Below are 144,179 nucleotides of genomic sequence, written 5' to 3'. Positions count from 1 at the left end.
GGGATTATAGGCGTGAGCCACTGTGCTCAGCCCCGTCTTCTCTTTCTTAAAACATTTTGTCCAATGCTAAATTTTATTGCTTGGTTTCACCATAGTAATCTATTCTAGAAGAAAATTACCACAGGTGGACTGTCAAGGTGTTCTGGGATAATCATTTCTACTTTCTTTCTTTCTTTTCTTTTTTGGAGACAAGTTCTTACTTTGTCACCCAGGCTGGAGTGCAGTGGCGTGATCTTGGCTCACTGCAGCCTCAACCTCCCAGGCTCAAACTACCTTCTTGCTTCAGCCCCCCAAGTCACTGGGACCACAGGTGCGCACCATCACACTGGGCTAATTTTTGTGTTTTTTTTTTTTTTTTTTTGAGACGGAGTCTGGGTCTGTCGCCCAGGCTGGAGTGCAGTGGCGCAATCTCGGCTCACTGCAAGCTCCGCCTCCCGGGTTCACGCCATTCTCCTGCCTCAGTCTCCCGAGTAGCTGGGACTACAGGCGCCCACCACCTCGCCCGGCTAATTTTTTTTTTTGTATTTTTAGTAGAGACGGGGTTTCACCGTGTCAGGCAGGATGGTCTAGGATCTCCTGACCTCGTGATCCGCCCGCCTCGGCCTCCCACAGTGCTGGGATTACAGGCGTGAGCCTCCATGCCCGGCCTAGTATACTTTCTTAATACAGATACAAAGATATAATAAATTGTTTTTGCTCTACTTAAATGGTCTTTCTTTTACCTATGGAGTATAACTAGATGCTCATATCATTCCCATCTGTTTAGATAATTGCCCCTGAGAATAGAATTTTAGTATGGCAGTTGTTGTCAATCAGTAATCATATAGCCTTCATTTTCTTTTTCTTTGTATAGGTTAGCTTCCATTATAATTGTTCCTCCTTTGAAAGTAAACTTTGCTTCTCTTCCTACCTTTAAGTTTCTGTTTGTCTTTTTTTTTCAAGTTATATATGATACACCTAACTTGTCATTTTATTCACCCTACTGGAGTTCATAAGCCTTTGATAGTATGTAGTTTGATATTTTCTCTCAGTTGTAGAAAATTCAGATATTATCTTTTCTACTCTAGATTATGGGGAAATTGTGATTTATAAAAACAAATTTTGGGCCAGGCGCGGTGGCTCACGCCTGTAATCCCAGCACTTTAGGAGGCCGAGGTGGGTGGGTCACGAGGTCAGGAGTTCGAGACCAGCCTGACAAAGGTGGTGACACCCCGTCTCTACTAAAAATACAAAAAACATTGGGCCGGGCGCGGTGGCTCATGCCTGTAATCCCAGCACTTTGGGAGGCCGAGGCAGGCAGATCACGAGGTCAGGAGATGGAGACCTTCCTGGCTAATATGGTGAAACCCCATCTCTACTAAAAAATACAAAGAAATTAGCCGGGCATGGTGGTGGGCACCTGTAGTCCCAGCTACTTGGGAGGCTGAGGCAGGAGAACGGTGTGAACCCGGGAGGTGGAGCTTGCAGTGAGCTGAGATAGTGCCACTGCACTCCAGCCTGGGCAACAGAGTGAGACTCCATCTCAAACAACAACAACAACAACAAAAAAACCCCAAAAAACAAATTTTGAGGTAATAGACCATTAGGAATGATTGCCTAAGCAAATTCATTGCTCTTTATGTGCATTTTTTGCTTGCTCTTGCTGAAAGAGCTCGTTGCTGATGTGTATATATAAGTTCACTTTGAAGCACCGGTATGTAGATAAGATGAGAGTAATGCAATTGGAAGAGACTTTCTCATATGCTCTGTTGAATGTTATCCAAAGTGAAGTCTAGCTCAGTAGGGAAGGATGTTGCAATTATGAAGAGCACCTTCTAAGAATACTGTATGGAAATTTTCAGCATATATGCCATAAATTTACCATCATTGATCAATTGAAGTCTTTATTAAAGGCAATAACAGAACTTCAATACAATGAAAAAGAAGAAATAATATAGAAGTAATAGTCACATAGTAGAGGGGAACTAAAATATAAAAGACATCTATATTCTTTAGGCTTGCTAGGATCTACTGGGGGGAAACATTACTGCTGTTAATGTCTTTTATTCACATTCCAAACAATAATTAGGGTCAAAATAGTCCTTATGAAGAGCTATTATTCTTTTTCTCACTGTTCCTCTTTAGAAGATACATCCAGGGTAGAAAAATGTAAATCTGCTTGTATAAGCATCTCTGACTACTTACAAAGAAGCAATATTCTTGCAATTTGATTCATTATGATTTTTTGTTCTTGGGTCAGCAAAGCATAGCATAATGACTATGTTCCTGATCTTTAGAGTTAGACTCTTCTGGATTAAATCATAGTTTAAGCTTCTAATTCTTACTATTTCTGATACCCAGAAAAAAAGTATCATTCTCTCTGGGTCTTGGTTTTCTTATGAATACAACAATGGCAATAATAGTGCTTGTATCATAAGATTAATGGGAAAACACATGAGTTAATGCCCACAATCATTGATGTAGTACTAGGAATATTTGAAGCAATCAACAAATATTAGCTCTTTTTTAGTTGCCACTTGTGACCAGATTCCTTTTAGTTTCTATGTCTATGTGATTTTTTCCCCCATTATTAGCCAACATTTGAAATTTCTTATATTTGCATTTACTTCTGTATGCAAATATATTTAAAATCTAAAAGCATTTTAAGGTCATATTTTTATCTTTTGAGTTTGATTGAGATGTCTCCAATTTATAAAATGTTGAGTTTAGCATGCTTAAATGAACACAATATGTTAAAAATTCTCTATTTATAATTATCTGATGTGTAAGAAAATGTGAGAATGAATATCACACGATACACTTCCAATTCTTCGTTATTTGTCTTGATGGGACTGGAGCTCAATGCTTCAGAACAAATTTCCTTGATGCCAAGATTTTATTTTCAGTAGATATAAAATGTCAGTTTTCTTCAGAGGAAGACCAATTACCTTGACAAACAAAAAGTACATGCTAGAAGATAACTTTGTCCCCTACGGTCATGCAGTGAATTATAATTTTTGCATTAATGTTTTCAATTGTCCTCCCTAACTTCAAGAGAAGTCCTGATATACGAGAGTTTTTCTGACAAGTACACCATTGTTAACTAACTTTGGTCTTATATTTATGAAGTGAATATTTACCTAATATATATTTACATATATTTACAAAATACATCTAGATTTTAACAGCTTATGTGTGATAGATACCAACATTCCCATTGTAAACCAATACTTACCTTTGTTTTGTTATAGTATGTTGCATTGTGCAGTCTCAATGGTTTCCTTATTCAGGATCCCTTCAAGACAATTAACTGAAATTCACAATATTTGCAAAAGAAAATACTATTATCACTTTCAAACATTTGGGATGGCAAATAAAACAGATATCCAAAATTTCTTAAACACAATTTATGCATTCATTGTTTTAATTGAACGAAGAACAAATTGTAAATTATCATTTGCAATTTATATTAAGGTATGAACTTTTACTTATGAAATACGTTTATGAGTCAATGACTGGTGATTTAATAAGCACATGTTTGTATATATGATTGATGTTATTCTAAGCAGTTAGTTAACCCAGGCAGTCAGGAAAAAACAACCTATGATTGTCATTATTTTTATGCTGAGCTATTTTAATATTACAGAAACTCTCTTTCTCTAGTTTTCACTTTCCAATATTTTCCACAAATTGCCTCCAGAGTAAACACCCCCAAAGTATACCTTGAATAATGGTACCCTTTCAATCATCTTCAGAGGCTATGAATTATTTATATGCTAAAATTCTAATTCATTAACATTAAAATTATACCAAATTATACATTTACACAATTGTACTTTTTAAAATCAGTTATATTTCTAACTACCTTCATATATGAAATCTTTAAACTACATGATTTTGCGTTGATGTGTTTTATAATATTTTTATGAATCTGGCACTAGAGATGGCACAATTTGAATTTTTAAAATAAGAATGAATATCCCTAATTTGAATTAATTTTAGTCTTAATGGTCCATGGTCACGTATAAAAGATTTGGGAGACTTGACATGAATTGTAGAAGAAATCTGTTTGCATTTCTGCTTTACTGAGATCAGATCTGATCCCTGTCCAGTAACAAAATCTTATAATATTTTACCCACAAGGCTTCAGTTTAGTCCTGTACGAACTCATGTCCCCATGATTTTAAGTTATCTGAACCGTGTTATTTCAGCCTGAGTACCAGATGCATTGCTAGACTCATGGAAATAAATGTCATAAGTATTGCTGAATCGTTCCCTCGCCAGACCCAGAGTATTGAAGTTGAGTATTTTTCTTATGATGATTTAATGGAAAAAGAAGAAAATATTGTCACCAGTTTTCCATTTGTTCAAATTTGCAATTTTCCATTTTGTTCCCAAATTGGGTTAGTCCATATTTTAAATATATTCTCATAGGATGGCTAGTCATGGACATGATCTTAGTTGAACGTGAAACAACCACTTCCCTATCTTGTTCAAAATGAACTAATGAGAAACCAAATAATCAAGCTAAGTCTTAAGGCATCACTGCATAAGCAAGCCATGCATGAATTATTTTTCCACCCAAGAATATTCTTGTTTATTTAGCATTTCCTCCTCCATTTCTGTAATATATTTAATGATTTCTGGTTCATTTATGCTAAGCCCTTATTATCCACTGAAGGTTTCCCTTCTAATTGGTAATTCACAGATAGGATTAGCTTATTTGATGCAAAGAACTACTTCTAATGGTTCAACTGTTTCTCTCCCCCCTTTTGGTTATTAGGACAAAGTTTGATAATAGTAAAACAGAGGGAAAAGCTTCTGTTTATCAGGATATTTTACCAATTTATATTTTATTTCATTTAAAGGTAAGTATTCACTACATTCAAACTATGCTAGTGTTCTCAAACATTACCAAGGTGTAATTATCAAAGTAGTATGTCCAATTGCTACAAAACACAGCTTCGCTCTAGCAATAACATAGTCTTCTATAAGGAGTGGTAATTCATTTTATCGAATTGTATTATTTTCCAGCTTTATTTAAGTACGACTGACAAAAATTGTGTGTATTTAGGGTGTACAATATGGTATTTTGGTATAAGTAGACCTGTATAATAATTCCCACAAGCAACTTACTATGTCCATCACCTCACATAGTTACCTTGTGTGTGTATGTGTGTGTGTGTGTATGTGTGTGTGTGTGTGTGTATGTGTGTGTGTGTATGTGTGTGTGTGTGTGTAGTGAGAACACTTAAGATCTACTCTCTTAGCTAATTTCAAGAGTCCAATACATTATTGCTAACTGTAATTACCATGGTGAACATTAAGTCTCTAGACTTTATTCATCTTTTAACTGAAAGTTTGTATCTTTGACCAGTATCTCTCCATTTCTTCTACTGCTTAGACTCTGGAATCCACCATTCTACTCTCTGTTTCTCTAAGTTCCACTTAAAAAAAAGAGATTCCACATATAAGTGATATCATGCAATATTTTCTGTGTCTGGCTTATTTCACTAAGCATAATGTCTTCCAAGGTCATCCATGTTTTCAAAATGGCAAGATTTCCTTTTTTTAAGGCTGAATAATACCCTCTCTCTATATATGTACACACACACGCAAACACACACACACGTATTTACTTATATTTTACCTGTTATTTTTAGCACCATAATCTACCTAGAAATAATTTTTTACTTTTAAAAAATATTTTTCAAAATCTATTGTTAAATATCTGTCATTTTGAAGAACCTATTGTATCATATAGACATGCACATATATATGCACACATTATTTGTACACAGAGACATATGACTTTATTATTAGACTCCTTCCTTTTATTTTGATATATTTACTTCATAAACTTATCATGTGAAATTACTCACAGCCTTATTTCTAGAAGGGCTACATCCCTACCTCTCTTGTTAATATATTTCAACATATATATATATGGGCCGAAACAGCACAACATCATTACAGAGGAGTATCCATTAGAATCTCAGGCCATATGGTGGGGCGCGATGGCTCACGCCTGTAATCCCAGCACTTTGGGAGGCCGAGGCGGGTGGATAACCTGAAGTCAGGAGTTCGAGACCAGTCTGGCCAACATGGTGAAACCCTGTATCTATTAAAAATACAAAAATTAGCCAGGCATGGTGGCCCGCACCTGTAAGCCCAGCTACTTGGGAGGCTGAGGCAGGAGAATCACTTGAACTCAGAAGGCGGAGGTTGCAATGAGCCAAGATCGTGCCACTGCACTCTAGCCTGGGTGACAGAGTGAGACTCCCTCTCGAAAAAAAAGAAAAAAAAGATTCTTAGGCCTAGGCCATACCGCTACATCTGATATTTACTACCTTGTGTCTGACACGTCACTGTACAGCTTCTTCATTTATGGAGCATAATTTCCTCTTTCAATTATTTTCTCTTTTAAACAAGTAACATATGAATTTACTTTACAAAAGAAACTGAATATATACTGTAAAAAGTGAAAAACACCTCCCTTCGTGGTCCCTCTGACACTATTTACATCAGCAAAAAAAAAAAGATGACTGTAAAATTCTGTGTATATATGTTTTTTGACCTTTTTCCATTTTTTTGCTTGTTTATGAATAAATTTACTTCTTTCTTGTTTCCATAGCAACAGATTATTGTTTGCTTCCATACTAACCCTTGCTTCCACATTAATAGATTATTGCATGTCTTTCTGACTTAATTGGGTAAATTTATACATGTGTATGTGTGTGTATGTGTACATACATTTTTCTTATTTTTAAAGTATAAGTAAATGTAAAATATAAGTGAAATATAACTTGACAGTTTCACACATCAAATTTGTATGAGAGGGTCCATTCTCCACACATTAACCTATGAGGAAAAGTATTATTTTTGTCAATTCAATTGGCAAAGGATGTATTTTAAAATTCATTCTCATTTCCATGATTACCTTTGAAGTTGGACATTTTTCCTACTTATGTATCATTGGCTCATCTTTTAAAAAAATTCTTTGTATTTATTTGACTGTTACACTTTTGATAATATTATATGGATTTGAATATGTATTCAAACTGTTTCAACTATTTTTTTCTGGTCTGTTATTTTTAACACTGTAATCTACCTAGAAATTATTTTTTAGTTTTTATATTCTTAAAAAAATTATTTTTCCATACCTATTGTTAGGTATCTGTCATTTTGAAGAGCCTACTCTATCTTATTTTATATATATGCATACACATATATATGCACACATTATATGTACACAGGTGCATATGACTTCATTATACATTATTTGTACATATTTGCATGACTTTATTATTAGGTTCCTTTCTTTTATTTTGATACATTTACTTTATAAAAGTATCATGTGAAATCACTCACAGCTTTATTTCTAGAAAGGCTAGATCCTTACATCTTGTGTTAATATATTTCAGTATGTATTTTATTAATCTCATAAAATTTTACTTTTATGTATAGTTTACAATTAACTGATTTATCATGAAAATACACTTGTATTGAAATTACGTAAGTGCTGAATGAATTTAGAACAGTATTATCATCTCAGTGTTCATCTTCCCACCAAGGTACATTTAATATATATTCAATTTATAATAATGTCTTCACTAATGACCTTCTTTATGCCTTTTAATAAAGTATCATAGTCTCATATATATGTCATATCCATTATTAGGTATATCAGTTTATTTAGTAAAAAAATTTCAGTAAATATTTACAATGTGTCAACATACTATTCAAAAGCAGAAGGTAAAACGTTGAGCAAATAAAGACAAAGGCTCTGTTCTCATGAAGATAATCTAGCAGAAGTCAGCCATTGAGTACATAATCACAGAAAAAATTATACACGTGAGACTGGAAAACTCTACAAATGACTGGTACATAAGATATCATAACAGAGAAATTTGGCCTAATTATAAGAGAATAGTTAGACTTCTCCTTTTACCTGTCACAGACTAAAAGAAGAGCAGTCTGTGCACATGCTCTGTGGCAAGAAGGACCGTGGCTAAAAGTTACAATTCACACAAATTTTCCCAGAGAAATCCTGATTTATGCCTGTTGTCCCAGAGTAATTGTTAATATGATCTGCTGTCATTCTTACAGTTATCCTTGTTTGCACAATAGTTATGCAGTCACACTAACCATGTTACATTCAATGGACTAAAAGACAACAACGGTGGCTGGAGGCTGGTTCGGGAGAAAGGGTGTGCTTCTAGCTGGGGAAGGGAGCTGTGGACCAAGTATGGAAGGACCTTGTAAACCATGTTCAGGCTTTTAAAATTTACACTGAATCCACGGTGTTAAGGAACTAATCGGTAAAGGTAAGTGAGTTTATAAAACTTGCATTTTGAAGAGACAATTCTGGAAATCGATTAGAAAGAATCAAGGGTAGGCATAGTAATATCACTTGGGGGTTTATGGAGTAGACAGAGAGGGAGATTATTGCCTCAGATTAGATGGGTAGGAGTGCAGATGTGGAGAATTACACTGGCTCAGTGAGCCGAGATATTCAGTGGCTGTGAGATAACACAGATGGCCCCTAGCGTCACCTCACTAAACATTCCGTCAACAGATGCAGAGTAAGCTAACAGTATTAAAGTATGTGATCTTTTTCTTGATCCTAGTAAGGACCAGGGCTGGGAATACAAAGTGTTTGAAAGTAATGTACCAGGCGTTTTTAAAGATATCTAAGAAGAAATGTCAAATAAGAGGCTTGAAAAGTGGACCTGGAAGTTGGATATTAGATCTTGCTGGTATATAAGAAAGCTATTTTAATTTTGGATTGAGTTTACTTATTGAACTGTTCTTTTTATTTTGATTGTTTCTTTCCAGTAGTTTCTTTTTTAACCATCTGGATAAGAAAGCACATCATCTGCATATAATTGCAGTTGTTAATTTCAATTCCAGTTTATTATGTCTAACTAGGTTTTCTTACATTGTGGCTGTTCCTTGCCGAAGACGTGCAAAAAAATGTTGAATACTAATAGTTATAGCAGTCATCCTTGTCTTCCTGGTTTTATTGAAAATGATTATAATGTTTCACTATGAAAGATAATATTTGCTGAAGGTTCTTATAAATACTCTTAAGTTAAATATGTTTGTATTTATTTCCTTTTCTCCTATTGAAACATCTCTTGATAAGTGAACAAATTTTTATCCCCAAGTTAAACCAGAATTTTATCATTATAACAGTGATGTATTATGTTGGCTCTTTTATGTAGGATTTTTGTTTTTCTGTTTGTAAGGAATATTGTCCTAAAATATTTTCCTGTATGTAGAAATAATCCTAAACTAATTTTACTGATTTTAGGTGGGGTGGGGTGAGAATCCTTCATCCTTTGGTAGATACTCAACAGCTTATCTAGTAGTCATTTTCTGTTATTAAGATATATTTTAGTTCTTTCTTTTTTTTTTTTTTTGAGATGGAGTCTCACTCTGTCGCCCCGGCTGGAGTGCAGTGGTGTGATTTTGGCTCACTGCAACCTTCACCTCCCAGGTTCAAGCAATTCTCCTGACTCAGCCTCCCGAGTAGCTGGGATTACAGGCGGCCGCCAACATGCCCAGCTAATTTTTCTGTTTTTAGTAGAGACAGAGTTTCACCATGTTGGCCAGACTGGTCTCGAACTCCTGACCTCAGATGATCTTCCTGCCTCGGCCTCCCAAAGTGCTGGGATTGCAGGCGTGAGCCACCACGCTCAGCCTCAAATTCATTCTTTAAAAATTATCAGCCAGGTATCTATTTAGAGGCACATCTTTGATTAGCTTACTTATTTTTTCTGCAGCATGTAGTAATATTTGTTCAAATTGTCTCTTTTTTCCCTAGTCATTTTATCATAGTACATATCTTCATAGAAAATCATACATTTCAAAAAAGTTTATGTTTATTACTAAAAGTTACATATTCTTTTCTATAATGAAATAGTTCACTTTGAGATTAGAATTGGTTTATATCTATTTATGCCTCCATATGTTTGGGGTCGTTTTTCTTTTTTTAATGAATAAATTCATCTTAACTTTCTAGATTAAAAGAACTTCTTCATGTTTCTAGTTTTCTTATAGCACAGAGTATTTGATAAATTTATTACTTTAAAAGGTTATATGTTTTATAATATTAAGACAAATTTAGTTCAAGCAATATGCAGACTCAGTTTGATATCTTGATCATTTTCTTTCATTTTTTGATGATTCTGTACCCACCATCTTCTATTGCCTCTATTAAATTGCTCTTTCAAATGATCTGAACTTAATGCCATAATAAGTTAACTTTTAACTGCCAAACCAATAACATCTATAAACATTTTCATATTTTATTACATCCCACAGCTTATGAATCTAATGTCAATAACAATATAATAAAATATAGAATACTGGTACTATTTTCCGTTTCTATCAAACTACTCAGCTATCCACTAACATCTTTTTATGAGGACACCGGGGCCTATGCCATTGCTGATAACTCAAAAAACTGAATTGATAAAATTACTAGTATATAATTAAAATAACAAATGAGAAAAATATCTTGATGAAAACCTTAGAACCAAATTTAAAGGCTATTTAAAATTATATTTTAGTAATTAAAAATTAATGAAATTGCTCTAAAAAATACTTACTCTTGGCTATCATAACTGCAACTATTACCAGAGCGATTAAATAAAGAAAGGCAAATATCACAGCAACAATGCACCACGGAGACACTGTTCAAAAAGAGAGAAGTTGGCTAATGTAATCAATGGAAACCAGATTCAGGAGTTGATACTAAAAAGAACTTTCACCAAGAGTGTTTAACCCACTTGAATTGGTCTAAAATGTAAGTTCATGGGAGTACCATGCTGTGGGAAAATATACCTCAGCCTGTGGGGAGTAATTCTAAAAATTATTTTGCAGATTTAGGTGCATCGTGGGAAGATATTAACATTTTGGTGTAGATATGAGCTGTTTATGAACTAAGAAGTTGCCCTAGTAAAGAACTCTTCCAAAGGCTACAAAAGAACACTTCAGAAGTCCTACTGTGGATTTAGTTCATTTCCTTCCCATAATTTTTTTTTTTTTTTTTTTGAGACAGAGTCTCACTGTGTTGCCCAGGCTGGAGTGCAGTGGCGTGATCTTGGCTCATTGCAACCTCTGTCTCCCAGTTTCAAGTGATTTTCCTGCCTCAGCCTCCTGAGTAGCTGAGATTACAGGTGCATACCACCATGCCCGGCTAGCAGAGACGAGGTTTCACCATTTTGGCCAGGCTGGTCTTGAACTCCTAACCTCAGGTCATCCGCCTGCCTTGGTCTCCCAAAGAGCTGGGATTAGAGGCGTGAGCCACCACAGCCGCCCCCTCTCCCTAATTTTTTTTTTAACTATATCTTTCATCTTTGTAATAGAACTAGGTTAAGAACAAAACTCCAACTTTTGCTGTTGGCTAGACAGGTATTCTGTGACCATTTTGATAAAAGTTCATTCATCATGTTCATCATGAGGTATCTCACATCCTCTGTTTGTAGAAATACCGAAGCACTAAAAAGACACTTAACTTTTTCAAAATTAAAATATCAAACCAGGAAATTGTGTATGAAACATTCTTTTTCCGTGATCTTGGTACGCCATTCTAAGTCATCGCGGCCATTGCTGCCTCGCTGACCATTCTCATTTGCTCTTAACAGAGCACTGTAGGTTACTACGATCTATTAAAAAGTGTAGGGACAAGAAACAAATCCTGATTCAAACATTAGCCCAAGAATATTTGTTTTCATGATTAGTTCATTAAAATATTTAAGCCAAAAAGTGAATCTAGAGTTTTAAATGGTTTTTACCTTTTGTTTTCAAAGTTTTTGTTATTTTTCCATTCTGGATATTTGAAGAACAATGAACTTTGAGGTCTGAGTATATTATACTTTCCTCAGAAAACTCTAAAAAAGATAAAAAAGCATCCAAAAGCTATAATCCAGATATATGTATATACACATACTTATATGATACATAAACATATAATTAAATGGCATATTATATGTGATACAAATTGTCACATTTTATAATCATAAGAAAGATTTAAAATTGGCTCCATTTTTTTTTTGCTGTGTGAAATGTGGTAAATTCTTACTCTTTTAAAAAATTCTTAGTTCCTTTTCTGTAATATACAGGTAACAATACAATAATCATTTATAGATATATTGTAGAGATTAAGTTAATGTATATAAAGTCGATAGCATAGTGCTTGAAACATATTAACCACTCAATATATGTTTTTCTTTAGTAGTAGTAACAATACCAGTGGTGTAGAATAGTAATTGTAAGAATATAATGGGCATTAGCATCTGCAGTAAAATTGGAAATAGAAGCAAGAGTAGAAATATTCAAATTAATTTAAATGTCTATTTCTGCTGCTTCTAATAGTTGAATTTAATCCTAATGAAAGGAGCATGACAAGCCGCTAATTCTCACTAAATAAATTCATTCCACAGCATATTGCATGTATTCCTTCAGTACAAGTGAAGCAGAACTCATAGACACCAAAAGCCAATGACATTCACCAAAAGTCAATAACATTCCCCTAAACAATATTAAACCTAGTGCAATTGTAAATATTTACTTACCAAACTATAATCTTCTGAGATTTAAGTCCCCTTTAATTAGAAAATCTTAAACTCATTTATAAAGACAAAAGAGTTTCAAATCCTCCTCTAAAAGTACCTGGTTATGAACTCATTATTTTTAATATTATTTTCTCATCAAAAGAAGAGATGATTTAGCAATAACAGCAGAATCTGGTTTTACCTGTATTTATTTCATGAAATGCCGCTGGCGAAGGATGAAGATCATGAGAGAGCCTGGACGGTGCTGATGTCTCTGGTTCCATTGTTCAGATTAAATTGTAAGGGCCAATGAGCACAGGGTCAGAATGAGATGGGACCAAGGCAACAGAAGTCTTAATATTGCGACATCAGAGAGGATGTTTACACTAAGGCTAATATGTAAACTATGTTTTTGACTTAAGAAAATTAAAGATAATGTACTCTTACAAATTAAATTTGTTTTTTCTTTTATGTATGATGAACCACTTTTTTATTTCTAAAGATAAAATTTTAAATATTAACCATAAAGCCTTGACTGCTATTTTTTTTAAAATGAGAAAACAATAGACTAAATAATGTAATATAAATAAATGACATTGCATTTGAATGATTGTAACAGATACTGATTTTCAGAAATACCTTTTTCGTGATTGTAAATATTTATGCTCATTGTAAATGATTCAGTTGAACACAACATACAACCCTATTCCCTCAATATAATCTCTAACATAATTATTAATAGCTTTATCTAATTTTTCAAATGACCAATGGATGTTTCACTTTAAAAAGTAAAATAACTGTTAAATTAAATAATGAAAACAATTATTACTTATTTCTATAATAAAATTTATACAGTCATTAAACATAGATGAGATAGCTTTTCAGGTATTTATGTGGATAATTTTCCATGATACATGAAGTGGAAAAAGTAAAATTATTACATAATACAACTTTATATTTGGTAGAAAGAATTCTATAATTATATGTGTGTTTGTAATAGAATAAGATTATGTGTCTGACTTGAAAAGATTGTAATGTAATAATATTTTGGTCATTAACCTGTTAAATTTGTATTTTTCATATGTGGTTTTCTATTTTTGTGTTACTGTTTCTGATGAGCATATTTGTTTTTATCATTGAAAGGACTAAAGTGTGCATATGTAAAATTTCTTTTATAGTCTAATGTGTGCTCTGAGATATACACACCACAGTAACCACAGGTCAACTGCCCTCTCCTTTGATGGCTAGAAATAAACTTCATAACAAAAGCGTGTAATTTCATTGGCAGACTATGGAGCATCGTTGGGTCTTAAGTTGTTTTGAAAGAGTGCAAAGATGATGATCAGCTTCAGATATTAATAATTCACATATACATGGATTAAATTCTAGAGTGAGTAGTAAAATGATGAAAGTATGATTTCAAAAATTACAGAAGAAAAAATAGATTGAGAAAAATAAGTACATTCAAAAGAAGTTTTAAAGGTGGGTGGAGTTGGGGGAGAGATGTGAGATCAGGCAAGGACAAAGCGAAAGCATAAATTTATGTAAATTATAAAAAATCAGACACATCAACAGTGAAGGTAAACTCTGTAAATGTTCCAGGAAAACAAATTTAAAATTATCACAATGGGTTCTTAAATATTCTTTAATGTTGGCCGGGCGTTGTGGCTTATGCTTGTAATCCCAGCACTTTGGGAGGCCGAGGCAGGTGGACCATCTGAGGTGAGGAGTTCGAGACCAGTCTGACCAGCATGGTGAAACCTCGTCTCTACTAAAAACACAAAATTAGCTGCGGGGTGGTGGTGCATGCCTTTAATCCCAGCTACGCAGGAGGCTGAGGCAGGAGAATCGCTTGAACCCGGGAGGTGAGGTTGTAGTGAGCTGATATCATGCCATTGCACTCCAGCCTGGGTGACAGATCGAAACTCCATTTCAAAAAAAAATTTTTTTTTATAAATGTTACAGGTTATTTACAAAAATTACATCTAGTAGATAAGGATGTGAAATGGTTGAAAATAGAAGATCAACATTTATATAATGCAAACATTAATCAAACTAAAGTATCATAGCTCCTGATATCTGACAAAACACACTTTAAGGAAAAATGTAGTAAGAAGATGGGTCTTTTAATAATAATAAAAGTTTCAATTCAACAGTAGTATATCACAATTTTAATATAACCCTTTAACACAATTAGATTAAATTATGCTACCTGGAGGCATTTGTCTAAACTGCCATATGTTTAATTTCTTTTTCATACTGTCTTTTTGTCTCTATGGGCTGTGTTTTGAAAAATGACTTCAGAAATGTAGTTCAATTTATTAATTCTCTCTTCATCTATGTCTAAGTAGACATTAAATATATCCAATTATTATTTTGTCTTTCAAAAAATTATATTTAGTTCTTTTACAAATCCATAAATTTATGTATTTTAAAGAGTTTTTTGTTTTCTAAACACATTTCCAAATTTGTCTTAGGTTCCCTTAACCATGGTAAATATAATTAATTTATACCATATGTCTGATTATTGACGTAATGGTTGTTTTGTATCTTTTTCTTTTTTTTTTTGGAGATGGAGTCTTGCTCTGTCACTCAGGCTGGAGTGCAATGGGTGATCTCTACTCACTGCAACCTCCACCTCCTGGGTTCAAGCGATTCTCCTGCCTCAGCCCCCTGAGTAGCTGGGATTACAGCCGCCTGCCACCATACCCAGCTAATTTTTGTATTTTTAGTAGAGATGGGGTTTCACCATGTTGGTCAGGCTAGTCTCCAACTCCTGAACTCAGGTGATCTGCCTACCTCAGCCTCCCAAAATGCTGAGATTACAGGCGTGAGCCACTGTGCCTAGCTGTTATTTTGTATCTGCTGTCTTTTTTGTTCCTACTGTTTCTTTTTGAGGTACTTTGCTTATGTGCTTAGTTTTTTATTTGTTTCTAGCTCTGAGTGTCTCATCTTTCTCACTAATTTATTCATGGTAAATCATTAAGCTTGGGATGAAATGGGTTGTTCTAGAGAACATTACAAATTAAGTTTGTATTTTTTCCTGCTAGGTGACAAGAAATACTACTAATTTAGACTATTTTAAAATGAAATCTTGACCTGCTGATCTTTTTAACCAGTGGTGGTGTTAACGCAACCTGCAAATCCACATGATGTCTGGCTCCAGAGATACTATTTCAGGAAGAAAATGTTCCTTTCAACCATCGGGGGAAGCTGATTTAGTTTAAGTTTACCTTATCCGAAGCATGTAGTTAGGGTTAGGTGTTGCGGGAATTGTTGAGTTACTTGAGAAACCAGGTATTCAAAGTTCACAATTACAATGGAATGTTATTTTAGTCATACCTCTAATATCAAGTGAGATAATATGCAAAACTGCATTTGTATATCCTCCACTCTTTTTAAGATAAACTTTTATGATAATAAAATTACCAATTAGATAATGAAATCAATTAATATTTTTCCCTCTGAAATATGACAAACATACAGGAAAGGACAGAAAACATTTATGTAGAGATTAATGAATAATGATAAAAGTTAAGTAAAAATAGGTATTACCACACCCCAGAGTGTTTCCTGCATTGATCCTCCTTATTACAATGCTTCCTCCTAGAATTAACCATTCTTCTGATTTTCTTGCTTCTTACACACATATTCTTAGTAGCTTTTTTGCTTATTTTAATTTTATTTATGTGAATAGAATGAAACTGTACATTTTTTTGCATTGTTTTATTGTGTATTTATTAGAGTTATCTGTGTTGCTGTGGACAGCTGTAGTTTACTTTTTTATGTAATTTCTTTGTATGATACACTCTCAATCAGTTTACTTACTCTAGCTTTGATGAACATTTAATTGCTTTCTTTTCAGGACAATTATAAATCATGTTGCCTTGGACGTTCTCTGCATTTCATAAATTACCATTTCACTGCACTTGTAATCTATACTTAAAATTGTAATATGTTTTCTGTTCTTGTGCTTTGTTTGTTTGGATATTTAGTGACTGGGTGGGTGTATGGGTATAAATGGTTATAAATCTCTCTAGGGTAGCCTTTGACATTTTCTGTTTATCACAGCCTTTTAATCTCTATCCTTTGGGCCTTTGCTCACTTCCTGTAAGAGAGATGGTTTAAGGGCAGTGATCAAAATTTGAAAATAACAACAAAACATCCTGGTATTGAGAATAAGAAATTTTTCTTTTTCTTTTTTTCTTTTGAGACGGAGTTTCCCTCTTGTTGCCCAGGCTGGAGTGCAATGGCATGATCTCTGCCCGCCACAACCTCACCCTCCCAGGTTCAAGCGATTCTCCTGCCTCAGCCTCCCGAGTAGCTGGGATTACAGGCATGTGCCACCATAAAATTTGACAAAAAAAAGAGTAAAATAATGGTCAATTTCCAGTGATAATCAAGGTGAAATTTGAGAGCCTGATATGAATTAGCACCAGGCAGTTTGACCTCTATCATCAGAATATGCAATCTGGATACAGAAAAAGAGAAGATGAAGTTTCTTTTTAAAATTTTTAATTATTTTTTTCTGCATACTTAGTGACAAGAGAAGATGAAATTTAATTTAGCTGCATGCCACAGTTAATTAGGCACATGTAATGGAAAATAAGAAATGAGTGGAAACAAAATCATTCAGGTGACTCACCATTAAGTCTAGTTTTGTGTGGTTAGGGCATGACAGTAGCAACAAATGAGAAAATAAAAGTCAAGCCTGAAGAAGAAATTAAGCAGAATGAATGAAATAAATACAAAGGCAAATGTTGGCCTCGCAGAGTTTTTGTTTTCTTTTTTTAGGTATTTGATGTTCCAAAGGTAGAGGTGGGTTTCTGATCTATCTCTAACACGCACTGTACATGGAACTGTAGACTCACTGAGACTCACCCATTTAACTGTATCCCCACTACTGGTTCTAATTCTTGCATGAAATATTTAGACCTTTAATACATTCACTGAGATAAGAAAGGCAAGGAGGAAGTGGAAAAGGGAAAAATATAAACAAACGTTATTAACTCCTTATTTGATAGTCATTTTAATTTTTATTATAGGGGAGAACTTAGTCCCTAAATAAATCAGCTGCTGTTTTGGTTTTGGATAGGTGGTGGTGTTTTTTACTGAGTTTATTATTATTTTCCCACTTCATGGTGGAAAAGATGAAGGAGAGTAGAATTTGGAAGCTGAATTTGCGAATTTGGGACTCAGTTCTGCCATTAATTGATTATGTTATGATATGCAAACAGCCTATATAAAAATGATTTTTTTACTTCACTTATTTCTTTTCTAAAATTGTATAAAAATATTTCACAGGTGATTCTGAGAATCATGATTAAAATGTATTTGAATACAATCTTAACTGTAATATACTATTTAGAAATTGTATATTTTTATTTATTTTATGATTTTACTTCAATTAGTCCCTCTGATTTTTAAAAATTAATAGACTTTATGTTTTAGAAAAGTTTTAGATTACAGAAAATATTGATCAGTTAGTGCAGACTCAATCAACAGCTTAATTCCAACTGGTCTCATTAGAGAATGTAGAGAATCACATCTACATCTGTGATTCCTTTCGGGTTAAATTTTGTGAAAGGTTTAAAGTCTGTGCACTATCTTATCTCTACCAGTGCTGCCTGGATTTATCGTTATTCTGGACATGACAACACAGCGACCATCATAGACTGGCACAGAGTGAAGGACTGTTTCTGATGCAGAGGCTTCCACTGCATGCCAGACTTGTGGCTCCTGCCTAAGATGATCCTATTGGTTTCTGGAGGAGGAGACCACATTGCACAGGGCATTGCCCTTACCCACTTTTGGCAGATTAACTGCATTGGATATTTGACCCTCTCTTGTAGCTATCAGTTGAGCCTCACTCTGTGTGTGCTTTCCTAAGTGATAGTATTACTATTCCAGTCTTATCAGTCAACTCAAGGCATTCCATTTGACCTGTGAAAACAATCCGTGTCAGATTTTCAGGTTTCCAAGCCATTTACAGTCTGAAAATGGTGCCTGTCTTATCAAAAAAGCCGCTTATAAGGCTAATATTTAAAGTACTTGGTAGACTTCCATGCTCCCTACCATCTATAGGCATCTGGTATTGTTAAGCTTTGGTATGTCCTCATCAAAATTACACAAAAGCAATTTCTGACTCTACCTTCCTCATCTCTTCTTGGTCCACATATTATGAATTCAAGAACAGTCCCTGAACTAGGGCTGTCTTGATTCCTATTTATTTTCTGACACTATTGCTTAACTTGTGTATGCTATATAAGCTGTGTTTAATGGTAACCATTGATTTAAAAACACTTACTGCTATTTGCAAAGTAAGTCTTTAGTTTTAAATTATATCCTTCCAAAAACTGCCACTTAAGTAAAGTTTTTTTGCTACTGATTACTAAGAAAAGGTTGCTTCTTTTAACATGTAGTAAAAATCATGGCTGTTTTTGTTTTGTTTTGTTTTGTTTTTTCCTGTATGAACAACTTTCTTACCTGGGAGAATTAGATATAGCAAATTTGCACAGAGGCATACTCATTCTTAAAGGGAATGTTAAATATGTTAAATGGCTTCTCAGATATGTATGCTATTTTCATTGTGTTTTACAATTTTTTTTTTTTGTAAGAACATGTTAGCATCAGTTTTTTTTTTTTTTAATTTTAGGTTTAGGGGGTACCTGTGCAGGCTTGTTACATGGGTAGATTGAGTATTCTGGGGATTTGGTTTACAGGTTATTTCATTACCCAGGCAATAAGCATAGTACCCAACAGGGAGTTTTTTGATCCTCACCCTCCTTCTACTCTCCACCCTCAAGCAGGTCTTGGTTCCTATTGTTCCCTTCTTTGTGTCCACATGTGCTCAATGTTTAGCTCCCACTTATAAGTGAGAACATGCAGTATTTGGTTTTCTGTTCCTGTGTTAGTTTGCTTAGGATAATGTCCTCCAGCTTCATCCATGTTGCTGCAAAAGGTATGATCTCATTCTTTTTATATGGCTGCATAGTATTCATGGCTGTTTTAGTCACTTACAGTTTCAGAAAAATGATTTTTAAAATGGTCTAGCTTCCTGTTTCTCTAATATAAATGCCTGAATGTGTTTTCTGGAAATCTTATTATCAAATCACATTTTATTTTTCTAAGCAGAATGAGTTCAAGATTGTAAAGGATTCTGATTTATATAAATAGGCAGTATGACAGGTATTCAGGGGTTTTCTTTATATGCATGCACTTGCCCATTATTTCTGTTCACAAATTACATTACCTAAATATATCCAATTGAGACAAAATCTCAAATAATGCATGTTCAGAACATGATTATAACACTTACATAATCATATGTATAACTTCTTTCAATAATTTTTCCATCCTCACATTATTTCTTATTCTCATTACATCAAAATTTTTCCTGCCTTATGTTATTTCACATTATTATCTGTATCTACATTCCTCCCTCATTCCTCTTCCAACAAAAAATCCTTTCATGATTCTGAAGCTAATGTTGTTACCTGTGGTCCTGCTTGTCCAAATGATAATGACACTAATGTGATAGTTAATAATGGTCACCCACATCCAGGCTTGCAAATCTCAGTTTTGATTTCCTTCTCCTCTGTTAAGTGAAACCTACTGCTTCTGGGCCTGATACACAGATTTGACTTTCAATGTCTCTTGCAGTAGAATTTTATTATTTTTCATCAGAAATGTCTTTCTCCTTTCCCATGACCCAAGTTAGAATTACCAAGAATCATGACAGTAACATCGGTGGTCTAGGTGCTAAATGTTCTTTCAAGGGCTAGCAACACTGTGGTTGGAAGTGTTCTGTACAGAGGAATGTATGGTGAAAGGATGTGTCAGCAACACTTTTTGCACACCTACAGTGTATTAACCAGATGCCTGATGTTTAAATGAAAAATAATCACTGGATTAAGTGCAGGAGAAAAATCTCTTTTCCTTTCTGAAGAAAAAATTCAACATGGGCCATATCAGAATAGAGATGGGCCATATCAGAATAAATATTTATTTAATAATTATATGAAAAATATTTAAGTAGCCAATATTCTAGGAAAATATACAGCAGAATACTTAATCAGAACCTAGTTTTTATTTCTTTATTATTAATTGCAAATAGATTTTTTAGCTACCCATAATCTAGACAATATTGTGTAGGGCAGCAGGACGATGTTCACGCCGTGCTCCATTGTTGAGTATCAGAAGATGCCAAGAGTTCAGGACAGATTCTAACCATTTCCAGGACCTGAAAATGAGGAAGGAGCTAGAGAATTACATAATTTTTCCACTTTCTCATCCCAGCTTCTCTTCTCCTACCAATGCTTTCCAATGGTTGAAAACAGACAGAAGCCAGAGGGTGAGGAAGACTGTGTGATACAGTTGTCAGAGCTCAGCTGCACAGAATGCAGCAAAAAAGCATGGCGAATGGAGGTGAGGTGTGGTTTGAAACACAGGTGTTGAGAATCCTGCCCCCAGAAGCCTGTGGTGGTAGAGTTGTGAAAGATCCGCTGGGAACCCGTTGCACATCCATATAATAAACTATGTGTGAATGTTTCTTAGGTAAAAGGTGTCCAAATGAGAGCAGGGAACAACCTGGACTCATCCTAGATTCTATAGTAGGCTGAATAATGGCACCAAGTATATCCAGGTCATCATCATTGGAAGCTGTGAATGCTACCTTATAGGGCAAGAGATACTTAGGAGAAGTGAGAAGAGATTGAGGATCTTGAGATTGAAGGATTATTTTGGATTATCAAAGTCGGCTTAAAATGTAACCCCAAGTATCCTTATAAAAGGGATGCAGAGGGAGATTTGAGTACAGAAAAGGAGGAGGCAGTGCAATCATGGGAACAGAAGCTGGAAAGACAAAACCACAAGTGAGGGAATGCTGGCAGACATGAGAAGCTGGATGAGGAGAGGAACAGATTCAGCCCTGCTGTAACCTTGATATTAGCTCCATAAGACTTTTCAGACTCCAACCCTCTAAAACTGTAAGAGAATAATTTTTGTTGTTTTTCTCACTAAATTTGTGCGTATTTGTTACAGCAGCAATAGCACACTAAGACAGCTGCCATGCATGAAGAGTGATAGGTGGGATATAGAGCTCTAACAGAAAATATGAGACACCTGGTTTGAGGGTGCAAAAGAATTAAAACCACACAACACTCAAGTGCAGGTTCATTGCCCATGTCAGGAGCTGTAGTTGCAGGGCTCTGTAGGGATGTGTCCAAGAACTGCCTGAGATTCTCTCCTGAGACAGAGAGAAGTCATCTACACTACATTTTTCTGTGCTGATTTTCTCATCTGAGTTCACTTGGAGCCAAAGGAAAAAGAAAAATTTTAGCTTTGCATAAAATTCAAAAATTTTGTTATTATATAGATTTAGGAATTTGAATTCCTGAAATGACACATTCCTGTGACTGAACATGACTAAGAGACAATTATCTGGGAATTACTTACATAATTGGAGACTCCGGGGAAGCAGGTGAAGAGCAAGACTACATATCCAGTTTAGAGGGAAATTGAGGGAAACCTTGGTTGTAAACTTATACAGGCAGTATTTGAATTATTCTAATTGTTTTGGTTACATAAATGGAATTCTGGAATCTTGAGAAACAATAATTCTCATACAAATGTAGCTTTTTAATCTGAATTCTGTTAAAAATACCAATAACCACTAATCTCTTTTAGTTTTAATCTTCTGGTTTATCATTTTTGTGAATTTGAGAATAAAGTACTCTGATGGTTATATGTCACTCTTCTATTCATTATTTTTATAAAAATATAAATATTTGATTTCTCTAACATTGCCTATAATTTTGTTTGATGTCAGCATTATATAATAAAATACATTCTCCATAAAGTTACGAATATCAAATAAAAACATACATATATATATATATATATATATGTATGTATGTATTTTTTTTTTTTTTGAGACCGAGTTTCGCTCTTATTGCCCAGGCTGGAGTGTAATGGTGTGATCTCGGCTCACCACAACCTCCGCCTCCTGGGTTCAAGTAATTCTCTTGCCTCAGCCTTCCTGAATAGCTGAGATTACAGGCATGCACTACCATGCCCAGCCAATTTTGTATTTTTAGTAGAGACGGGGTTACTCCATGTTGGTCAGGCTGGTCTCGAACTCCTAACCTCAGATGATCCACCCACCTCAGCCTCCCAAAGTGCTGGGATTACAGGTGTGAGCCACCGCGCGTGGCAAATAAAAATACAATTACTATAAAGTTCATATATAGTATTATGTTTAAAATGGTAAGCCACTTTATATTTTGGCTTTAAGTTATTGGTCCTGTGACTGAACTTTGGCTTCTTGCTCTGTTGTAAGAAATATTGTGGAGCATACATAATGATGTGGGTAAAAAGTCAGGAGATGTGTTCAAGGAAGGCATCCCAAAGGAGGTGTCGTTTGAGTAATGTCAAATGAATGACATTTGACAGTAGAGAGCCTCTAAAATATTTGAGCAAGGAACTGTTCAAATAGTGGACAGTCTCTAAACCATAAGACTGAATGGTTTGTTTGAGAAGTAGCATTAGGGCTAGATCAGAGGGAGGGACTGAGCAGAAATAGGCAGAAATAAAGACAGAGAAATTGTCAGGGAAACAAGAGTGTAGTAGATATTATTGAAAGTAGGTTGATGTATTCGTGAATGTCCAGGCAGGAAAACAGATTCTGTGCCAAGTCATTACATAGAGGGAAGTTAACACAGGAGGGTATTTACCAAACAGTTGGAGAAATCTAAGAGTCAATCAGGAGAAAGAAGACGATTCAGATACGGGCAAAACAGAAAGCTGGTATTATTCTCAGAGCTAGAGGAAACGAGGGAGCAGGTGGGTTTACCAGAACCACTGGATGGGGACTGGCACCACAGTGGCTGGTGTCTGCCGCGAGGCAGTTGCTATTTGGCAGCAGTTCAAACAACATAGCATGAGGGAAGGACAGAAACACGATTCCACTTGTATGAGGTATCTAAAATAGTCTAATTTGTAGAAGCAAGGAGCAGAATAGTGGTTACTAGGGACAGTGAGGAGCGGAAAATGGGGATAAAGTTTTAGCAATGCAAAATGAGTAAGCTCTAGAGATCTGCTGTGCAACATTGCGCCTAGACTTAACAATATTGTATTGTACATTCCAAAATTTGTTAATAGAGATCTCATGTTGTATTCCTATCACAATAAAATAAATATTAAAATTAAAACAGACCAGTACATAGCATGTGTGGTCACTGCAGGAGATAAAGCCTGAAGCAGAGAGGGGAAAGACAAAATAACAGGCTTCTCCCCTCTTCCTACCTTCCAAATCTCAACCCAGCAGCTCCATTGACTGCACCTACCTGGAAGCTGGTTAGCCATGCAGGCGGTGAAACATGTGTTGCAGGAATCGGCACCCCAAGAAACAAGCAGAACAGGGGAAAACCAGGGAGGACAAAGAGAAAAGTGACTGACAGAGCAGAAGAAACCAAATGTATCAACGCATAGAACCATAATATTTTGGGAGAGATACTTCTCATACTCAATCAAAAGTAAGACTTGTTGGCTGGGCATGGTGACTCACGCCTGTAATCCCAACACTTTGGGAGGCCGAGGTGGGCGGATCACCTGAGGTCAGGAGTTCGAGACCAGCCTGGCCAACATGGTGAAATCTCATCTCTACTAAAAATACCAAAAAAAAAAAAAAAAAAAAAAAAATAGCTGGGCATGGTGGTGGGCGCTTGTAACCCCAGCTATCCAGGAGGCTGAGGCAGGAGAATCACTTGAACTGGGAGGTGGAGGTTGCAGTGAGCCCAGATCACGCCAGTGCACTACAGCCTGGGTGACAAGAGCAAAACTCTGTCTCGAAAAACAACAATAACAACAACAACAACAACAACAACAAAAGACTTGTTAACACAATATTCTGTGAAGAGATTCAACTTATCTTGTCCAATCTATACATAGGTTTATTATAACGTGTGTGTAAAATCACTCAGATAAATTATCAGTATGAAACCACATGTGCAGGGGCTCAGAAAGGGAGGAATAGGTGTTTTGAACAAAGAATTGAGTATACTTTAATCCACATACTGACACAGGAGATAAGTCCCCAATTCTTTACCCATAAGGCTAAAAACCAAATCTCTATAAACAAAATGTTTTCATTAGTTTGGTTCCAAAACCTGAACTTGGCTAATCATAGTTTTTGTTTTATACATTTTGCTGTGGAAATATTAATGTGCTGGGTTATAGGGTGAATCATCAAATGCCAATGAGGCTGTTAATTCATGTATGTATAAACACATATATTTTAAAATAAAAACTAATAAACTTTAAAATACATTTCTTTCCACAAATTCCAGATAAGAAATTAGGGTCTCTGGGCCAGGCACAGTGGCTCACGCCTGTAATCCCAGCACTTTGGGAGGCCAAGGCGGGCAGATCACCTGAGGTCAGGAGTTCGAGACCAGCCTCAACATGGAGAAATCCCGTCTCTACTAAAAATACAAAATTAGCTGGGCATGGTGGTGCATGCCTGTAATCCCAGCTACTCAGGAGGCCGAGGCAGGAGAATTGCTTGAACCTGGGAGGCAGAGGTTGCAGTGAGCCGAGATTGCGCCATTGCACTCCAGCCTGGACAACAAGAGCGAAACTCCATCCCCCCCCCAAAAAAAAAAAGAAATTAGGGTCTCTGTATCCTACACATCATTTAGTTTCCACTTAAAAGTTTTTAGATGTATGGTGAGAGAACTATATATAAAAGAACAATCTATGCCCTATTCCTGTGAGATTTCTCTTCATTATCTGGCTCTACTGATGTTGCCAGTGTTCCATGCTAGCAATGTTGCATATTAACCTGGAGTAAAATATCATTTCCTTATTTTCAAAATTCTTTACTACTATTTATAAAATAAATTCTTACCTTTAGATTGTGTTGTTGCTAAAATTGAAATTTAAGTAGAGAGTCATGTGACCGATAAAAACAGGTTCCTTCTTTTAAAAACCATAAGTCTGTAAAACCATAGCCAGTCAAGTCACGTTTATTCTAGAAATTATTTTTGCCATATGCTAGTTTTCTTTTCCTTTCACGTGAACCATTTTTATGTCTAGTCTCAAAAATTTCTGTTACAGACACCATTCTGTCATGATAAGGGTTCAGAAATAACTCAGGGACAAACCATTCCTTTCTTTAAGCTTCCAATATGAAATAAGTCCTTTGTGTATCAATAGTCACCATGATAATTTTTCACATAGTATTATTTAACATCTTTCTTCATGGTACCTTAAAGTTGTTTTTTTTGTGTGTCTTTACCTGCCCATTATTTCCACCTACAAAACACACTATCTCTAAGCACATTATCAGAAGAAAATTCCAGTTAAAAATCATCTCATAGAAAATATGACTAGTATTTATCGTCCAATCAATGCTTTATGATTCTTATGTTATTTTTTCTTTATGATTGACTCTTTCTTATTCCCTCCTCTTCTCTTAACAGGTAAATATTGTCATAGTTCTAAGTTTAGTAATGTTTCCTATGGCTACACTTGCTGGAATAACAAAAATAGTGCAGTTATAGTGATAGTGATCAGCCCCATCCATGCTTGTAAACCTCAGTTCTGGTCTCTTCTCTCCTCCCTGAGCTATGTCTTCTGCTTTTTGCCCAGGTAAATTGCTTCAACTCCCAATATTGTTTGCAACAGCATCTTACTGTTTTCGCCAGACACGCCATTTCCTCTACCCATTACCCATCCACTTTATCCCCAACATCCTGTGGTCACACCAAGACCAGTGTAGGTGTTAACTGTTGTTTTAGGCAGCAGCAACTCTGTGGTTGGAAACATTCTGTATTATACGGTGTGATGTGTCAGCCACACCTGTTACACATAAAGTGTACTGATGACTGAGGTCTCATAGGGGGCCAGGGTCATATCAGAATCCAGAGATTTCCATGAAAGTTTAAAGTTTAGTCTGCAAACTCACTGCAACTAATAATGAATAGCTTATGTCCTATCTGCCTCAACATGTTTCTTAATGGTTTTGAGCACTAATTAGGTGTTAAATACCCTATATGTTTATACATTAAACCATTCTCAGAACATATTTCCAATAAACTGTTTAGTTGCATTTTACATATGATTGAAAAGAATCTTAAAGGGGTTATGTAACCTACTCAAGTTTACAATCTACCAAAAGCAGAATCAAACATTTGAAACTACTCACTTTTGACATCTTGTATTTAGCAGATTGAAGAAACAGAAAGAACAATTACCTGATAAGGATTGATTAGAAATTAGTTTTGAATGCAAAATAGTCTTTGAATCATCATTTTATTTAGCTTGTGGTGCTTTTTTTTTTTTTTTTTTTTTTTGTAGAGACAGGATCTCACTTTGTTGCCCAGGCTGGTCCCGAACTCCTGAGATCAAGTCATGCTCCCACCTTGGCCTCCCAAAGTGTTGGAATTACAGGCATGAGCCACTGCACCTGGTCCCGTAAGTGTTTACATACAGTTTTGTTCTTACAAAGAACCTCACTGGGCACCAGGCGCAGTGGCTCACACCTGTAATCCCAGCACTCTGGGAGGCGAGGCAAGGGAATCACCTGAGGTCATGAGTTCGAGACCAGCCTGGCCAATGTGGCAAAACCCCATTTCTACTAAGAATACAACAATTAGACAGGCGTGGTGGCGCGCCTGTAGTCCCAGCTACTCAGGAGGCTGAGGCAGGAGAATCGCTTGAACCCAGGAGGCAGATGTTGCAGTGAGCTGAGATCGTATCACTGCACTCCAGCCTGGGCAACAGAGTGAGACTCTGTCTCAAAACGAAAACAAAAAAAAACCCCTCTTTTTTTTTTATTGTTTATTTGTTTGTGTTTTTTTTGATGATTAAAAACCGCGGTGAAACTGTACCTAAAGCAAAGATGGATATGCACTGTAAGGCACAGGTTTGAAGTTAGACAGCCATGGGAGAATGCAAGGGTATGTATGAGATTGGTATAGTCAATAAGTATTTGCTGGTATTTGTTTCATACACAAATACATGCATATATACAAATAACTCCGAAAATTTTTTTATTTAACACTCAGACCTCTCACGGATAGATTGCAAAAAAATGTTATACAAATAATGAGAGCATTTCCTCCCATGAAACCTAACTTCAAACAAATCCAAATAAATTCTAAGTTTTAAAAAAGACCATCCATTTTGGTGCCAACATCCTTTTCAAGTGAATTATTTATATACTGAAGTATTATAAAACCTATAAATAGATATCGTTATATATAAACAGATATTTTACGAATTAAATTATGCTCCTTAGAAGACAGAAGCATGAAAATAGAGAAATTAGGAAATAAAAGATGTAACTAAAAATTTACTAGGACTTTAAAAACCACCCCTAGGTTATACAAAACTACGGGGATAACTTAGTTTAATTATCTGTCTAAATACGGATTTTTACCTCTATAAGAAAGATCAGGCCAGGCGCGGTGGCTGATGCCTGTAATCCCAGCACTTTGGGAGGCCGAGGCAGGTGGATCATGAGGTCAGGAGATCGAGACCATCCTGGTTAACATGGTGAAACCCTGTCTCATCTAAAATACAAAAAATTAGCCGGGCATGGTGGCAGGCACCTGTAGTCCCAGCTACTTGGGAGGCTGAGGCAGGAAAATGGCGTGAACCTGGGAGGTGGAGCTTGCAGTGAGCTGAGATCACGCCACTGCACTCCAGTCTGGGCAACAGAGTGAGATTCCATCTCAAAAAAAAAAAAAAAAAAAGAAAAAGAAAGATCAGTCAGTACATAGTCAAGTGTGTGTGCATGCATACATATGCATATGTATACATTATGTAAATATGTTGTAATTATTATATAATAAACCTACATTCAATGTATCTGTGGTAATTTGTCTATCTAAATTTGAACAAAAACTAAAAATTCCCAGCAGAATTGAGGCAAAATAAAATATTTTCTTACAGTTATGCAAAATGACTCTCTAGATTTTAATCCGTTAGAAGTAGAGGTAGACAAAGGTTAGTGAGACTCAGCTTGACCACTGCTTGGTTGACTTTGAGCATGTTTCCTTGATAATCTCCTGCGTCTTCAACTATGAAATTTAAGAACTATTACTATCAATATCATAGAGTTTATGAAGATTAGATGAAGTAAATGTTATAAAATAATCAAACACAGAGCCTGGCGTAAAGTAAACTCAAAAATTGTTAATGGTTTTATAGATAATCATTAAATATCATCGATTATAGACTACATACATCACTGTAAAGAATTAGAGGTAAATTATAAAATGTTAGCAATAATCCTTTATAAGATTCTTTTTCTAACATTTATTTCAGGCTACTGGAACTTGAGAATGTATAAAGTGTTTAATGTGTACCAAATAAGTGTTTAGTCACAAAATGTTAGAAGGTGAGTTGGTTAGTCTGATAGAGTTTTACTGGTCTGATTCTTCATCTTCTGTTTGAGTATTTATGTGTCTTATTATTCTGAGTTAGGGCATCCTTTTACCTCCTGTGTCTCTTTTTCTTTATGCCCAAGTTCCATTAGCAGATACTGACCGTAGAGCTTTGCAATGTAGACAGTTTTGCCTAAAGGCTAAGACAGAGGCTCAGTTCCACTTCACTGACACTTAGTGACATTACGCAGGCTTTGGAATTTAGGAAGTGACCAATATGTCGACTTTGGTTTGTTATTTCAGAATGAGAACCCTAAAGGCCACCCAACAGTTCACCACAGAGAAACTTGTTTCCAGCCACATAGGAGCTGACAAGCTGCAGCTGCAGCTGAGCTCTTTGCAGCTCTTTCATGAGGTTCTTACACCTTGCTAGGTCCCATATAAAGGACTAACCTATTATTTAGAAAACATACACATTAAGGAGTCTAATTAAGAAATTTTGAAACGAGTTATGTTTTCTCCATTCTGGCTTCATAAACTTCTTTCTATGCTACACAATCAGGGAGACTGTCAATGTTTTATTCAAAATATATGTTACTAATTCTGTGACCACTATTTGCACACTTCTTTTACTACATAAACGTGTCACTTTGTAAATGGCTACTGGCCAGTGTAGATTTACTTATATGCATAACTTGAACATTATTTTGTTTCTTTTGGAGTCTGCCTTTTCCCGAACCACATGTGGAATTGGTATTTGCTTTGGTTTGGTTTATTTGCTTATTTCTTTTAGTGGGAAGCAGTTTTCTGGATTCTTTTAACTTGATACAGATGCAAAAAGGGGAAATGTTTGTGTAATGTATCTGGTCCATATCCATAATTGAATTTGTAATTTTTTTTTTTTGAGACAGAGTTTCATTCTTGTTGCCCAGGCTGGAGTGCAGTGGTGCAATCTTGGCTCACTGCAACCTCCGCCTCCCAGGTTCAAGTGATTCTCCTGCCTCAGCCTCCCGAGTAGCTGGGATTACAGGCCTGCACCAGCACACCCAGCTAGTTTTGTATTTTTGGTAGAGAAGGGGTTTCTCCATGTTTGTCAGGCTGGTCTTGAACTCCCGACCTCAGGTGATCCGCCCACCTTGGCCTCCCAAAGTGCTGGGATTACAGGCGTGAGCCACCCCGCCTGGCTGAATTTGTAATTTTTAGTTAAAATTGAAACTGTAAAATGATACCATATTTGTAAGAACAACAAGGCCGTTTCCAGTGACCAAAATATAACTGCAAAGGCACTGGACAACATAGATTAAAATGGCATGTTGAATAAGAACTGAAAGTCAACATAGCAAACATCTACCAAGGCAAATATTTCCTTACTTGGATTGTAGCTATGAAATGGTCATCTCTACTCCTTGGGAAAGACCGGAGCAAGACCTATAAAGTCCACTCTTAGAAAAGTTCCATGGATAGAATGAATGACCAATAAGAAGTTGGCTATTTAATTTAAAATGATATTAGGATCTAATAGATAGATATCTATAGATAGATAGATAGATAGATAGATAGATAGATAGATAGATATACACACACACACACACACACACATAATTTGCGTGCTCACTGGCATAGCAATTTTGATTTTCTTCAAGTACTCTTTCTTTGTATTCACCATTTGGCCAAATGTTTGACTCAACAGGCCTTTTGGCCTATGTGGGCTTTCAAAATGCCTTCCTCACTAAGCTTAGTCATTTCTGGCTTTTGATTTGAAGTAAAAGATGTGTGACTCTTCCTTTCACTTTTACTCTTAGAGGTCATTGTAATGTTATTAACTGGCCTAATTTCAGTATTATTGTGTTTCAGGGAATTGGGAGGCCTAAGGAAAGGAAGAGAGATGGACGATCACTGGCCAACAAAGCAGTCGTAACACATACATTCATCAATTAATTTCACTATGTTACATGGGCATTGTTTGTTGCACCACAAAACCATTGCAGTAGTAACATCAAACATCACTGATCACAGATCACCATAAAAGATATTGCAATAATAGTAAAAAAGTTTTAAATATTGCAAGAATTACCAAGATGTGAGGCAGAGACAAGAAGTGAACACATGCTATTAAAGAAAAAATGGCACTGATAGACTTGCTAGAGGTACGGTTGCCACAAAACCTCAAATTGTAAAAAATGCCACACCTGTGAAGCACAATAAAGTGAAGTGCAATAAAATGAGGTGTGTGTGTATTATCACTGGGGAAACCCAACAGTAGGGACAAGGGAGGTCCCTATGCTATTTTTGTAACTTTTTTTGTCAATCTATATTCATTTGAAAATAAAAACTGAGAAAAAAATCTCAGGGGTTAACAGGCAGTATTTTTATTCCCTTGGTATTAATGCTAGCTATCCTTACTTTCCTTTTCTTCTCATGTGTCAGCCACATTGTTGATTCTCCCACTCCTACTTAATAAATGGTCACTCCACATCAAAGATGGTGAATTCAGAGATGGTGGATATGCTGTTTCCAAATCAAAGCTTGTGAAAGTCATTGCTACTCTTTCTTTTTTGATGAATATGGACTTGAAGATTTCTCTGCACAACACACCCAAATATGTGTTCTTTACTCTTGTCTTTTCCCAAATACTGTATTTTAACATGAATTTGCACATGTAAATCAATGGTGGACTCATTCAGAAAGATCCATCATAAGAAAAACAAAAAACAAAATAAAAACAAGCAAGTATGAAGAGGAGTTACCAGTTTTGTCAAAATGCATCCTCCTAGAAGTTTAGTACCTCAAAATTTCCTCTATATAATCATTCATACCCATTTTTTTGTTCGTTTGTTTGAGAAGGAGTCTCACTCTATAGCCTAGTCTGGAGTGCAATGGCGTGATCTCGGCTTACTGCAACCTCTGCCTCCCAGGTTCAAGCAATTCTCCTGCCTCAGCCTCCCGAGTAGCTGGGACTACAGGCCCATGCCACCATGCCTGGCTAATTTTTTGTATTTTTAGTAGAGGCGGAGTTTCAACATGTTGGCCAGGCTAGTCTTAAACTCCTGACCTCACGTGATCCACCTGCTTTGGCCTCCCAAAGTGCTGGGATTATAGGTATGAGCCACTGCGCCCAGCCCCCATTTTGTTTTGACTGAAGTTGGACCCACTCTGATATCCAAATTGGGTCCCAAATGAGCCAATCAGTGTATCTTACCCACTGCCCAGGGTAATTTGTATCCTGCCTAGTTAGTGTCAAGGTCATGGAAATGAGTTCTTGGATGAAGCTTGACACGAAATAATTTATATTATGTGACTATATATGTTATAGTAACATAAATTATCAAACCAAGCAAAACTGAACTATACAGGGTTAGAGGTCAAGACAGTGCTAACATCTAGAAAGAGAAAGAGGGTAGTAATTCGAAGGTTAAATGAGGAGAGCTTTTGAAGATTCTGGAAATGTTCTATTTCTCGACTTGGATGGTGGTTACAAGAGTGCTGCCTCTCATAAATCATTAAATTTTGTGCTTTTAGTATTTGTCAACGTGTATACCATATTTTATTTTAAAACAGCAAGAAGAGAGAATATGTTGAATTTTTTCTGTCCTTTTAGATTCTGATATGAACCAGGGCTGTTGCCTATTTCTCATTTTATTGTAACCACGTATCTGTATTTTTCAAGTCCTATTTATCCTATGAGATCATGCTCAAATTTCAATTTTATTTTGAGTTATTTCTTCATTTTTCTTTAAGGTTGTCTCTGTCTCCCTTGTGACGCTGTTCTATTCCAGAGTGGATTGGGAACAGATTCAAGTATCTGATTTCTAATGAAGAAAAAATTTTCTAGAAAGCCATTTTTCCTGTGAATCTCAGAATTCCAGTCTATTTCAGTTAGAGAGTAGAGAGAAGTCAATACTTTCTTAAGCCTGGTATCCCAATATTTTTTTGGAAAAAAAAATTATGCTAAATACTTTGAATTTAATTTTTACACATTGAATAGAATTTTGAAAAAATTATCTGGTCAATACTTGTACTTTAAAATACAGGTGATAAAATGGACATAAGATGCCTTAACAAATTACATGAAGAGCATAACATTCAAGGGTTCAGAAAAAGTAAATAAAACAGAAACATTTGGGAGGCCGAGGCGGGCGGATCACAAGGTCAGGAGATCGAAACCACGGTGAAACCCCGTCTCTACTAAAAAATACAAAAAATTAGCTGGGCGTGGTGGCGGGCGCCTGTAGTCCCAGCTACTCGGAGAGGCTGAGGCAGGAGAATGGCGTGAACCTGGGAGGCGGAGCTTGCAGTGAGCCGAGATTGCGCCACTGCACTCCAGCCTGAGCGACAGAGCGAGACTCCATCTCAAAAAAAAAAAAAAAAGAAACATTTACAATAACTAAAAATGTATCATTATTAATACATTAAAATATAGACACTCATGTTTCTGTGAAATAAAATGGTCTTAATCATGAATATTGCATACGTATTCAACATTCTTACAGTGAGATATGCCATTTACAGAAATATTAGGTTCATGTTTTGCCCTTTAGGTGATTAGAGATAAGCAATCATAATTCTAATACCGTGTTTCAATGTAGAGTGAGATTTCAGTCTTATAAATTGTTTTAGTCAATGACCAATTAAACTGCTTTGAATCATAATAATTTTAACTCCTCTCTATAATTTATTTTTAAATTATGTAGCTTTTTTTTCCTATTTCTCATATAACATGTAGAGTAATATTAGAGATAAAATATAAATGGGTCCATTATTTTAAGAAAGAGCATCTTGCCACAGCTGCACTTAGAACTTTGCTGACTGACTACGGACTATAGGACATACTGATGTTTTATCCACAGTGTCCATGAAATGAGATATCATGAGGTAGAATCTCTAATAGCATGCAAAGGAGGCCAGGTGCAGTGGTTCACGCCTGTAATCCCAACACTTTGGGAGGCTGAGGCGGGCGGATCACGAGGTCAGGAGATCGAGACCATCCTGGCTAACACGGTGAAACCCCGCCTTTACTAAAAATACAAAAAATTAGCTGGGTGTGGTGGCGGGTGCCTGTAGTCCCAGCTACTTGGGAGGCTGAGGCAGGAGAATGGTGTGAACTTGGGAGGTGGAGCTTGCAGTGAGCCGAGATTATGCCACTGCACTATAGCCTGGGCGACAGAGCAAGACTCCATCTCAAAAAAAAAATTAAAAACACACACACACAAAAACATACAAAGGAAGTGCAAGGCAGATCTACTCATCTAAGTTCCTAGAACATTTATGTTTTGATACCTCCTAAAATGAGTGAAATTTGGTAATAATTTATACTGCATGAGTAAATGGGTTAAAAGAGAAAGAGAGAGAGTCATGCGACTATTCTCTTATAAAAAAAATAATTTTGGAGATGAGGAGTTGAACCTTCAGAGGGCCAAGGGAAATTTACCCCCTGGCCCCTGCAGTACTGGGATTGCCAGAATTGGGATTTATACATATGTTTGGCTGTGTTTCCAACCAGGGGTTTATAAATTCTCTACTCTCTTTTTACTGGGTCAGACACTGTTTCAGAGAGCAATTGGCACTTGGTTGTGGGAAGATGGCTCTGCTTTCTCCCATAACTTGTTAGGTGTGTGGTAGCTATGGTGTTTTTCTGCTGTTTTTTCAAGTTTAATCTATGATCTGCCCAATGCAATTCACATTTTAGAGAACTGCACTGAAGGTAATATCTAAAGGTGTGAAATTTTGAGACAAGAGAAGGAAGGAAACAGCACAACAATTCATCTTCACCCAGGTTATCCTGATAGCTCAAAGGATGAGAGTGTTCCTGTGCTCACGCAAGTTGTAAGCTTGTGCTCATTTGTATCCTGGTGTGTGACACCATCTCTTTTTGATCATTCTATGGAATACAGGGAAAGAGAAACGCTGAAATTAAAATGTTTATATTTGTATGCAATCACTTTTATAACTGTTTTCTTAGGAAAGCGCCAAGTCTATTCTGATTAAAAACAAAACCTCTTAAATTTTAACAAATCATACTCATTTCTATACTTCTAGAAGATAGTTAAATGTGTCAATGTATATTTTATTTCATTAAAATAAATATTATACTTTAAATATTTTTAAAACATTTAGACTATTATTGGTTAAATTTCTGTCTTTACCTAAGAATATTAAAAAATCAATAAAATAATTTTATATGTTTTCTTATTTTAATATATTTTATAAACTAAGTATTGCATTTTCCCCCATGCCTCGGTTTCAGCAACCCTAACACTCTTTCAGGGTTGTTACTGTGTTTTACTAAATTGGGGTTTTCTTCTTCTCCCTTCACAAATTGCAAATTATTTCTGGGTCTTTGTCTTGCTCTCTTCTAACCAAACACTGGAGATTCTTTCTATGTATTATTCATTCACAAAGGGGAGTAATGTAGGGTGATCTACTCTTAATGGTTCTGCGTTCTGCAGACCAAGTGAAAGTCCTTTGCCTCTTGCCTTAACACAGTGATCAACCCAGTGATTGCTTCTAGACTTTCCCAAATGAAATATATAATTTATGCCCTGGTCACTTAGCACTTTTTACTTTTTCTCTGGGTGTTTTTCTTTTGTTTTTTCATCACCAAAGGAGTCACTTACTTGAACTTCTTTTCTCCCTGATCAATCCAGAAAACACTTTCTCCAAATATCATGTGTCCAATATTGTGCAACACACTTTTATGATAATGGTACATCTATATCTTAGGAAGCTTAAATCGATAGTCTTATTTTGCATCTAATAGTATATTTCAAGTGCTAATGATATAATTGAGGAACACTTAACTAGGCTTCATCATTTCAACACAAAACATGCCAAGAGTCAAGAAAGGCTGGAGTTACAGAGACAATGTGACTATCAAACCAGAACCATTTCCACAGTTGAATAAAGAAATAATTAGGAAAATGAACTTGTTTGTGGTAATTGATACAAATTACAGAATACCATTTTTCGAAACACTCGAACTCTAAGTAAAATGAGTTAGTGATTATGCTTCTTGGAGATTTAAATTTTTTTCTTATTTTTTAACCAAAGTAAAACACCCATGTGCTTAAAAAATCCATAGTACAGAAGGACTCACTATGAAATTTAACAGTTTTATTTCCCATTTGTGCTCACTGTTGGGAAAAGGCCCCCAAATCTGGCCATAAACTGGCCCCAAAACTGGCCATAAACAAAATATCTGCAGCACTGTGACATGCTCGTGATGGCCTTGACGCCCATGCTGGAAGGTTGTCAGTTTGCCCGAATGAGAGCAAGGAACACCTGGCCCACCCAGGGCGGAAAACCTTTTAAGGCATTCTTAAACCATGAACAATAGCATGAGCAATCTGTGCCTTAAGGACATGTTCCTGCTGCAGATAACTAGCCAAACCCATCCCTTTATTTTGGCCCATCCCTTTGTTTCCCATAAGGAATACTTTCAGTTCATCTATAATCTATAGAAATAATGCTTATCACTGGCTTGCTGTCAATAAATATGTGGGTAAATCTCTGTTCGAGGTTCTCAGCTCTGAAGGCTGTGAGATCCCTGATTTCCCACTCCACACGCTATATTTCTGTGTGTGTGTCTTTAATTCCTCTAGCACTGCTGGGTTAGGGTCTCCACCATCGAGCTGGTCTCAGCAGCTTACCCTGGTCCTGCCCCAAGGGGAAGTGATTTTCATTCTGGTTCTTCTATTTTTATCAGATTTCTCTCTAATGGTATAGAAAGGTGCTTTATTACTTTTCCAGCCAGGAATCAATCTAGGATTTCCTCTGTGTAAACAAACCACCGTTCAGAGATAGTCTCTTCCATGTTACCATTAGCGTTCCATTCTGCTTTTTTTAAAAAAATATGTTTTGTTTTGTTTTGTTTTTGCTAAAACATGCAAGGATCCTTGACCTTGACAAGGAACCTTGACCTTGACAAGGAACAAAGGTATCTAGATAAAGTTAAATAGTAAGGATGCTGGTTATCTCCAGATAATGATAAGAAAACTAGCTACAATATCCTTTGGGTGCAGGAAATGCATAATATAAGCAAACCTTGGAGCTATTATGGGTTTGATTAGAGAACACCACAATAAAATAAGTCACACAAATGTTTTTGGTTTCCTAATGTATATAAAAGTTATGTTTATACTATACTGTAGTCTGTTAAATGTGCAATAGCATTATGTCTTAAAAAACAGTATATCTATCTTAATTTTAAAATGTTATTGCTAAAAAAATGCTATTGATCATCTAAGCTTTCAGCCAGTCCTAATTTTTGTTGGCGGAGGGTCTTCTCTTAATGTTGATGGCTGGTGACTGACCGGGGTGGTGGTTGCTGAAGGCTAGAAGGCTTTGGAAATTTCTTAAAATAAAAAAAAATGAATTTTGTGCACTGGTTGACTCTTTTTTTAATGAAAGATTATCTGTAGCATGTGATGATGTTTGAAGCATTTTACCCACAGTGGAACTTCTTTCAAAATTGAAGTCAATCCTCTAAAGCCTTGCCGTTGCTTTATTAACTAAGTTTATGTATATTCATAGGAGTAGATTCCATCCCAAGAAATCACTTTCTTTGCTTAGCCATGAGAAGCAACTCCTCATATATTCACGTTTTCTCACAAGATTGCTGCAATTCTGCCACGATTTCAGACTCCATTTCTAATTCTAGTTCTCTTGTTATTTCTACCACATCTGCAGTTACTTCCTCCACTGAATTCTTCAACCCCTCAAAGGCATCCATGAGAAATGGAATCAACTCTCTCCAAACTTCTGTTAGTGTTGTATTTTTGACTTCCTTCCATGAATCATGAAAGTTGTTCATGGCATTCAGAATAGTGACTCTATCCCAGAAAGTTCTTAATTTACTTTATCCAGAACCATCAGAGGAATCCCTATCTTTGGTAGTTATAGCCTTACAAAATATATTTCTTAAATAACATTAATAAGACTTAAAAGTTGAAATAACTCCTCAATTCAAGGGCTGAAGAATGGATGTTGTGCTAGAAGGCAAGAAAACAACATGTATCTCCTTGTACATCTCAATCAGAGCTTTTATGTGACCAGGTGCATTGTCAATGAGCAGTAATATTTTAAAATGTATAAGTTGTTTTCAGAGCAATAGGTCTCAATAGCAGGTTAAAAATATTGACTAAACTATGTTATAAACAGATATGCTACCATCCAGACTTTGTTTATTCACTTGTAGAACACAATTCTTAAGGCCATAAAGTTTCAGAAAAATAAGTGAGCAGTGGTTTCAACTTAAAGTTACCAACTCCGTTAGCACCTCTGAAGAGAGACAGCCTCTCCTTGGAAGCTTTGAAACTAGGCATCACCTACTCTGCTCTAGCTATGAAAATTCTAGATGGCATCTTCTTTCAATATAAGAAAGAAGTCTGCATTAAAAATAATGTTGTTTAGTGTAGCCATTTTCATCAATTAGTTTTGCTAGATCTTCTGGATAACTTGCTACAACTTCTATATCAGCACTTGCTGCTTCACCTTGCACTTGTATGTTATGGAAACAACCTCTTTCCTTAAACTTCATGACCCAAACTCTGCTAGCTTCCAAGTTTTCTTCTGCAGCTTCCTCACCATTCTCAGCTTTCATAGAATTAAAAAGAGTTAGGGTTCTAGATTAGGCTTTGGTTTAAGGGAATGTTGTGACTGGTTTGATCTTTTATGCAGACAACTACAACTTTCTCCATATCCACAATAATGAAAATGGCCCCCACCCCCAAATTTCATAAAATGAATTAAGGGGGAAAAATCCAACTAGGCTTGCAGCACAATAGCAGCAATGATTAAGCCAGCTTGTCCTTTGACTCATTTCTGTGTAGCCAGTTGTAGCTTAGTACCCTAGGATAATGTAGGCCTTGTCAGAAAACTTTTTTCTTTTTCTCTTCCATAGATAAAATCTAAGACATTGTGAGATGATAAACTTTTGTTTGAGGTTGTTCTTTAGGTTCTGCATACCAACAAAACTACCAATGCCAGCCAGTGTGGAGGGCCCGGTGAGAAACTGACACATGATAGAATGCAGTTACCACATTCTGATGATTTCATCCCCCTTACCCTGACCAGTAGATGATCCCAAATGTTCCAACCCCTGCCCTCCACAATCCTTCAAAAATTCTTGCCCAGAACACCTTCACAAAAAATATTTGGGGCTTGAGAACTCTTCTCATTTTCTTGTTCTGTGCCTTGCGATTGTTAAACTCTTTCTCTGCTGCAAACCTGCTGTCAGTGTATTGGTCTGTTGCTGCACAGTGGGCATAGCAACCTGGTAGTGCTATTACAATAAGGCTTTTTGGCTTTCTTATCATTTGTGTGTTCACTTGGGGTAGCACTTTTAAAATTGCCTTCTAAGACATTTCCTTTGCATTTACAACTTGGCTAACTCTTTTGTGGAAGAAGCCTAGGTTTCAGCCTAATCTCAGTTTTGGACATGTCCTCCTAGCTTTTGATTTAAAGTGAGAGACATGAGACTCTTCCTTTCACTTGAACACATGAGGCCATTGTAGGGTTATTAACTAGCCAAATTTAAATATTGTTGTATCTCAGGTAATAGTTAGGCTTGAGAAGAGGGGGAAAGAGATGGGGAACAGATGGTCAGTGGGGCAGAACACACACAACATTTACTAATAGGTTCACCATCTTATACGGGCATGGTTCCTGGTGCCCCAAAACAATAACAAAATTGACATCAGCAGGCACTGATCACAGATTGCCATAAGATATATAATATTAATGAAAATATTTTAAATTAATTTGACAGTTGCAAAATGTGACAGAGAGACATGAATTGAACACATGCTGTTGGAAAAAATGGTGTTGATAGACTTACTTGACATAAAGTTGCCATAAACATTCAATTTGTAAAAAATGCAATTTCTGCAAAATGCAATAAAGTAGGCTGCAGTAAAACAAGGTATGACTGTTCTCATCTATACAGAGTACGGGTTGTTTTCAAGACATTTACTCAGCTCCCATAAAAATTCAGGATATTGATGCAGGGAAGTGCTGATGTCAGTGGCAGGTAAGTGTCACCCAATGCAGCCTCCCTTTTCATGCAATCACCCAACAGGATCTTCCTGGCCATTGCACAGACAAAATCCATCCACTGAGACACCAGTATTGTAGCAGAGAAAGAGATTAATTGACACAAGCTGTCCTACTCGGTAGAACTGGAGTTATCACTCAAAGTCTCCATGAAGGCTTGAAGGCTAGTATTTTTATGGACAATTTGGTGGGCAGGAGGTTAGGGAATTGGGTGTTGCTGATTGGCAGAGGAGGGGGTGAAACCATAAGGGTATAGAAAATGGTCCTCACGAGCTCAGTCTGCCTCTGGGTGGGGCCACAGGATTAGTTGAGTCATGAGCCAGGAGTCTAGGTGGGGTTAGTCTGAAAAAGCACCTCAAAAAAAAAAAAAACCAACCTTAACTTCTACAATATTGATGCTGTCTATAGGAGCAATTGGGAAGGTCACTAGACACATGACTCCGAAGCAGTAAGTGATTATAGAAACTACACCTACACTTCAGCAGAGCTCAGGCCCCTCTCATAATCCTCACCTCGTGACCTTTTTATTAGTTTGTCAAAAGCTATTAGTTTGTCAAAAGCTGAGTTTTGAGAAGAGCTATTATCATCCTTGCCTTAAGGTTAAACTATAAACTAAATTCCTCCCAAAGTTAGCTTGGCCTACATCCAGTAATGATCAAGTCAGCTTGGAAGTCAGAAGCAAGATCAAATCAACTATGTCAGATTTCTCTCACTGTCATAATTTTGCAGAGGTGGCTTCACTCATAGCGTGAGAACCTTTGTGTCAGAAGCACTCCGTCCTGCTTCTCTGACCTCTTTTATCTGCCTACTCTCATTCACCATTTCACCTTTATGCTTATCTTCTTTTCCTTCGTATTAAGGGAGTTTTCTTGTCTTGGGTTCCACAAAAATATGAAACTCATTGAAGGGCTGGATGATTGACACTTGAATGGCATCCTGAACTGCATAAAGGAGTAGGGACTGGGGTTTACTGGAGGGGGCTTCTGGAAGAGGGACATGTTGTGGGAGGGTGAAGGTGAAGAAATACATGTTGAATAACGATTTTCTTGCTATGTAAATAAGAGTTCTTCAGGGGAAAAGTTTAGGAGCAGCTCTTTTCCTGATATAGATAATTTTACTAATATAGATTTCCTTTACAGATGTAATTTTCCTTTACAAAAGGGCAGCTTTTCACATGAGCTACTCTTGTGTCTGCAGTTTCTCAAAATAACCAGCTTGAAATATGCCAACAAAGAAAAATATTTTTGGGGGACATATTCTAGTCTTCTGCTGTCATATTTTGGGGTGATGTGTCCTGAGCCCCAACAACACATTTCTTTTTCTGGCATGCATCCCCAAATAGCCCCTGCATATAAGATAAGCAAAATAATTTGGGATATTTATATATCAAGTCCTGAGATCCATTGGTATGAGAGTGGCAAAGCTTTGAGCAGATCTAGGGGGAAAAGAAGTCCCAAGGCCTATAGATGCAAATGTCTGTTCAAGTACAACAAAGGTTCCTAGATATAAGAGAGGGGCAATGATAACTTGGGCTATAAGATGAAAGGCAAGGAGTGTTTGCTTCTATACATGTAATTTATGTATATTTCTCATTATCTATGTGGACAAAACTTAACCAGTTCTTCAAGAAGGTAACATAAAGGATTGGATTGTCAAATCAGTATCACAAGCATCCTCAGAGATTTCACCCAGCATCATGCTTTACTCATAATTTCAGTTATACAATAATCGTGAGGTACAGACAAAACAGTGGAAAACCCAGGCCTGCAAAAGCACCCACTCATTCTTACTTTCCCCTTAGGACGCACTCTGGCCCAGACAAACAGATAAACATATGAGGTTTCTTAATGGTGTTTGTGGCTGCACCATTTACACAAAAGGAGATGTTTTGGTCATGACATATCTCCATTTTATGGTTACATGGTTATGGTTACACATAGTTTATGTGACATTTTTCCAGGAAGCCACCCTCCATAAACCCACAGATTCTAGTTTTATGCTTTTTTTTTGTAGTGTGTTTTGCTCTTTTCACCCAGGCTGGAGTGCAATGGTGTGATCTCAGCTCATCGAATTCAAGAGACTCTCATGCCTCAGCCTCCCAAGTAGCAGGGGTTACAGGCGTGTGCCACCATGCCTGACTAATTTTGTATTTTTAGTAGAGACAGGGTTTCTCCATGTTAGCCAGGCTGGCCTCGAACTCCTGACCTCAGGTGATCCACCTGCCTTGGCCTCCCAAAGAGCTGAGATTACAGGCGTGAGCCACTATGCCCGGCCTTAGTTTTATTTTTTTATTTGATTTTACCACTAACAATTTTAGACAATCTAATACATCTTGCTAAAATCATTCCACTGATAAGGATTTTGCAAGCAAAATCCACTATATATAAGAAACCACTATAGCTAGTAGGTTTGGGATTAGCATGTTTACAATGAGATTTTACCAGGTCAGTAACGTCTGTTGTTTTTTCTCAGGGAGCCCTCTCTGCCTGTTAAAAGAATAATTTGCAGCCTGATGCGAGCAATTTTCTTTCCACTCAAAGAATGCATTTTCTAAAAGCAGTGAGATCAAAATAAATTTTTCCCTTGGGGATACTAGAATGTATACTATTATTTTGTTCTGCAACATTTTAGTTATACATTTTTAGGTAGGGAAAAGACTTCACTGTTTCTATGTCAAGTGAACATTAGTTTCTTTCCCCCGGCTTTTGACTAAGGCTTAAAAGTTGACTTAGCTATTGAAGTCATCACTTGCTCTTAACAAGGGCACTAGTAAACTGCAGGGGAGGAAGAGGGCATCTTCCTGCAGTGGATACTAGGGGATGGGAGGTTCTGCAAAGACAGATGTTCTTTTGGCAGGATACCTAACTTTTCAAAAGCAAATTTATATAAGTGAAGCTGGATATTTCAGCGGAATTTAGTCTAGTTCTCTCGGCAGCACACTCAGAGAATACTTTGAGTGGAAACTTTATTTGGAATTGTGTATGCCATAAAGATAGGAAAGGAAGTGTAATAGGAAAGGGAAAGTGGAACGCAATAAAGGTTATTTTCTTAATCTAGCTTCCAGAGGAGGTGACTAGAACATAACACTATTGAGTAATTTTGGGAAATGGGGCAAAACGCAATGTTCAGAATTACCTGACTTTAGGGCTGAGACTGCTGGACTATACAGCAAATCACAAGATTCGTTTGTCGACGCCCATTCTGGTGATGATTATTCAGCACTTCCGGATTAGCATGTCTGAGAACAGCAAGGCTTTCAGCAGTTATTGGAGAAAAAAAGAACCCATAGATACAGCTATACAGATAACTAGTTGGCCATAGTTCCCCAAATATTCCAAGGGACATAGGCGAGGCAATGATAACCTCAGGAACAAGTGGAGATGAGTGGGAGAGATACAGTACATGGAAATCATTCACCTGTCTACGTACAAAAATAAATAGAAAGAACAGAGGCTGGGCACGGTGGCTCACGCCTGTAATCCCAGCACTTTGGGAGGCCCAGGCAGGCGGATCACGAGGTCAGGAGATCGAGACCATCCTGGCTAACACGGTGATACCCTGTCTCTACTAAAAAACAATACAAAAAATTAGCCGGGCTTTGTGGCGGGCGCCTGTAGTCCCAGCTACTCGGGAGGCTGAGGTAGGAGAATGGCGTGAACCCGGGCGGCGGAGCTTGCAGTGAGCCGAAGGAGCCACTGCACTCCAGCCTGCGCGACAGAGCGAGACTCCGTCTCAAAAAACAAAAAAACAAAACAAAAAGGACAATCAGAGTTGGCAGCTCAGAAAGAGTTAAAGTAAGGAGGTATATACATATATATTTACTGTGTGTGTGTGTGTGTGTGTTTAGGTATCTTAAATATGTAAGCCTGGAGTTCTTGAAGTAAACTTGTATTTGTTGGATTTTTATTTCTAAGTCAGTGAACTAAGATGAAAAAAGGACAATGATTGATGGATGTATTCTCACCAAACAGGGTTCTAAAAACTTAGAACCTCTAACTTCCAAATAAAGGTGGTTCTGTTAGTAATGAAAGTGTAGTAACAATCCCTATTGCACATTCTGTCATAAATTTGTACTCTCTCAAGAGAAAAACTAAAAGCAAACCCCTAATCTCCTATATTTTGAGGCAATTTTACACGGGGGAAAAATAATCAATATCAGATAGGTTTCTTCTGGATCAGCTTTTTCTAACACTAAAACTAAAAATGAATAGATTTCAAGTAAGCCAAGGATTTTTAAATAAATCACTTCAACTAAGATTTGCATACAATCCGGATGAAGTAGATTTTACTTGTATACTTCAGTGAGGATTTATAGCTCAACGAATTTGGTGGTGCAATGAAAGCAGCCCTATGCACACAATGCGAACTGAAAAGATGGAAAGTTTTGACTTCATAAAAACTGAGAAATCAAAGTAGTCTTTTTTTTTCATTTTTTTTCTGTTGTTGGTTGAAAGCCCATCTTTTACAAAAAGGTTTATCTATAGTAATATTATAATGCTTGAACATAACCAATATACAAAATATAATACACAAAACATTTATTTGAGTGTCTGCTTTTGTATGGGGGTGCATGGTAGATTGTGTTTCCAGATACTAAATCATGGATCGAAATCTCTCCTTTCAAGATTCTTATTATAGCCAATCTCTTCCACATTGGAAATTTGACCTGTTCCACGTTTGATATTCCCATTAACAAGGTTACTCTTCTGTAGACGAAAAAGTGTATATCGAAGTATTAGTATAGTATCTGAATTAGATAACACACTAAACAATATAATAATGTATTAGTAAAAATAAGGAAAATAAAGAAGCTGAAGTTATGCTTAAAGAACTTCAAGAAAATGAAAATTGAGGTGTTGAAAAAAGCTTTTAAGGCTAACGTGAATGAGGCATTCAAGTGGGAAACCCATCCAGTTCTACTTTTTTGAACTTTGCCTGTCATGGCCAGGATAATTAGGTAGAGATCAGAAGAACAGAGTGAGACATGGAAATCCCAATTTACATGACCTTTGGCAAATTACTTAGCTCTGTATGCCTCAGTTTTCTCACTGATAGATTGATGATATTTATATATCTTTACTATCAAGCCATTTACAGAAATAAATGAGCTAACATATGCCAAGTGCTTTAAATTGTGTTAAGTACAAGGTAAATAATAAATGTTTATTATTATTAAAAGAGGAGAATTCCATGAGTAATTTGGTTATACTAAGTAAATTTACCTTTGGTGTGCCCATCATTTCCTTCATTTTCCAGATAACTCTTTAAAATGAATTTGATTTTCAAACAATAAAAAACAAAACAGCAACAAAACTCCCTCTGACCTCCTCTCACCTTTTTTAGTCCTGGCCAAAGTGTTAATAATGCAAAAGTACTGTGAGAATTTCCTGTATTGTGGTTCCTGAAACACTTTAGAGGCTTGTGATTCTACTGCTTCTTATTCACACAATACATGTCTCACCAATAGAAGATTCAAAAACATCATTTAAATACACAATTTTTCATTCTCTTTTTTTGCTAAATTTCTTCATACTCAACTTTCAGATTCTTTAATCTCCAGCCCAGCTCCAACAATTCAACGCTGTGCTTTCTGAAAACGTACACATCGTGCCTTCTCTACTTCGCTCTTGGAACATAATTTCTCATGGCAGGTATGTGTGATTTCAGTCACTAAATTAAAAATAACCAGAAAATCTATTTCTTGGATTGGCTAATTTTGGGGTAACACTTTAAGAGAAAAGGACATGATTAGCAGTGGAAGTTTTCAGGATTTTCATGCATTAGCACTTTCCACATTCATTTTATTTTCCTGATTTTTCATTGTGTAACTTAGACATGATTTCATGAAGTTTTCTCACAGGTTTAAAGAGTGGCTTCTGACAGGGCTACCTTTAAATTCTGAATGAGAACTGAACTTTAGCCTGGTTAAATTGTGAGCAACAGTATTCTAGTATAGCAATAGAAAATGCCAAATATTAATGACACAATGCTGAAAAGTTTTTAATTGACTATTTATGTTGTGACATCCAAAAATTACACAAATGAACAGTTTGACACATTGTACTGTTGTTAATGACAACATCACTCTTTGAGAGTGTGTTCATGTTAGCACAGAATCTCCTAATGTTGAAATGTTTTAGGTGAAAGGCCAAAAGCAAGTAATTTTGAGTATGAACAAATGGACTGTTCTAGGGGAAAAAGGATTGTTTATGTATGTTCAGTGTACTGTGAAATGAAGCCAGGCCTCCAAGGTGTTATCCATCTGTTTGTTATCAGTTATCACACCAAGTCCAGAATGTTCTTATGTCTTCTTTTCCCTATAATGTCTCTACGAACCCATGAGCAGCTAGACATTTATCAGAGCAAAACCTGCATTGAAATGAGGAGAGGACATACTCTCAACTAGTATCATTGTGACAATGGTAGACTATGTTGAATGAAAGATTCTTGAGCTAGACACACTTTCATGGGATTTCTGACTTGGATACTTACTTACTTTGATACCTTGAGAAAATAACATTATTATTGGACCTTATGTTTTCTCATCTATGTAATGAGAATCATACTATCTATCTTGTGATTTTGTTGAGAGAATAAAAATAAATGCCTGTTTTGTAAGTCCATAAAACACAACGTGGTGCCTGTTAATATCTTCTTCCTCCAGATCTTTAAGCATCTCTGCCAATTTAAAACATAAACGGTAAATTCACTTTACTGCAACAGAGCTGGTAGAGAAGAAAATGTTTGCATAATCTTCCTGAAGAATAAGATACATCACATAAAAATGTTGGTATTGGGTGAAGTCCTGATTGGAAAATCTTCAGTGTTTTATTGGCAAGATGACTCCGTTATCAAATGAAAGAATGTTGTGGATTCTCCCTCACTAGTTTCTGCTCTTAAGAACTCAGCTCCCGTGTTTGCTCTTCAAGTCATTATTCTGTCTGTCTTTCTCTACAGTGTTTAAGACCACTCTGTGGAGGTTAATTTCTGGGACCTTAGGGATAATATGCCTTTCGTTGATGGCTACGTTGGGAATTTTGTTGAAAAATTGTAAGTTTTTCTAAGCAAGTCTCCATAAAAATCAAAACTGTGATTATATCATTTAATAATAAAGGCTTCATCTTGCTAATGTGTAATATTTTATTATTTCATAAACCCATACCTAATTAAGCAAATTTCTAATCATTTCTTACAGCTTTTACTAAACTGAGTATTGAGCCAGCATTTACTCCAGGACCCAAAATAGAACTCCAGAAAGGTAGGTCACATTTTTTGGAAAACTTAGCATTGGTAAAGGATTAAATAGGCAGTTTCTTGTTTTTCACACAGAGAGGCATGATGGAATATTATACTTAGAAATTTGCCTACCAATGTAGGATAGTCTCATTTTACATTACTCAATCTAATGTAAAAATGATTAAATTACATTGAATGTGTATCATTTGTACATTTAACTAATCAGGAAAATAGCAGCCTGAAACAAAAGATATGTTTCCTATATGAGTGCTCATAATTAAGTAACAAAAAATGAACCACAGGAAATGTTACAGTTAATCCTCATTACCTGCCTGAATTTGCTTATAACCTATATTTTTGCATCTCACTACTTTTCCTTTTCCAGAATATAGTGCACAGATTTCTAAACCATACTTATCCAGTGAAAGCCAGCTCAAAGTCCAATTTTTGTTTTTGGAGATGGAGTTTTGCTCTTGTCGTCCAGGCTGGAGTGCAGTGGCACGATCTTGGCTCACTGCCACATCCACCTCGCGGGTTCAAGTGATTCTCCCGCCTTCCTGCCTCAGCCTCCCAAGTAGCTGGGACTACAGGCGCTCGCCACCATGCCCAGCTAATTTTTATGTTATTAGTAGAGTCGGAGTTTCTCCATGTTGGCCAGGCTGGTCTCGAACTCCTGACCTCAGGTCATCCACCTGCCTCGGCTTCCAAAGTGTTGGGATTATAGGCATGAGCCACGGTACCTGGCAGAGCCACCGCACCCGGGCCCAATTTTCTAAATATATTTTTTTCAGAGTGCACCCCAAGTTGTCTCACCATCATCTTGATTATATAGTGCTTCATTTACAGTGCAACATCTTGGCCAGGCACAGTGGCTCACGTCTGTGATCCCAGCACTTGGGGAGGCTGAGGTAGGCATATTACTTGAGGTCAGAAGTTCAAGACGGGCCAACCCCGTCTGTACTAAAAATACAAAAACTAGCCAGGCATGGCGGCACGCACCTGTAGTATCAGTTACTCAAGAGGCTGAGTAATCACTTGAACCTGGGAGGCGGAGGTTGCAGTGAGCTGAGATGGTGCCACTGCACTCTAGCCTGGGCAACACAGCAAGACTGTCTCAAAAACAATTTAAAAATATAAAAATAATAGTGCAACATCTTCAGCACCACTTACATGGCAAAGATTTGAGTGCCCATGATGTGTCATGCTTTTTATTACTGTGGATAACAAATGTTGAAGACACTATTATTGATAAACTGTATAATTAAGCCTCAAGATAATTGATTTATTTATATTACCTTTTCAAAAATAAGATATCCAAACATATATCAAAATTCTCCAAATGTACCATATTCTTTTCTGACTCAGAAAATATGCTAAAATGTTTTCTTCCTTTAAATCTTCTTCATCTAGTTAACTCCTATTTATGCTACAGTACTTAGTTTTGGGTCACTTCCTCAAAAAAGGGTTCTTGTGACTGCTCCTCATCTTACACTCTGCTACATGCTATTTTAACATACTTAATTTTTTTTTGTATTTATCTAAATCATCACTAAATATCGTTAAAAAATTATTGAAAATTATATAATTGTGATTCTATCTCTAGAATATAATCTCCATGAGGAAAAAGCATCATGTTCATGTCTAATTAGTTCACATTAGTAGCCCCTGAAGTGTGGTGTATACAGTAGATTCTGAAAGAATGTTAAAAGAATACACAGCAAATAATTTTTGAATAATTAACTAGCATTGACAAATATGTCTAGTCTCCAGTGTCATTATTCATGCTTTATCTTTTCTGTCAGACTCTGACTGCTGTTCTTGCCAAGAAAAATGGGTTGGGTACCGATGCAACTGCTATTTCATTTCTAGTGAACAGAAAACTTGGAACGAAAGTAGGCATCTCTGTGCTTCTCAGAAATCCAGTCTGCTTCAGCTTCAAAACACAGATGAACTGGCATGTGCTAAGTCTGATTTTCTACATTTTCTTTGATCTAGAAAAATATACTATCTAAACAAGTTAAATACTTTGATTTAAGTCATTAATCACATAGTAAGTGGATGGTTATATTGGAATCGAGTTATCTGTTCTGTGTACCTTAAAGTACTCATTGTAAAATCTTTATTAAATTCCTCAATGATTTATATCATGGGGATACAAATCAAGAAAGGTGCCAAATAAGGTGAAAGAAACTTTTCAGGAAGAATTCAAAGAAGATAATAGGTCATTATATTTACCCATTTTATTTGAAGAACCAGCTAAATGACTGTGATTCTTAACTCTTTTAATTGAATTTATAATTTCTTTTATAATTTTATAGTTTTTGTCATCTTTCTGGGATATAAGCTAATATGGAAAATATGGTAAGAAAAAATACCCAATTCTTTTTTTTTTTTTTTTTTTTGAGACAGAGTTTTACCCTGTTGCCCAGGCTGGAGTGCACTGGTGCGATCTCGGCTCACTGCAGCCTCCACCTCCTGGGTTCAAGTGATTCTCCTGCCTCAGCCTCCTGAGTAGCTGGGATTACAGGCACCTGCCACCAGGCCTGGCACTTTTTGTATTTTTAGTAGAGACAGGGTTTCGCCATATTGGCCAGGCTGGTCTTGAACTCCTGACCTCGGGTGATCTAGCTGCCTTGGACTCCCAAAGTGCTAGGATTACAGGCATGAGCCACCATGCCTGGCCCTAATTACCCAATTCTTTTTCTTTTTTTTTTTTTTTGAGACGGAGTCTTTCTCTGTCGCCCAGGCTGGAGTGCAGTGGCGTAATCTCGGCTCACTGCAAGCTCCGTCTCCCAGGTTCACACCATTCTCCTGCCTCAGCCTCCTGAGTAGCTGGGACTACAGCTGCCTGCCACTATGCCCGGCTAATTTTTTGTATTTTTAGTAGAGACTGGGTTTCACCGTGTTAGCCAGGATGGTCTCGATCTCCTGACCTCGTGATCCGCCCGCCTCTGCCTCCCAAAGTGCTGGGATTACAGGCGTGAGCCACTGTGCCCGGCCCCTAATTGCCCAATTCTTAAGAAAAAGTGAAAAAATTCTCCTGCTGCGTGCAGCACCTTTGCTGATTATAGGTTGAGTAGATGATACCCATGGGATTCATCCTTTACAATACCATGATTTTGGAATCAAATTTAATCTTTGATCTCTCATGAAGAAAGTGTTCCATAAAAACTGTATCTCCTTTTATAAGGTTTCTAATTATTCAAGAAGTGAGATTTTGTGGTATTTTTTTCTCCATATATGAATGGGCCTGATAAATGAGAACTTTGAGTCATGTGACTATACCTTTTAAATAGGAGTTAAAAATAATTTCCGTTTGTGTGATGGACAGACTGAATCTTATTCTAAACACTGACTTTCCCTCAAAATATGTTATTCCCAGAGTAGATTAAAATTAGATTAATGTGATTGTCTTTTACCTGAAGCAGGATTTTATGAGCTCCAGTCAACAATTTTACTGGACTGGACTCTCTTACAGTGAGGAGCACACCGCCTGGTTGTGGGAGAATGGCTCTGCACCCTCCCAGTATCTGTAAGTTTCTGGCAATCATGGCCTTTTTTGCTCTTTATGAATTTGTCCTTAGATGAGACTAGTAAAGGTCACATCCAGGAACACTGTAGCTGAAATAACCTTGTCTAGGGCATGAGAATTCAGTAAAAGGAAAAAGTACAACAAAATAACAATTTTAGATCTAGGCAGATCTAAGCCACTCTAAGTGTTAAAATCAAAACAGAAGATAATGCCTAATGAAAGGAGGTCAGGGATATAGGATAGTTGGTGCAAAAAAATACTGATAATCGTTACATGCTTGCCTATATTACTTAAATTTTTAAATTAAAAATATATTATTTTGTAATCACATGGACAACAAAACCAAAACATTACAAATCTCCAGAAAGTGCAATGCATAAGCCCTCTTAGTTCAAATTAAACATTTGAAAGGTATTATATTTCATCCTATATCTTTTGTCAGTTAACTGAAGTGCATTTTTCCTAAATCAATCTTCATACAAGAATGTGAAGAGGGCCAGGGATGATGGCTTGAGCATCCAAGTTAATGCTCAAGTGACATGAAAGTTAGTGTATTTGTGGCCATAAAAGAACTTTTAACATATGCTTTATTTTTGCCTTAGTACGAGCACTTGGAAGTATATGTGCATGTACAGATACTCATATACACAGAGGCAGTCCAAAAAAATAGTATGTCTATTACTTTATTTATTCTGGTAGACCCCAATATTCTCAGCATGCTCTTCTGTTTTATGCACTGTGGACTCATTTTCTGAATCTCATTTGCATTTATCAACATGAGATTTGCAGCATCACACAGGGACAAAGTTGATGCTTTGGTTTGTTTTCCTAGACTAGATCAGACAATACATCTTAAATAAAACAGAAGAAAAGCATATCACATATTTAAACCATTAATGACAACAGAAAAACAGCAAGGAAAAAATCCCTGGCCTCAATGCTATTGATTAGTGAGAAAATAACTGGGTATTTTGTAGCATTACACTAGAGAATCATGAAAATGGTGGTTACTGAAAAAAAAAAAAAAGGACTCAATATGTTAGTATCTCACTCAAAGGCTTTTAAAGTTTATATCATTTAATTGAAAAATTCCCTGAACATTCTTACTTCCTTTTTGTGTATATTAATATTTTCTTCTTCATTACAGATTTCCATTGCTTGAAACTTTTAATCCAAAGAACTGCATAGCGTATAATCCAAACGGAAATGCTTTAGATGAACCTTGTGAAGATAAAAATCGTTATATCTGTAAGCAACAGCTCATTTAAATGCTTCTTGGGGCAGAGAAGGTGGAGAGTAAAGACCTAACATTACTAACAATGATACAGTTGCCTGTTATATTATTACTAATTATCTACTTCTGGAGTCTATAAAATGTTTTCAAACAGTGTCATATACAATTGTCCTGTATGTGAAACAATGTGTTTTAAAATTGATGAAATTTGTACATCTACATTTGACAATTATAAAATTAATATAAAGAATTTTGTATTTTCATTTAATGTATGTATTTAATGTTAAATTCAATGTAGTTTTATTGCACATTTATGTAATTTTATTTACATTCTTGCTAATTCTCAGCAGAAATTTAAATAAAATTTAATTCACATCAAATAAAATTTACAAAATAAAATTTAACTCACACTGCCCAGGCTGGAGTATAGTGGCAAGATCATAGTTCATTGCAAGCTCAAGTGATCCTCCTGACTCAGCCTCCCAAGTAGCTAGGACTACAGGCACCATGCCACTATGTCCAGCTAATTTTTAATTTTTAACTTTTTGTCAAGACAAGGTCTCGCTATGTTGCCCAGGCTGGTCTTGAACTCCTGGCCTCAAGGGATTCTCCCACCTTGGATTCCCAAAGTGCTGGGATTATAGGTGTGAACCACCATCCCTGGCCCTCCTCACATTCTTGTATGAAGATTGATTTAGGAAAAATGCACTTCAGTTAACTGACAAAAGATATAGGATGAAATATAATACCTTTCAAATGTTTAATTTGAACTAAGCTTATGCATTGCACTTTCTGGAGATTTGTAATGTTTTGGTTTTGTCGTCCATGTGATTACAAAATAATATATCTTTTAATTAAAAATTTAAAATAATATAGGCAGGCATCTAATGATTATCAGTATTTTTTTGCGCCAACTATCCTATATCCCTGACCTCCTTTCATTAGGCATTATCTTCCGTTTTGATTTTAACACTTAGAGTGGTTTCCTCTGTTATGAATCAAAGCTGATCTATTTTCATCATTTTTGTGATGAAAACATTCATTTTGGTTGATTTAGGATGAAAGGATTTGGACTGGGTGCGGTGGTATATGCCTGTAATCCCAGCACTTTGGGAGGCCAAGGCGGGTGGATCACTTGAGGTCAGGAGTTTGAGACCAGCCTGGCTAACATGGTGAAACTCTGTCTCTACTAAAAATACAAAAATTAGCTAGGTGTGGTAATGCACGCCTGTAATCCCAGCTATTCGGGAGGCTGAGGCGAGAGGATCGCTTGAACCTAGGAGGCAGAGGTTGCAGTGAGTCGAGATTGCACCACTGCACTCCAGCCTGGGCGACAGAGCAAGACTCCCCTCCAAAAAATAAAAAACAACAACGAAAAAGGAAGGATTTAGAACCTTAATTGCATCTGAAAAACTGCCTCACCTTTGTTATTTAATGTACTCCAACCACGGAGTAACATCCCATCATAATCCCAAATCCCACTCAAACTAAAGGGGAAGGGATTATGCAGGTGTACACTAGGCCACTGGTGTACCAATTAGAAACCACTTTAGAGTTATGCCTACTGTACCCACATAATCCTAAAAATATGTTACAACTGCTACTTCATAGTTTATGCCACTTATTTTATTTTTTATTTGTATTATTATTTTTTGAGACACGGTTTCATTCCCATTGCTCAGGCTGTAGTGCAATGATGCAATCATGGTTCACTGCAGCTTCAACTTCCCAGGCTTAAGTGATCCTCCCACCTCAGCCTTCTGAGTAGTTGGGACTCAGGTGCGAGCCATCATGCTCAGCTAATTTTTTGTATCATTTGTAGAAATGGGGTTTCACATTGTTGCCCAGGCTGATTTTGAACTCCTGGGGTCAAGGGTTCTGCCCGCCTTGGCCTCCTAAAGTGCTGGAATTACAGGCACAAGCCACTGTGCCTGGCCAGTTTATATAATTTAAACACTGCCTTTTGGTTCCTTAATTCGCATATGCTAGGACAAGTAATTATTTTTTAATTTAATTTAATTTAATTTTAATTTTATTTTATTTTACTTTAAGTTCTGGGATACACGTGCAGAATGTGCAGGTTTGTTACATAGGTATACACGTGCCATGATGGTTTGCTGCACCTATCGACCCATCATCTAGGTTTTAAGTCCCACATGCATTAGGTATTTGTCCTAATGCTCTTCCTCCCCTTGCTCCCAACCCCGACAGGCCTTGGTGTGTGATGTTCCCCTCCCTGTGTCCATGTATTCTCATTATTCAACTGCCACTTATTAGTGAGAACATGTGGTGTTTGGTTTTCTGTTCCTGTGTTAGTTTGCTAAGAATGATGGTTTCCAGCTTCATCCATGTCCCTGCAAAGGACATGAACTCATTCTTTTTTATGGCTGCATAGTATTCCATGGTGTATATGTGCCATATTTTCTTTATCCAGTCTATCACTGATGGGCATTTGGGTTGGTTCCAAGTCTTTGCTATGGTAAACAGTGCTGCAATAAACATACGTGTGCATGTGAGGACAAGTAATTATTTTCTGTTTTTCTCAATACATTGGTTATTGGTTCCTCCATTAGTTGTGAAGTCCTAATTAGGGAAAAGGAGTTAGGCTGGTGGGAGCAGGGAAAAGCAGAAAGAGAAAGCAGATAAGCTATGAGTCTGCCTTTCTTCATGGTCCAGGATATGGGCCATGTGCTAAACTATTACCAGACACCTGCAAGTTAGCTCACTGCCACCTCGGCATTATCAGTACTGGACAAAGCCCTCTGCAGCATCCAGCATAAACATTATTCCATAAAATCCTCAGCAAGCCTTTGTTTCTTTGCGGTCAGCTTTTCTTCTACTGATGCTGCCTGTTGCCTCCCTGGAAACATATTTTCCTACTTTTCTTTAATAAATCTGCCTTTCTTTACCTACAGCCATCTTGGCAAATTCTTTTACCTCAATGCCACTGGCCCAGATAGCTGTAGCTCACCCACAACGTTAGTGTATTAGTCCATTCTTATGCTGCTAATAAAGATATACCCAAGACTGGGAAATTTATAAAGTAAAGACATTTAATTGACTCACAGTTCTGCAGGGCTGGAGAAGCCTCAGGAAACTCACAGTAATGACAGAAGGGAAAGCAAGCACATCCTTCTTCACATGGCAGCAGAAAGGAGAAGTGCTGAACCAAAGGAAAAAAAGCCTCTTATTAAATCATCAGATCTAGTGAGGACTCACTCACTATCATGAGAACAGCAAAGAGGTAACCACCCCCCATGATTAAATTACCTCCTACCAGTTCCCTCCCACGATACGTGAGGATTATGGGCACTACAATTCAAGATGAGATTTGGGTGGGGACACAGCCAAGCCATATCAGTTAGTGACATCTGTATTCCATATTGCATGCATAAGAAAGTGAGTTATTTTACAACTGAACTGGGACAGCTCTTTGCTTATTTCCTGAGATGCCTAGGTGTCTGTTTTTGACTCTTGGCCATGATATGGGCAGTAGGCTAACTAACTAGCTAACTAATGGTTTATAGTGAGTTCTTTAAAGTTCAAAATCCCTCAGTGGAATCCAGGGTCAATTTGTTTATTGATAGCTTCCATATGAGATAATTACAGATCTTGTCCCTGCTATGTGACCAGACACAGATAAAAGACTTCAAGAAATTTCAGTTTCAGCTCTTCTGAAACCAAGTTTCATCACACAAATATTAGGTTTCATCCAGAGATGAATGATGTCTTTGTGCAAATATCTCTTGGTCCCACACTGCTTATTTGAATTCTCTTTCTCATACTGTATCATATTCCTTTCACTTATTAAAAGCTTTTCATGGCCAGGCGCGGTGGCTCAAGCCTGTAATCCCAGCACTTTGGGAGGCTGAGGCGGGTGGATCACGAGGTTAGGAGATCGAGACTATCCTGGCTAACACGGTGAAACCCCGTCTGTACTAAAAGTACAAAAAAATTAGCCGGGCGTGGTGGCAGGCACCTGTAGTCTCAGCTACTCAGGAGGCTGAGGCAGGAGAGTGGCGTGAACCCTGGAGGCAGAGCTGGCAGTTAGCCAAGATCGCGCCACTGCACCCCAGCCTGGGCGACAGAGCGAGACTCTGAAAAAAAAAAAAAAAAAAGCTTTGCATAAGTATGCTCATTAGAACCTTATAATTCATTTCAGTTATCTACACCTGGAAATGTTAGTTCTATAATTTTGGACTTTCTGAAACTTTTCTCTTTATATCCTAATGCAGGGGTTGAAAAACTTTTTTCAAAAAACTATACAGCATGTATTTTCAACTTTGTGGACCAGTCTCTGTTGAAACTTCTCAACCTTGCCATGGTGGTGCTAAAGAAGACATAAATAACACAAAAATAAACGGTTTGACTGTGTTACAAAAGAATTTAATTGACAAAACATACGTTGAGACAGATTTGGTCCACAGGCTATAGTTTACCAACATGTGCCGAAGTATGTAAGATGAGAATATAAGGCCATTAATTCTACTCTCTGCTTTATTCTTTTCCAGGTCACTTCTTACCAGTTGTAAATGTACTTGCAAATTTTGCTATATGAAAACAGTTATGTCTCTTACTACCAATCTGTGTTCATTTTAAAGGGTGACAATCTACAAATTATGTGTTCTGCAAGTTGCAAGATGTCCACCAATGATTCCCACCTTGTGCTATACATGCCTTTGTGGAATTTCCTTCCATACTGTATCAAGGTTGCTCTGTGTGACCAATGAAATAAAGTGGAAATGATGATATTTCATTTCTGAGAATAGGTCATGAAAGATAGTATGACTTCCTCCTTTTTCCTCTGTCCCAGACCACTTGATCTGGGGAAACCAGTTACAACGTCATGAGCAGCCCTGTTGAAAGCACCACGTGGCAAGGAACTGAAGACTCTTATGCACAGCCAGCAAGGAACTGAAGTCTATTTCCAATAGCCATGTTATGAGCCTTCTTTGCATGTATAGGCTTCAGTCTTAGTCAAGCCTTCAGATGATTACAGCCCCCAGCCAACATCTTGACGGCAACCTCATAAGAGACCCTGAGCTAGGTCCATCCTGCTATGCTGTTCGAGGATTCCTCACTCTCGGAAACTGTGTGAAATAGTAAAGTGTTTATTCTTTTCTTTTTTGAGACAGAGTCTCACTCTGTCACCCGGGCTGGAGTGCAGTGGCGCCATCTTGGCTCATTGCAACTTCCGCCTCCTGGATTCAAGCAATTCTCCTGCCTCAGCCTCCTGAGCAGCTGGGATTACAGGTGTGCACCACCACTCCTGGCTAATTTTTTTGTATTTTTAGTAGAGATGGGGTTTCACCATGTTGGTCAGGCTGGCCTTGAACTCCTGACCTCGTGATCCACCCACCTTGGCTTCCCAAAGTGCTGAGATTACAGGCGTGAGCCACCGTGCCTGGCCAGGAACCTAATTTCTTAACAGAAACAATAGCAGACAGAATTTAATGGTATTTCATTGTTTGAAAACAAAATTAACTGCCAAAATAAAATTCTGTGCCCAGGAAAAATATCCTTCAAAGATAGCAATGGAGGTGATAATAAACGTCTAGACTCTGATTTCATATATATGTATATATATATATATACACACACACATATATATATATACAATTATAGGTATATAACTCAATTTACTGACATATTAGAAGTACATTGGTTTGGTCCAGAAAGGTAGGACAATTCAAAGCCAGGGATTAGGAAGGTGTGGGTTTGGGGGGTGGTAGTTTCAGGCTATAGGTAAATTAAAACATTTTCTGGTTGACGATTAGTTGAGTTTGTCTAAAGACCTGGGGTCGATAGAAAATAAATATTCAGGTTAAGATAAAAAGTTGTGGAGACCAAGGTTCTTTTGAAGTCTTATAGTGGCTGCTCTTAAGAGACAATAGAATGATTTCCTATTCAGATATGTAAAAGGTGCTAGACTCTTAGTTAATCTCTTTAGGATTGGGAGGGCCTGGAGAAAAAGATCTAGCTATTTTAAGAGATTCTTTACATATGCAAATTTCTCCCCACAAAGGACAGCTTTGCAGGGCCATTTCAAAATATGGCGAGTAAACATGTTTTGGGATAAAACATTTGACTTTCTTCCTTGTCACATAATGTTATGCCAGAGTCAGATTGGAAAGTAAGTCATGATATACAGGGTTAAATGAAACCCATCTGATGCCAGTTTATGGTTTGTAGGGCATGACTCCCCAGACTCCTTGGATACGAATTTGGGCAAGATAAAAAAAATCAGAGCTTAATTCTCATGCCATTGAACTTTAAGAGTTCATTTGTAACTGAATTTATTTAGGTGATTTGGTCAACTGCCAAATACACAAACTCCAGTGAAACTCAAGCACTGAATACGTAAAAGCAAAATAAATGCAAGCACAGGAGAAAAATAAAGTATATGCTTACCAAGAAAAACAATAGCCTTCTCCAAATGAGGAAAAAAATTTCTTCATTCAAACCTCTAGGTCCAAACTTCATAGACAAGGTCAACAGAGGAAAAGAGTCCTCTTCCACAAGAGATCCAAACAAGGAGGAAAAGATCTTTCCCCACCAAATCCCAAATAAAACAGAAAACAAATCAAAATTGGGAGTTCTAAGAGAGACTTCTCCAAGCGGGAGAAGAAGTGACCCGTGGAAGTCAGGGTCAGGAGCCCTAAAGAGCCCAGTGTGGGTACCTCATGCTGTAGTTCCAAGGCCTGGTGAGTCTCCTTAAGGTGAATCACCTTTGGTCTTTCCTTCTGACACCAAGTACTGATATGGCTATGATGACTGGAAGAATACTAGCGTCCTTAATCTTGCGCCAAATTAGATAAAACGACATGGACATACGTGGAGTGGTTTTAAGGAGAGGAGAGTTTAATAAGCAAGAAAGAAGGAAGGAAGAGGAAAACAGCTCCCTTGTAGAGACAGAGGTAGGGCAGATTTAAACAAAGAGAAAACCCCATGTGCCGTGGAAAAGTGGCCACTTATATGAGGAGGCTGTGTTGTTTGATTTGCAACAACAAAGCAGTTGAGGTGGTATTTGATTTGCATAGGGCTAAGGGGATTGGTTTGATCAGGCATGTCACTCAGGTAGCCTGTGAAAAACCTGGCCCTCTTACCCTATAGCCTTTTAATATGCAAATACAGGGCCTCATGATGTTCTATACTCATGGGGATATGTGGGGGCAGCCATGTTACCAGGCACATGTGGGGGCAAGAGCAGGAAGAAGAAGGCAGGAATTGCCACGTTTGGGTGAACCCAGTTTCTAATGGCTGGCATTCGCACATCAAAGCTTGCCAGGCGGCTCTAAGAGCCAGTGCTTTCCTGCTAGACAAGAAACGTTTCTGGAGCTGCTTCAAAAGAAACAAAAATTTCCCAAGGACCCCTTTTTTTCTTTATCTGTCTAAAATAATTTCTTAGTAACTCCTATAATAGTATGTCAAAGTATAAATAAAAATGTAGACACAAATCTGTAAATGTAATGTTTTATTTGGGAAGAAAGAATCACAGTTCAGGGCATACACGTGGTCTTCAGTATATCCAAAGAGCAAAGAGAAGGTTAGAGGTTTTACATATTGCTTTTTGAGAAAGTTCATTGATATTTGTAAGGATTTGGTGAGCTGGTAAGCTCCGATTTTTGAGTGACAACAGTGTGAGCAAACATTAGTTCTAGAGTTGCAGTAAGCTACTTCAGAAGCTACAGATAAAACTGGTTTCTGGTTACAACAGGCAGTTTCAGCAGCCAGGCTTGCAGATAATTACATTCTTGGAGCAATGCTTTGTACCCAGAGTGCTTTTTCCACTGGATTCTCCATTCTTTTTTATTTAGGTATGAAAAGAATTACTCAGTTCTTATAATCAACTTTCACACCTAAATTACCTCCCAAAGGCCCCCTCCTAATACCATACCATTGGGAGTTAGGATTTCAAATATGAATTTTAGAGGAACAGAAACATTCTGTCCATAACATTCTGCCCATGGCAAAGTTTACGTTCTTTTAGCCTGCATTTATTCTGTAAAAAGTAAAGTAGAGGTTGCTCTTCAAAGACTTTCCTCCCTATCTAATTAGGAATAAATAGTAACTTCTCTTAGAAGCAAAATTTATTCAAAGACCTGTGCTCCTAAATATTTGCCCTGGCAAATATACCGGTCCAAGCAAGCATTAGGTCATAGCCTGTTCCTCTTCCTTATTTAAAAGTGTTTTTACCTTTCTCAGCATTCCACAAGTTACTTCCTCCTTCCTTTGTTCTCCTCTACCTTTGCCTCTTTTAAAAAGTTCTAAATTGCTAGCCAGTCGGGACAAACACAGAATGTGAGGTCCTGTTCCAGCCAATGGAAACTGGACACAGCAGTAGGGTGGACGCGGCAGGTTATAAATGACGCTGTCTCCTTTATTTGGTGTACACCCGTGGCAAAACTGCTGGTGAGTATACCCTTTCTGCAGGAAGTAAAAAAAAAATGGCCTTACTAAATTAAATTTATGTTCAAGTGCTATTTTTTATGGCACTGGGGAACAAGCATTTCAAACAATTTGGTGTCAGTCTGTATGGGGATACATTCTCCTCCAAGGGTGGTCTCCAGTCCTCCCTCATGAGGGAGTGCACTCCCCTACCTCATTGAAGGGGCCCTCAGGGATGAGAAATTGAGACGAATAAACCCAGACTCTCAGCAACACAGAGAGACAAAAAAAAAAAAAGAAACTGGCCAGCAACCTAGCTTAAAGGATCCTCACATACTGTGGCGACAACTCTGTGCACAGGCGAAGAAAGAAGAAGCCGTGGGAGCTGATAAAGTATTTCCTTGGTGATCAGGACAAAAAAAAAAAAAAAAAAAAAAAAGCCACAGGACAGTAAAGCATTCCTTAGTTAGGCCGTACGAATGAGAGAGAAACTGCAGGGTCAGTAGAATATTCCTTAGTCAGGATGTCTTGGCGGTTAAAAATAGGTGAGAAATCCCCATAGAGCGGGTGTTGAACCTCAGAAAGAGGTGAGAAATCCCCATGAGGGGGGTTGAATCTCAGAAAGAGGTGAGGAATCCCCATGGGGGGGGGGCGTTGAACCTCACACAAACTTCCAGTAGTAAGAAAAATATTCAGAACCCCCCCTTTCCTTTCTTCTCGGGGGAAGAAAGACTAGCTCCACTGCCACCGGTCCCTTCCCTAGGGGAAGGGGAAGGAGAGAGAAAACAGCAGCATAGGTGGCTGGCATAGAACAGGAATTAAAATAAATTAAAGAATGTGTAAGCAATAACTCAGTTGTATATAAGAAAACCCAATTCCCCCGAGGAAGAGAAAGAGCCGGAGTCCTTTAAAAATTAACTGCCTGTTTTTCTGTGGCTAGTGAGCCTTATCTCTCCCTTTCCCAGGCATTATGAAGACCCTGTTTCTCTAGCTGTGCAGCTGCAAGGTCGCCAGACTGATAAACTCAAGTCATAAAACATGTTTTTCCTTGGAAAGAAAGAAATGATGTAATGCATGTCTCAATTGAATAACTGTTTCTTGCTTCTGTAATATGCTTCCACCTGCACAAATCTTCCCCCACACACCAAATGCTTAAAAAGTAACTTGACTCTTTGTTCAGGGCTCAGTCATTTGGATGTTAATTCAACTAGGCCAGTTCACCTAAATGATAAAAATCCTCCTCAACCCCTTGGTGTCCCTGATTCCTTATCAATCCTGCTACAGGCAGAGACAAAAGAAAGAACAGCAGAAAAGAAAAAAACTAGGAGAGGAAGTCAGAGAGAAAGAAAGCAAATACTGCAAGCACAGAGCCAAACAACCAGGCAGCCATGCCAAAGGATAAGTCCCTCTCCCTAGCCCAGCTCTATGTGAAAAAGAGGGTGGGGAACCGGTGCCGGGAGGAGAGCAGAGGTGAAAGGGCATTATTCTTGCAATTTGCGGCAGGCATCCGCCAATCCTCTGGACCAGTGACTGCCTGGGGCCCAGACCACAGCCAGGCAAATCCCACCCACCCAGCCAGAGAAACTAAGTGTGTAAAGAAAGGAAAAAACACAAAAAGGGAAATCAGGAAAAATAAAAAATAAAAAACACAGGAGAAACAGACAGCCGCACATAGTGGGGGCAGGGCCCGTGCCATGACACGGCTCGCAGCAGGAGCGGGAGAACTCACGAAAAGAAAGGGAAACAGGATGAAAGAGGGGGGAAAATAGAGTGCAAATAAGAGAGAAATAGACGTAAAGAGTAAGAGAGAAACTGGAAAAGACAGAAATCAAAGGAAGATATAGAGAATGAAACTAGAAAAATAGTGTAAAACAAAAGCAGAAAGTTAAGACATGCTAAAGATTGTCTGCGAAGATCATAATGTCTCCAGAATTGGCGGGTTCTTAGTCTCACTGACTTCAAGAAAGAAGCCGCAGACCCTTGTGGTGAGTGTTACAGCGCTTAACGTGGCGCGTCTGAAGTTGTTCATTCCTTCCGGTGGGCTTGTGATCTCGCTGGCTTCAGGAGTGAAACTGCAGACCTTCGCAGTGAGTGTTACACCTCATAAAAGCAGTGTGGACCCAAAGAGTGAGCAGTGGCAAGATTTATTGCAAAGAACGAAACAACAAAGCTTCCACCGTGCGGAAAGGAACCGGAGTGGGTTGCCGTTGCTGGCTCGGGGAACCTGCTTTTATTCTCTTATCTAGCCCCACCCACGTCCTGCTGATTGGTAGAGCCAAGTGGTCTGTTTTGACAGGACGCTGATTGGTGTGTTCACACACCTTGAGCTAGATACAGAGTGCTGATTGGCATGTTTACAATCCGTGAGCTAGACATTAAGGTTCCCCACATCTCCACCAGAGCAGCTAGGTACAGTGTCCATTGGTGCACTCGAGCTAGACACAGGGTGCTGATTGGCGTGTTTACAATCCGTGAGCTAGGCATAAAGGTTCCCCACATCTCCACCAGACTCAGGAGCCCAGCTGGCTTCACCCAGTGGATCATGCACCGGGGCTGCAGGCGGATCTACCTGCCAGTCCCTTGCCGGGAGCTCGTACTCCTCAGCCCTTGGGTGGTCGATGGGACTGGGCGCCCTGGAGCAGGGGGCGGTGCTCGTCGGGGAGGCTCGGGCGGCACAGGAGCCCATGGAGGGGTGGGAGGCTCAGGCATGGTGGGCTGCTTGTCCCGAGCCCTGCCCCGCAGGAAGGCAGCCAAGGCCCGGCGAGAAATCCAGCACAGCGCCAGTGGGCTGGTACTGCTGGGGGACCCAGTACACCCTCCGCAGCCACGGGCCCGGGTGCTAAGTCCCTTATTGCCCGGGGCCGGCAGGGCCGCCCGGGTGCTCCGAGTGCAGGGCCTGCCGAGCTCACGCCCACCCGGAACTCCAGCCGGCCCGCAAGCGCCGCATGCACGCAGCCGCGGCTCCCGCTTGCGCCTCTCCCTCCACACCTCCTCGCAAGCTGAGGGAACCGGCTCCCGCCTTGGCCAGCCCAGAAAGGGGCCCCACAGTGCAGTGGTGGGCTGAAGGGCTCCCCAAGTGCCGCCAAAGTGGGAGCCCAGGCAGAGGAGGCACTGAGAGCGAGTGAGGACTGCCAGCACGCTGTCACCTCTCAATAAGAAAAGCTATAAAAGGGAATTTATGCAAGAAATATTGTATAATTGAAAAACAGGCCTCCTGAATGTAAAATTATTTAAAAAAACCGTTTATGTACAAGGTATGTAAAGAAAATACTTTAACAGGATTATAAGGAGGCATAAGAATATGGATTTTTACCTGCATTAAAGGCTAAAAATTTTTTTTTCTGTTTTAAAGATTTAAGCAAGTTTTAAAATGTTAATTGTAAAGGAAATTCTGTGTGTTAACATATTGGCTAAAGTTAAAGGGGTATCATCCAGTTTTTCTGTGAACTGGACATTACAATAAAATCACAATAGATTTTTCTTAAAGCACCAACCTGCTCTTTAACAAAAATTATGAACAGTTAAAGAATCTATAAAAGTCTTACCTTATAGTCAGACATTAAAATTGGATAAATAATGTCTACAAGATTTTATTAAAATTAAGTTGAACATTAATAGCACATTAATATAAAGGTAAAATTTAACGCATCTGGTATAAAATCATACAAAAACATTGTCAAATATAAAATGGTGTTTGGCTTTCTTAAGGCCTAAAGGGGGCCAGGTAAGTCACAAGGACCCTCATCCCCAAGGCCACAGGGTGCAGGGTGGTGAATGCCATAAGAAGGCCAAACATTAAGAGGGGGCAGGGCCACAGCGTCTCCTGGGCAGCGCTGAGCAGGAATAGAGCAAGGGGCATCACCATGACGCCTCAAGCCCCAGGATATGCAGCAGCAATTATATACTTAATTTATCTTCCACTTTCCCTTCCCTCGGAACTAAAAGTCTTTTAGCACAGGTACCACCCCTAGAATTTCCAGTACACCAGCACCAGCCTGAAAACCACGTCCTTATCAAAAGATAGAAAGAGGCCGGTCGCGGTGGCTTACGCTTGTAATCCCAGCACTTTGGGAGGCCGAGGTGGGTGGATCACGAGGTCAGGAGATCGAGACCACGGTGAAACCCCATCTCTACTAAAAATACAAAAAAAAAATTAGCCGGGCGTGGTGGCGGGCGCCTGTAATCCCAGCTACTCGGAGAGGCTGAGGCAGGAGAATGGCGTGAACCTGGGAGGCGGAGCTTGCAGTGAGCCGAGATCGCGCCACTGCACTCCAGCCTGGGTGAGAGAGCGAGACTCCGTCTCAAAAAAAAAAAAAAAAGATAGAAAGAAAAAAAATTCAAGCCAGCCTGGGAAGAACCCTATTTTATGCTATTAACCACTGAGACTGCCGTCCGCACAGCCAAGAAAAAAATGGTCCCACCATACTCGAGTCAAGAAAACATCTTCCTCTCAGAATCATGGGTTACTGTACTAGGATTAAGCCCTACTAAGTTAAAGAAAGCTTAATTTTCATATACCTTCTATATTGCTTCCTTTCCTTTCCTTATTTTGTTACTAGCTCTGTTGTTATTAATGTAACTAAGTCTGACTCAACTCAGACCATTGCCTTTAACGCTTGCTCTGTCATACCTTGTGGAAATGTAAAATATCAACAACAGCTAGCTTTTTCACACAAATACTTATGTCCCAGCCCTCTAATTGACACAGTTACCCCAGCACTCATTGTTGTAAAGACCTGCAGCCAACATGCTGATTTTCTGCTCCTACAGCCTGGCAACCTTGTAGTAAATGGGACTACACCCCTTAAACTACCCAGGAGCAAAGTTGGACTTCCACAACTGTCAGCCTTATCAATGTAACCCTGTCCTTTTCTTTATCACCACCTCCACCTTAACTAACTGTAGACCTGCCCTTCGTCACTTCTATGGTATTGGGATTGACATAAATGGAAAAGACCCCCTAAGTATTTTTAAAATATGCATTTTCCCCCCATCTCCGCCTTCTTCAGTAGCCCCAGTTCTAGATCCCACACCAGTTGCTCCTACATCTAATAAAACTAGGGTGTTTATTGTAAAAATAAGAGATCTAAGACAGACCTTAGCCATCAAGACAAAATATCAAGATGCAAATTCCTGGCTGAAATGGATTGAATAATCCATTCACATTTTAAATAAAAGCGATTATCACGCTTGTACACACGGTAGGCCAGAGGCCTAGATTATCTCCTTTCCACTTGGATGGTCTCCTTGTCATCCAGATATGGAGTGTATGGTGGCTCTTTTTCAAAATCCCACTGCTTGGGATAATCCATCATACTGAGCTCTCTCTGCTATTTCCTGAAATTCAACACCCTGCGGGTCAGCCTCCGAGGGCAATCCAGCTTCCACCTCTAAATGCCAAGTTTACTTTGTGCCTCTCATGGCAGGAGGAAACTTTGGTGTTCCTTGAAAGCATAAAAGCATACAAGAAGCCCAAGCCTTTCCAAGAGCTTGCCCATCAGTCTATGCTTAGCCATCCCCAAGCAAATGTATAGTGGTACTATGGAAGACCTTTACTGGACACTTGGCCAAATAATTGGAGCAGTACTTGTGCTCTAATCCAACTGGCTATCCCTTTCACGCTGGCATTTCATCAATCTAAAAAGGTAAAAACAAAACATCTCAGGCCAAAGGAAACTCCTTGAGTCCTTTAATCCTCAGGTTTACGTAAATATTATTAAGGTCCGTGAGAAGTGCCAAATAAGTTTAAAGCACAAAAATCAAATAGCTGCAAAATTTAAATCCATGTTGTTCTGGTAGGTAACCATAAATTAAAAAAAAAATTTAATTTCAATTCTCACCTCGTTTGCCCTTATTATTGGTGTACTTATTCTTGTAGACTGTTATATTATGCCCTGCCTTCAAAGTTTTATACAAAAACTTGTCTCTGATGCTCTTACAGAGTTAACTCCTAACTCTCCTCCATTCTATTAAAAAAAAAATTACTTCTCTTAGAAGGACAAACAAAGAATTAAGTCAAAACATATTAAACAAGACTGAAGAGGAATTATGAAATAAAAAAAGGGAGAATATTGTAAAAAGTAAAGTAGAGGTTCCTCTTCAAAGACTTTCCTCCCCATCTAATTAGAAATAAATAGGAACTTCTCTTAGAAGCAAAATTTATTCAAAGACCTATGCTCCTAAATATTTGCCCTGGTATGCTTATACTGGTCCAAGCATTAGGTCATAGCCTGTTCCTCTTCCTTATTTAAAGGTTTTTTTATCTTTCTCAGCATTCCACAAGTTACTTCCTCCTTCCTTTGTTCTCTACCTTTGCCTCTTTTAAAAAGTTCTAAGTTGCTAGCCAGTCGAGACAAATACAGAATGTGAGGTCCCGTTCCAGCCAATGGAAACTGGACACAGCAGTAGTGTGGACGTGTCAGGTTATAAATGACCCTGTCTCCTTTGTTCAGTGTACTCTCATGGCAGAACTGCTGGTGAGTGTATCCGTTCTTCAGGAAGTAAAAAATAGCCTTACTAAATAAATTAAATTTATGTTCAAGTCCTATTTCTTTATGACACTGGGGAACAGCATTTCAAACAATTCCATTCTAATAACCCCAAGTCTTAGCTTTTTACAGACTCAATTGTAAAGTCTAAAGTCCAAGGTCTTATCTAAATATCATCAAACAAGATATGCATGAGACTCAAGATTCTATTTATTCAGAGGCAAAATTCCTTCTTAACTGTGAACCTGTGAAACCAAGCAAGTTATGTGCTTCCAGAATACAACAGTGGGACAAACATAGGATGGATATTACTATTCCTAAAGGAAGAAAGAGAGAAAGAGAAACAGTCATGGGACTCAAGCAAGTACAAATCATAGCAAAGGAAACATCCTAAGATCTTAAGGCTGGAGAATAATGCCTTAAGATAATCATGGCCCACTGGGGCAGCAACACCTCCCTGACCCTGTTGGGTGGAGGACCCATTAAAAGTGGCAGCATGATCCCCACAGGCAGGGAAGGCACTGCCCATGCTGTGTCTCTCTGCCACGGCCCTGCCCATGAGGCAGTTTCCTGTGGAGGTGGGGGTTGCATTCCCAGGGAGCTGCTGGCCTTCTCTTCCTTCACTGATCCCCTGGGTGTTGTCCTACCTTTAGAAATTAAAACAGCACCCCTCCCCCAGCCCATCCACTCTGGGCTTATGGTGGGAGAGGCAGCCTTGAGGATATCTCAATTGCCTTTAGGATCTCGCTTCCTTTGTCTTGGAGAATCATGCATGTTTGCAGTGAAATTGTTCTGTGGTTTGGTCCTGTGGAGTCTAAGAAATCTGACAGTCTTTGGTCATTTTGTCCTGTTTTTGTTTGTTTCCTCTAGTCTCAGTTGGCAGCGTTACCGCTGGTGTAATCTCTTCTCTGTTCCTGGCTTTTATTGAGATGGTTGATCATCTTTACACAGTCCTTTGCATGCAGATGTATGTATTTGGAGTTGAACAGTTTTCTATATAGCCTTTAAAGCTCGAGGCATAGAGTGCACAGTCTCCCTTCTGCATTTCAATTATTGTTAGTCTAGAGGAGAGACAATTACAAATTACATACATGATTTTATTAATGCAGGAAAGTCAAAATAAATCATACCTATTGAACTTCAAATATAGGAACTTAATACCATTTTAGGAGACTTTAGGACCATTCCTGGTCCTAATTCATAAACAAAATACAGCCAACTCAGATAATAAAAGTAAAAATTATAAATAATGTGCCACTCTTTTTATCATACATTAGAAACTAGTCAATTCTGAAGTCTAAAATCTCTTCGTATGTATACCCAAGTTAAATGAAAACTTTAAAATGTTTATTTTAAAACAAATATTGAAGTGAGAAATAAATTCAGAATTCAATTTAGAATTTGATACTGTGTTTTGTGGAAAAATAAAACATTTTCTTCAGATATATGCAATTTTACTCGGTAAGGACATGAAAATAAAATTTCAAATCTTCTAATACATATATACACACATTCACAAGTGTGTGTGTGTCTGTGTGTGTGTGTGTGTGTGTGTGTTTAGGCATTCCATGCAGAGATTTCTATATCTGTATGTGTTTTACTATGTCATCTTTAATCTTTTGGAGTTATACAATTAATAATGATACTTTGTTTTCTTTCATAAGAGATGGGAAATAGCTCAAGAAAGAGTGAGGATGTCACTTCAATGTAAAATTGACAAAAAAAAAGATTATGGTCTGATGCTATCCCCATTTAAAAAGACAATGTAATGACCTCTGTTCTGTAATGGAACAATTGGCCACTGTAGGGAGAAAACTATTCTTAAAGAGTTTTTGTTTTGGTGTTTGTTTGTTTTTAGACAGAATCTTGCTCTGTTGCCGAGGCTGGAGTGCACTGGTTCAATCTCGGCTCACTGCAAACTCTGTCTCCCAAGTTCAAGTGATTCTCCTGTGTCAGTTTCCTGAGTAGCTGGGATTACAGGCATGTGCCACCACATCCGGCTAATTTCTGTATTTGTAGTAGAGATGGTGTTTCACTATGTTGCCAGGCTGGTTACGAACTCCTGACCTAAAGCAATACACCCACCTTGGCCTCCTAAAGTGCTGGGATTACAGGTGTGAGCCACTACACCTGGCCCCAGCCTAGATTTTTTAATAACTGCTCTTACTAGGTTCAGTCTGCATTAGAGTCTCATTCTTTTTTTCTTTCTTTCTTCTCTCTTTTTTTTTTTTTTTTTTTTTGACGGTGTTTTGCTCTTGTCACCCAGGCTGGAGGGCAGTGGCGCAATCTCAGCTCACTGCAACCTCCACCTCCTGGGTTCAAGCAATTCTCCTGCCCCTCAGCCTCGTGAGTAGCTGGGGTTACAGGCACTTGCCACCACATCTGGCTAATTTTTGTATTTTTAGTAAAGATGAGGTTTCACCATGTTGGCCAAGCTGGACTTGAACTCCTGACCTCAGGTCCTCCCAAAGTGCTGGGATCACAGGCGTGAGCCACTGCACCCGGACTTATTCTTTTTAATATCACTTTGTCCATGTGTTCCTTCGATTTCTTTCTCTGTTTTTTCATACTACTTTCATTACACTTCTGCCAGAGTACCTAACCACACTGGATTATTTGTTTGTAACTACATCTCTGACTAGAGTTTGAAGCTCTTAAATGAGTTTTATTCTACTCATCTCTGTAGTTATCTCTGCATAGTTCCTGGAAGTTGTGCAGTAGTCAACCAATATTTACTACATGCATAAACAGAAAGTTAGTACGCTAGCTGTTTTGCTTCTGAAAGAAAATTTTGTCCTTGTAGATAGGAAAATACTGAGAAACTATGATATAAACTCTTATTTATTTTTTAGAGAATCAATGTTTTTTCTGTTAAAAATAAACTCTCAAGCCATACATAAATGAGGCCATCCTGGATCAATTCTTAGGTATACTGGGGCTTCCAAATTACAAATAGATAATAAGGAAGGAAGGTAGGGAGTTCTTGCTACAATACACACAAGGGGAAAATTGAAAATAACACATGAGAGTAAAAGGTTGTGCATTGATCATTGCCAATTAATCATTAAAGTAGCAAAGTAAATTTAAAAAGCAGCGAAAAGAGCACTTTTTTAGTCATTTAATAGTAAGTCTGGCTCCAGAGCCAGAAATATATATATTTAAGTCCTCATTGCAACAATTATTCATTTTGTAACTTAAGTGAGTTATTTAACATGCTAAGATTCTGTTCTATACCATTATAATTAGGTTAAAATAACACCTGTATACAGGATTGTTAAGTATATTTAATGAAAGGATACATTTAAGTGCTTAAATCTGTGTCTGACAGACAGGAAGCAACTAATTAATTTTAACATTGATATTGTTGTGACTTTTTATTACATTGAAGAATTGGAGATTCAAATATCTAAAGTCCCCTTGAAATAAAGAATTATCATATTTACAATCTAGAGGACTTCTGCAATATTTGTGATATTATGAGACTGAAAAAAGGAAAAGCAGTAGTGACAAAATGCTTAGGTTTCATTCCTGATCGTTGTAGCTGAATGAAGAAATTACTGAACAGTGTAGTGACAGGTCAGATCTTTCAAATGGTAGAAATGACCTTTCTTGAATACTCTAGCATTAATCTGGAGAATTACAACCATATTCATAAGATCAGTGTGAACATTAAGATGTTGTCACTTAGTCTGGGTGTGCTGAGTTGTTCTGTGCAATCAAGTGGGTAAAAGAGCAGGCTATAAAAACTGCCTACATGGGACACTTGAGAATCCAGAAAGACCAAGCTGTAGTTCACAGGACACAGAAATTGAGATGAGAGATTTGAACAAATAAAGAAATGTAAAGATATGCAGAAGGTCACCTTTGAATATTCAGCAGAGTACTTACTAATGCATGTGTGTAAAAAACTACTCCAGGATGGAGAAAGAACTGTCTAAAAAGATTTAGAGTAAACAATACTTAGTGCTAACATAGGGTCTAGTATCTTGCCTGTTTCTACCAGCCATATTACAAAACTTTGTATTTCAAAAGTTATCACATAGAACACATAGAAAAGAGCAGAATAAACATTTCTGATCAAATACACCTAAAACATTTTTAAAAATACACTATAGTCTAGTCCATAAAACTGATGTCAATAAATTTAAGTTTTAAATTATACAAAATAATTCTCGAATGAGAATGAAATTAAATTAGAAATCAATAATAAAAATATGTCTGAAAAATTCACAAATGTTGAAAACTAAATGACACATGTAAATAATCAATGAATCAAAGAATGCAAAAGACAATTTAGAAACGATTTTTAACTGAATGGAAACAAAAAATAGTATCTCAAAATATGTGGGGATGTTGCCAAATCATCTCACATATTAATAGTATAACTTTTATTAGAAAAAAAATTTCAAATCAACATATCAGCTTTCAATATAAGAAACTAAAAAAGCAAATTTAACCTACCGTAAGAAGACAGTAAATAATAAAGACCAAAGCAGAAATCAGTGAGAAGAAAATTTTTACCTAAATGGCAAATAAGCACACAAAAAAATGCTACTTAACATCATTGCATTAGTAAAATGCAAAACTACATTCATATAAGAAAACACATCATTTAGTGTGTCTGAAATTTACTTTATTTATTTATTTATTTATTTATGAGACAGGGTCTTGCTCTGTCAGTCAGGCTGGAGTGCAATGGTGCAATCCCAGCTCACTGCAACCTCCGCCTCCCGGGTTCAAGCGATTCCCCTGCCTCAGCCTCCCGAGTAGCTGGGATTACAGGCGCCTGCCATCCCATCCAGCTAATTTTTGTATTTTTAGTAGAGACAGGATTTCACTACGTTGGCCAGGTTGGTCTTGAACTCATGACCTCAGGTGATCTGCACACCTCGGCCTCCCAAAGTGCTGGGATTATAGGCATAAGCCATTGCGCCCAGCCAGTATAAAATTTAAGAGGCTGATCAAAACAAGTGTTGACTAGGATGTGAAGCAACTTCTCTGTCAGATTTTCTCTTACATACTGCTAGGTAGAAAGTAAAATTTGTAAAATATCACCACCACTTTGGATAACTGTGGCACTTTTAAAAAAGTTAAGTATATACTTATATGATTCAGCCATTTTGTTTCTAGGTGTTTATATTAAGGAAAAGAAAGACTTTGTCAATACAATGCAAATACTTGTACACAAATATTATTAGCAAGTAGCATTATTTGTAATGATCAATAACTGGAAATTACCTAAATATACATCAATAAACGAAGAGATAAAAGGAAATTAACTCTTTACTCATGCAATGAGATGGCTGAATCTCAAGATAACTTTTCTAAGTGAAAATAAGACATTGCAAATGATATATATTGTAGGACTTCATTTATATTAAATTCTATGAATTGCAAACTAATCTAAAGTGACAGAAAACTGATTGGAAAGAGAAAGAGGTAAGTATGTAGGGACACAGAGGAGAAATCACAAATGTGCATGCTTAGAGAATGTTTTCCAGGTAATTTATATGTTAGTTATCTTGATGTTCTTAATGGTTTCATGGGTTTATATATTTCTCGAGACTTATCAAACTGTATAATTTATATATGTGCAATTTATTATATGTTAATTATATTTCAACATGTCTGGTAACAAATTCAGAAATAAATGTCTGTGATACTTAACCTCTCTGCTTCAGTCTTTTTATCTGTAAAATGAACATAATATTAGACCTGCCTTCCATAGTACTTACCGTATAGTAAACAATTTATATTACTTACTAGTATTTGTGTTGGCTGCTCTACAACTAATACAACTTTCTCCCAAATTTAGGGCCTAAGCACTTTTTACTAAATCTATTAGAATGTGCAAATGTCCTGGGATTATGTGAGATGAGTGATTAGAATTATTACAGGGAAAGCTTAGGAAAAAAATTAAAAACAAGAGACCCATTGGGTCAGAGACTTACAGGTTGGGTGAGAGAATGGAGCCATCTTCCCACTGCCAAGATCCATTTGTTGGAATGTGTACTAGTCCCATCCAGTGATATGACTTCACCAGTTTAAGTAAATCCTGTTTGAAACCACGAATAAACTATAAGTAAAATCAGTGTTCATAATTTTAGTAAATGCAAGACCATAACCATTTCATCTGTTCTCACACTTGTAAAAAAATGCATTCTGTCCCCTAACTGGCATAATTCCCATCTGAGCACACATACATGATGCCTACAATTTCTGTGCTTTGTCATTTTCACTGAAGAAAGATTTAGGGTTGGTATTAGAATAACCAAGGCATAGTGTCCCTTGTATGTTCTAGGTTCATATTCCAGTGAGTTGTCTCAGATGTTAGGATTAAATATAGGATGGGAAATTAAAGTAAATACTCAACCTGGTCCTCTTTGCTGTATACTTTCAGAAGGCTGGCATTTTGAGACATACAAGAAGCCTGGCTCTCATACCAGTTTTTACTCTCATCAAAAAATTGGTAGCAGTTATTTTTATAACATATCCAGTTTTTAGGACATGGGCCACAGTAACTTCCTAGAAAAGAAGAATATATTGTTAATTCTACACATCTGAACCATTATAGCAGATTTTGTCTAGACAAATTAAATGCCTTTTTCACTCTAACTCTAAAATTTCAGATTATTAAATTATTACAGTCATAATTAAAGGCATATCTCTACATATTCATAGAGAGATGCCAGGCTAGGCCTGGTGTCTCATGCCTGTAATCCTAGCACTTTGAGAGGCCAAGGCAGGTGACTCACTTGAGGTAAGAAGTTTGATACCAGCCTGGCCAACATGGTGAAACCCTGCCTCTACCAAAAATACAAAAATTAGCTGGGTGTCGTGGCTCACGCCTGTAGTCCCAGCTACTTGGGAAGCTGAGGCACAAGAATTGCTTGAACCCAGGAGGTAGAGGTTGCAGTCCCAGGTACTTGGGAGGCTGAGGCATGAGAATCGCTTGAAACTGGGAGGCGAAGGTTGCACTGTGCTGAGATCACCCCACTGCACTCCAGCCTGGGTGACAGAGTGAGACTCCATCTCAAAAAAAAAAAAAAAAAAGAGAGAGAAAAAGATGATGTCAAACCTAAGTAGCCTCTACTTTTTACAAGTATTCCCTCATTGTTAAAAGGAAAACAGAAGCCATAGTGTATTACAGACTGGAATTAATTACTTTTTCCTTTTTTTACATCATTGAATACATGCCTACACAATAATGTAGGTAGATACATATAATATATGCTCTAAAATGTTTAAAAAATTCACTTACCGGTCAAGGGAATTTGAACTTCTTGGTTGAATAATGCTATTAAAATAACCATAAGTATTAAAAAGTTGGTATTGTTAGTAACTTATAGTATAAGCAAATATAGTTTACAAATTTCTGGACTAATAGCAAAAATGTGACAGATACATTTAATATTTCTAGTTTATGTTTTTGTGTTTCTGAATACCAACAAAAGTAATACATTATAATTGTTAAATTGACAATGTTGCAATCTACTTCTCTGTTATCACTTACAATTTAGGAATACGGCACTCCATATTGTTACCATAATAATGAAACGGATTCCCATAGCTACAGCAATGAAGCAGCAGAAAAAAAATGGAGATGCTGTTAAAGAAAAAAGAGACAGATCAGAAAAAGAAACATAAAGGGTTTGGGTATCTTTGTATTTAATATAAATATTAGAGTTTTTTTTAATGAGAAGGTAGTATTGATCCTTTTTCTGCCTTAATTATTTTTCCCAGAACATAAATACTTCACAAATGATCAAAAACTGGAGTACAACAATGTAATATTTCCTTCTATACTTCTCTACAAGTTCCCCAGTCATCCCAAGAGTAAATTATGCTTATGATTTATTATTTTTATGCAGATACAATAATAAACACAAAGAAGGAGGAAGTATCATCAAGATGGCTAACTACAGGCACCCAGCACTCACTTCCACAAAGGACCAAAACAACAAGTAGACAACCACACATTGAATAGAGTGTTGAAGGGAGAAGGCTGGAATTCAGCAAGAAAGTGACCAAGTCTCTCTGAGGCACAGATGCTCAGGGCAATAGCACAGAAAGGGAAGAGAAGCAGGTGACACGGATCAGCTTGGAGCCAAGAGGGACCCTCCATTGAGGAGAAAAGGTAAACAGGAGCTCCCCAGCAGTCCACATTCCCATTATAAATACCTGCTATCCTAGGTATAGGAGAGCTCCACATTCCTCACAATTCCCTGAGTCCAGTATAGGGAATTGACTGACATCCACATAACTGCATTATTCCAGAGTGGGAATTCACACCAGTGTCGCTCCTCTTCCCTGGAACACAGGCTGCAGCAGCACTGCACCATTTTGAGAGTGTAGCCACCACCAAAGTACACTCTGCCCTGGGGCCTAATAGTTCCTTTATCTTCGCATGTTTGGGGCCCAATAGCTTATGCATCTTCACATCCCTGGGGCCCTGCTGACATTCCACCAAATCCACCTAGACTGCAGCATAGCAACACCAGGTGATCTCAACCAATGGTGTAGTCGTGACCCTTGCATCAAGCCCATACAGAGCCCTATGCCCAGGGAACATGTGATGCAGCCAAGTAGAGAGTCTGTCCTCAGCATAGAGAGAGTCATGCATGTGCCCCCCAGATTCCCAGAGCCACTCGCTTGGGGCCCAGTGCCACCACTCCCAGCAATCCCACTTTCTCCAGCAGCAGGCCAGAAGAGCATGGGATGATATATTCAAAATGCCAAAAAAAAAAAAAAACAAACCTTCTCCCGAACAAGAATACTGTATTAAGCAAAACTATCCTTTAGAAATAAGGGAGAAATACTCTTCCAGACAAGCAAAAACTGAGAGAATTCATCACCACTAGACTAGCCCCACAAGAGATGCTTAAGGGAGTCCTATACCTGGAAGCAAAAGGACAATATCTATCATCATAAAAATACACAAAAGTATAAAACTGGTAGAGCAGATATGCAAATAAGAAAGAGAAAGGAATCAAACATTATTACTACAGAGAACAAGCAAACCACAAAGATAAATAATGATGGAGGAGAAAAAAGTCAATGGGTAGGCAAAACAACAGATGTACTGGAAAACAATTAAGAAAATGACAGAAGAGCAAGCTGGCTGTGAAGAACCCTTTAATGATCATCTTCTCACAGAAACATCAAATTAAATAACTATCCATGCAAGAAAGTACCTTTAAAAGAATTCAAGAAATTAGGTGAGCTATCACAGTACCCTGATTTTAGCACGGTAACAAGAAAAAACACATTAAAGAGGTAAGAAAAGATGGTCTTGCCTTGCCTCAACACCTCCCTTCCAAACCCAGACAGTGCAGTGCTTAGAGAGAAACTGCCTGCTTGGGAAATGGAAATAAGAGTGTGGGACTTTGTGTTGGAACTTAGACCTGGCCTCACCACATTGGAACACAGCAAAAGACAGAGACCCCATGGCCATTGATTCCAAACCAGTGCTCATACGGGGAGCATTTTGACCCACCGTGGGCCAGAGGTGAATCCACTGCTTAGGCAGGAGGAACCTTAGTCTCGGCCCACTTTATCACCAGCTGACTAAAGTGGCCTTGGTCCCAGGAAAATTTCAGTGGTTGCAGGCCATAGCAACCATGGCCCTTGGGCAAGCCCTGGCACAGCACTGGTCTGGGAGGCTGTGGACAAACAGAAAACTTTCCAAACCCAGAGAAAGATATGAATAATCAAATACAGGAAGGTCAAAGATTAGCAAGCAGATTCAACCCAAATAAGATTACCACAAGACATATAAAATTTAAATGTTCAAAGCTTGAGACAAAGTGAGAATTTTAAAGGAAGCAAAATTTAAAAAGCAAAATAAATATAAAGAAGCTTCAACACATCTGTTAGCAGACTTCTTAGCAGAAACTTTATAGGCCAAGAGGAAGTGGGGTAACATATTCAAAGACCGAGGAAAACAAAATGCCAACTGAGATACTGTACCCAGCAAAACTATCAACATGATGGAGAGAAAAAGTATTTCTCAGGCAAACAGAAGTTGAGTGAATTTATTACCACCAGACCTGTCTTACATGATATGCTAAAGAGAATTTTTTCAGTCAGAAGAAAAAGAACACAAATGTGCAATAAGAAAACATTTGAATGTATAAAATTCACTGATAAAAGTAAGTACACAGACAAATTCAGAATATTCTAATACTGTAATTGTGGTGCCTCAACCACTCAGATCTTATAAGACCAAAAGACAACTCCATCAAAATAATAATAATTACAATTTGTTAAGAGATAGTCAATATAAAATGAGGTAAATCCATACAAACAAGTCAACATGTGAGAGGAGGTGGAGTTAAAGTGTAGAGTTCTTTAGATTTTTCTTTTTTGTTTTGTTTTTCTTTGCTTTGTGATCAAAGTTAAGTTGTCATCAGTATAAAATAATTGCTATAGCTATAAGATGTCCTTGAAGTCTCATGGTAACCACAAAACAAAAACCTATAATAGATACACTAAAATGAAAATCAAGGAATTAAAATACACTGCCAGAGAAAGCAACTTGATCACAAAGGAAGACAGGAAGAAAGGAAGACTTACAAAACCACCAGAAAACAAGGAACAAAATGGCAATAGTAAGTCCTTACCTACCAATAATAACGTTAAATGCAAGAGGGCTAAATTCTCCAAGCAAAAGACATAGAGTGACTGAATGAATTAAAAACAACAAAACCGAACAATATATTGCCTACAAGAAACTCACTTTGCTTGTAAAAACACACATAGACTGACAGTATAGGGATGAAAACAGATATTCCATGAAAATGAAAAGAAGTAAAGAGCGGGCATAGCTATACTTAGATAAAATAGACTTTAAGTCAAAAAAAGTAAAAAAGAGTCAAAGAAGACCATTATAAATGGGTCACTTCAGCAATATAATATAGTATTTATAAGTATACATATGCACCCAATACTACAGCACTCAGATATATTAAGTAAATATTGATAGATTTGGAGGGAGAAATAGACAAATACAATAAGGGTAGAGGAATTCAACAGCACATTTTATGCAATGGACAGATTGTTCAGGGAGAAAATCAGAAAAGAAACATCAGAGTAAAACTATAATATAGAGCTAATGAAACTAACTAAATGTACAGAACATTTCACCCAACTGCTGCAAAATACACCTTCTTCTTATCAGCACATGGAACGTTCATCAGGATAGACCATATGCTAGGTGACAAGTCTCAACACATTTTCAAAATTCAATATTATATCATGTAAATTTTCTGACAACAGTGGAATAAAACTAGAAATTGATAACAAGAGGAACTTTGGAAACTGCACAGATACATGAAAATTAAACAACATGCCTTTGAACAAATAAATTCAGTAAAGTTTCAGGATACAAAAATCTAAGTACAAAAATCAGTAGTGTTTCTATACACCAATAACAAACTGGATGAAAAAGAAATCAAGAAGTCAATTCCATTTATAATACCTACAAATAATAAAATACCCTGGAATAAATTTAATCACACAAGTGAAAGACCGCTACAATGAAAACTATAAAATACCGATGAATGAAACCAAAGAGGATGCAAAAAAATGGAAAGACATCTCATGTTCATAGACTGAAAGAATATTGTTAAATTAATCATATGACTCAAAGCAATCTACAGATTCAATGCAATTCCTATCATGATACCAGTAACATTCTCTACAGAAATAGAAAAATATCCTAAAATTTGTACGGTACCACAAAAGATTGAATAGCCAAAACAATCTTGAACAAAAGTGAAGAAAACTGGTGGCATCACATTACCTGACTTCAATATATACTACAAAACTATAATAACCAAAACAGTATGGCATTGGTATAAAAATAGACACTTAGACCAATAAAACAGAATAGACAACCTAGGAATAAATCCATGTATTTACAGCCAACTGATTTTTCCAGAAAGGCACCAATAATATACGCTGGGAAAGGACAGCCTCTTCAATCAATGGAGCTGAAAAAACTGGATATCCACACAGAGGAATGAAATTAGACCTTCATCTCACACCATATACAAAAATCAACTCAAAATGGATTAATGACTTAAATATAAGAACTGAATCTATAACACTACTAGAAGAGATAAGAGAAACACCACAGGACATTAGGCAAAGGTTTTATGGGTAAGACTTCAAAAGTACAGGCAACAAAAGCAAAAAGAAACAAATGAGACTGTATCAAACTAAAACACTTCTCTGCTGCATAGGAAACAATTGACAGAGTGAAGAGACAACTTGTAGAATGAGAGAAAATACTCGCAAACTATTCCTCTGACAAGAGACCAATATCCAGAATATACAAGGAATTCAAACAACTCAACAGCAACAACAACAAAAGTTGATTTGAAAATGAGCAAAGGATCTGAATAGATATTTCTGAGAAGATATACAAATAGCCACGGATATATTTTTTGAAAGTCCAACATCATTCATCATCAGGAAGATGAAAATCAAAACCACAATGAATATCATCTCACCCGAGAGCGAGACTCCGTCTCAAAAAAAAAAAAAAAAAAAAAAAAAAGAATATCATCTCACCCTAGTTAGAATAGCTATTATTTAAAAAGACAAAAAATAACAAATGACAGTGAGGATGCAGGGAAAGGCTAATGTTTATATAATTTTGGTGGGAATGTAAATTAGTATAGCCATTATGGAAACAGTATGGAGGTCCCTTAAAAAACTAAAAATATAACTACCATATGATTCAGCAATCTCAGTCTTTCTCCAATGGAAAGGAAATCAGTATATTGAAGTAATGTCTGCACGCCCATGTTTATTGCAGCATTATTCACAATAGCCAAGATATGGAATTAACCTGTGTCCATTAACAGATGAATGGCTAAGCGCACACACACACACACACACACACAGAGTCATAAAAAAAGAATGAAAAGAATGAAATCCTATTATTTGCACCAACATGGATGAGTCAGAAGTACATAATGTTAAGTAGAGTAAATCAGGCATGGAAAGATAAATACCACATGTTCTCACTCATTTGTAGGAGATACAGACTTTTAGCTCATAGAAGTAGAGAGTAGAATTGTGGTTATTTAAGGCTAGAAAGAATAGGGGGGAGAAGATTGGGTGAGGTTGGTTAATGGATACAAAATTACAGCTACATGTGGGATTTTTCTAGTGTTCTATAGCACTGTAGGGAGAGTACAGTTGAGTAATTTATTGTGTATTTTCAGATAGCTAGAAGAGAAGGTTTTGAATGTTCCCAACACAAAGAAGTGATAAATGTTTGAGGTGATGGATGTGCTAACTACCTTGATTTGGTCATTAGACATTGTATAGTTGAATGGAAATATCACTGTATCCCATAAATATGTATAATTATTACATGCCAACTAAAAATAAACAAAAATTACCGTTCCCCTTAACTGCATATTAAAAATACATTTTAAAGAAACTATAATACACAAAATATCCTATGAATTTTTTTTTTGTTAACTAAGACAACATCCTGGTGATTGGTCCTCATGGCGTATAAGGATATCAAATTTATAAATATCTGCATTGTATTTCACTGACAACTCTGGACAGAATCTAATTTTTGATGGACTTTCAATTTTTTTTTCCAGTGGATATTTAAATTGTTTCTTAGGTCTTGCTATTAGAAATAATGATACATTTCATACCCATCTGTGCATATTTTTGAGTCCCTCTCTGGATAAATTCCCACAATGATAATTGCTGAGTGAAGGGACATGTGTGTTTTAAATTTTGGTAACAATTGAATATTTTAGTCCAAAAAGGGATTTTTACATATAGCACTTTGCGTTCCTTAAATTAATTCTTGTAAAGTGATGCTATTTGTTAATAATTTATTTCTTAGTTTTTAATCAAAATTGATAGGTGAGGGTCATCTGTTGTTTTCCTTTTCTTTTTTTTTCTTTTTTTTTTTTTTTTTTTTTTTTGAGACGGAGTCTTTCTCTGTCCCCCAGGCTGGAGTGCGGTGGCGCGATCTCGGCTCACCGCAACCTCCACCTCCTGGGTTCACGCCATTCTCCTGCCTCAGCCTCCCGAGTAGCTGGGACCACAGGCGCCCGCCAGCACGCCCGGCTAATTTTTTTGTATTTTTTTAGTAGAGACGGGGTTTCACCGTGTTAGCCAGGATGGTCTCGATCTCCTGACCTCGTGATCCACCCGCCTCGGCCTCCCAAAGTGCTGGGATTACAGGCTTGAGCCACCGCGCCCGGCCTTGTTGTTTTCCTTTTCATACCAACTATATAAAGGTCTATTATCAATAATATTCTGCTTTGAAAAAAGACATTGGAGAATATATCTTCTTCACTGAACTCAGAAACAATTCTATAAATAATAATCAAGCTATCACTTCTATAATATTTAGGAACATATCTCTGGAGGGTTTTTAAAATATCTTTTCTCTTCTCTTTTTCATTTCTATTTAGTTTTCTTTTCAGTGATCTCTTAGAAACTCCTGCCTCGATTATATTATCATGATAATAAACTCATCATTTTTTAGGGCATGACAATATTCTAAACTCAATAGCTTTTAATACCATAATTTTATTACATATTTTAATATTATATTAGAGTTCATGTTATTCCTGCTTTCCTCATGAAGATAAAGTAAACTGAATGATTGCCATTGATTTAATCACATAGTTTCCAAGATTCCTTTCAATATACTGAGAGTAGACAAATGGAACATAGGACTTACCATTTCCTCTACATTTGCTTTTGATTACTGGACAACTTTGCTTTTGCCATCGTGTTGAAAAATCACTCTTTGCTAGATCCAAGTTATAATTATGAAATTCACTCATCTCTAGAGAAAAAGAATTCAGGCTTATATGAGTCATGGCCTTTCTGCCATTTGGGGCATAAATTTTAAAAATTCAACTTGCCATTTCCATCTAGGTACTTCCCCGACTATCCTTTTTAAAGTACAACATGAACTTACTTTTGTTTTATATTACTGCATTATTATGTTTACACTTTACTATATAAATAAAATTATATTTATGCCATGCACAGTACCCTTAGCAAGATCCTATATACTATTAAAATTAGTTAACTTGTAATGTATAATGAAACCTAACATTACCAGAAAGGGACTTGCTATAGTGAAAAGACAGATATAGGGAGAAAGACATGTATTTAAATCACAGATCCACATATACAAACTTGATAACTTCACAAACAACCTAGCTTTTGTATCCTAGTTTCCTAACTTGCAAAAGAAGAAAGAAATAAAAAAGAAAAGGATATTATCACAACTCAGTATGGGTATTTTAAAAATGAAATAAAAGTACAATGAACTTAGCATCAATAACATCAATCATTTAGCAAGCTTTTAGTAAATACTAGTGTGTCTAATTTTCTTTTTTTTTTTTTTTTTTTGAGATGGAGTACAATGGCGTGATCTTGGCTCACTGCAACTGCTGCCTCCTGGGTTCAAGCGATTCTCCTGCCTCAGCCTTCTGAGTAGCTGGGATTACAGGCTTGTGACACCATACCTGGCTAATTTTTGTATTTTTAGTACAGACGGAGTTTCACCATGTTGGCCAGGCTGGTCTCGAACTCCTGACCTCAGGTGATTCACCCACCTCGGCCTCCCAAATTTCTCGGATTATAGGCGTGAGCCACTGTGCCCAGCCGTCTAATTTTCTTTATAATAAAGGACATACATAGGCTAAAATAGTGGGCTCTAACGCTTTAGAACAAAGACAGATTATCTTGCCTCTGAACAAAATACCTGAAGAATCATTTTGCTCTCTTGAAATATTAATTATTTACTGATGATTAATATTAAAAGCCATTTTTTAAACTTTTATTTTTGGTTCAGGGGTGCATGCGAAGCTTTGTTACATATGTAAATTCATGTCACGGAGGTTTGTTGTACAAAAGCCTTTTATAAATTAAATGATAATATGAATTATCTTTTATAGGTAAAATTAAACATTGTTTGCACATGTAATATCTAACTCAGTTATTTTACATATGGAGTAAAGAGAGTAGGTATCACTTTATGGATGAAGAAATTGAATGCTAGAGATGGCCAAAATCATAAAGCTTATTTAATATAATGTTACCAACTGTGAATAAGTTATACATTTATAAACACCTTTAGGATAAAAAGCGCTTTAAAATACATGTCACTTGATTTGAATATTACACAAATCTATTAAGATAAATATGGAATGTTTCATGCCTGTATTTGATAGAAAAAGAAACTAAACTAAACTACACAGAGGTTGCAGATTGACCCCACTTCAAATCTAGAGAGCGGTAAAAGTTTGAGTAAAATTCAAGTCTAACTCCACATCTATTTCATTATTTCAAGCTGTCCCAAGTTGTGAGTGACTTTACCATAATATAGTTAATAAAATAAAGGGAAAAAAAGTTTTTAAATTTTGGAAGACTTGATTTAAAATACAATATGAACATAACATGAAATCAACATAAATAGAACATGAAAAGAATCGGACTAAATTGCTTGCCTATGCCTTATACGCTTGTATGAAATTCTTGGTATCTTAAAATTGTATAAAAACAAAACTACACACTTATGTGGTAAAAACATACCCCAGCTGTGTCGAGACCTCCGACCACGAATCCACCCCATCAAATAATTGTAAGTGCACGTCTGCCGCAGAGAGGAATCTAAAGTCTTCAATGCACAAAGGATTGAACAATCCTGAATAAAATAAAACTGGGCATTTGTTTTTTGTTCTCTTTCCTGTGATGAGATAAAATATTTTGAATAGAAAAGTAAAATGCAGAAACTTTTCCCCTGTGCATGCCTTTAAGAAAAGAATAGAAATGACAATTCACATAAAGCCAGGCAAAATAAATTTTATACATTTCTCTTGGTTGTAAAATAATCGCCAATTATTTTAAAATGTCATAACAATATAATGAATATATTAATTCACCTACATTGAGATATTTAGCACAAATGTTTTACATTATTGATATTAGGTAACAACACAGATAGTTTTCTGTTTATAGTCATTTATTGCTTCTTGGTCTTTTAGCTAAGATCAAGTGTTTCTAGTTGTTTATTTTATCTGGCAATAATTTAGTTTTCTTTCTGCAAGCTAAACTCAGGTAAGTTATATGCACTTTTGCTGAATGTCCTTTTCTAGTGCATTTTAATCCAACGTGCCCATATCATCATCATCAACAAATTACCATCACCATCATCATTAACAAAACTAATCTCACATGTTTATATAGTAACATCTTAGCAATGCATAGCAGAGCTTCCAGAAAAAACTATTTAATAAATATGCATAGTGCTTAGATTTTAAAAATAAAAGCTATTTCATATTTTATTATGATAGTTGGAAAGCACAGATATAACTTGTTTCACCTTGCATGTAAAGATGTGTATCAAAGGTAAGTAAGTGCCCCCTACAACGTCAGAAAACTCAAAAATTTGAGAATTCAAATTGAAGCTCAATTCGTCTCATCCTAAAAGATTCATTTTTCTAGTTTTGCTTAGAGACAAAGCTTCTTCTTACAGTAATATTACAACTTCTGATTCTTCAGTAAGTATATCCTAATTACCTATTATCAGATACAGTGCTAGAATATACATCAGAAATGATAAGCATTCTGTATCCTCAGGAGTTCTATTCAAGCATCTAAGAAACAATTAGAATTACATTATAGTGTAAATATTTTTATTTTTTTGAGGTTGAAATATAGTTTCTCATATCTTGAATAATAAACACACACACATACACACACCTGCTCAGAGAGGGAAGATCTTGATTCTTGTGGATAAAAGCCTTCTATAAAACTAGAAAATTTAGATATGTCCTCAGTTCCTGATCTAGAATTGAAAGTGGAGATACTCAGTGAATTTCTGTCTTTGAGAAAGATGTGACAAATATTATATCTCATCTTCCTGTGGAAAAACATAAACCACAGTACTTCCGCCTTATCACTACAAAAATATTGTTAATTTGGTAAAAGAGTTAAGACCGCCCATTGTTGGATAAATGTTAGGTTGGTGCAAAAGTAATTGTAGTTTTGCCATTATTTTTAATAACATTTTAGGATTTGAAAATGATGAATTTAAATGATGCCATTTAATCCTAAATATTTTAGAGATTCAATTCAATTCCAGTTAATACCTCAGCTTTTGTTGTGGGGCTTACAAAGCAGAATTCTACATGTACATTAAATTACAAAAGTCAAGACTGGGTAAATCACTATTGAAGATGAAGAAAATGTGGGAGCCTTGTTTTACTAGATAGTAAGACCTATGTTAAAACCATATTAATAAAGGCAAAGTGGCATGTGGGGCATAGATAGACAAATTGGGAAGGGAAAAAATCCAGACAAGAAAAAGTCATGTGCATAGATTAAAAAATATTTTAATGTTAACTTTTTTCACATGTAATTTACAAATATATTCACCCATTTTCTAAGTATGTTGTCATTCTCGAATTTTCTTTTGATGTACAGAAATTTTGACATCTACTAGAGTTAATGGTTTGTATTCTTGTATTTGTTGCTCATGCATTTAATGTCGTATCTAAGAAAATGGTGCCAAGACAATGTCATGTCTTTTTCCTGTATTTTTTCTAAAAGATTTGTTAGTTTTTTTATGTCTAAGTATTTTATTTAAAATATATTTTTGTATCATTCAAGAAAATAATCCAACTTTATTTTATCGATGTTGATATTCAGTTTTCAACATCATTTTTGAAGAGATGATTTTTCTCTATTGTACTCATGGCAACCTTTTGGAAGATCATTTGATCATATACAGAAGGGTTCATTCCTGAGCTCTCTATTCTGTTCTTTCATCTGTTTATCTTTGTGTCAGTATCACATTGTTTATGTTACTGTAGCTTTTAACTGTAGGTTGTATTGACATCTTTGAAAAATAAAATTTTTTGACCCTTGAGCAAAAAAAAAAAAAAAAAAAGAAATATAGGGTAACATTGCAGATTAAGTGGGAAATTAGCTTCTATTCAACAATTAGTTCTGGGTTGCTATCACACTGGCCTTTAAGTTAAAAAAAATTAGTCCTGGGAATTTTTAAATTTTAATATAAAAAACATGAAATTGCATCTCTGTCATATATACATCATATGCAGAAGAATTAGGAACTTAAATATATACCCCAGTATACATAAAAATAACTAAATATATGAACTGATACCAATGAGCAAGATCATCTAAATACATATTTTATTTATGTTTATTAATTTAAAATACCAACATCAGACATCATATAAAGTAATATAAGATGAACACATTATAAAATTTTAACAAAAACCAGTTATTAATCTCAAAACTCTGAAATATAAGGAAGGAAAAGAACTTTCATGTGGTGATGTGTTAAAGTTGGACGATAAATTTATTCAACATTTTTTTTCTTTAGTGAATACTATTTGCTATGCACTTTTCTAGGTCTCGAGAATGTCAAAGTAAACAATCCAAAAGAAAGTTTTTGCCCACATGGAAATTAATTGCTTTTTTTTTTTTTTTTTTTTTAAGAGATGGAGTTTCACTCTTGTTGTCCAGGCTGGAGTGCAATGGGGCGATCTCGGCTCACTGCAACCTCCGCCTCCTGGGTTCAAGCAATTCTCCTGTCTCGGCCTCCAGAGTAACTGGGATTACAGCCATGTGCCACCACACTTGGCTAATGTTTGTATTTCTAGTAGAGATGAGGTTTCACCATGTTAGTCAGGCTGGTCTCGAACTCCTGACCTCAGGTGGTCCTCCTGCCTCGGCCCCCCAAAGTGCTGAGATTACAGACATGAACCACCACACCCAGCTGGAAATTACTTTTTAGTTTAGGTGATATAAAATGAATAAGTATAAAACAAATTCAAAATTAAACAAGATAGGTGAATATAAAACAAGTTGAAGAAAATACGTTATTTTCTGACATACCAAGATTCTTTTCAGTTAATCAACATTTTCTATTAACTATTTTATATAGTAAAAATAGATCTATATAGAGGAAATATAGGCTGATATTTTCTAACAACCACATTTTAACAAATATTTTTGGGTTTTGAAAGGAAATGAATAAATCTGTAAATGCAGGCTTTTTATGGGGAAAACCTGAATCACAATTTCCTGAAGAGTTATTTTTATATATGTAGTTTTCGACTGAATAGAGATTATCTCTTAAATACAGAATTGAGAAAAGGGGATAGGAATAGGATAAAAAAGAACATTTGAATATCCTACCTATTTCATTTAGTTCAAACGGCGACTTACAGCCAACTGGGAAGTCCCCAGACATACCTAAAAGAAGTTTTTTGAAATAAATACCATGATAAAACTAAGCACAGGGAGAGTTATATTGTCATATATAAAGGTCCCTAAACCAAGTGACGGAGTGTGGAAAGGATTCTTAAAGAAGAAAAGTCTAAAATGGGTCCTGTATGTTGAGTTAAAACAATTACTTAGATAAAGAAATAGTATGTTAAAACTCCAATTTCTTTCTCAATGTTGAACATACACTCACTTTGCTAGTCGTGATAGTAAACTTATTGGGGATTTGCTGGGCATTTGTACTGGTTTATGCTCTGTGGAATTGCACAAGGACATAGCATAGCTTTCAGATAAAATACTTTCTAATAAGTGAAATAAAACCAATGCAAATGAACTTATGCAGAAAGAATAATTGACTATAAAAGTACCTGAACAAACTTCACATAGACATATTTATATAACTTTAAAAAACTATTGTTAGAAGAAAAGTTACAATATTTTGCAAACAGCCTGGGCTCAAGTCATTTGAGAACATCCATCACCACAAAAAACCATTTAATTACTTTCATTAGTTGAGAAGAGCAGACAATCAACTGGCCTTTTTGGTCAGTAAGATAACTCTCACTGTGGCCTCAGAAAACCCTTCTCTTCTGGTACACAGGAAAGACTTAACACGCAGTGCAAGTTTGTGGTGGGACACAGAGCGCTTGGCAGATTGCTCGCTTCAAGCTGTGACAGTAACACTGGATGTGGTCAGAAGCGTTTACTGGACACTTGCCCAAATATGAAAGCGTAAGATGTGCAGTTATTGCCAAGCAAAAATTTTGTAATCTTGACCTTTTGGTAAATGTGTTTGAATTGACAAAAGACATGTCAAAAAGGACAAATTTTAAAAATTCACATGGACAATAAAGAAAATAAAAGAGATTGAAAGAAATAGAGCTGAGTCTTTGGATATGCTGGGGCATCTATGGCCACACCACCATGATGCACCCAATCTCATCTGGACACGCATGGACATATTGAAGCAGAAGTGAAATGATGACTAATGTAAAAGTAAAAAAGTCTGCAAACATATTTTAAGAAATATATATATATATTTTCAGAACCTATTTTGCATTCAGCTAGGTATTATGTACTGGGCTACGTACTGATGTATAATGTCAACTGGTGTATTGTAATTGTATGAACTCAAGGCAGAGATTCCATAAATCTTGAATTTACACTTTGGGGAAAAACAGGTCATCATCTTGGCAATTAATTAACTTTCTCTGGCACAGCTTCCTAAGCCAGGAATGATTAAATGATTTTTTTGGCCCTATCTCAGTTGAAATTTTGTATAATTCTAAAATTTAGCAATTCAACTGCAATATCTTTAGCAAATATTTGTGTTATGTTAACTTAATCCATGCTAGGACACACAGTTTTTTTGTTTGTTTCATTGCAATCTACATAGTATAACGGAACAGAAAAGTGGTTTTTCCCACGCTGGTATTATCTTTATAATTGTGCATAAATAGCCATAAATAAACAGTAACTTTAAAAAATTGCTCTCAAGTAAGTCACACGCATGATTTGCAGGTCAGATGACATCATATTTTTTATTAGCATCCTGGTTACTTTTCTCTGATTGCTTATTTGTTTGTCATTAAACCTTCCATTTCCTGCTATAGTGATAATCTCCATATTCATAAATGGAACGATGCCTTTAACGACTTCTGCATCTTGGATTCAAATGGATTTTGTGTTTACTTCAGTGCTTCAAATATCAAAGAAGTCTTGAATTTTGAAGATGTCTTAAATTTGTGGCGTTACTTACCACAAGTGCCTAAAGACACAGATCTAGGGATAAGACAGCATCTTTTTTCCAAAGGAAAATGGCTCATTAATTGTAGATCTGAGTGAAGCAAGTTGTCTCAAGTCACATTTTTTCCCTCCTATGTACCTATTAGCAGGTGCTCAAATTTTAATTGACTTATTTCTCCTTCCTTTATCCCCAGTAGCTTCATTTGTGTGCAAAGGAATAAAAAATGCAAGTGGTTAAAAGTCTACAACGCTTGCATTATATTTTGGTGAATATAAAAATCACTACTAAAATCTTACAGTGCTCCTCTTGAGGTCTTAGCCAAGAGGCCCTGCCGTTTTTCTGCACTGTAATAATGTTGTCTTCATAATTTGACATAGAAGTAATAGTACCAAAGCTTAACAAAAATAAGTAAATAAGTAGGAAATTACTGATATTTTCATAATATAATTCTATATTTATTTATTGAGCTTTTATCTATTATGGGGCAAGCATATTGTTTGGCCATGAATAAACAAAGTTCAATAAAGTATAAAGCACAGTTCCTATCATCTGGTTGTCCACACTCTATTTAAAGCATACACAGAAGCATATGGTTTTAAATTAGTATGTAATTCAAAATGGTAGACACAAACTCTGGGTGTTTTAAATGATAGTATTATAGATGATAATTTTCTAATAGGTCTCCAGTATTAAATACGAGAAAATGGTGTTAGAGAAGGTGTCCCAGATTGGGTGATTTCTGGAGATTTAAAAAAATATGTTAGAAATCAAGGTAATGTTGTTAAAACACACAAAATACCAAAGATAGAAATCTCTAAAACATAGAAGAGAGACATTAAAATGAATAAAAAAAGCTATATGCAGTCCAGTATTCTTGGTTTATTAAGTGGCATTATGAAGAGCTGGAGATGAAAACAGAGCCTGGAACAACCTGGAACCACAAGAAAGGCTGTGAGTGAGAAGAAAGATTTATAATCTAAGCTATGTTGTTTGATAGTACCATGTAGTCAGTAAGAAGCCTTTGAGGGGTTTTAAGGAAGAGAGAGGTTAACAAGGCAGGGTTTCCATGCTTTGAGCAGACAATGTGACCTACTCAGAAGGTAATGAATTTGATATTCATGGAGCTAGAACAGACACAAATGGTTAAGGGCCACATGCCATAGAAGCAAATGATGTTTTTACGTGGAACTGTGATATTAACAAATAAAACTATTTCTCAGTGGAAACACCAATCTCTACCAGAAAGCAGAACTAATTACTGACAATGCTACACTAGAACAGATTTAGAATGTAATGTTGGTTTCATTCTCTGAGGAAGTGGGGTGTATCTAAATGGCTGTTATATGGCAACATTGTGGTTGCTGCATAGTAACATTGTGTTTATTAACAATTTATTGCCTCTTAGTTTCAAATCTATCCTTCACCACCCTGCTCTACCATAATGAAAACAGATCCCATAAAATTTCTCCCTTGCCAGCTTATATGATAAATTTTGTCCCTCAAAGGCACTGTGTAGTCTGGAGGAGAAAGAGTTTTTCTTCCTGGTTTTATGATACTTTCTCTCCTTTTGCTCCTATGGCTGTGGCTACCAGCTGCATGTTTGCATGACATCCTGTGGTATTTACCCTCCAGCAAGTTTTTGTTAGCTGTCCGGATCCCTGTTCCATGCCTTCCAGTATCTAGCTCTGGCACTCTGGAATGAAAACTTTTCCTCCTGGCCAGTCACAGCGTGAGATCCATCCTCACCAATTTCAACTTGCTAGTTTTAGAACTGCCCTGTCCTAGGGCCACCCACAATTGTTGAATTGTCATTTTAAACACCTTCAAAGACTAGAAGAAATTAATTCATCTGATATATAAGTGGAAATATTCATTTTATTCAGCACTTAGAAATAACAGTCCTTGATAATATTATGATTTATAATTTATACATGGTGTATTTTAATGAATTGCAGGTGTTTAAGAAATAAATAATATAGCAGGTCGCGGTGGCTCACGCCTGTAGTCCCTCACGCCTACAATTCCTCACGCCTGCAATCCCAGCAGTTTGGGAGGCCGAGGTGGACAGATTGCTTGTGGTAAGGAGTTTGAGACCAGCCTAGCCACCATGGCGAAACCCCATCTCTACGAAAAATTAGCCAGGTATGGTGGCAAGTGCCTGTAGTCCCAGCTACTTCGGAGGTGGAGGCCAAAGAGTTGCTTGAGCCTGGAAGGCTGAGATCGCAGTGAGCCGAGACTGTGCCACTGCACGGGTGACAGAGCGATCCTCTGTCTCAAAGAAAGAAAGAGTATGTACCTGGATATGTATTTTTAAAATAATGTAAAGATTTAAAAACAGTTCTAAGAACCTAATTGCATGCCTTCTGAAGCAACTAGAAGTATGTTCTTTACAGATGGTGGGAGTAACGTTATATTAAGTTTGTGTAAGCTCTAACACATAAGTGTTTATAAGCTTGTTTATAAGCTGGTGTTTACAAGCATATTTTTATTTCCGAGCAAAATTCAAAAGAAGTTTGTCTTTGTAAAAATTCAAATGTGCACAGTTCTTATTCATCTCTGAAGATATTGGAAACGTATTGCTAATATTGGTAATATATAACAATTTTTTTTTATGAATAGACAACTTATTTAATAGTTATATATCTAAATCTGAATATTTTCTATATAATTTGTCTATGGAAACAAATATTTATAGAATTGTTCACATATTGCTCTTTTCTTTCTAATATTATTCCTTCTAGGTATAAAATATAGAAGTTCTCAAGAAGATTAGTGTTTGCAACGGAAAGCTGGGCCATTTGGCCACACCTGCAAATGATTATTGGTTTTGTGGGAGACTGCAATCCATAAAAAATTACTGGCAGAGTTTGAGAATTTGTATAAGAAAACAAATTTTATGAGATGCAAAATCAATACTATTATACTAATTTAAATTTTGTAATAGCAAAGCTAATTCTTATTACTTTTCAGTCTTTCAATTCGCTAAGATAATGAGTGTTATGCACTGAACACATAAAAATGTATTGCTGTGACTGAATGACGAGGACAAATTAACAAAACAATTCCACGGCTCTGGAAATTGATCAAAGGCTAATAATCATTTGTGAACTATTTATTCTTGGAAAAACTGCTAGAGATTCAAGGAAGAATGCAGCAAATTTGTAGTAAGTTTACCTAGTGCTGCTCCCGTGCCTCCTGCCCACCCACCACACCCCAGCACAGTGAGTAACAGTTGCAGTTTTTACAGCTTGGGGAAAATCAGCAGTGTTTTTTTTGCCACAAGGACAGACTTGATTAGTGGTCAGAGGTTGGGGCATAGTGTAACAGACCACTGCTTTTCAACTCAAAGTGCTGAATTTTGCAGGAAATGAATGAGAAAACCTTATTTTTTTTTTTTTTTTTTTTTAGTCTGAAGTGTAGTCTCCTCTGGGGCAAGAACAGTGCCAGCCATAAATATAACAAAATCCTAAACATGAGAGTGCAATAGATCTCATGACATTAGCCCTCTACATATTCTTTAAATTTTTTTTAAATTTACACATTGTAATTGTACATATTTATGGGGTACAATTTGATGTTCAATACATATATATGTTATATTAAATAATCAAATCAGGGTATTTAGTGTATCCATCTACCTCATGTATTTATCATTTCTTTGTGGTGAGAACATTCAAAAGCCTCTGTTCCAGCTATTTTGTAATATGCAATATCTTACTGTTAACCATCATCACACTACTGTGCAATAGAACAGAACTTATTCCTCCTGCCTAACTATAACTTTGTAAACATGGACCAAGCTCTCACCCTGTCCCCTTCTTTTGCTCTCCTCCACTCTCTGTTGACCACTGTTCTGGTATTTTTCTGGTGATCGCTCTGCTTCTATAATATCATCTCTTTTTTGCTTTAATTCTACATATGAGTGAGATTATGTGATATTTGTCTTTCGGTGTCTGCCTTATTTCACTTAACATGATGCTCAGCAGGTTCATCCATGTTGTATAAATGACAGGATTTTATTCTTGATTATTGAAAAAAATATGCATATGTTTAGAGGAGACCAGGGTGATTCCAGTAAAAAGTAAAAGCCCAAGGAGACTTGAGAACTGATTGCAAATTTATGAACACTTCCTCCACCACACACACACACACACACACACCCCACTGGCACAGAGTGGAGCCTCTACTAACTTAAGGTTCTTGAATAAACCTTTAAAATAATATATTGGCTGGCAACCAAGCTATGCAATTCACAAAGGCAATCCCTAGGAAATGGGGCTAAAAAATAAAAATAAAAAATTAGAATTTGAAACAAAAACATCAGCAAATGCATTTCAAAGGAAAAAGATTCTGCAGTAAAATTTTATGTAAGTTACTCCCCAAAATCTTTATAAACCCCCCAAATTTATTTTTATGATACTATATTATAAAAATATCTATTATAAGAAATTAGAAAACATGTAGAAACTGGAAAATGTCTTCCATACTTGGAAGGAAAGACAGTCAGTCAATAAAATCTGACTTTTTCTGGGACAAGATGGTAGATTTATCAGAAAATATATTTTAAAGTAACTATTATAAATGTACTTAAATTATACAGAAAAGTATGTTCAATTAATTAAATGAAAATATGATGGCAATGAGAAAACAAGTAGGAAATTTTGGCAGAGAAATGAAAACCAAGAAATCAAATTCTGAGTTGAGAAGTACATTACTTGAAATGAAAACTTCACTAAATTGGCTAGAAAGAAAATTGAGATTCAAAAGGAAGAATTCATCAACTTTGGGATATATTAATAGAAATTATTCATTCCAGAGAAAAAGAGAATACAGAAAGATGTAGAAAAATAATATTAAGACAAAACTGACTTAAAAACTTTTCAAATTTGCTTTTTAAAAAATGTATACATCCAAGATGCTAAACAAACGAATGACTAATAGAATCAGCATGTAGAAATCCTCATCTCAAAACATCATAATCAAGTGACTGAAGAGGATTTTAAGACAAAGATGCTGAGATAATCTTGTGGAACAGGTAGGATTTATTATGAGATGACTTGAGTCAGTGTGAAAATCAGGGAATGGTCAAGGTATCCCCTACCACCAGGAGCATTTAGTCCACATTTCCTTCCACAGAACCCACATTTGCCCTGAATACAATTCTAGATTGGAAGGAGGCAACATCAACAAGATAGAGGAATAGCATACCCCAGCACTTGCTCCCCATAGAAACAACAACTTAATACATCCAGAAATAAATGTCGGTACATATGGACTAGCGATTTTCAATAAGAGTGCCAAGACCATTCAATGGGAAAAGGGCAGTATCTTCCAGAAATAGTATTGAGAAAACTGGTTAGACATATGCATTACACCATCTACAAATATTAACTCATAATGTATTGAAGACTTAATGTTAAGATCCAAAGCTATAAAACTTGTAGAAGAAAACAAGTGAGGAAAGCTTCATGAAATTGGATTTAGCAATCTTTTCTTGATATAACACCCAAATCACAGGCAACAAAAGCAAAAAACAGGCAAATGGGATTACATCAAACTTAAAAATGTCTGCACAGCAAATGATAGAAGCAACAAAATCATGTATCTAGTAAGGGATTAATATCTAGAATATATTAAGAACTTACGTAATCAAATGACAAAAACCCAAATAACCCTATTTAAAAATGGACAAAGGATTCAAATAGATATTTCTCCAAAGAAGATATACAAATGTCCAATAAGCATATGAAAAGATGCTTAACATTACTATCATTAGAAAAACATACATCAAAACCACTGTTAAATATCACTTCATACCCATTAGCATGGCCACTATGAAAAAAGCAGAAAATAACAACTGCTGGTTAGGTTGTGAAGAAATTTGAGCCCTTGTGCACTGTTAATGAGAATGTAAAATGGTACAGTCACTATGGAAAACATTATGGAGGTTCCTCAAAAAATTTAAAATTGAGTTGACATATGAACGAACAATCTTACTTCTGTAGAGCCAAAGGAGTTGAAATCAGGATCTTGAACAGATATCTGGACTCCCATGTTCATTGCAACAGTTAAAACATAGAAGCAACATACATGCACATTGATGAATTGGTGGATAAAGAAAATGTGGCATGTATAGAAAATGGAATACAATTCTGCCATTAGAAAGAAGAAAAACCTACTGCAACAACGTGGATAAACCTGAAGGACACTATGCTGAGTAAAATAATAGTAAATTCATAGAAGCAGGGAGTAGAAGGGTGGTTGTCAGGGGCTGGGAGAGGGAAAAACAGGGGAGTATTAGTAAAAGGGTACAAACTTTCAGTTATACGAGATGAACAAGGTCTAGAGATCTGTTTTACTACACAGAACCTGTAGTTAACAATGTTGTATACTAAAGATTTGGCTAAGAGGGTAGATCTTATGTTAAGTATTTGTATCACAAAAAATAACAATAAATAAGAGGGTGGAAGGAAACTTTTGGAGATTACAGCTATGTTTATGACACAGATTATTGTGGTGGTTTTATGGTTATATACTTATCTCTAATCTTATCAAGTTGTATGCATTAAATATGTACAGCTTTTTGTATGTCAATCATACCTCAATAAAGTTGTTTAAACATTTTTAAAAAGGATAATATATTTTATTTTAAAAAAGGAAGTCTTGTTACATGCTGCAACATGGATAAATCTTAAGGACATTATGCTAAGTTAAATCAGCCAGTCACAAAAAAACAAATGCTGCATGCTTTATTTATATGAGATATCTAAAGTAGTCAAACTCATAGCAACAGAAAGTAGAATGCTGATTGCTAGGGGCAAAAAGGGGAGTTGTCCAATGTGTGTGGAGTTTCAGTTTTGCAAAATGAACAAATTCTAGAAATCTGTTGTAAAATGTGAATATAGTTAACACTACTGACCTGTTCATTTAAAAATGGTTGAGATATATGATATGGTTAAGATGTAATGGCTCAGATGTAACATACTGTATGAGTTCAACTATATGACATTCTGGAAAAGTAACAACTATGGAGACAGTACAAAGATCAGTGCTTGCCATGTGTTTGAAGGAGGAAAGGATGAATGGGCAGAGTACAGAAGATTTTCAGGGCAATGCAATTATTCTGTATGATCTATGATGATAAAGACATGTCATTATCATTATATATTTGGCCAAACCCATAAAGTGTAACAAATGTACCATGCTGGTGGGGCATATTGATAATGGGAGAGGTAGTGCGTGAGTGAGGACCATGAGAAATCTCTGTAGCTTTCTCTCAATTTTCACAAGATGTGGAGCTAGTATATAAATAGATACCTAGATTAATCAAATAGATTACAAAGTGCAAAAATGTATCCACAAATATATGGAATGTAGAATAGTTCAAGAAAGATGTAAAGGCATTCAGTGGAGAAAGTATAATCTTTTTAACGAATGTTTAAACACTTGGCTATCAATATGCACACACAAAATATTTTGATCTATACCTCATACCATATACAAAGTAAGCTCAACTTCTGCACAGCAAAAGAAACTTTAAACTCCTGTAAACAGACAACCTACAGAGTGGGAAAAATATTTGCAAGCTATGCACCTGACAAAGGTCCAATATCCAGAATCTATGAGGAACTTAAACAATTAAATAATCAAATAATAAATAATCCCATTAAAATAGGCAAAAGACATAACAGACAATTCTCAAAAGAAGACATACAAGCGGCCAACAAACATATGAAAAAATATGAAACATAATTATCAGAGAAATGCAAATCAAAGCCGAAATGAGATTCCATCTAACACCCGTCAGGACTATTACTAAAATGTCAAAGACAACTGATGTTGGCAATGCTTTGGAGAAAAGGGAACGCTTACACACTGTTGGTATGAATGTAAATTAGTCCACCCACTGAGGAAGGCAGTCCAGAGATTTCTCAACGAACTGAGAACTACCATTTGATCCACCAATCTTACTACTGGGTATATCCCCCAAAAGACACATGCACTTGCGTGTTCATCACAGCACACTTCATAATAGCAAAGACATGGAATCAACCTAAAAGCCCATCAAGGATAGGCTGGACAAAGACAATGTAGTACATATACACCGTGAAATACTAGGCAGTCATTAAAAAAAAAAACAAGATTATGTCCTTTGCAGCAACATGGATGCAGCAGAAGGCCATTATTCTAAGCCAATTAACACAGAAACAGAAAACCAAATGCTGCATGTTCTCACTTATAAGTGGAGCTAAATGATGAGAACACATGGGCACATAGAGGTAAATAAGAGACACTGTGGCCTACCTGAGGGTAGAGGGTAGGGGAAGAAAGGGATCAGGAAAAATAATTAATAGGTACTAGCGTTCATACCTGGGTGACAAAACAGCCTGTTCAACAAACCCCTGTGACACGAGTTTAACTATAAACCAAACCTGCACGGGTACTCCAGAGCTTAATATAAAAGTTAAGAAAAAGAGAGTTCAAAAATTGGTAGTGTTTAATTGAAACAAAATAATATAATATTATATTTAATAAACATGTATACATTTATACGTACAATTAAAATATATAAATAATAATGTATTTTAAAATTTAACAGATACATATGGAATGATTTTGATTTGTCACAAAGTGCTTGTATTTAAAAATAGGGGTTTGCTATCTTTATAAGATACTCGTTTAACATAAACATAAAACATACGAAAATGAAAAATGGAAAAAATATATCATGCAACACAAACTGGTAGAAAACTACTTTAATATACTGTAATAATATAAAACAAATTGTTATTAGAAATGAAGCATAGTCATAGTGACATATTTATCATCTATACCATTAGTAACTTTAAAATAATTTGTATGTACCTAATAATACACATTTAATATAGAATTGAAAGAAATATATGAGTAAATAATAAAATTAGGGATTTAATCACTTCTCTTTCATATCTCATCACACAGATACATCACTGACTCTATAGAGAGATTTAAACTAGACAATTAGCCAGCACACCTGTGTATACACACACATATAAACTCTACACTAATTCGAAATACTAATATTTTTAAGCTACACTATATTTTCATAAGCCTATGCATTTTAATATCAAATTTAGAAGTTTGCTGTAAATACAGTAGCACTAGCCAAAGTTGGTCAGTGGACAGTTAAAATGTACCAATTCAAGCGTAATATTAATTAATTAGAAGTAAATAACATTAAACATAAGTTTATGAGTCACACTAGCTACATTTACACAGAGATGAAGAACATTTCTAGCTTCACAGAAAATGTTCTAACTACAGTTTACTAACACAGAAGTCAGTAATCAAAACTTTAGGAACTTTAGATGGTTTTATATTCAGTAATAAAAGTCTAAATAACCTAAGGGCCAAATATATTATCACCGTCACAATTTTTACATCAATTATAAGTAAAACAGAGCAAAATATTTTCTTGGGAAAAACTGATTGCCTCAAATGCATATATTGCAACAAAATTGCAGATACTGAATTGTCTGAATATAAACAGAAACATGAAATTAACTGAAATTAAATAGAAGTAAAGTGGTAGGAAGAAAACAATAAATAGTAAAAAATCATGACAAAGAGCAAAATTACAGGAGAGAGGGTCAATGAATCTGAAGGTATCTTCATTGAAAGGACTTAATAAAATTGATAAAATTTTATTACATTGATAATAAATTGATAAATTGATATTAAAGAATTTGAGAAGGCACAAATATTTTTCTAGATTAAGGGAAAACCATTATAGTTTTTACAGATATTAAACAGATAATGAAACCATATTATGAATACTTTTATATCCATATGAGATAGAAAATTCTTGAAAGTGCAAATTACCAAATTGCAATACAACAAACAGAAATCTGAGTAACCTCTATATGTGCTAAAGAAATTGACTTTCCTACATAAACTTTCCTACAAAAATATTCTACAAACTCAGATGGCATCGCTAGTGAATAATTACATTTTAAAATAAAAGAGTACCCTTACACAAAGTCTTCCAGGTTATAGAAAAAGAGGAATGCTTCCCAATATATCCTTAAGAGCAAAGCCTCTTGTGTACATAGCTATAAATTAAAACACAGTGTAATCTTCTATGCATTAATAAATTTAAACAGGCAATATGGAATGACCAGTATGGTTTTATTTCAGTATGGTTTAACATTTGAGAGAAGTGAAACAGTTTACTTTGTAAACATCATGCAGAGAAAACATGTATCATTCCAACTGATGCCAAAATAATAAAAATGTTACAATTGATAACAAAATCTATTAGAAAAACAGGAATATGATAAAACTGCTTCAATATGAGAAAGGTATAATAAAAACAAACGAACTGTAAATATGGATGAAATGTTGCAATCTTTTTACCCAAAATAGGAAATGATACATATGATATACATATAACCTTTCTCTGCCTTCTATTCAACATTCAAAACAAAACCTTAGCTAGTCCAGATTCAATGCAATCTGTATTGAAATACCAGTGACATTCTTCACAGAAATAGCAAAAGCAATCTTCAAATTCATATGGAACCACAAAACACCCAGCATAGCCAAAGGAATTCTGAGCAAAATATCAAAGCTGGAGGCATCACATTATCTGAATATACTACAAAGCTATAGCAACCAAAACAGCATGGTGCTGGTATTAAAACAGACATATAGACCAATGAATCCAGAAATAAATCCGTGTGTTTACAGACTACTCACTTTTGACAAAGGTGCCAGGAACATACACTGGAAAAAAAGATAGTCTCTTCAAAAAATAATGCTGGGAAAACTGCATATTCATATGCAGAAGAATGAAATTAAACACCTATCTCTCACCATATACAAAACCAAACTAAAGTGGATTAAAGACTTAGATGTAAGATCTGAAACTATAAAATTGCTAGAAAAAAACATTGGAGAAATGTTTTAGACATTGGTCTGGGCAGAAAATTCTTGAGTAAGACATCAAAAGCACAGGCAATGAAAGCAAAAATGGACAAATAGGATTATATCAAGCTAAAATGCTTTGGCACAGCAAAGGAAACAATCAACAGAGTGAAAATACAGCCTACATAATGAGAGAAAATATTTTTAAGCTATTCTACTGACAAGAGATTAATAACCAGAATATATAATGAACTCAAACAACTTAGTAACAAGAAACTAAATAATTAGATTTAAAAATGGGCAAAATATCTGAATACACATTTTTCAAAGGAAGAAATACAAATAGCTAATAGGTATATGAAAAAGTGCACAACATCACTAATCATCAGAGAAATGCAAATAAAAACTGCAATGAAATATCATCTTACCCCAGTTAGAATGGCTATTATCAAAAAGGCAATAATGGATGCTGATGAGGGTGTGGAGATAAGGGAGCACTCATACACTGTTGGAGGGAAAGTAAATTAGTACAGTCATTATGGAAAACAGTATGGAGATTCCTCAAAATGCGAAAAATAGAACTACCATATGATCCAGCAATCCTACTGCTGGGTATGTATTCAAAAGAAAGGAAATCAGGTTATCAAAGATAGATCTGCTCTGCCATGTTTATTGCAGTACTATCCACAATAGCTAAGATATGGAATCAACCTAAGTATCCATCAGTGGATGAATGGATTAAGAAAATGTGGTACAGATAGATCACATACATGCGGAATAATAATGGAATATTATTCAGTCATAAAAAAAATCCTTTTAATTTGTAACAACATGGTTGGAACTGGAGGACATCATGTTAAGTGAAATAAGCCAGGCACAAAAAGGTAAATATCACATGTTCTTACGCATATGTGGGAACTAATACAACTGATCTCATGGAGGTAGAGAGTAGAATGATGGCTACCAGAGCTGGAAAGGATAGTGTCAGGGGTATGAAGAAAGGTTGGTTAACGATTACACAAATATACTTAAAAAGAATAAGATCTAGTGTTTGGTAGCAGAGGAAGGCAGCTATATTTAATAATAATTTATTGTATATTTCAAAATAACTAGGGGAGTAGATTTCAGATGTTCCCAACACAAAGAAATGATAAATTTTTTGAGGTGATGCATATTCTAATTACATGATTTGATCATTACACATTGTATGCTTATATCAAAATATCACATTTATGCCATAAATATGTACATTATTATGTACTCATAATTTTTTATGTTATAAAAAAGAAATAGAGAAAATATGGCAATTGGAAAGAAAAGATAAAAGTGGGATTATTTACAGATAAAATACCTGTTAATATAGAAAACCTGAAAAATTACAACTAAAATGATAAATTTAATACAAAAAAATTCAGTGAAGTAACTAGATATAAGAATCAACTTGCAAATTTCAATTGTATTTCTATTTATAGCAACAATTACTAAAGAAATTTTTAAAATAAGGATGTCATTTGCAAAACCATGAATCTGAAATACTATGCTTGTTTGCTAGCTATATATGTATTTCTATTAAGTATAATTTACTGTATTTTCATATTATAATTCTAAATAACCTGATATGATACATGCTTATATGCATGTTGTGTTTTTATTAGAAATACATTTATTTATATTTATAAATTTATTTCACTTTTATAAACTAAGTCATTTTTTGTCACATTATAGAATTAAAACAACAAAATCATTCACAAAGATGCCAAATAATGTAACATTCACTAATGTTCTCTTTTTAAATTTGAGGTACCGATGTATATTATTCCTGCAAACACTCACTTATTGTTTTTAATTAAATAGCATTATACAGTCATGTGCAACTTAATGATGGGCATATATTCTGATTAATGGATCACCAGGCAATTTTGTCTTTGTGTGATCATAGAGTGTGCTTCTACAAACCTGGATGGTATAGCCTACTACACACGTGGGCTATCTGGTATAACTTACAGCTCCTCAGCTACAAACCTGTACAGCATGCTACTGTATTGAATACTGTAGGCAAATGTAGCACAATGGTAAGTATGTGATTATCTAAACATATCTCAACATAGAAAAGGTACAGTAAAAACACAATATAAAAGATAAGAAATGGTACACCTGTGTAGCGCACTTACATGGAGCTTGTAGAACTGGGAGTTTCTCTGGGTGGGTCAGTGAGTGTTGAGTGGAATGTGAAGGCCGAGGACAGTACTGTGCACTACTGGACACTTTTTAAACACCATATACTTAGACAACACTAGATTTATAATAATCTTTTCTTCAATAATAAATTAAATAACTTACTGTAACTTTTTACTTTATAAATTTTTTGACTCTTTTCTAATAAAACAGCTAAAAACACACATTGTACAACTCTACAAATGTATTTTTATATCATTATTCTGTAAACACTTTCCTATATAAAAATTTTTTATTCTCATTTTTTTCTTACTCTTTAATGTTTTTGTTAAAAACGAAGACACAGACAAACACATTAGGCCTGCATAGAGTCAAGATAATCAATATCACTCTCTTTCAGTTCCACATCCTATCCCACTGGAAGGTCTTCAGGGGCGATAACACTCACAGAGCTGTCATCTCCTATGATAACAATGCCTTCTTCTGGAATACCACCTGAAGGACCTGCCTGAGCCTGTTTTGTAGTTAACTATTTTTTATAAGTAGGTGGAACACACTCTAAAATAAGAATAAAAAGTGTAGTATAATTCACAATAGCAAAGACTTGGAGTCAACCTAAATGCCCATCAGTAATAGACTGGATAAAGAAAATGTGGTACATATACACCATGGAATACTATGCGATCATAAAAAAGAATGAGATCCTATCCTTTGCAGGAACATGGATGGCGCTGTAGGCTATTATCCTTAGCAAACTAACGCAGGAACAGACAACCAAATGCTGTATGTTCTCACTTATAAGTGGGAGCTAAATGATGAGAATACATGGACACACAGAGGCGAACAACATGCGCTAGGGCCTATCAGATGGTGAAGGGAGAATGGAGGGAGAGGATCAGGAAAAATATCTAATGGGTTTCAGGCTTAATACCTGGATGATAAAATAATTTGTACAACCAACTCTCATGACACAAGTTTACCTATGTAACAAACCTACACATGTACTCCTGAACCTAAAAGTTAAAAAAAGTGTAGTACAGTAAACACATAAAACTAGTAACATAATTGTTTATTATCAAGTACTATGCACAGTACATAATTGAATATGCTATATGACTGGCAGCTCAGAAGGTTTGTTTAAAACTAGCATCACCACAAACGTGAATAATGAGCTGTCCTATGACAATGGCTACAATATCACTAGGATATAGGAATTTTTCAGCTCCATTATAATTTTATGGAACCACCATCATATATGTGGTGCACTTTTGACCAAATCATTATTTTTTTGTCACATAACTGTATATCATATCCTTGTTATATGTAAAAACATGTTTTTTTTCACTCTTCCAGCATTTAACTTTAATGGAATCTATGCTTATTCAAAGGCATAACAATATAAAAGAGCAACAAAAGTCACCGAAAACAACAGAAGTAATCAGAATTTACTCTATATGATATAAATATATAGATATAGAATCGAAATATATATTACTGTGACTACTGCTAATAATGGCAATATCTAGTGTCTTAAGAGTTATGGATTAATTGGGAGTCAATAATAAGTGAAAATATGCTTAAATATGATGGCAAATAACTTCAAGAAATGTTTTTAAATGGAGAGAATTAGTTAATATTCACTAGCAGCAAAGAAAATAAAATTTAAATATATTCTAAAGATGATGCATTTCAAAAGAAATTATGTGGCTATACCTACCTAGTGAATGAATAAAATATTGATGACAATGTTGCAAACTTTAAACATATTTTAATATTAGAATTCAGAAAGCAAATATAGGATAATCAGTAAATAAAAGTAGAGGGTGGTCTTAGTCCATTTTTGCTGCAATGACAAAATTCCATAGACCGAACAATTTATAAGCAACAGAAATTTATTTCTCTTGGTTCTCAAGGCAAGATAGTCTAAGATCAAGGTGTCAGCAGATTTGGTGCCTGATGAGGGCTGCTTTCTGCTTCCAACATGGCACCGTGTTGCTATGGCCTCACATGGCAGAAGGGAAAATGGGGTGAATGCTAGTTCCTAACAGCCTTTTTATGAGGCACTAATCAATCCATTATGGCAAAGCCCTGCTGACTTAATTTGTTCCCCAGAGGCCCTACCTCTTAAAACCAACAAAATAGGGATTAAGTCTCAGTATAAATTTTGAGAAGACACAAATATCTAAACCACACGAAGATACTTAGATCTTTTCATTGTCTAAGAAGGGGTAAAAGTACTAATTTGTTGTGCCCTGTAAAATGCAGGTCACTAATGAAAGAATATTCAAAGCATATTAAATTAACAAATTGGCACAGTAGAAAATAAACAATAAAATATTTCAAGTGAAAAGATAAAACAATAAAAAGTTAGAGTTTAAAAACCTGGTAATGTTCAATCTAAATTAGATAATAATTATAATTAATTATATAATTATGTACTTACAAATAAAATATATAATAATTATATTTAAAAATCTAACACTTATAGTAAATATAAATAAAATTATTTTTATATTAAAAACAAAGAGTGTTTATTCTAAATAACTGCTGTTGTAGGATACTCCTTTAAGCACAAGGAAAAATTAAAATGAAGAGATGAAAAAATATATAATACAAACCAATAGAAAACTGCTATTGTTAACATAAAGTCATAAAATAAGACAAAAAGTCATTATTGAAAATAAAGATGCATGTTTCATAATAATAACTGTATTTACATCATTATAATATTTTAAAAATAATGTGTATGTATCTGATAATACAAGTTCAACATAGAATTGAAAGAAGTAAACAAGTTAACAATCAAAAACAAGGTTTTAACACTTCTCTTTCACAGCTTGTCACAGAAGCAGACACACCAGTGAATCTTTAAAACGTTTTGAACTACACTATTAACCATCATCTATATGCCCAAACTCACACACACTTGTACAGACAGTATATACTAACAGAATACTTCTGTTTTTAAGTTCACATGGAAATTTTCCAAAAGTACACTATAGTCTCATGTTTCTAAGCATATTAATATAAAAATATTAAACTGTGATTTCAATGCAGTATCACCAGCCTACATTGGTCAATGGACACTTGAAATGTAGCTATTCAAATATAAAATTAACTAATAAAAAATAAAATCAATTTCTCAGTCACACTAGCCACATTTACACAGAAATGCAGAATATTTCCAGCTTCACAGAAAATGCTCTATACAGTTTATCTAATATAGAGGTCAATAACTAAAAACTGGGAAACCTGCATGATTTTAACTCAGTAATATATTTCTAAATAACTTATGGGCCAAAGACATTATCACAATGGATGGTCACATTTTAATATGAATTATAAAGAAAATAGAGCAAATTCTTTCTTGGAAAAATTAATTGCCTTAAATATATATAGTAAAATATGAAAGTAGAATTAAATTATCTGAGCACTCATCAAATGAGATTAAAAACAGAAAAGCTGAAATTAAATATAAGTAAAGTAGAAAAATGAAAATAATAAACAGTAAAAAATAATAGCAAGAACAGAATTATGGTAGAGAAGCTCAACGAGGCCAAAGGTATTTTTATTGAAAAGACTTTTGAAAAATTGATGAGATTACCATAGAAAGAATTTGAGAAAACATGAACATTTTATTTCTAGATTAAACATGGGGAAACTGTTGTCGTTTTTACAGATACCAGATATTAAACTATATCAGGAATACATTTTAATATCCTACAAAATAAAAAAGAATCCTAGAAAATACAAATTACCAAAACACAATAAAAGAAACAAAAACCAGAGTAGACTCTACATATATTAAAGAAATTGAGTTTGTTATACAAACTTTCCTACAAAAAATAATTTATAAATTATATGGAACCACTAGTGAATAATAACATTTAAAAATAAAACTACCCTTACACAAATGCTTCTAGGTTATAGAGAAAGAGGAATGCTTTCCAATATAGCTTTGATAGCAAAATTTCTCATGTACACAGCTTGTAAAAACACAGTTGAATCTCTTTTGAGCCTAAAGAAACAAATCTTACTCTAAATATAATGTATGCACCAATTTATTTTTAAAGGGGCAATACAGTATGATAAATACGGTCTTGTTTCAGAAACACAATACTTCTCTAACATTTGAAAGAAATGAAGGTAGTTTACTTAATAAACATACAGAGAAAAGATATATCATTTCAATTGATTAAAAAATGATAGAAATGTGACATCAATTGATAAAAACTACTAGAAAAACAGGAATATGATAAAACTACTTTAATATGAGAAAAGTATAATAAAAAATTCCTAAGCATAAATGAAATGTTGGTATGTTTTGCCAAGACAGAAAATGACACATATAATATACACAGAACTTTTTTTGTTTCTTCTATTCAACATTAGAAATGAATCCCTAACCAGTGAAAATATATCAGAAAAAATTTCATAGCATCTGGAAATAAAAAGAAAAGTATAATTTGTATATCAAACAGCTGTTTAAATGGAAAATCCAGAAATATCTATACTTGATGATAAATAGGTAAAATCAGTGAAGTAACTGGATGTACAATCAACATGCGGACATCAATTGTATTTCTTTTTTTTTTTTTTTTTTTTTTTTTGAGACGGAGTCTCGCTCTGTCGCCCAGGCTGGAGTGCAGTGGCGCAATCTCGGCTCACTGCAAGCTCCGCCTCCCGGGTTCACGCCATTCTCCTGCCTCAGCCTCTCCGAGTAGCTGGGACTACAGGCGCCCGCCACCACGCCCGGCTAATTTTTTGTATTTTTAGTAGAGACGGGGTTTCACCGTGGTCTCGATCTCCTGACCTCGTGATCCGCCCGCCTTGGCCTCCCAAAGTGCTGGGATTACAAGCGTGAGCCACCGCGCCCGGCCATCAATTGTATTTCTATTTACAGCAACAAAATGTATTAAAGAAAATTGAAAAATAAGTGCCATTTACAAAAGTATGAATGTGAAATACCTGTATTTCTATATGACTTCAATCCTCCCAAATCTGATAGAAATTAAAGAAAACCTAATGTATTGAAGGGCACAGCATGATATTGATTAAAAAAGTCAATATTATAAAGAAATCTTATATTTAAACACTACTTCAGATATCACATTCAGTCCCAAATATACATCCAGGAGTTTTTTTTTATTAAGGTGTCATGTATACAGCATAAATTTCATCCATTTAATGTGCATAAGTCAGTTACTTTTAGTATATTCATAGTTATGACTATCACTACTGAAATTTAGAAAGTTTCCATCATCTCAAAAAGAAACTATTAACAATAAACAGTCACTGTCTATTCCAACCTTCCCTTAGGCATTGGCAACCACTATTCCACTTTCTGTCTCTATGGGATTGTCTATTATTGGTATTTTATATAAACACACTTGCATACTGTGAAACTTTAAGAAAGACTGAATGCCACAAATATAATGTTGAGTAAAACGAGCAAGACACAACAGCAGTAATATCTGTACTTAGTGGTGTGCATATTACATTTCAATAACTGATTTTGAAAAACTTTTTCGTTATTAGGACAAATTACATAATTTATTTTAAAACTTTTTCAATCAAAATATTATTTCCATTTTATGAAATTTAAAATTACCTGAACAGACTCCAAATTCAGTTGCTTTAATTCTAAAGTTTATGCTTACAATTATATAGTTGTGAAGATCCACATCTGTGTGATTTAAGCCCAGATGAGTGCAGCATTACACAGTTATGTTTACCAATATCTGATTCTGTTATCCCGTGATGGAGAAAAATCCATAATCCCGTTAGATTGTATGGGGACAATTCACGGAACAAGAGCATTTTCCACAAATTGTAAGAAAAGAACATTATAAAAACAGATGATATTTTCCATATAATAATATTATGAGTTGGTAATATGAAAACTGTATGAAGTAGTCCTTTCATCTGCACAGGGGATATGTTCTAAGACCCCCAGTGGATGTCTGAAATCATAGATAGTACTGAACTGTATATATACTGTGTTTTAGCTATATATACATACTTTTGATAAAGTTTAATTTATAAATTAGGCACAGTAAGAGATTAAAACAAACTAATAACAATGAAAAAGAACAATTATAACAATATGCCAGCATAAATACTCTTGCATTTTGGGGCCCTTATTAAGTAAACTAAGAGTGACTTGAACACAAGCGGTACAATATCGCCTTAGTCGATCTCATAACTGAGACAGCTGAGTGACTAATGGACAGGGAACTTAGGCTGTGCAGGTATCCTGGACGAAGCAATGATTCATGTCCCAGGTGAGATGGAGCCATACACTATATAAAGGATTTGATCGCACTACTCAGAACAGTGAACAATTTAAAACTCATGAATTTTTTCTTCCTAGAGTTTTCCTTTTAATATTTTTGGCTGTGGTTGAGCCTGGGTAACTAAAACCACAGAAAACGTAATTGTGGATCATTCTTTAATATTTATAACAACATTTCACTAACTTTCAACATCTTTATTTATGGCTATAATTGCACTTAAATTTATTCATAATGTTATTCTGAACCTGTCCTTTTATATCTTCTACTATATAGCATCATTCAAAAAACTTACTTCAGTTTGAACGTTGAGCCATTTATTGACACCCATGGATGATCACTGCTACTACGAGAGATGCCAACCCATGAGAGAACTGACAGGGAGCCCAGAAATTTCTAATGAAAAATAGAAAAGTTTTCATTTAAATAATAATTATAAAAGATTTTATTAATTTTTAGGTGCTTTCTTAGAATTCTAAACTTTTATTAATTTTTAAAAGTGCAGGTAATACATTCTTTCATAGGATGCTTAATTTTCAAAACAAAATAAATACCTTAAACAAAATAGTAAACTTGAAAACAACTTTTATAGTGTAAAAACTATTACAAATTTTTGTAATTTTGACTTAAAATGAACTCTTCAATTTTTATACTTAGTACATTAATTCTTATTTTAGTAAGCAAAATTGTGATTCATATAATTTAACGGTTGCTTGTGTTGGTAAGACAGACACAGTAAGAACTGAAATAAATTTCCTGATACTGTGCATGTATTTCTCCAGATATTCTGATTAAATAAATGTATTTTTCCACTATGTTTCTCATAGTGGAACTTTTCCTTCTTGAAGTTTAGAAGGAAATTGAAAGGTTGCCATTGAGGAAATAAATGACACAGAAGCCAAAAATTGGCTTTTCTGGGCACCACACCATCCTCTAACTAGATAAGCCCTCACTTTTATCTGATTTCCTTTTGGTGGAATAACAGTGGTCTTGACCAGGTACATGGACACCTTTTTCTCTGCTACTCCCTACTAAATACAACTCTAAACTCTGCAAGCAATGAGAGACACACGGAAAACTCTGTAAGGTGGAAAGAGGAAGGCAAAATAGTTTGGGAGCCCAGAATCAGGGATCAACAGAGTGTCCGGGCATCTTCAGTCCCCCACTCAGCAGAAGAAAGTGATCTAGTCCTCTGTTTCTCAGAACCAAATCTGGCAACAGGAGGTGGCTCAGCTAAACCCACTTCCACTCTGTATTGAAAGGGAGTCCTGCCAGCAACACCAGGCAAGGCTGGTACCACTGGCAAGGATGATCTACCAGGAGACCTGCTACCAATTAGAAGCTAAAGGAAGTGCTGCTTCTCTCAAACCAAAAGACACCAGGGTAGGTGCGGGTGAGAGGGATCAGCAAAGGAACCTCATGACTACACGTGCACATCCAGGTTCCTCTTTGTCCCTGAGGACATGAGACTCACTTCCCCATCCAGAGACACAGGACTAAACGGATTGTAAGTGTTCTATGTACATCATGCAGCAACGAACAGTAACAAACAACAGCTAATTGCATTATTGCACAAATATCATATAGGAGTAAAAGAAGACACACATGAAAATGCACGTTGTATGATTCCCTTGACATAAATTCAGAAACAGGCAAAGCTTATTTATCACAGTAAACGTCAATACAAAGGTTTGGAGAGGAGGCAGGAAAAGTGAGGAAGGCTGGAAACTTCTATTTCATGATCTGCCTTGTATCAGGAATCCATTCACTTTGTGATCAATATGCATGACCATGACATGCTTAGTTTTCTTTATATTTATTTTGCGATAAAAACATTTATAGAAGCATGGGTTTCCATGAAAAGCAAAACTGGAAATAATCTAATGTGCATTAACAGTATATGAATATAAAAGTATTATGAAGTCAATTGAATATTACACAGACTTAAAAATATATGAAGTAAATATATGTATAAACATATGGATGATTTCTACAAATATGATATTGACAGAAATAAGCTTTTAGTAAAGTGTTGAAACATTTACGTCTTACCATTTCTTCTTCATTATCTATAGAAAGCAGATCAGAGTTCTTCGAAGCACAGGCCAGCAAACTCTCTTCCCAAGTTCTTTTTTCCTTACCAATGTAATAACAACTGTTGGAATATGTAATCCACTCCCCAAGACAATGGCCACAATGATGTGCTAAATAAAGATATGAATTACTATGCAGAACAATATGTTTACAAATGAAAATTATTTTATATATTTGCAAAGCTATAAACATATAGGTACACAATATCTATGCATTCTCATAGGCTGTTAAATATATATTTTAAAATAACTAGTCACTCATACACACATGCACAATAAAAGGTCCACCTCTCATCCCTTAACTGTGTTCCCATATAGAACAAGCCAGCAAACAAAAATCCACCCTACACGTCTTAAACATCACTGAACAAAACTGCTTTTCAAGTATAATAAAATTATTTTTCTCATCATCTTATAGTAGTAGGAAATTTCAGTTAATTAAATGCAACAAGAGGGTATAATGATTTTAACTGAGTATTTCTACTTAATATTGGAGAAAAGGAAATGCCCTCATATAATCTTTATTTTATAAACATTTATGGCTCAGTGTTATAGTTTATTTTCCCAAAACATTTTATTATCATTTTGCATCCCTTAAGATAGAGACAAAATATAAACAGTACTAACATCAGAACATTGACAATCATAATTTACCTTTCTGGATTCTTCTATTCAGGGAAAAATTGTTCTGCTCCAGTACTCCAATACCTAGAAAAATTAAAGTAATTCCTACAAAATTAATATCTAGATAAACTATAATAATTTCAGTTGCTTACTTTGAAATACAAAATTTAAAATTATTTTAAATTGGAACAATTTGAAATAAAAATGACATTTCTATAAAAATAAACAAAGTAATGAGATCTTTAAAACAAATATTTTAAAGCCATTAGCATAAAACTTCACCATCTCTTATAGTATTTGATTTAACCAGTTTCAAAAATTAATTTGTTTTTCTAAATATTTTTTCTCTTAAAACATGTCTTTGAATCACGAAATCAGAATACATCTCTGTGTGTGTGTATCATATATACATATATATTTAACACACACTCAAAAATAAACAAATGTTTTCTACAATTATTCTGTTATTTATAAATTTGAAAAGTTCAGAAGAACTATATGATCTTGGGGTTCAGATATATACGTTAAAAAGAGAGTTTTAATCCTCATTATTATGAAATGTTTCAAGGAGCTTCCAATCATTATAGTGAAAAGTTCCCTTATAATCGTTCAATAATACGCTTACAAGGAATAAGAACTATTGTTTTTAACACAGTGGCCATCAGGACAATGCAAATGATTCCCAGGACCTCAGCAGTGAGCTTCTCTGGAGGTGGCAGTAAACCTGCAGGGAGAGAAATAGAGGCACTGAGAGAGGAGATAGAAAGTCAATTAGGATTACGTACAAGAGAACCCACATGCACAGGGAAACATAACGATAAACTCTGTCCTCTAAATCTATATCTACTCTAGTAATCTTTCTCTCAGAATACACCATTTCATTTTCAGTAAATATAATGCTCCATGAGTTGTTGATCACAGATTACAATTGAACAACGCCTGAATAAAATCAGGCTTCAGATTTCATATTAGAATATTAGATCCTGACTTTGACCTCTGATTCTCACAAGTGCAAAATACTCCCTCATCTTTCCCCACCCTTCTGCATTCAACTGCACATCCTAAACAATAATATTGAAGATTTAATGTTTTACCTTTGCAGTGATATGTCTTGTCATTCCCTTGACGATCCAAAGAAGCATTTTTAAGGTTTAATTCTACTTGGAATATGTCCTGTTCGGTTTCTGAAATGGAACTTTCATTGCCCTTAAGTTTCCTTTGCTGCCTCTTTGGATCCTGGGCCAGACTCACTTCTGAGTATGTTCCTCTTTGTTTATTCATCTTCGCAGCTGTGTGATGTGAGGGACTGTGCTCTATGATAACTGCACTTAAAAAGCTATAAATGGTGTATATTTTGACAGGATCCCTGGTATAGGCAAACTGCATGTGTTGGAGACTGAGTAATAATGTTCATTTTGCTGTTGACCAATATAAAAGTCTGGTACTAATTTCCTAAAGTTTTAAACTGAAATCTCTTTAAACAATAGGTCATTTTTTAAAAGGTATTCTATATTTGACATAATATTATTAATGGGAACAATAGAAAACAATACATTTGTGAAAACTAAGAAGTAATCGAATATAAATATCTTCATTAATTTAAAATCAGATTCTACAGGAATATTTTATCACCAATAGAATACCTGTGTAAAAAACTAAAAGCGGTGAAATTTGAAAATAAAATGCCCTAATTGTATGACAATTTTAAAATTCATTAATGTAAGGATTGAGTGCTAAAGATGGAGGAATAATTTGTTAGCATATAGAACAACTTTTAATACTAAAATACATTAAGTTAGTGACTTACATTAATTTACTAAAAGGGCATGAGGTCTTGGCAAATGTTTTTTATTCTGAATGATTGAGGAAATCAGAAAAATTGTTAAAATTTTAAAGAAATATTTTATACCTTGTAAAACATTACATTAACTTATGCATAAACGAAATACTATTGAAAAAGATTTAACTGTTTATTTTACAGAAGTTATTGGTAACTGATTTAATGACTAAAATAGGAAAATGGTAAATATAAGTTTGGACCATATATGAAAGAATACTTTAAGTTCGAACTTTCAGAAAGATCCTGTGGTTGTTTTAAAAGGCAGCGAGGGTCACTTTGGTTGTGTAAGTAATTGTAATAAATCAGAAAATATAATTTAATAATCTAATCAATGAGCTCTGTAGCCAGTGAGACCTAAAATTAATTACAGCTTTGAAACTCATAATGCACAACCTTTACAAAGTTACTTGGTGTCTACAACCCCAATTTACTAATCTAGATTGGGGAAAATAATTTATGAAGTATAATGTATATAAAACACTTAACATACAACCTGGCACACATTAGTCCTCAATACATATTAGATATTTTAATTATTTTTAACACAATTGCCATTTCATTATTTCTAATTCATACTGAGTGTGTAAAATAACTAATTAGGTAGGAGTCTCATGTCAGTGTAGTACATCTTTCTGCAATGTTTGTCTGGCTCAATTTTTTTAGGTCATCCTATATTTATAATTAAGTTTAGATTTGCATTTTATGGAAACTACTTCATTATTATGTTCTTAAAAAAATAAAATCTGCTTCAATTAAATATAAGTATGTGTATGAGAAATTATGTTTGACATTCACAATTTGATGTATCCATTAAAAAATTCATTTTTAAAGTCTGGGCTAAATATAAAGTATTATTACATCTATAATGATTATAAAATTTCAAATTAATTCTTCACTGTCACCATATTTATCGGTTTCACTCTAAATTATATTGATTAACAAACCTATTATTATGTATGCATGTGCTTGACTAATTCTCCACAGGCAATAATGTAAATACTTTAAGAAATCCTCAAACATATATTATATTTTGGGTTGTTTTTCACCCTGAATTATTCATGTAAAGACAGTTCTGCTTTGATTTTATTCTGTATTAACTTTACCTTGTTGCATCACATTTAATATTTACAGTCTTCTACTAGAGGAGATGAGCTAGTAGAGAAACAGGAGACTAGCAACACATACCTTCTGTCGTCAGAAAGTCACACGCCCTTCAGTGGAGAGGTCAGGTTACCTCTTAAAGACACAAAAGATATCTGTGATCTGGTGAAACCCTGTCTCTACTAAAAATACAAAAACTTAGCCGGGCGTGGTGGCGGGCGCCTGTAGTCCCAGCTACTTGGGAGGCTGAGGCAGGAGAATGGCGTGAACCCAGGAGGCGGAGCTTGCAGTGAGCTGAGATCGGGAGCCACTGCACTCCAGCCTGGGTGAAAGAGCGAGACTCCGTCTCGAAAACAACAACAACAACAACAACAACAAAAAACCAGATATCTCTGATCTTCACAGACTGCTCTGTGAAAGCTCAGAGTGAGGCAAGGGTGCAAAAAGCAGATTCCTCATCAATGTATCACGTCGGATTTGAACAGGAAATTTTCACACTAGGGCCATTTTGAATCAGTTTATCTCATCATACACCTCAGAATATAAGAGATTGAGCCGCTAGGGTGTCATTTAGTTTGTCCATTTTCAAGTGATTTTTAGAAATTATTTTTATAGTAAACAAGATTTGGGGAGAACAAACTACTACCCATGCAGTTGTTTCCATCTCAATCACAAACACTAAAATCTTATACCTTTTAAAGAGTCTCTTAGATGTTTAACTTCTACATTTATACAGGGTGGCTAAAACTTGGGATTATGTACTTCTTTATCATATACCGCTATAATATCACTGCTAATATGATGACAAATTTTTAAAATAATAATCTTACCAATAGGGATTTAATGTATTTTTCACTAATTATTCTGAGAAAATACATCTTCCACTTCATTGTAATTGACATCAATTCTCAAAGTTAAATTCCCAACTTACCTTCTTGATGGTTCTTAAAATTCTCTCATTCAGTTTTTTTTTAAATAAATTAATCAGATAACTTTCATTGAAATATGTGTCTCTGGGAAGAATAAATTATTAAACAATATTGTACTATATTACCATGCCAGAGATTGAAATATATAAAAACCACTCATTATCTTGTTCATTGATTTATTTTCCAATCATAACTGTCTGCATTTTAATAGGAATATTTGTTGTAAATGACTAATGCTTAAATCAAACTATACAGAGGGGGAAAAGTAATTTTTAAAATGTCATCTAGTTAAAAACAGGGCGGGCAGAAAAAGTAGATGTTTAAAACACAAGCTAAATGGTACATGAGGACTCAGGCGCGGTGGCTCATGTCAGTAATCCCAGCAACTTGGGAGGCCAAGATGCGTTGATTTCTTGAGCTCAGGAGTTCAAGACCAGCCTGGTCAACATGATGAAACCCCGTCTCTACAAAAAAATACAAAAATTAGCCAGCATGGTGGTATTGGCCTGTAGCCAGCTACTCTGGTGGCTGAGGTGGGAGGATCGCTTGAGCCTTGGAGGTGAGGTCGAGGCTGCAGTAAGCCAAGATGAAATTTACTGAAATTGGGGAAATATACTTCATAATGATAAATTAATTTTCCAAACCATTAGTAATATACTTTTTATCATTGCATATACCTGATACAAGTTCAACATATAATTGAATAAAGTGAACAAGTAAACAATTATAAATGGGATTTTAAAGACTCTTCTCTTGATGCTTAATAGAAGACAGGCCAGTGAGCCTATAGAAAGATTTAAACTAGACAAGTAACCATCACTCATATGAATACATTCACACACACACTCACGCATATACTCAATTTCAATGTAGTACCACTAGCCAAGCTTGGCTAGGAGATAGTTGAAGTGTAGTTATTCAAATTTAACATTAATTTAATAAAAATAAATAATATTTAAAACCAGTACCTCACCACATGAGCCACATTTACAGAGGGATGAAGAACATTTCCAGTTTCATAGAAAATATTCTAACTATATTTTACCTACAACAGAAGTCAACAAACAAAAATCTGAGAACCTTATATGGTTTTTACTTCTGTAATATATGTCAAAATAACATATGGGCCAAAGAAATTATCAAGATGAATGGTCACAAAAGACTACTAAAGGAAGATTTTTGAAAAGGCACAGATATTTTATTTCCAGTTTAAACATGGCAATACCATTATGGTCTTTAGAGTTATTAGACAGGCAATAAAACTATATTATCAATGCATTTTAATGTCCATATGAAATAGAAAATTCCTAGGAAATGCTCATTATCAAAATGTAGTACCTCAAATAGAAATCTGAGTAAACCCTACATGTACTGAAGAAATTCAGTTTAGACATAAACTTTTCTACAAAAATAGCCTGCAAACTCAGATGGCATCACTAGTGAATGATAACATTTAAAAATAAAGTGGTACTCTTTTTTATTATTATTGTATTTTAAGTTCTAGGGTACATGTGCACAACGTGCAGTTTTGTTACATAGGCATACATGTGCCATGTTGGTGTGCTGCACCCATCAACTCGTCATTTACATTAGGTATTTCTCCTAATGCTATCCCTCCCCCAACCCCCCACCCCCCAACAGGCCCGGGTGTGTGATATTCTCCACCCTGTGTCCAAGTGTTCTCATTGTACAGTTCCCACCTATGAGTGAGAACATGTGGTGTTTGGTTTTCTGTCCTTGTGATAGTTTGCTCAGAATGATGGTTTCCAGCTTCATCCATGTCCCTGCAAAGGACATGAACTCATCCTTTTTTATGGCTAAAGCAGTACTCTTAACAAATGCTTCCAGGTTATAGAAAAAAAGAGAAAATCTTCCCAAGATAGCCTTGAGACCAAAACTTTTTCAAGTACATAGATATAAATAAAAACATGGTCAAATATACTTGTGAACATGGATGAAGAAAAAAATCTTACCCTAGATATAATATATGCACTGATATTTTTATAAGGGGCAATATACAATGATCAGCATGGATTTGTTTCGGAAACAAAGCCTAGTTTAACATTTGACAAAAATAAAACTAATCTATTTTATAAAATGTTATATAAAGAAAACATATATCATTTCAAATAATAAAAAAGTTACAATTGATAAAATCTATTAGAAAAAAGTAATATTATAAAACTGCCACAATACAAGAAAGATATGATGAAAAAAACACCAAACTTTGTAAATATGAATAATATGTTGAATTATTTTTTGCCAAAACCAGAAAACGATACATATGATACATGCAAAATTTGATTGTACCTTCTATTCAACTATGGATATAAAGCACTAACCAGAGAAAATAAATGAAGAAAACATAAGTTGTGGCACGTGGATAGAAAAAATAAAAGTGTGACCATTTGCAGATAAAATTGCTCTTTATATAGAACACACAGAAAAAATCTATAGTTGAAATGATAGATTTAAATATGTAAAATAAGTGAAATAACTAGATATAAAATCAAAATGCAGACATCAATTGTATTTCTATTTACAGTAACAAAAATTATTAAAGGAAATGTTAAAATCAGGATGCCATTTACAAAGGCATGAATGTAAAATATCTGCATTTCTGTATGATTCAATCCCCCAAAATACATAATATGATAGAGAGAAATTAAAGAGAACCCAGTACATTGAACCCAGTACATTGAAGGACACTATATGATATTGATTGGAAATGTCAAGAAGCTAATCTTTAAAAACTACTTTAGAGATTTTTTTTTTTTTTTGAGACGGAGTCTCTGTCGCCCAGGCTGGAGTGCAGTGGCGCAATCTCGGCTCACTGCAAGCTCCGCCTCCCGGGTTCACGCCATTCTCCTGCCTCAGCCTCTCCGAGTAGCTGGGACTACAGGCGTCCGCCACCACGCCCGGCTAATTTTTTTGTATTTTAAATGCAGACTCAAGCAATCCTGGGACGGTATATTTTTTTTGGACAGCTTTATTGAGGTATCATGTACATAGCATAAATTTCATCCACTTAAAATAATTAAAAATCAGTGATTTTTAGTATATTCACAGAGTTACAACCATCACCACTACTGAAATTAGGAAGTTTTCATCACTGACACAAAGAAACATTGTAGCAAGTAGTGGACACCTCCTATTTCAACCTCCCTTAGGCATTGGCAATGCTATTTTATTTTCTGTCTCCATGGTTTTGCTTGTTCTTGATACTTCATATAAACTGACCCACATAGCATGCAACTTTTAGGAAGGCTGAATGCCACAAACATCATGTTAAGCAAAATGAGCCCGACTTAAATGCCAGGATATCTGTACTTTTTAAATTGTGTGTATTATATTTCAATAATTTATTTAGAATTTTCTCATTAGAGCAAATTATGCAATTCATTTTAAGACTTATGCAATCATAATATCATTTCTATTTTAACAAATATAAAATTTATCTGATGAACTGCAAACTCAAATGCTTTAATTCTAAAGCTTATGCTTACAATGATATATTTTTGAAGATCCACACTGGTCTGATTTAAGTCCATGTACAGATAGCATTGCACAGTTACATTCAGCATGATCTGAGTCTTTTATCCTGTAATGGAGACAAATCCATACTTCTGTTACGTTTTATGCAAACGACCCATGAGACAAAAGCATTTTCCATGTACTGTAAGAAAATAACTTTATGAAAAAGGGTAATTAAATTTTTAATAATATTAGTAAGAGTCATTATTCTGAACACTCAATACAGTAGTCCCACTTTGTCCACAGGGGATATGTTTCAAGAACCCAGTGGATGCCTGAAACAGGAGACAGTACAGAACCCATAGAGAGACTATGTTTCTCTACACATTCATAACTATGATAAAGTTTAATTTCTAAATTAGGCACAATAAGAGATTGACAACAATAACTACTAATAAAAAATTATAAGCAATATGCCAACAGCACTACTATTGTGCTTTGAAGATATTCTTAAGTAAAATAAGGATGATTGTTTAATGAAAACAAGCACTGCAATTCCCTGATAGTCCATCTCAAGCTTGTCTAACTTGCGGCCCATGGGCCGCATGTGGCCCAGGAAGCTTTGAATGCGGCCCAACACAAATATGTAAACTTTCTTAAAACATTCTGAGATATTTTTGCAATTTTTTTGTTTAGCTCATCAGCTATCATTAGTGTTAGTGTATTTTATGTGTGGCCCAAGACTATTCTTCTTCCAATGTGGCCCACAGAAGCCAAAGATTAGACACTTCTGGTCCATCTCATAACCAAGAAAGTTACTAGCTGACCAACGGGTGGTTGACATATACAGACTACTATGGTCTATTCTAAAATATTTGTATCAACATTTCACTAACTTTCCACATCTTTCTTCATGTCTATGATTCCACATAGATTTATTCATATTATTCTTCTGAATTTATCCTTTATATATATATTGCTATGTAGCGCCATACAAAACAACTTACTCATGTTTGAGAGCCAAACCACTTATTGTCACCCACGGATGATGACTGCTGTTACAAAACACACCAATCCATGAGAAAGGTGAAATGATGGCCAGAAATTTCTAAAAGAAAAGAAAGAATTTTCACTTAAATAATAATTATGAAAACATTATAAATATATTAAAATTGAAAACCACTTTGCAGTAGCAAAAACTTTCATAAATGTTTATAATTTTGATATAAATGAACTCTTCAGCGTTTGTACTTAGTACTTTTATTCTTCTTCTCATGTTAATAAAGAAATTTTACTTCTTGCATTATAATAGTTACCCCAATTGACTGAATAAACACAGTAAGGATTTAAATAAGTTTCCTGATACTGTGCATTCATTCCTCCAGATACTGTGACTAAATCAATCTATTTTTTGTACTATATTTCTCAGAGTTGGAGATTTAGAAGAGAAATGAGAGGTTGTCATTTGGAAATAAATGACATGGAAGCTACAGATTGGGTTTTCTGGGTACCACACCATTCTTTAACTAGATAAGCCCTCACTTTTATCTGATTCGGTTTTGGTGGAATAACAGTGGTCCTGACCAGGTGACGTAGACTCGTCTCTCTCTGCTACTCCCTACTAAAAACAACTATAAACTCTGGGATTAATGAAAGACAAAAGCAATGGAGAACTCTGAAAGTCAGAAAGAGAAAGATGAAATTGTCTGGGACCCTAGCATCAGAGATCAACCAAGTGTTCCAGTGAGCATCTTACGTTCCCCACACGACAGAAGAAGGTGACCTAAGCCTGCTGTTTCCCTGCACCCAACCTGGCAATAGGAGGAGGCCCAGGAAAGCTCACTCCTGTTCTGTATTGAAGGAGAGTCCCCTTCGCAACACCAGGCAAGGCTGGTACAACTGGCAAGGATGATCTACCAGGAGACCTGCTACCAATACAGCCAGAGGAAGTGCTTCCTTCTCGTACCAAGAGACATCAGGGTGGATGTGGGTGAGGAGGATCGGCAAAGGAACCCAATGACTACCAGTGCACCACCCAGGGTCCTCTTTGCCCTGAGGGCATGAGACTCACTTCCCCATCCAGAGACACAGGATTGAATGGATTCTTAGTGTTCTTTGTACATAGTACAGCAGTGAACAGTAACAAACGTCAGAATAACTGCAATAATATGGAGGAATTGCACAAATATCAGATAGGAGTGAAAAACACAGACATGAAATTCACACTGTATGATTCCCTTTATATAAATTCAAAAGCAGGCAAACATTATTTATAACATTAAAAGTCAAGACAGTGTTTTGGAGAGGAGTCAGGATAAGTGATGAGGGCATACACAGGGGTGGAACTGCTAGAGCTGGAAACTTTTATTTCATGATGTGACTTGTATCACATGAGTTCATTCACTTTGTGATCAATCTGCACGACCAGATCACATCATGCCTGATAAAATTAGATAGCAAAATTTATTGTGGATTCAAAGCATTTATAGAAGCATGGTTTTCCATGAAAAGCAAAAACTGAAAACAATCAAAAGTACATTAGCAGTATATGAATTTTAAAACATTATTAAGTCAATCAATTAAATATTACATAAACTTGAAAACATATAAGCTAAATATATATACCCACACATATGGATGATTTCTACAAATATATTATCGACCGAAATAAGCTTTTCATAAAGTGTTTAAAACATTTACATCTTACCATTTCTTCTTCATTATCTATAGAAAGCAGACCGGAGTTCTTTGAAGCACAGGCCAGCAAACTCTCTTCCCAAGTTCTTTTTTCCTTTCCAATGTAATAACAACTGTTGGAATATGTAATCCACTCCCCAGGACAATGGCCACAATGATGTGCTAAATAAAGATACGAATTACTATGCAGAACAATATGAATGTTTACAAATAAAAATTAGTTTACATATTTGCAACAGTATAAACATATATGTGCTTGACATATTTATGCATCCTTACAGGCTTATAAATATATGCTTTTTAATAACCCAGTCAGTCATACACACGTGCACAGACTAGGGTTAGCCTCTCATCCCCTAATTGTGTTCCCATATAAAGCAAACCAACAAACAAAAATACACTCTACACGTCTTGAACATCACTCATACACAACTGCTTTTTTAGGATAGTAAAATTATTTATTTCATATCATCTTATAACAGTAGGAAACTTCTGTTAATTGGGAGAAAGAGGGTAAATGATTACAAGTATTTCTACTTATTGGAGAAAAGGAAATGCTGCCTTATAATCTTCGTTTATAAATATTTATGGCTCAATTTTATGCCTTATTTTTTGGCAAAAATGCCAGTATTCTTTTACATGCCTTGAAACAGACACAAAATATATATTCTACTAATATCAGAATGTTGAAAATAAAAATGCACCTTTCTGGGTTCTTGTATTCGGGGAAGAATTCTTCTGCTCCAGGACTGTAATAGAAAAATTAAAATGATTTTTATAAAAACTAATATCTAGATAAATCATAACAAGTTTGGTTTCTCACTTTGAAACTTTGTGTGTTATTTAAAATGGGGACAATCTTTAATAAAATTAACTTTTTCTATACAAATAAATGAATAGATCTTTGAAAGAAATGTTTTTAAAGACTTTAGCACAAAACTTCACCATCTCTTGTAGTATTTGATGTAACCACTTTCAAAAATTAATTTGTTTTTCTAAATACTTTTCTCCTATAGCATGGCTCTGACTTATGAAATCAGAAAACATATCTATCTTTGTGTGTGTGTGTATACACATATAGAATACACACGCAAAAAATAAACAAATGTTCTCTACAATCATTTTGTTATTTATATTATAGTTGTGAAAAGTTCAGAATAACCATATTACTTTTGGGTCCAAATATATACATTAAAATAAGAGTTCTATTCTTCAACAGTATGAAATATTTTGAGGCACTTCCAAGCATTAAATTAAAACGTTCTCTTCTAATCTTTCAAGAATACGCTTACAAGGAATAAGAACTATTGTTTTTAACACAGTGGCCATCAGGACAATGCAAATGATTCCCAGGACCTCAGCAGTGAGCTCCCCAGGAGGTGGCAGTAAACCTGCAGGGAGAGAAATAGAGGCACTGAGAGAGGAGATAGAAAGTCAATTAGGATTACGTACAAGAGAACCCACATGCACAGGGAAACATAACGATAAACTCTGGCCTCTAAATCTACATCTGCTCTGGTAATCTTTCTCTCAGAATATGCCATTTCACTTTCAGTAAATATAATGCTCCACGAGTGGATCGCAGATTCCAGTTGAACAATGCCCGAATAAAATTAGTCTTCTGATTTCATATTAGAATATTAGATCCCAATTAGGAACTCTGATTGTCATAAGTGCAAAATATTCCCTAATCTTTCCCCACCCTTCTGCACTCAACTGCACGTCCTAGAACAATAATATTGAAGATCTATTTAATGTCTTACCTTGGCAGTCATATATTTTATCAATCCCTTGATGATTCAGAGAAGCATTTTGAAGGTTTAATTCTCCTTGGAATATTTCCTGTTCGGTTTCTGAAATGAAGCTTTTATTACCCTTAAGTTTCCTTTGCTGCCTGTTTGGGTCCTGGGCCAGACTCACTTCTGAAAAGGTTCCTCTTTGTTTATTCATCTCTGCAGCTGTGTGATGTCAGGGACTGTGCTCTATGATAACTGCACTTAACAAGCTATAAATGGTGTATATTTTGACAGGATCCCTGGTATAGCAATCTGCATGTGTTGGGGCTGAGCAGTAATGTTTACTTGGCTGTTAACCAATGTAAAATTCTGCTACTAATTTCCTAAAGCTCTCGTGATATAATTGGTAATTTTTTAGATGTATTCTGTATTTGACATAATATTACTAGTGGGAACAATAAAAACATTAAACTTGTGAGAACTAGGAAGTTCATGAAAAAATATTTGTATTAAATTAAGGTTAGATTCTTCAAAAATATTTAACACCAATAGACTGCATATGTTAACAATTAAAATACTGTATTTAGTAATACACAAATTTTATCATAGTTTTAAGAGTCATTGATGGTTAAGGATTGTGTGCCATAAGATAAAATAGTTCTGTCAGCATATAGAGTAATTTCTTATACTAAAATACATTGTTAGTGACTTACATTCATTTATTAAAAGGACCTGAGGTATTGTCAAATGATTTTTTTTCTAAATTCAGAAATCAGAAAAATCATTAAAATTTTAAAAATATATCATATCTTGTAAAACATTACATTACCCTATGTGTAAACTAAATACTATTGAAAACAAAATATATTTTTAAATTGCTTCTTTTACACAAGAGATTGGTAATTGATTTAATGACTAAAATAGGAAAACTTAAAATGATCAATAAACGTGTGGGCCATCTGTGGAAGAATAGTGTCCAATCAAACTTTCAGAAAGCTCCTATGATTGTATAAGTCAGTGAGGGTCGCTTTGGTTGTATAAGTAATTGTAATAGTTCAGATAATGTAATTTAGTAATCTAGTCAATGAGCTCTGTAGTCAGTGAGACTACAATTAATTCTAGCTTTGCAAGTTGAAATGTGTGACCTTTACTAAATTACTTAGTGTCTACTAACCTAGTTTACTAATCTACGTTGGGAAAAATAATTTATAAAGTATAATGTATGTAAAAAAACTAAACACACAACCTGGCGCATATTAGCACTGAATACATAATAGATATTTTAACTATTTTTAACACAACTGCCATTTTATTATTTCTGATTTGCATTAGAGTGTGTTAAAATAACCCATTAATTAGGTGTCTCATGTCAGGGTGGTACATCTTTTTTGCAATGTTTGGTTCAATTGTTTTAAGTTTTCCAATTGTTTATAATTAAGGTCAGATTTGCATTTTATGGAAATGATTTCATCCTTACTTTTATTAAAAATTAAAACTGCTTTCATGAAATCTAGGTATGTGATTGAGAATTAATGCTTGACATTCACAATTTGATGTATCCATTTTAAAAATTTACTTTTAAAGTTTGGTCTAAATGTAATATACAATTAAACCAGTAATGATTACAAAATCCAAAATTAATTGTTAATTGTCTTGATGGTTATGGGTTTCACTCTAAATTACATTGATTGGCAAACCTGTTATTATGTATGCATCTACTTGAGTGATTCTCCACCGGCAATAATGTCAATACTCTAAGAAATCCTTAAACATATTTTATATTTTGGCTTGTTTTTCACCTTGAATTATTCACATGAAGAAAGTTCTACCTTGATTTTCGTCTATATAAACTTCACCTCAGGTGCATCACAGCCAGTATTTATAATCTTCTACTAAATGAGATGAGCTAGTAGAGAAACAGGGAGAGTAGCAACACTTACCTACTGTCATCAGAAAGCCACACGCCCTTCAGTGGAGAGGTCAGGTTACCTCTCAAAGACACAAACGTTATCTGTGATCTTCACAGACTGCCCTTTGAAGGGTCAGAGTGAGGCGAGAGTGGAAAAAGTAGATTCCTCACCAATGTGTCACTGCAGATTTGAACAGGAAATTCTCACCCTGGGGCTATTTTGAATCAGTTTATCTCATCACACACTTTAGAATATAGGAGACTTTGAGTGGCTAGTGTGTCATTTAGTTTGTTGATTTTCAAGTGCCTCTTAGAAATTATTTTTATAGTTGACAAGATAGGAGGGAGAGCAGAGATTGGATTCATGCAGTTAATTGTTTCCATCTCAGTCACAAACACCAAAGTCTTGTAACTTTTCAAAAGTATCTTAGGTGGTTACTTTCTACATTTAGACAAGGTGCCTACAAGTTGACATTATATACTTCTTTATCATATAACCCTATAATATCACTGCTATCATAATAAAAAATTTAAATAATAATTTTATCAATAGGAATTTAATGTACTTGTCACTATTTTGAGAAAATGCTACATTTTCAACTTAATTGTAACTGACATGAATTCTCAAACTTCTTGATTTCTTTGCCTTAGTTCTTAAAATTCCCTCATTCATTTTTTTTCTTTATATAAGTTAACCATATTGCTCTGATTAAAATAAATGAATCTTGAAAGAATAAAATATTAAACAATACTGAGCTATATCTCTATGCCAGAGACTGAAATAATAAAAAACTACCTACTGTATTGTCACCGATTCCTTCTCTAATCATGATTTATTGTCTGCATTTTAATAGAAATATTTATTGTAAATGATTAAAGCTTAAGTTAAACTATGTAGGGAGGTAAAAGCAATTTTAATAACATCGCCTACTTAAAAATGGGGAGGCCAGAAAACTGAGATTTTTTAAAACACAAGTAAAATGATGCATGAATGTCCGGGCATGGTAGCTCATGTCAGTAATCCCAGCACTCCAGAATCACTTGAGCTCAGGAGTTTGAGGTTAGCGTGATACACAGGATGAAACCCCATCTCTTAAAAAAAAAAAAAAAAAAAAAAATACAAAAATTAGCTGAAGATGCTGGTGTTGGCTTGTAGTCCCAGCTGATCTGGAGGCTGAGGTGGGAGGATAGCTTGAGCCCTGGAGGTCAAGGCTGCAGTGAACTGTGTTAGTGTCTCTGCACTGCAGCCTGGGCGACAGAGCCAGACCTTGTCTCAAAAATGAGTAAACAAAAATTTAAAAAAATAAATGGTATATGAATATCAGGAAAAAAACTATGAATTACCTATTAAATAAAAATCTTTTCATCATTCATTTTCTATCAATAAAAGGGGGAATGTTTATGCATAATTCTATTGCCCAGGCTGGAGTGCAGTGGTGCCATCTCAGCTCAATGCAACCTCTGCCTCCTGGGCTCAAGCGATTCTCCTGCCTCAGCCTCCTGAGTAGCTGGGATTACAGGCGTGCGCCACCAAGCCCAGTTAATTTTTTTTTTTTTGTATTTTTAGTAGAGACGAGGTTTCACCGTGTTCGCCAGGATGGTCTCGATCTCCTGACCTCGTTATCCGTCTGCTTCGGCCTTCCAAAGTGCTGGGATTACAGGCGTGAGCCACCATGCCCAGCTATTCTCTAAAATCTAAAAAGTTGGAATTTAAATCCATATTTATTTCTTTGCAATGAGAATTATTATTTGCCCTTCCATCAGAATGACTAATGTTGGCTAGGTATATATGTTTTTCTGTCAAATATATTGTAATATATTTTCACAAAATAAATTAATAATGTCATAAGCATATATGCTTGTGTTCATATTGTATCTATTTCTATTACAAGTACATTTATTTATATTTACATTTTATTACATTTTCATAAACTAGGTTAATTTTTTCTATTAGTCACATTATGGAATTAAAACAAATCATTCACTAAAGATGCCACATAACGTATCATTCACTAATGTTTTCTGTTTAAGTTTGAAGTGCTGATGTCTACTATGGCTACAAACATCCACTTGGAGTTTTCCATTAAATAGTGTTATACTCTTATTGTTTGCTTAATGACAGGGATACTTCTGAGGAATGTGTCTTTAGGCAATTTCATCCCTGTGTCCACATCATAGAGTGTATTTAAACAAACCTAGATGATATAGCTACTACAGTCCTATGTTATATGGGATAGCCTATTGCTCCAAGGATATAAACCCATACAACATGTTACTGTAGTGAATAATGTAAGCGGTGACCAGAATGGTAATTTTTGTTTATCTAATAATATATAAACATAAAAAAAGTAAAATATGGTAAAAAAAAAAAAAAAAAAAAAAGGTTAAAAATGGCATCCTTTTATAGGGCACTTACCCTGAATGAAGTCTGCAGAAATGGAATTTTCCCTGGGTAGTCAGTGAGTAAGTAGCAAGTGAAAGTCAAGGCCTAGGATATTACACAGCACACTACTGTAGGATTTATAAACTGTACACTAGGGTATACTACATTTATGCAGCACTTTTTTCTTTAGCTAATAATAAATTAACTTTAGCTTACTGCAACTTTGTTGGTTTCTAAATTTTTCATTTTTTAAAACTTTCTGCCTCCTTTTAAATACCCTTTATTTAAAAACACAAATTGCACAGTCTTAAAAACTATTTTCTTTATATTCTTATTCTAAAAACTTTTTTCTATTTTTCACTTTAATTTTTTTCTTTTTAAACTTTTTTTAAAAACGAAGACACAAACACATACATTAGCCTAAGCCTACACAGTGTCAGCAAGATCAGTATCACTGTCATCCCCTCCACATCTTGTCCCACTGGAAGGTTCAGGCAATAACACATGTGCAGCTGTCCTCTCCTATGGTTACAATGCCTTCTTCTGGAATTCCTCCTGAAGGACCTTCCCAAGGTTGTTTTTCAGGTAACTGTTTTTGTAGAAGGAGTACACTCTAAAATAATAATTAAAAGTATACTACAGTAAATACATAAACCAATAACATTGTCATTTATTATCATTATCAAATATCATGTAGTGTATGTAATTGTTTGTGCTATACTTTTATTCCACTGGCAGCATGGCAATTTGTTTACACCAGCATCACCACAGACATGTGAATAATACACTGTACTGCAACTATTGCTATGACATCACTAAGTCATAGGAATTTTTCAGCTCCGTTATAATCTAGTGGGACCACTATCTATGTGCAGTCAGTCATTGACCAAAACATCATTTTGTGGCACGTGACTGTATATCATGTCCTTTGTTAATCAAAATAATACAGGTTTCTACTGTTTCAGCATTTAATGTGAATGAAGTTTATGCTTATACAAAGGCACAATAAATATATAAAAACAAAACAAAAATTACACAAGATAACTGGAGTAATTAGAATTTAGTCTATATGATGTGTATATATATATATGTTTATATGACATAAATACACACACACACACACACACACAGAACTTACGATGATTAATATTAGGTGTCAGCTGGATTGGATTGAAGGATGCCTAGATAGCTGGTAAAGTGTTGTTTCTGGCTGTATCTGTGACGGTGTTGCCAGAGGAGACTGACATTTGAGTCAGCGGACTGGGCAAAGAAGACCCATCCTCAGTGTGGGTGGGCACCATCCAATGGCTGCCAGAGCGAGTAGAACAAAGCAGCTAGAAGAAGGTGGGGTAAGCTGGCTTGCTGAGTGTTCGGCTTTCATTTTTCTCCTGTGCTGGATGCTTCCTTCCGTTCCTCCTGCCCTTGGACGTCAGCATCCAGGTTCTTCAGCCTTTGGACTCTTGTACTTACACCAGTGGTTTTACGGGGGCTCCTGGGCCTTCGACCACACGCTGAAGGCTGCACTTTTGGCTTCTCTGCTTTTGAGGCTTTCGACTCGGACTGAGCCACTACCGGCTTCTTTCTTCCCCAGCTTGCAGATGGCCTATTGTGGGACTTTGCCTTGTGATTGTGGGACTTTGCCTTGTGATTGTGGGAGCCAATTCTCCCTAATAAACTCCCTTTCATATATACATGTATCCTATTAGTTCTGTCCATCTGGAGACCCCTAACACTGAACTACATATGAATTACTGTGACTATTGCAAATAATGGCAATATCTGGTTTCCTATGGGTTATGGCTAAGTTGGAAGTCAATAAGAAGTGAAAATATACTTTTAATGTAACATGAAATAAAATAATTTTCAAGGAATTTAAGAAATTGGAGTGAATTAGTTATTACTAACTCTAAAGAAAATAGAATTTAAATATCTTCAATAGATTAAGCACACCTTCCCAATGAAAACTTGGATATTCAAAAAGAAGACTTAAAGTAAAGGAATTATGTGGATATACCTAATTGGATATTGAATATAGTGTATTGATGACATAGTTTCCAACATTGAAATAAATATTTGTATTAGAATTTGGGGAGAAGATACAGGCTAACTGGTAAATAAAATAGAGAGTAATCTTACCTTGTTTGTACTAGTATAATAAAATATCACAAACTAAGCAATCTATTAACCATACAGATATATTACTCACAGTTCAGAGAGCAGGGAGGTCCAAGATCAAAGTGCCAGCAGGTGTGTTGTAAATTGTATTAAATTAACAAGTTTGTATGTGGAAAGTAAACAATGAAAATATTTATTATGAAAACATAAGGGAACAACAGAGTTTAAACACTTGGTAATGTTCAATCAGAATGTAATAAAAATGAAGTTATAATTAATACCTGTGCTTATATATTTCCATACAAATAAAATACATAAGGATTATATTTAAGAAATTGATAATTATATTAAGTATACAGTAATTTGAATTTGAAAGCAAAGAATGTATATATTCAGTAATAACTGCTTGTTGTCTTTATGAGACATTCCTTTCATGTAAGCATAAAGAAAAATGAATATAAAAGTGGAGCTACCATATGATCCAGCAATCACACTCCCAGGTATATACCCAAAAGAAAGAAAATCAGTTTACCTAAGGGATAGCTGTACTCCCATATTTGTTGCAGCACTGTTCACAATAGCCAAGATCTGGAAGCTACCTAAGTGTCCATCAACGGATGAATGGACAAAGAAAATGTGGTATATATCAACAATGGAGTAATATTCAGCCATAAAAAAGGAATGAGACCCTGTCATTTGCTACAACATGAATGGAACCAGGAGTCATTATGTTAAATAAAATAAGCCAGGCCGGGCGAGGTGGCTCACGCCTGTAATCCCAGCACTTTGGGAGGCCGAGGCGGGCGGATCACAAGGTCATGAGATCGAGACCATCCTGGCTAATGCGGTGAAACCCCATCTCTACTAAAAATACAAAAAATTAGCCGGGCGTAGTGGCGGGCGCCTGTAGTCCCAGCTCCTCGGGAGGCTGAGGCAGGAGAATGGCGTGAACCTGGGAGGCGGAGCTTGCAGTGAGCAGATATCGCGCCACTGCACTCCAGCCTGGGTGACAGAGCAAGACTCCGTCTCAAAAAAAAAAAATAATAATAATAAATAAAATAAAATAAGCCAGTCGTAGGAAGACAATCATCACATGCTCTCACTTAGCTGTGGGATTTAAAAATCACAACAATTGAACTCATGGAGAGAGAGAGTAGAAGGATGGTTACCAGAGATTGAGAAGGACAGTGGAAGGGTAGTAGTAAGGAGGAGAAAATGGTTAATTAATGGGTACGAGAAATAGATAGAAAGGATGAGGAAGACCTAGTGTTTCATAGCACAACAGGGTCACTACAGTCAATAATAATTTAATTGTATATTTTAAAATAACTAAAGAGTATAATCGGATTGTTTGTAACACAAAGGATAAATCCTTAGGGAGATGGATGCAGCATTTTTACATGATGTCATTATTATGCACTGCCTGTCTTTCTCAAAACAGCTCATGGACACCATAAACATATACACCTACTATGTACACACTGAAATTAAAATTAAAATATTTAAACAAGGAGAGTTGAAGATAAAATATTTAACAACATATACCATAACTCACAAACTGGTAGAACACTATTACAGTCGTAATAGTGCTGTCTTAATCTAAGGCAAGCCCTTTACTGGAATTGAGGAAGCATGCTTCATAATGTTAGATTAATTTTCCAAACCACTAGTAATATACATTTTTATCATTGCATGTACCTAATGCTACAAGTTCAACATATAATTGAATAAAGTGAATAAGGAACAATCATAAATGGGATTTTAAACACTTTTCTCTCCCTGCTTAACACACAAACAAACCATAGAAACACCAAACAAGCCGATAGAAAGATTTGAACTGGACAAGTAGTTATCACTCATATGCACACACTGACGCATATGTAGAATACTCACATATTTAATTTCAAAAGACGCTTTTCCCAAATACTATAATCTCATAATTCTAAGCATGCATATTAGTAAAAAATATAGGACTATGATTTCAATGTAGTACCACTAGCCAAGCTTGGCCAGTGGACAGTTACAAAATAGCTATTCTAATTCAATATTAATTAATACAAAATAAATAACATGTGAAACCAGTTTCTCAGCACACTAGCCACATCTTTGGACACAAAGATGAAGAATATTTCCAGCTTCACAGAAAATGTTCTAACTAGTTTGCCTACGACAGAAGTCAATAAAAAAAATCTGCAAACCTTACATAGTTTTAAATTCAGTAATACATGTCTAAATAACATATAGGTGAAAGAAATTATCAAAATGAATGGTCACAATTTTTATATGAATTATAAGAAAAGTAGAACAAAAGTCTTTCTTGTCAAAACTGATTGCCCTCAATGTACATAGATTACAAAAGATGACCTAAAAATTACCTGTGAATGCACTAAAATAAATTAAAAATAGGAAAGCTAAAATGAAATACAAGTGATATATAAGAAAAAATGAATAAACAGTAAAAAATCACGATAAAGAATAATGTTACAATAGAGAGAACAGCAAGGCCAAAGGTATTTTCATTGAAAATACTTTTAAAATTTGATGAGACTACTAAAAATATACACCTACTAACGTATCCCCAAAACTAACTAATTTAACATTTTAAAAAATTGATAAGGGCCAGGCACAGTGATGCCTCCCAAAGCGCTGGGATTATAAACTCGAGCCACCACAACTGGCCTATTTCTAGATTCAACATGGAAATACCATGATGGTATTTAGAGTTATTTAGAGGCAATAGAACTATATTTTATTACATTTTAATGTCTATATGAAATAGAAAATTCATAAATACTCATTACCAAATGCAGTACCTCAAATAGAAATCTGAGTCTATCCCACATGTGTTAAAGAAATTCAGTTTAGACATAAACTTTCACACATAAATAGTCTACAAACTCAGATGACGTAACTAGTGAATTATAACATTTAAAAATAAAGCAGTACTCTCAACAAACGCTTCCAGGTTATAGAAAAACAGAAATTCTTCCCAAGATAGCCTTGATACCAAAACCTTTCAAGTATATAGCTATGAATAAAAACATGGTCAAATATCCTTGTGAACATGGATGAAGAAACAAATCTTACCCTGAATCCCTACATAAAATACATATGCACTATTTTTTTTTTTTTTTTTTTTTTGTGACAGAGTCTCCCTCTATTGCAAGGCTGGAGTGTAGTGGTGCAATCTCAGCTCACTGCAACCTCTGCCCACTTGGTTCAAGTGATTCTCCTGCCTCAGACTCTCGAGTAGCTGGGACTATAGATGCGCACCACCATGCCCAGCTAATTTTAATTTTTGTATTTTTAGTACAGATGGGGTTTCAGGACGTTGGCCAGGATGGTCTTGATCTCTTGACCTCGTGATCTGCCCGCCTTGGCCTCCCAAAGTGCTGGGATTACAGATGTGAGCCAATGCACCCCTGGCCAGCAGTGATATTTTATGAGAGAAATATACAATGATCATCATGGATTTATTTCAGAAACAAAGGCTGGTTTAACATTTGAAAAAATAAAAGTAGTTTATAAAAACGTTATATAAAGAAAACATATATCATTCCAACTGATACAAATTAATAAAAATGTTACAAGAATTGATAAAATCTATTAGAAAATAGGAATATTATAAAACTGCCACGATATGAGAAAGATAGGATAAAAAAAAACCAAGCTTTGTAAATATGAATAATATGTTGAAGTATTTTTTGCCAAAACCAGAAAATGATACATATGATACACACAGAACTTTGATTGTACCTTCTATTCAACTATGGGTATAAAACCCTAGCCAGTGGAAAAAAATGAAAATAAAACTAAGTTATAGCACATGGATTAAAAAAACTAAAAGTGTGATGATTTGCAGATAAAATGCTCTTTATATAGAACACCCAGAAAAAGAAAATCAATAGTTGACATAATAGATTTAAATATATAAAATCAGTGGAATAAGTAGGTATAAAATCAAAATGCAGACATCAATTGTATTTCTATTTATAACAACAAAAATTACTAAAGGGAATTTTAGAATCAGGATGCCATTTACAAAAGCATGAATGTAAAATACCTACATTTCTGTATGACTTCAATCCCCCAAAATACAAAATACAATAGAGAGAAATTAAAGATAACACAGTACATTGAAGGAAACACTTTATGTTGATTAGAAAAGTCAATATTATAAAGAAGCTAATGTTTAAAAATTACTTTAGAGAATAAATGCAGTCACAAACAATCCCAGGAGAGGCTTTTTTTTTCTGGATAGATTTATTGAAGTGTCATGTACAAAGCCTAAATTCCATCCACTTAAAATGATTAAAAATCAATGATTTTTAGTATATTCACAGAGTTACAACCATCACCACTACTGAAATTTAGAAAGTTTTCATCATGACACAAAGAAACGTTCTATCAATTAGTGGTCATCCCCTATTTGAACCTCCCTTAGGCATTGGCAACCACTATTCTACTTTCTGTCTCTGTGGGTTTGACTGTTCTTGATACTTCATATAAACTGACTCACATAACATGCAACTTTTAGAAAGGCTGAATACCACAAATATCATGTTGAGCAAAATGAGCCCGATGCAAATGCTAGCATATCTGTACTTTAGTAATTGTGTGTATCCTATTTCTTTTTTTTTAAATTATACTTTAAGTTTTAGGGTACATGTGCACAACGTGCAGGTTTGTTACATATGTATACATGTGCCATGTTGGTGTGCTGCACCCATTAACTCGTCATTTAACATTAGGTGTATCTCCTAATGCTATCCTTCCCCTCTCCCCCTATGCAGCCATAAAAAATGATGAGTTCATGTCCTTTGTAGGGACATGGATGAAGCTGGAAACCATCATTCTCAGCAAACTATCACAAGGACAAAAAACCAAACACCACACGTTCTCATTCATAGGTGGGAATTGAACAGTGAGAACACATGGACACAGGAAGGGGAACATCACACACCGGGTGCGTATCCTATTTCAATAATTGATTTAGAATTTTCTTATTAGAGCAAATAACATAATTCATTTTAAGATTTATGCAATCATAATATTATTTCTATTTTAAGAAATATAAAATTTATCTGATGCACTGCAAACGCAAACACTTTACTTCTAAAGCTTATGCTTACAATGATATATTTTTGAAGATCCACACTGGTCTGATTTAAGTCCATGTAGAGATAGCATCGCACAGTTATGTTCAGCATGATCTGAGTCTTTCATCCTGTAATGGAGAAAAATCCATATTCTGTTACATTTTAAGCAAATGATTCATGAGACAAAAGCATTTTTCATGTACTGTATGAAAAGAATTTTATGGAAAAGGGTAATTAAATTTTTCATAATATTAGTAAGAGTCATTATTCCGAACACTCTATACAGTAGTCTCCCTTCATCCACGGGGGATATGTTTCAAGACCAAAGTGGATGCCTGAAACAGCAGATAGTACAGAACCCATAGAGAGATTATGTTTTCTCTACACATTCATAATTAGATAAAGTGTAATTTCTAAATTAGGCACAATAAGAGATTGACAACAATAACTACTAATAAAAAAATTACAGCAATATGCCAACAGCACTACTATTGTGCTTTGAGGATATTCTTAAGTAAAAAAGTAAGTGTGGCTTTTTAATGAAAACAAGCACTGCAATTCCCTGATAGTCCAGCTCAAGCTTGTCTAACTTGCTGCCCATGGGCTGCATGTGACCCAGGCTTTGAATGCGGCCCAACACAAATACGTAAACTTTCTTAAAACATTCTGAGATTATTATTATTTTTTTTTTTTTTTTTTGCTCATCAGCTATCATTAGTGTTAGTGTATTTTATGTGTGGCCCAAGACTATTCTTCTTCCAATGTGGCCCACAGAAGCCAAAGATTGGACACCCCTGGGTCATTTGATAACCAAGAAGGTTACCAGCTGACCAATGAGCGATTGACATATACGGACTACTATGGTCTATTGTAAAATATTTATGTCAATATTTCACTAACTTTCCACATCTTTCTTCATGTCTATGATTCCACATAGATTTATTCATATTATTCTTCTGAATTTATCATATATATATATATATATATATATATATATTGCTATGTAGTGCCATATACAAAACAACTTACTCATGTTTGAGAGCCAAACCATTTATTGTCACCCATGGATGATGACTGCTGTTACGAAACACACCAATCCATGAGAAAGGTGAAATGCTGGCCAGAAATTTCTAAAAGAAAAGATAGAATTTTCACTTAAATAATAATTATGAAAACATTATAAATATATTAAAATTGAAAACCACTATTTGCAGTACCAAAAACTTTAATAAATGTTTATAATTTTGATATAAATGAACTCTTCAGCGTTTGTACTTAGTAGTTTTATTCTTCTTCTCATGTTAATAAAGAAATTTTAATTCTTGCATTATAATAGTTACCCCAATTGACTGAATAAACACAGTAAGGATTTAAATAAGTTTCCTGATACTGTGCATTCATTCCTCCAGATACTGTGACTAAATCAATCTATTTTTGTACTATATTTCTCAGAGTTGGAGATTTAGAAGAGAAATGAGAGGTTGTCATTTGGAAATAAATGACATGGAAGCTACAGATTGGGTTTTCTGGGCACCACACCATTCTTTAACTAGATAAGCCCTCACTTTTATCTGATTCGGTTTTGGTGGAATAACAGTGGTCCTGACCAGGTGACGTAGACTTGTCTCTCTCTGCTACTCCCTACTAAAAACAACTATAAACTCTGGGATTAATGAAAGACAAAAGCAATGGAGAACTCTGAAAGCTGGAAAGAGAAAGATGAAATTGTCTGGGACCCTAGCATCAGAGATCAACCAAGTGTTCCAGTGAGCATGTTACATTCCCCACACGACACAAGAAGGTGACCTAAGCTTGCTGTTTCCCTGCACCCGACCTGGCAATAGGAGGAGGCCCAGGAAAGCTCACTCCTGTTCTGTATTGAAGGGGAGTCCCCTCCGCAACACCAGGCAAGGCTGGTACCACTGGCAAGGATGATCTACCAGGAGACCTGCTACCAATACAGCCAGAGGAAGTGCTTCCTTCTCATACCAAGAGACATCAGGGTGGATGTGGGTGAGGAGGATCGGCAAAGGAACCCAATGACTACCAGTGCACCACCCAGGGTCCTCTTTGCCCTGAGGGCATGAGACTCACTTCCCCATCCAGAGACACAGGATTGAATGGATTCTTAGTGTTCTTTGCACATAGTAGAGCAGTGAACAGTAACAAATGTCAGATAACTGCAATAATATGGAGGAATTGCACAAATATCAGATAGGAGTGAAAAATACAGACATGAAATTCACACTGTATGATTCCCTTTATATAAATTCAAAAGCAGGCAAACGTTATTTATAACATTAAAAGTCAAGATAGTGTTTTGGAGAGGAGTCAGGATAAGTGATGAGGGCACACACGGGGTGGAACTGCTAGAGCTGGAAACTTTTATTTCATGATGTGACTTGTATCACATGAGTTCATTCACTTTGTGATCAGTCTGCACGAGCAGATCACATCATGCCTGATAAAATTAGATAGCAAAATTTATTGTGGATTCAAAGCATTTATAGAAGCATGGTTTTCCATGAAAAGCAAAAACTGAAAACAATCAAAAGTACATTAGTAGTATATGAATTTTAAAACATTATTAAGTCAATCAATTAAATATTACATAAACTTGAAAACATATAAGCTAAATATATATACCCACACATATGGATGATTTCTGCAAATATATTATCGACCGAAATAAGCTTTTCATAAAGTGTTTAAAACATTTACATCTTACCATTTCTTCTTCATTTTCTATAGAAAGCAGACCAGAGTTCTTCGAAGCACAGGCCAGCAAACTCTCTTCCCAAGTTCTTTTTTCCTTTCCAATGTAATAACAACTGTTGGAATATGTAATCCACTCCCCAGGACAATGGCCACAATGATGTGCTAAATAAAGATACGAATTACTATCTAGACCAATATGAATTTTTAAAAATGAAAATTATTTTACATATTTGCAAAGGTATAAACCTATATGTATGCAACATATCTATGCAGCTTCACAGGCTGGTAAATATGTAGTTTTAAAGTACCCAGTCGCTTATATACAGGTGCGCAATAAAGGGTCAGCCTCTCATCTCCTAATTGTGTTCCCATATAAAGCAAACCAGCAAACAAAAATCCACTCTATACATGTCTTGAAAATCAATGAACAAACTAATCTGATTTTTAAGGAACAATAAATAACTTGTATCTTATCATATTATAGCAGTAAGAATTTGAACACAACAGATAGAAAGCATAGTGATTTTACTTATAGTTGATGACAAGGGAATGCCTTAATCTTTATTTATGAACATTTGTTGCCAAATTTTATAATTTTTCACCCAAAATTTTATTTTTGTACAGCCTAAGACCAAGAAAAAATAAACTGTACAATATTAAAACTTTAAAAATTATTATATACCTTTCTGAGTTCTTGTATTCAGGGAAGAATTGTTGTGCTTCTGTATTAATGTAGCTAGAAAAATTAAAGTAATCTTTGTAAAAAATTAGCATCTAAATCAATCATAATAATTTTAAGTTTTTTGAATTTTTTTGTATTAGAGTTAGAATACTATGGAATAAAATTGATTTTAAGAAAAATTTGATAAAGTAATGGTGGTTTTTTGGTAAAGTATTTCATAGATCTAAAGAACCAAATTTTACCATCTCATATAGTTCTTATAATTCTTGCTTTAACTACTTTCAAAAATTAACTTCTATTTCTCAGTAAGGTTTTTCAGACTCCTAGAATATATTTTTGAGTTATGAAATCCAAATATATACATACAATTGCATCAGAAGCGAATACTTTCAACAATTACTCTTTCATTTATTCTTTGACAACTTCAGAATAATCATTCCACATTTAGTCCAAATATATACATTACAATGAGAACTCTATTCCCTGAAAATATGAAATGTTTAGAGGCACATTCAATCATTAACGTGAAAATTCCCCTTGTAATCTTCTAAAATAGACTTACAGGGAATAACAGCTATCGTTACCACAGAGGCCATTAAGACAAGACAGATAATTCCCAGGATCCCAACAAGGAGCTTCTCTGGAGCTGACGGTAAATCTGCAGGGAGAGAAATGGGAACAGTGTGAAAGGAGAGGTGGATACAGTCGTTTAGAGGATTCACAGACAAGAGAACCTGAATGCACAGGAATCATACAGAGAAACTTGGACCCCAAACCCTCATCTCCCATTGTAATCATTTTCTCAGAATAATATACCACTGCATTTTCAGTAAAAATCATGCTCCATGAATTATTTGACAAAGACTACAAATTTCAACAATGAGTTAAATCAGTCTTCAAATTTTATATTGAAATAGCATATCTCAACTTGGAATTCTGATCTTTGCAAATAGAAAATATGTGAGCACTCCCTTGTCTTTCCCCACATTCCTGTACCCCAAGCTGCACATCCTAGACTGTTATATTGAGGATCTTTTAAATGCTTTACCTTTGCAGTGATAGGTTTTGTCATTCCCTTGAAAATCCTGAGAAGCTTTTTGAAGGTTTAATTCCGCATAGGTTATTTCCTGTTCAGTTGCTAAAATGGAGCTTTTATTGCCTTTAGGTTTTCGTTGCTGCCTCTTTGGGTTTGGGGGCAGATTCAGGTCTGAGTAGATTACTCCTTGGTTATCCATCTCTGCAGTGTGTGATGTCAGGGACCGTACTCTATAATAACAGTAGCTAAGAAGTTAATAAATGGTTTATATACAAGATTCCCTAGTGCAGTTAAAAGGGTGAGGTGGAGAACGAGTATTGGAGCTCATTTTGCGTTAAAGAATCTAAAGTTCTTTCTCTAATTTTCTTCAAGCCTAAACAAGTTTCTTATGAATATTTGTTTTAAAAAAAGATCTTTGGGCCGGGCGCGGTGGCTCACGCCTGTAATCCCAGCACTTTGGGAGGCCGAGGCATGCCGATCACGAGGTCAGGAGATCGAGACCATCCTGGCTAACACGGTGAAACTCCATCTCTACTAAAAATACAAAAATTAGCTGGGCGCGATGTCAGGCGCCTGTAGTCCCAGCTACTCGGGAGGCTGAGGCAGGAGAATCTCTTGAACATGGGTGGCAGAGGTTGCAGTGAGCAGAGATCGCGCCACTGCACTCCAGCCTGGAAGACAGCGTGAGACTCCGACTCAAAAAAAAAAAAAAAAAAAAGATAAATTTTCTGCATTTGACAAAATATTATTGCTGGGGCAACGAGAAGCAATAAATTACTAAGGAATAAAGAAGTTCAGGAATAAAAATATGTTTCTTAAAGTCTGATGCTTCACCTGTGTTAAAAATTAAAATGTTGTATTAGAAAAGCTTCTGCACTCATTTTTATGTTAATTTTGAAATCCAGTAATGGTTAAGACTATGCGGTCTGCACATGAGTAACAGTAAAGTTGACATATATATATATATAAATTTCTTGCACTGCATTACTTTTATTTAGTAATTTATACACATTAATGAAAATCAATAGGGGTAATTAAATGGTCTTTTCTTAATGGCTGAAATGTTCTAAGAAATTATTAAAAATTATTTATTAAAAATTATAAAAATTTAAATATTTGTATATGACAGAAAATGCTATGTGACACAGCTGACTTATGCATAACCTAAATAGTATTAGGAACACTACATAAATTGTTAATACTTATAGAAATATTGGTAATTTAATTAGTAATTGGTAATTTATTTCCTGGCTAAATTATGAACCAAAAAATGATAAGTAAAAGTATAGGTAATTCATGTTAAAGCACATTTTATTTAAACTTATAGAATGATTTTATGGTTGTAAAAGTGAGTAAAGGCCACTTTAGTTGTATAAGTACTTGTAAAATTTCAGATAATGTAATTAAATCATTTAGTCAATGGGCTCTGGAGTCAGTGAGATCTAGAATTAATTCTAGCTTTGACACTTATAATGTGTGACCTTTAAAAAGTTATTCTATTTTTCATAACCCAGTTTGTTAGTCTAAAACGGGAATAAGAACATGTAAAATGTTGCATGTAAAACATTTACCACTCAACCTGGCACTTAAAGTTCTCAATAAGCATTTGATATTTTAATTATTATTTTAGTCACAATTGTTATGTTACTGTTTCTGATTCATGTCAGTTAAAGCATGGAAAGTAAATCTTCAGATAAATCTCCTATATCCGTGGGCTACATCTTTTTTTTTGCAATATTTTGATCAATTTTTAAAAAGTATTTTGGTTGTTTTTTATTACCTTTAGCATTTTATGTAATCTACCTCATTCTGATTTTTATTAAAAATAAAAACTGCTTTTATTTAATCTACACGTCTGAGGAATTGTATTTGGCTTTCATCAATTGATTAATTTATTTTAATAATCTTTAATGGCTAAGCTAAATATAAATTATTATTATTCAAAGATACATGATGTACTGATTACAAAATACAAAATTAATTGTTCATTATTGTGATGTTAATAGGTTTCACTTAAATTATGTTGATCAACAAACCCACTAGGTTTCCACAAACAATAATTTGAAAACTTTAAGAAATCCTTCAACATATTTCATATTTTACGTTTTTACCCTGAGTTATTCAAATGAAGACAGCAATATTCTACTTTGATTTTATTGTATATTAATTATACCTCCTTTGTATCATATTGAGCACTTGTAGTCACCCACTAAATGGGGTAGGCTAGTAGAGAGTTGGAGAGTAGCAACACATACCTTCTGTCCCCAGAAAGTCACACATCCTTTAGTGGAGAGGCCAGGTTAGTCTGATAAAAAGGCCTGCTATAGCTGGGTAATAAAAGGTGAAATTTAAAGGCATAAATCCAGGACAAGAACAAACAATGCCTGCCATCTTCACAGACTGCCCTGTGAAGGCTCAGAGTGAGTCGAGTGGAAAAAGTAGATTTCTCATCAACGTGTTACTAAGGTTTGAACAGGAAATTCTACACATGGGCTATTGTGAAATCAGTTTTATCTCATCACACACCTCCAAAATATAGGATACTTGGTCTATTAAAAGTACAAGGTTGACTTTGAAAGTGTGTCATTTAGTTGGTCCATTTTTCAAGTGGCTATGAGAATTTTTTTTTTTTCTGTCTTGATCACAAACATTGCCAACCCTCACCTTGTTAAGAGTGCCTTTTAGACTAGGTTGCTAAATCTTAACATTGCATACTTCTTTTCTTTATATTATTTTATTATGCCACTTCCATTATAATAGAAAACATTCTAAAACTCATAGTAATATTATCAACTGATATCTACTGATTTTTTCCTTAATTATTCTGAAAAATTACTGCAGTAATTACTCAACTGATTGTAGCTGACACAAAAAGTATCACTGCCAAAGTTATATTATTAACTTCTCTTAGTGCTTAAATTTTTGCATTTAATTTTTTAAAATAGATTATTTAATCTTCAGATTTCCCTTGATAAAAATAAATGTATCTTGGAAAGGTAAAATATTAATCAATTTTGAAATATATTAGCATACCAGAAATTGAAATATTAAATAGCTATGCATTACATTCTTCATTTATTCATTCTCCACCATAACAAATTATCTCAACTTTGATAGAAATATTTAGTTGTAAATGACAAAAACTGAAGTCAAACTATGTATGGGGAAAAAGTAATTTTAAAATCTTACTAGGAGGAAAGTCAGTAAATTGGCAGAATAAGTGGTCCCCCACACATATGCCCCCAGAGCAACAATAATTTTTCAGCCATCCACAGACAAAAGTTCCTCTGAGGGAGTTTTGGAATTCAAGTAGGAGTTTGTAAAATGCTAGTGGAACCCACGACCTAGGATGGTTGTTTTAGGCAATAGATTTGCATCCAAGTGGCAGACTTACCAACAGTGATTCCATCTCCAGACCTGAAAAGGGACCCATCCTCCTGTGGACTTGCCTTCAGCCCCATTAGGCCTTGGTCATGCTGCCAAAACCATTTGCCCAGGGGTCCAGGAGGAGACTCACACACTAGTGTCTCAGGAGGTAGGCATATCAACTGTAGTCTCAGTGTAGACCCTGAAACAGCCCTCTAACTTGGCTTTAACTAGTGTCAGCCACAACTTGAGATCAGTCCTTCACCCACAGAGACTTCCTGGGAGACATATACATCTGTACCTCTGGGGCATGCTTGCTGGCCTCTGTCCTATAGAAGACACTAAAATGAATCTCCACTCAAACTCCTCTCAACTGTGACCTGGGTTAATCACAGGAAATTGCTGTGAGACTCACTCATCTTTGTCAGCAGTATAGGCTTGCTGACTTCAGTTCCACGGTAAAACAGCCTTGAATCTTGACCTTCACCCTTCTCAGCTGTGGACTGTGAGCAGTCTTGCCACTTCAGGATACAGAGGGATGGCTTGCGCATCCATGTCCCAACTAGGAGACCATTGACCTAGGTTTCACAGCAGATCCTTAAATTGGACAGAAAAGGGGCTTCAACCCTTCTCAGCTATGCTGGAAAGCAGTTTGCCCACACAGGGACCTGAAGAGAGACATCATTAGTGACCCTGCAGACACAGACCTTAGTTTTATTTCAGATCTTGAAACAATCCTGGATCAAGCTCCAGCCCAACTCAACTACAGTCTGAGGCAAATCTGCCTGCCCACAGACCTGCCAGAAAACACACTCAACCATGACCCCAGAGACAGACATGAAGACACTGGTTTCAGCTATAGACCCCGAGGAAACCTTGTGACTTAGCACTAACTCCTCTGTGCCACAGGTTGAGGAACCCACTCAGAGACCCATGAGCAGCCTTCCCAGCAAACTAGATAAACTCTTCCCCAACTACACACCTAATAATAGACCCACCATTTACAGACCTTGAAGTGGACCCTCATCCCCTCCCCAGCCCTATACGGTATGATTCTAGAGCCAGTTTGGTCCTCTGAGGCACTAAATAGGATACAAGCCTGCTAGAAGCCCTAGTAAAAGGATCATGAACCAAAGATCCCACTCTGGACCCGAAGCAACCATGTGATCTGGCTGTAACCCCATTCAACCATGATACTGAAGGCAATCTCATCAGCCCAGGACACCAACAGAAGCTTTTAACCTACCGAAACCAGTCTGTAAAGATTGAAAGAGAGTCTGCTCTTTCAAATGCACAGACACCAGTACAAGGATAAACAAATAACAAAGCATCAGACAAATATGACACCACCAAAAGAAACTAATAAAGCTTTAGCAACTGATCCAAATAAATGGAGATCTATAAGTTTCCTTTAGGATAATTCAAAACAATCATCTTAAAAAATCTCAGTGAGATGCAAAAGAAAAGAGTACTAAAAAATCTAAAACAAAAAATACATGAACAAAATAAAAATTTAATAAAGAAATATAAACCATTAAAAAGAACCAAACAAAAATTCTGGAGCTGAAGAACACAATGAAAGAAATAAATAAGTCAACAGAGAGTTTCAATACTCGACTCAATCATGCAGAAGAATTAGTGAACTCAAAAAAGAGTCTTTTAAAATTAACAAATTAGAGTAAAAAAAGAATAAAAAGTGGCAAAGAAAGCATGAGACCTTTGAGACCCACCAAGAATATGGTATAGAAAGTACAGAAACTTCAGAAGGAGAAGAGAGAGATAAAAGGTCAAAAATATTTTTTCTTTAAAGACATACTGTCTGAAAACCTTCCTCACTTGGGAAGGATATGGAAATCCAGATTTATGAAGCTCAATGAATCATGAGCAAGATCAGCCCAGAAAAGACTATTATGAGGCACAATATAATCAAATTGTCAAAGGTCTAAGATATGAGAATCTCATGGGGGGTTTTGTTTATTTTTTAGTTTAATGTGATCCTGTTTGTCCATTTTTGCTTTGGTCTACTGTGCTTGTGGGGTATTACTCAAAAAATCTTTGGCCAGTCAATTGTCCTT

The 144,179-nt window shown here is 35.6% G+C and overlaps 6 protein-coding genes across 22 annotated transcripts in view; 1 reads left to right on the top strand and 5 right to left on the bottom strand.

The window, feature by feature from the left end:
- Positions 1 to 12,870, bottom strand: part of LOC134736854 (uncharacterized) — an 18,304-nt gene extending 5,434 nt beyond the window's left edge. Inside the window, exons 1-5 of one of the 3 annotated variants that reach the window (XM_063640797.1) lie at positions 12,745 to 12,870; positions 11,784 to 11,879; positions 10,596 to 10,679; positions 3,215 to 3,289; positions 1,861 to 2,927 (exon numbers count right to left, since the gene is read on the bottom strand). In XM_063640797.1, coding sequence (XP_063496867.1) covers positions 3,225 to 3,289; positions 10,596 to 10,679; positions 11,784 to 11,879; positions 12,745 to 12,826 — 327 coding nt within the window. In that variant the 5' untranslated portion in view covers positions 12,827 to 12,870 and the 3' untranslated portion in view covers positions 1,861 to 2,927; positions 3,215 to 3,224. Of the gene's footprint in view, positions 1 to 1,860; positions 2,928 to 3,214; positions 3,290 to 10,595; positions 10,680 to 11,783; positions 11,880 to 12,744 lie in introns of those variants that run through there. The other 2 variants (XM_063640796.1, XM_063640798.1) reach the window with 2 other exon arrangements.
- A 32,506-nt stretch (positions 12,871 to 45,376) lies between these two features.
- LOC129483371 (natural killer cells antigen CD94) lies at positions 45,377 to 57,055 on the top strand. 11 transcript variants are annotated; one of them, XM_063640790.1, is made up of 7 exons: positions 45,377 to 45,633; positions 46,940 to 47,032; positions 47,178 to 47,240; positions 49,021 to 49,172; positions 50,647 to 50,750; positions 51,898 to 51,998; positions 56,496 to 56,735. In XM_063640790.1, the coding sequence occupies exons 1-7, from the start codon at positions 45,627 to 45,629 to the stop codon at positions 56,540 to 56,542; spliced, it is 567 nt and encodes a 188-aa protein (XP_063496860.1). In that variant the 5' UTR covers positions 45,377 to 45,626; the 3' UTR covers positions 56,543 to 56,735. The 11 variants fall into 11 exon arrangements, with proteins under 11 accessions (XP_063496860.1, XP_063496858.1, XP_055136644.2 ...); XM_063640788.1 differs by lacking the exon at positions 56,496 to 56,735 and adding an exon at positions 56,798 to 57,055 and having other exon boundaries at positions 45,392 to 45,633; positions 50,644 to 50,750; XM_055280669.2 differs by lacking the exon at positions 56,496 to 56,735 and adding an exon at positions 56,798 to 57,052 and having other exon boundaries at positions 45,392 to 45,633.
- A 9,998-nt stretch (positions 57,056 to 67,053) lies between these two features.
- Positions 67,054 to 84,722, bottom strand: KLRK1 (killer cell lectin like receptor K1). Of its 2 annotated transcripts, none has more exons than XM_063640795.1 (8): positions 84,630 to 84,722; positions 83,460 to 83,571; positions 81,592 to 81,699; positions 74,374 to 74,466; positions 74,122 to 74,157; positions 73,234 to 73,385; positions 72,812 to 72,915; positions 67,054 to 67,921 (listed from the first exon to the last, which is right to left on the bottom strand). In XM_063640795.1, exons 2-8 carry the CDS (start codon positions 83,497 to 83,499, stop codon positions 67,804 to 67,806), a joined length of 651 nt encoding a protein of 216 aa, XP_063496865.1. In that variant the 5' UTR covers positions 83,500 to 83,571; positions 84,630 to 84,722; the 3' UTR covers positions 67,054 to 67,803. The 2 variants fall into 2 exon arrangements, with proteins under 2 accessions (XP_063496865.1, XP_055136643.1); XM_055280668.2 differs by having other exon boundaries at positions 67,416 to 67,921; positions 83,460 to 83,613; positions 84,630 to 84,680.
- A 22,930-nt stretch (positions 84,723 to 107,652) lies between these two features.
- Positions 107,653 to 112,300, bottom strand: LOC129483369 (NKG2-C type II integral membrane protein-like). Its single transcript, XM_055280667.1, has 6 exons — positions 112,114 to 112,300; positions 111,645 to 111,743; positions 111,050 to 111,094; positions 110,355 to 110,506; positions 108,603 to 108,698; positions 107,653 to 107,769 (listed from the first exon to the last, which is right to left on the bottom strand). The coding sequence occupies exons 1-6, from the start codon at positions 112,298 to 112,300 to the stop codon at positions 107,653 to 107,655; spliced, it is 696 nt and encodes a 231-aa protein (XP_055136642.1).
- Positions 112,301 to 115,053: 2,753 nt separating this feature from the next.
- Positions 115,054 to 123,055, bottom strand: KLRC2 (killer cell lectin like receptor C2). Of its 4 annotated transcripts, XM_055280665.1 has the most exons (7): positions 122,824 to 123,055; positions 122,353 to 122,451; positions 121,765 to 121,809; positions 121,071 to 121,222; positions 119,371 to 119,471; positions 118,396 to 118,490; positions 115,054 to 115,353 (listed from the first exon to the last, which is right to left on the bottom strand). In XM_055280665.1, coding segments are annotated over exons 1-7 (681 nt in total). In that variant the 5' UTR covers positions 123,011 to 123,055; the 3' UTR covers positions 115,054 to 115,351. The 4 variants fall into 4 exon arrangements, with proteins under 4 accessions (XP_055136640.1, XP_055136638.1, XP_055136639.1 ...); XM_055280663.2 differs by lacking the exon at positions 115,054 to 115,353 and having other exon boundaries at positions 117,820 to 118,490; positions 122,824 to 123,034; XM_055280664.2 differs by lacking the exon at positions 115,054 to 115,353 and having other exon boundaries at positions 117,871 to 118,490; positions 122,347 to 122,451; positions 122,824 to 123,010.
- Positions 123,056 to 134,280: 11,225 nt separating this feature from the next.
- LOC129483367 (NKG2-A/NKG2-B type II integral membrane protein) lies at positions 134,281 to 142,436 on the bottom strand. Its single transcript, XM_055280661.2, has 7 exons — positions 142,133 to 142,436; positions 138,751 to 138,966; positions 138,265 to 138,360; positions 137,703 to 137,756; positions 137,031 to 137,182; positions 135,332 to 135,432; positions 134,281 to 134,430 (listed from the first exon to the last, which is right to left on the bottom strand). The coding sequence occupies exons 1-7, from the start codon at positions 142,197 to 142,199 to the stop codon at positions 134,319 to 134,321; spliced, it is 798 nt and encodes a 265-aa protein (XP_055136636.1). The 5' UTR covers positions 142,200 to 142,436; the 3' UTR covers positions 134,281 to 134,318.
- Between the last annotated feature and the right edge of the window lie 1,743 nt (positions 142,437 to 144,179).

This window comes from Symphalangus syndactylus, chromosome 5 (assembly GCF_028878055.3).
Source record: "Symphalangus syndactylus isolate Jambi chromosome 5, NHGRI_mSymSyn1-v2.1_pri, whole genome shotgun sequence".
Lineage (NCBI taxonomy): Eukaryota > Metazoa > Chordata > Mammalia > Primates > Hylobatidae > Symphalangus > Symphalangus syndactylus.
This window is presented reverse-complemented; position numbering and strand designations above follow the sequence as displayed.

Excerpts from the sequence above, each read along its gene's own strand:
- LOC129483371 (XM_063640785.1), top strand. Across the intron at positions 47,241-49,020 it reads CAAAATAGAACTCCAGAAAG|ACTCTGACTGCTGTTCTTGC; the intron begins GTAGGTCACATT and ends CTTTTCTGTCAG. Across the intron at positions 50,751-51,897 it reads TCTGCACCCTCCCAGTATCT|ATTTCCATTGCTTGAAACTT; the intron begins GTAAGTTTCTGG and ends TCTTCATTACAG.
- KLRK1 (XM_063640795.1), bottom strand. The coding sequence starts at position 83,499 with ATGGGGTGGATTCGTGGTCGGAGGTCTCGACACAGCTGGG. Across the intron at positions 74,158-74,373 it reads GAGTGCCGTATTCCTAAATT|CATTATTCAACCAAGAAGTT; the intron begins GTAAGTGATAAC and ends TTATTTTAATAG. Across the intron at positions 72,916-73,233 it reads TATACAGCAAAGAGGACCAG|GATTTACTTAAACTGGTGAA; the intron begins GTTGAGTATTTA and ends GGTTTCAAACAG.
- LOC129483369 (XM_055280667.1), bottom strand. The coding sequence starts at position 112,300 with ATGAATAAACAAAGAGGAACATACTCAGAAGTGAGTCTGGCCCAGGAT. Across the intron at positions 108,699-110,354 it reads TAGATAATGAAGAAGAAATG|AAATTTCTGGGCTCCCTGTC; the intron begins GTAAGACGTAAA and ends ATTTTTCATTAG. Across the intron at positions 107,770-108,602 it reads TAAATGGCTCAACGTTCAAA|CACGGGATAACAGAATCAGA; the intron begins CTGAAGTAAGTT and ends ATTTTTCTCCAT.
- KLRC2 (XM_055280664.2), bottom strand. The coding sequence starts at position 123,010 with ATGAATAAACAAAGAGGAACCTTTTCAGAAGTGAGTCTGGCCCAGGAC. Across the intron at positions 121,223-121,764 it reads GAATACAAGAACCCAGAAAG|CACATCATTGTGGCCATTGT; the intron begins GTGCATTTTTAT and ends ATCTTTATTTAG. Across the intron at positions 119,472-121,070 it reads TAGATAATGAAGAAGAAATG|AAATTTCTGGCCATCATTTC; the intron begins GTAAGATGTAAA and ends CTTTTCTTTTAG.
- LOC129483367 (XM_055280661.2), bottom strand. The coding sequence starts at position 142,199 with ATGGGGCTGAAGGCAAGTCCACAGGAGGATGGGTCCCTTTTCAGGTCT. Across the intron at positions 138,361-138,750 it reads CAAAACCTATCACTGCAAAG|ATTTACCGTCAGCTCCAGAG; the intron begins GTAAAGCATTTA and ends CTCTCCCTGCAG. Across the intron at positions 137,757-138,264 it reads AACGATAGCTGTTATTCCCT|CTACATTAATACAGAAGCAC; the intron begins GTAAGTCTATTT and ends TAATTTTTCTAG.